Genomic DNA, 142949 nt, shown 5'->3' with positions numbered 1-142949 from the left:
GCTGTTCTTTGTATCTGTCCCAGTTTAAAATAATCTTTCTTAAACATGAGCCACCAGAATTGTACACAGTATTCCAAATGATGTTTTATCAGTGCCTTGTACAATGGCATTAGTACTTTGTCTCTACTGGAAATACCTTGCCTGACCCATCCTAGGATCACATTTGCCTTTATCACAGCTGCATCACAAGCAATGACTCACAGTCATCCTATGATCGACCCACACACCCAGGTTTCTCTCCTCCTGTAGCACTTACAGCTGATGTACCCCCAACTGGTAGCAGAAATTCTTCTTATTAGACCCTAAGTGCACTTTGTATTATTGAATTTCATCCAGTTTCTGTCACTCCAGTCTTTAAGGTCACCCAGGTCTTCCTGTATAATATTCTGATCCTCCTCCATATTGATGATGCCTCGCAACCTTGTGCCATCAGCAAATTTCATTAGCACATTCCTGCTTTTTGAGCCAAGGTCATAAATAAAAATATTGAATAAGATTGGTACCAAGACCGATCCTTGAGGAATTCCACTAGTAACCTCTCGCCAGTCTAGTAATTCACCTTTCAGCACAACCTGTGGCCTTCCTCTCTCTACTGCACTTCCCTTATCTAAAAAATCAAGTATTTTCTCAAAGAAGGAAATCAGGTTAGGATATGTGGCATGATCTACCTTTGGTAAACCCATGTTGAATTACATCGCCTTTACCGTGTACCTCTATTAATTTAATTATTTTTTCCTTCACAATTGGTTCTAAAACTTTGCATGCTACTGAGGTCACACTAAAAGCTCTGTAACTGCCCAACTCACATTTCCCCCTTTTCTTAAATATAGGTATGTGTCCCATTCTATACCTTGGGAGAGCATCCTGGAACCCTCATATTCCTCATTTGTATGTATTCATAGTCTTACATATAAAGCACACCTTGTAAGGTAAGTTATGAGAATTGTGTACGGGTGACCCCTTTCACGTAGCAAGCCTCTAAGTGTGACCCCTCTAATAAATTAAAAACACCTATTTATTTATTTAACACCATTATAAATGCTGGCAGCAAAGCAGGGTTTGGGGTGGAGGCTGACAGCTCACGATCCCCCACATATTATTATAACCCCCTGAGAGGGTCTCAACCCCGTTTAAGAACCCCTGACTTAGCAATTAATGTGTGTTACAGCCTCAGCTTAGAGCTATGTTGCTTTTAGTTCATGCAGTAGAGATTCATGCATTTAGCTCCAGAGGTCCCAGGTTCAATTCCACCCACTGATGAGTGGAGTCTGTCGGTGTTACAGTTAGATGCTGAGTCTGGCCAGTGAATTGGTTGTCACAGTCATGCCTATAACTTCCTGCCCACTGAGCTAAACATTAATTTTAAAGAGAAAGACTGAGAACAGTCTGGTTCATTTTTCTTTTCATTAGATACAAATCTATCTTGAGTGAGTGAGAGCAAAGGCTTTCTTGGTTCAAGCTGTGGTTTCAGCAGCTGATAGCACTCAGCACCCCAGAGTCAGGTGCGCAGTTCTTGAGAGACCACACAGGGCTGCTGAGATGATGAAGAGACAAGGGAGAGAGCGAAGATCAAGGTATTCATCTGTGAAGAAAAGAGCTTCCAACCAAGGTGCAGCCTGCGTGGTGAGTTTGTGGTTAAATTGCTCACCCCACCTTGTCTAACCAGTGAAAGCAGCAACTCAGCCTTATATTGCTAGTTCTGCACCTGCTTGGTTTTGTCTCTGAAGAACAAGATTACTTTTCAGATGAACCGTTCTTTTATGTAGTGAAACTCAGACAGCAAAATGGGATGAATACAAAAAGCCAACATTAGCCAAAATCTAAGGGTAAGATATGTCTTGCCAAAGGATCCCCAGGAAGACCAGTTGTGCCCAGGAAGGATATATACATGGAACAGTGGGACACCACAACCACAGCATCACAGGAGCTGGAAAAAACTCTGTTGTCCTATCTAACCCATCCCCAGGTGCATAGTTGTCACAGTTTCAGGTAACTGCACCTGTTTCTGTCTGCCCCCTCTGAGGTACACTCCAGGAATGCTGAGTCAGGTTTCAGCTCTTCTGCAGTCACTTGCCTCTTGGCAGGGACCCTTGTCCAACTTCCTTTTCACCAGGAAATTTAAGGCTGCACAGCTTCCTACACTGTGATATTCCCAGTCTGCCTAATGGCCCATGCTTTGCTTTCTCTCCAAGGGCTAGGAACTGTGTACTGCCAGCAGTTACACATTATCACAAAGCTCTTTCTAAGCAAGCACATTTATTTTTAAGATAAAAGCATTACAGAGAAACCATAATAAAAATAATAAACAGATTTAAACACTTGAAACACACAGAAATCACCAATTAGTCTTATGGGCCAAAGTCTTTCCAAACTTTCCACAAGGGTTGAGGACCCTTGTGAGCAGAAGACAGCCCTGAGTCAGTTTTAACCCAGCTTTTTTATATAAAAATCTTTTTCTTTGTTTGTTGGTTTCTGGGAAACCCAGTTCAATCCAGTATATACAACCATCCCCGGGGTGGCACCTCTTTGGAGGTGTTGACAACCTGAGTGATTCACCTTAAATGCCCCCAGTATTTTTGGTTCTTGGAGGAACTGTGACAATCTTCCCCCTTGGAGTTGTGTGCAGTTTCTGGCCCATGGTGATAAATAAGCTTAATACAAGGAAAAGTAAAATATCTCTAGGTTTTTCCAGAATGAAGCACCTGGTCTAAATTGGCCAAACAATGAACTGTCTGAAGGCAAAAAACAAGAGAAGGACTGAATCCATCCCCTGTTATCAGCCCAGTGAGGTGTGGGATCTCCCCCAGAGGGTCTTGGTTTGCCTCCCTGAGGTTGTAAATATGACAAAGTGGGAATTTTGGTAATATGTTTATGATTCTTAAGCATGCCTCATTTTCCCTCTGTGCTTGAATTGCTATGCCTGGAACATAAAGGGTTAAAAAGCTGCTCTTGAGACAGAGAGGGATGTGAGGCATTGTGTCACATATCTGTCTGGGGTGGTATAGGTAGTTAAGCATTGGCTGAACCTGACCCATATCAATGGAGGATCTGAAAAACAATGGGAACCACAGTGGGTGGGACGTTCCCATCTAGCAACCAACAACAAGGAGATTTCCCCCACCTCCCTACAGGTACTCAGAACAAAGGCTCCAGCCAGAGAACAAGAGGAAAGGTGTAAGGTGGCGGGGTTAAGAGTTGGCCTTTGGAGAGACTCTGGGCTTGTCTACATCAGAAAGTTGCAGCGCTGGTGAGGGAGTTACAGCGCTGCAACTTAGGAGGTGTACACATCTGCAGGGCACCACCAGCGCTGCAACTCCCTGTTTGCAGCGCTGGCCGTACTCCCGTTTTGTCTTGGGTGTAGAGGATCCAGCGCTGGTGATCCAGCGCTGGTAATCAAGTATAGACACTTACCAGCGCTTTTCTTGACCTCCGTGGAATAAGCAGGTATCCCAGCATACCTGAGGAAGCCTCTGGTAATCAAGCTGGTCTCCTTCCCCGGCTTGCTTTCGCGTTCCCCGAACCCCCGAGCAAGCAGGTCTCCTTCCCTGAGGTTTGCTGGGTGGTTCCGGGAACGCGAGAGCAAACCGCGGCGAAGCTGGTCTCCTTTCCCGGTTTGCTCTCGCGTTCCCGGAACCCCCGAGCAAGCAGGTCTCCTTCCCTGCGGTTTGCAGGGTGGTTCGGGGAACGCGAGAGCAAACCGTGGCGAAGCTGGTCTCCTTTCCCGGTTTGCTCTCTCGTTCCCCGAACCCCGAGCAAGCAGGTCTCCTTCCCTGCGGTTTGCAGGGTGGTTCGGGGAACGCGAGAGCAAACCGCGGCGAAGCTGGTCTCCTTTCCCGGTTTGCTCTCTCGTTCCCGAACCCCCGAGCAAGCAGGTCTCCTTCCCTGCGGTTTGCAGGGTAGTTGGGGAACGCGAGAGCAAACCGCGGGGAAGCTGTTCTCCTTTCCCGGTTTGCTCTCTCGTTCCCCGAACCCCGAGCAAGCAGGTCTCCTTCCCTGCGGTTTGCAGGGTGGTTTGGGGAACGCGAGAGCAAACCGCGGTGAAGCTGGTCTCCTTTCCCGGTTTGCTCTCTCGTTCCCGGAACCCCCGAGCAAGCAGGTCTCCTTCCCCGCGGTTTGCAGGGTAGTTCGGGGAACGCGAGAGCAAACCGCGGCGAAGCTGGTCTCCTTTCCCGGTTTGCTCTCTCGTTCCCCGAACCCCGAGCAAGCAGGTCTCCTTCCCTGCGGTTTGCAGGGTAGTTCGGGGAACGCGAGAGCAAACCGCGGCGAAGCTGGTCTCCTTTCCCGGTTTGCTCTCTCGTTCCCCGAACCCCGAGCAAGCAAGTCTCCTTCCCTGCGGTTTGCAGGGTAGTTCGGGGAACGCGAGAGCAAACCGCGGCGAAGCTGGTCTCCTTTCCCGGTTTGCTCTCTCGTTCCCGAACCCCCGAGCAAGCAGGTCTCCTTCCCTGCGGTTTGCAGGGTAGTTCGGGGAACGCGAGAGCAAACCGCGGCGAAGCTGGTCTCCTTTCCCGGTTTGCTCTCTCGTTCCCGGAACCCCGAGCAAGCAGGTCTCCTTCCCTGCGGTTTGCAGGGTGGTTCGGGGAACGCGAGAGCAAATTGCGGCGAAGCTAGTCTCCTTTCCCGGTTTGCTCTCGCGTTCCCCGAACCCCCCTTGAAGCCGCCCAACAGCGCTGAAGTGTGGCCACATCTAACACCACTTGCAGCGCTGGTTGCTGTAAGTGTGGCCACTCTGCAGCGCTGGCCCTATACAGCTGTACTAATACAGCTGTAACAACCAGCGCTGCAAAATTGTAGATGTAGACATGGCCTCTGACACACATTTAGGACTAGGGAGCCCAGGCCTAGGGTTGGCCAGGCTGAACTCTATCTCAACCTTTGCTTTTCTTTGTTAACCTAAAGACTTTCAGATTCTTTAGGCCAGGTGACTAATAAATTGTTACCTTGTTTTGGAAAGACTGCCTGTGTCACTGCAAATCCTCTCTGAGAGCATTGCGCCCTCCCTGAAGGGCCGTAGAACAAACCTGCCACAGGAGTCTGACTGGCTGTGTTCACTGCAGGGAGCAATGGAGACAGACAGGGTTTGCTGGGGCCTGAAGGCCCAGTTTCAGAGTCTTGGAGGCTGGGGACCTGCCCTTGTGTAACTGTGAGGGTCTTTGGGGACTGTTACACTGAAGGGGTCACTCCCAAGGGACTGCTGGGCAGGGGCGGCTCTAGGCACCAGCTAAACAAGCAGGTGTCTAGGGGGGCAAAATATATGGGGCGGCATAATGCTGGCCCAGCTCATACCTGAAGCGGCATCCTGGGCTGGATCCTGACCGCCCCAGCGGGCGGTAACCAACCTGTTGTTCTGCCTCCGGGTACAGCGGAGCAGGGAGCTGGCTAAGTGGGGAATGTGTCCCCACCACTCTCCCGCAGGCAGCGGCCACCCCCGACCCCTCAGGCAGGAGCTGGTAGCGCAGCCCTTCCCCAGCTGCAGAGGACAGGCCGCTCCTCCTTGGCTTGTCCCCTCCTCTGCAGCCGGGGCAGGGCTGCGCTACCAGCCCCTGCTTAGAACGGTGGGGGGTGGCCGCTGACCGCAGGAGAGCGAACAAGCCGAGGAGGAGCGGCCCATCCTCTGCAGCTGGGGCAGGGCTGTGCTACTGGCTCTGCTTGGGGGAGAGGGGTGGCCGCTGATCGCGGAAGAGTGGCGGAAGCCAGTAGCGTGGCCCTGCCTGGCTGCAGAGGACAGGCTGCTCCTCCTCGGTTTGTTCATGCCACTGCAAGCTGAGGAGTGGCCTGTCCTCTGCAGCCAGGCAGGACCGCGCTAGCGGCTCCCGCCTGGAGGGAGGGGGGTAGCCGCTGACTGCAGAAGGGTGGTGGGAGCCAGTAGCTCCCTTCCCGGCAGCAGAGGACGGGCCACTCTCCCACGGTCAGCGGCCACACGCACCTCCCAGGCGGGAGCCGGTAGCGCGGCCCTACTCCAGTTGCAGAGGATGGGGAGGACATGATGCCCATGCGGGCCGCTCCTCCTTGGCTTGTCCCTGCCTCTGACGATTCCTCCTCCTCCCCTCTGCACCGCCTTCTGCCAGTGCAAACATGTGTAAAAGCAAAAAAAACAGCTGTGGGGCGGGGGGGGGGGAGCCAAAAATTTTTTTCCTTGGGGCAGCAAAAACCCTAGAACTGGCCCTGCTGCTGGGGCATAGACCAAACCCTGTGGATCCGTGACAGTACTCAGAGGATGAAAACAAACGATATTCTTTCTATGCATATCCTGAACCTGCTGGTCTGCCTAGAGTATTTACAAGCCTTTCCCAGGCTCCATTGCTATCACCACAATGCCCCATGACATACATTTACTGGAATCTGCCAACTCCACCTGTTCTAGTTTTAGGTATGTCTAGATTAGGAAACAAGGTTAGTATTAGCATGGGACCTCAACTTCTTTCTTAATCTAGGCAAACGTTAGACAACGTCAGGCTGAAAGGATGCTGATAACTGAGGAACACACTCTGCAAGGGCAAAGAATGAGTGGTTGGCAGCATGTGAGCCACAATTTCTGTCTACTTAATCTGTCTGTCTGGGGTTTACACTGCATGCATCATCATGGTGTCTGAGCACCTGTCTGGACAATGGCAGTGGTCCTTGTCCATAATGCTCTCCAGCCAGCACAGACCCTAGGAGATGGTATCACTGGCCCCAATAAGAGCTCCCCCTAAACCAGGGCTATCACTGGAATGCATGTATTCGACAGGTAGATCACTTCACTCCTTTGCATTTCTATTTATAGCTCTGTGTTCATGCTGGCTAAGGAGGAAAGAGATTAACTGAATACTCACAGTCTCCCAGGGAAAAACCTCCAACCACAAAGTTTATCAACATGGGTCTGATTTCCCAGACAGGACTGATTCACTTTCTGGACTGTACCAGCTCCTTCTCATTTGATTAGCTGACCTGACACAGCTCGCAATTCCTCCTTTGTTGGCTAGGAAAATTATCCCAAGGAAACTTCATGTGGATTCCCACTGCACAGCAGCAAGTGGGGGTTCTCTTCACCAAATGCAGCCCTAGATGCACATTCAGGGGGAAGGGATAGCTCAGTGGTTTGAGCATTGGTCTGCTAAACCCACTGTTGTGAGTTCAATCCTTGAGGGGACCATTTAAGGATCTGGGACAAAAATCTGTTTGGGGATTGGTCCTGCTTTGAGCAGGGGGTTGGACTAGATGACCTCCTGAGGTCCCTTCCAACCCTGGTATTCTATGATTCTACCCAGTGGGTTGGCCAGTTCCAACCTGACATCTCTGACCCAGAGGTACTATTTTCAGGCTCAAGACAGACACATGAACAGAAGGGTGTCATATGACCATTCTAAGAACTCCTCTGACCACCCTCTACCAATCAGGATGGGTTTCACACACCCCCCCCCTCATAGGACCACCCAGAGAGGAGATTTGACCAGTTTGGGGGGTGTTCCAGGTGGAGTGATTGGGCTGGAAGAGGGTCATGTGACCCATCTAAGACCTCCTCCCATCATCCTCTGCCAGTCAGGATGGGTTTCAGCCATAGAGGACCTTCCCAAGAGTGGATTAGACCAAATGGGGGGGAAGGGAGTTCCGGGGCAGGATGACCCACACAGAAGAGGGTCATGTGACCCCTCTAAGAGCTCCTTCATCACCCTCTACACATTGAAGTGCAGCATCATCCCCAGAAGTCCCAGCACCACATGGAAGAAGCTGTTTTGTTGCAAGAATGCATGTTTTAGAAATCATGGAAACACTGAGAGGAAAGATGGAGTCCTTCACCACCTCTGTGAGAACTTAGGACTTTGTTTAAACCTCAAATGAGACAGGATTGAAAAAGTTCCAGTGGAGAAAGGAAAAGGGAGGAAAAAGCAGCTACTGGTGAAATGGTCGGGGTGGGCCGATAAGTTTAACAGCTGGGTCAAATCTTCTCGACTCTGTGACATTTAGAGGCGAATAAAAACAATTCCTCCTGCAAAGAGAGAGAGGAAGAGAGAGAGAAATGAGCGACGGCAGGTTTTACATTACTTTGCCCAGCAATGCCAGCTCTGGGTTTTTTTCCCCAAAACATCAGCTCAAACTTTACAATACAGCTAATTAAGCTCTTGGATCTCTCGGGTGCCTGGGAGGTGAGGTTAGTGGAAATACAATACCCGCACAGCCGGAACACTATCTAAGGATCATTGAAATAGGATAGAAAAGTTAGACTTAGACTAAAGTCATGCTCCAGTAATGGCTATAGTGCAAAGATAATTGAAAGCAGCCTGTTTGCGGAGCAAAACTGCTTCACATTCCCAGTGGACTTTGCCCAATATTGTTTTTAAAAATGAGTACCTACTGGGAATTTCTTAGCACTCAGTGCTAGTAGAATTCAAGCCATTTATTTGAGGACCTAGATACGAACTCAACAGCCTAACCTGAGGCAATCCTTTTTTTATTTTAATCAAACTTGGCTTGTAACCATGTATTACCTATTTCCAGGGTGGCATGAGCAAGAGGAACATACGCAATGAAATTCACTGTATAAAAAGTTGCCGCAAGAGCCTGAAGCTAATGCTTGTTGCTTCACTGCACTTTGGGGGAGAGCTGATCAGTGAAACAGAGCTCCTGCCTTTCCAGACATAATCCATTGTCCAAAATTCCTCTTCATCCAAATGAATGTCACCTCCTCTTTCTTCTCCAGGTCCATATACGTGGCCTAGCACACCACAAGACCTAGCAAATGGGGAAAAAGTCTACAGGCTCTGGCAAAGTACATAAAGGTTTTAGCTGATAGTTGATGGAACCAAATAATCAACTCAACTTCAAATGACCATAATTTGAGCAAAGACAAAAACATGGTCCTCAAACTTTCCATCTCACTTAACTTCTCTTTGTTGCTAATGTTTCAAACCACACCGGCATGTGTTAGGTCAACAACTCATAGATTTTCCAGAGCTCTGCTTCATGTTCTGGGGAAATGCATCTGAGGAAGTGGGTATTCACCCACGAAAGCTCATGCTCCAACGTCTGTTAGTCTATAAGGTGCCACAGGATTCTTTGCTGCTTTTTTGGAGGGAAATAGAGGATCACAGGTAGGTTCAAGCCACCTTTCTGACCCAGCCAATCTCTTCAGCTGCCAGGGGCCAAGTTCTAACTTTCTGTGCCAGGTAGCTACTCCCAAGATACTGCTGGCCAAGATTGCAAGAGCACATCATGCTCCAGTCCCACCTCTCATACCTTTGCCATGCCCCCTCCTGGTCCTTAGCCTGCCTCAGAATGCCTCCTACTATTTACAGGGGAATCTTCAGCTGCCACTTTAAAGCAACGTTTAGTTCCCTTTTTCCCCTCTGAGCCAATGCAGTGGCTCAAAGGGGACATACAAGGAAGTAAGGATCTGGGCTATCCAATTTCAACATTGTGAATATTTCTTTCACATCTGTCCTGCACACGTTTTTCTAAATATTAAAAACTGTTTCTGTGTGAGTTCCCAGATTTTTCTTAACAAATTTAAATGATCCCTATTATAGTAATCAATTTTATGAAGAGACTGATATCTTCTGTACAGGGTAGATTTGCACTATGGCCCCTATCCTGAAATCTTTTGAGCCGTAATTTCTTTTAAAACCTAAATTCTGCCCTCAGTTACAGCCATGCTATTCCCATTGCATTCAATGGAAGTTTCACATGTGTATCTGAGCGCAGAATCAGGCCTTATACTCAAGTCTCCAATCTGTGCTTTCTGCTCAGCTGCACTCTGTGCAGGACGTGACAGGAAAGGAGAAAAGTATCTGTACACCACCTTTATATTCCCCCCATCCCCTGGGTTGCCATAAAGTAGAGCAGCCTTAAGGCAGCTCAGCTTACCCTGGCTTGCAATAGTCACCAGATAAGAAGGATGGTCTAGTGGCTGATGCACTAGACTGAGACTCAGTTGTGCTCCAACACTACAGTGATGGTCAGCTGTATAAAACCCTAGGATAGATGGAACCTGAGATCAATTCCTGGCTTAACTGCGGGACTTCCAGTGTGTGACCTTGAATTAATCATTTAATCTACCCTGTGCCTCAGTTCCCGCTCTATAAAATAGGAATAATGTTTCTCTACCTCGTGGGGCCCTGTGAGAACAAAGTCCATTTCTGACTGTAAACTGCTCAGATATTGTGGGGATGGGGTCTAGACACTGTACATCAACAGGAGTAGTAGTCTGGGACTTGATATGAGAAGATAGGCAGCACTGAAATTCATGTTGTTTACTTTCCTTAGCACTTCAAAATGTCTTTTGGAAATACTGCTCTTTAAGGAAGCACCACCAAAGAAACCAGGCAGCTTTTAGAAGCAAATGTAATCATGGTATTAGCATTGCCATTGTCTACTGTCACAAAATTTAGTGGTGTGATATCACTCCAGACATTTACAGTCATCTCTACTGCTTGGTCCACTTCCTCATGCCTCAGTTTCTTGGTATAATTCACCATCCTACATGCAAGGAAAGTGCAGGACATAAATGTTAATATGCAACGTTGTCATAGCCGAGTTGGTCCTAGAAGATTAGAAAGATAAGGTGCGTACGGTAATATTTTTTTATTTGACTAACTTTCAAGTTACTTCCAACTTCCCGCTTCCAAGTTGGTCCAATAAAAGCGATGATCTCACCCACCTTGTCTCTTTAATAAATATTAATAGACAGCTACTTAGAGTTGTGGCTTGTGAGCTCAGAGGGCTGTATTCTCTGGCCCACCAAGTTCATTCTGCACCATGTAATAGCACTCAGTGAACTTAAACCAGCTGCAGCTTGATGTTAGATAATTCCTCCTGTCTAAGGGAATCACTGCAGGTATATGGCTGGTGATGGTAGTATAGCTGCCTCCCATGCCAGTGTAGATCCTGAAGCTAGGGTGACTAGATGTCCTCATTTTATAGGGACAGTTCTGATTTTGGGGGCTTTTTCTTCTATAGGCACCTATTACCCCCCACCCCCGTCCCAATTTTTCACACTTGCTGTCTGGTCACCCTACCTGGAGCACTGTTGTAATCTACATTGTTTTATATGTAAATTGCAGCTAGTTACACCCACGTTCAAACAAACAGTCTCTCTCTTTGGATTAATCGTGCTCTCTCATTATTTTAGTGTTGTGTTATAAATCAGTGATTCTCAACTGCGGGCCCACAGCCCACTGGACCCCGATCCCCCTGCTCTGCAGGGCAAGTCTTGAGCCCCGCACACCCCATGGAGCTCCTGAGCCCCCCACTCCCAGCCCCATAGGGCAGAATCCTGCCCATGGCTGAAGCCCAGAGGGCCCTCCCTTGCTAGGTCATGGAGTTTCTATAGCATATTTAGGGGTGGGGGACTTCAAAAGAAAAAGACTGAGAATCCTCATTGCAAACAACACTCTGAAAGGTCCATCTGGGCACCACAAATTGTTAACCCTTCTGTGATGTGCAGCAGCCAATCTCAATCTGTAACATCAATCAACATCTTGCCCCAGTGAGGTTAGATTTGGGATTTAATTTAATAGCATCTCTAATAAAATATGGCATTTCACGATCGCGTCAGTAGACACTGTCCAGTGTGTGCCACCCTCAACACAAGACAAGCTCTCAGAGATTTATTACTACTGTGATTTACTCTCCTTTTTTTTCACAAAGCCACATACTGCAGCTTTCTCACTGGGCTCAGGCTGTGTTCTGACACAACAAAATGCAGCGGGAGCAGAGCAAGTTTTGAAGATACCAAGGGGTTCAAGGAGCTAATAAAGAAGGTATCTGAGCCTCTAGCTATTATCTTTGGGAAATCATGGGAGACAGGAGAGATTCCAGAAGACTGGAAAAGGGCAAACATAGTGCCCATCTACAAAAAGGGAAATAAAAACAACCCAGTAAACTACAGAACCAGTTTTCCTAAGAGGTTTCCCAGCAGGGGCTTCCTTCCTTTCCTAAGAGGTTTCCCAGAAAGGCTTCCCGCCTTGTCTAAGGGGTTTCCTGGGCAAGCGTATAAAAGGCTGCCCTGGACACAGCCTCGGGGCCAGTGCTTCTATATCCTGGGAAATTTCCCAAAATCTGGGAATTTTTGAGTAAAATGTTCCAACTTGCAAAATTGAGACTTTTCATTCAAAACCTAAATAATCCTGGGAAGTTTTCATAAAAAGTAAAATATTTGTGCTTCTTTTAAATTTCCCTCCAAATGCGTTCTTCCATGGGTGAATATTTGTCACATGATTTTCATAATCGGGCTGTGCTGCTCTCCTATTGGTGGTGCTTCAACGTACTATATTATGACAGCACAAGTGAAGTGATAAGTGCGCACATGCACTCACAACAAACCAACCTCAGCAACAGCTGGCTGCCGGGTAATGAGGAGATGGTTATCAAATGTATCTTCTAGGTAAGGTTTCTTCCAATAATTAAATATATTGCAATACTTACTGATTATGATTAGTTTCTTGATCTATCATTAAATCTCTAAAATTTTGTCTTTTGTGCTTGCAGTTCCACAGAGAATGTGGACCAGAGCATGCGGCTGTTCATAAATTTGTAACAGCACCTTCCTCCAGGCAAATATTAAATATCTTCACCTACTGTATTAGGTAATAATATATAATATGTTCCCTTCTTTGATTTAAATATAAATTGAAACATATATTATACTAATTATCGCTTTCAATTATTTCAGAGATCTCTTTCCATTCTTTTATCTGATGGAAAAGCTGAATAACGAGACAGGTAACGCTGGTGAGAAGAGGAAGAGGACTGCAGGAGTAGACAAAGATCTGTCCATGTCGAAATGAAAACAATGGGATAGCACCCCCGACAGAGTAAAACTCAGAGATTATAATAATAAGGAAAATTATATAAAAGAGTGTTATTTGTTCTTTCTGTTTGCTTTTTATCTTATTTTATAATCATATGTTTACTTTTTATTTTTTCAAAGCAACTTTGATGTAAAGTACACAGTACACTGTAGGGCACATGCTGTACTTATTAATACTTTTGTATTAATACTTTTGTATTGTAATACTTTAGTGAAATTTGTGTAAAATACATTGTTTTCTATAATTTCAATCCTACTTCTCATGTGTTAAATACTTTATTTACTGTATAAGTAACATAAATTAAAAATTGAAAAACATGTCTATACATGTAAAATAATAAATGTGAAATATCTCAAATGAATAAGAATAATTTGGATATAATATATATTATATAGTTATTAAAAATACACATATTACGTTCCTTTGAGATTTTGAAATAAAAAACTTTATTGCGAATTTTTCACCAGATTTGGGAAATTTTTAGCACTAGGTTGGGAAAAGTTGGCATCATGATATAGAAACACTGCTCGGGGCTGTCCATCTGAGTGGCAGCCAGGGATGGTCATGGGTCACAGGTCTTATCTGCAGCCTCATCGGTAAAGAGAAGAGAGAGAAGGAGAAGAAACAACACTTACCTTTGTCATCATCCATCATGGTTCTCCTGTGCATTCAGAGAGGGTGTATTGAACAGAAAGAACACTAAGTGCAGGAGCGAGGGGACTGAGTTAAACTGCAGATGTCAAGTTCACATACTTCCATTTTCAGTGACTAATCTCTTAAGCCAGTGGGGATGGCCACGGTACAAAAGTATTTCTGTAGATCAGCATGTGATTATTTGTATTGCAGAACTGCCTCATAGTCCCAGTCACAGACCAGGATCTCATTGCGCTAGGACCTATACAGACATAGAACAAGATGGTCCGTAACTGTCATTAATTAACACATACTAACAGCACAACAAACAGATAAGAGGATAATAAAGCAAGCAAAAAAGCCCCCTTTGACCAGGTACCGGCATATAACTAATAGAATGCTACATATTTAGGGAACTTTCTCCCTGATTCAGGGTCTGATGTGACTAAGCCCCTGTTCCATACCATTGTGTAAAGTGGGGACTTGTACAATTGCACAAAATGGAACGTATACAGCGGCACACAGTTGAGGCCTACTCCATTTTTAGTACACAAACAGGAGGCCACTCTGCAAGAAGCTAAGGGCATGGTCAGCACAGAGTTCGCCTGTCTCTGTGCTGATGTTGTGCACCCCTCCCTGTCTACACCTGGATCCATAAAGTCGGGCCTTTCAAAAATGCAGCATCATGTAGGAGCACAGGTAATTGTAATAATGCTTGTCCATTGCAGCTGTTAACATCAGGGCAAGGCATCCACATATAGGTCCACTACGGATGGATCAGTGATAGGAAGAGTGTTTGTGCATGTGACAAGTAACACTGTGAACTATGTAATGCCGCAGAACAAATTAAGATCAATAACAGAACAACATTATGTCTGGCAAAGCCATGACAAACACTGTGCAGGCATAAAGGAGCTCCTAAATTAGCACATCATCACCCAAACACTGCCTCAGCTTGACTTAGATCTTGGGCAATAGTAGACCCTCAAAAGGAGGCCACAGCTTTTCACCCATGGTCACTGTGGTGGTAATTGGCTGCATCTTACAAGAGCTGGATCATAGGTTGACATTGAGTGTATTTACAGGGGACAAGGTTTTCACAACACAAGCCTTGTACACACACACAAATAGTGTTCTGCAGCAGTGCAAGTTAAGCTGCAACAATGAGCAGTGGGATCCTGCCCGTAGCAGGTCTTGGCTTGCAATTCATACACCTCTCTCACCAATGAGGATCAACAGATCAACCCATACTGAAGGCAGCTTTTCAAGACACCATCACTTAAAACACATTACAGTCAGAGAGGATGATAAATATTCCATTTATACACATTATGTACAAGGCCCAAAATGTCTGAGGATGCAAGAAAACAAAGGTAGTAAATACAGAAAATGCATTACTACAAAAATAGCCAGCAGATTGACTCCTGCTAGCAAGAAGCTTCTGTACAATGTACAGTAAAATAGTGGGCTTAACCCAACTCAGTGCTAGGTTGAATTAAAGTCAAAGTTTTGTCTGAGTAGGGTATGAGGCCCAGATCCTCAAAGGTATTTAGACTCCTAACTTTCACTGAAATCAATGGGAGCTAGGAGCCTAAATACCTCTTAGGATCTGAGCAAGGACTGTAGAATTTGACCCTGTAACTAGCATAGTAATTATTTGCATTTTTAGAGAGATTTTCTTCTTCAAAGCATTTTATAAACATGTTTTCTAACTCTCTGCTTCAAATAAAAGCCATTATTAACAGACAACTATATGTTTCCATCACAGCACAGACAAATAGGAGAGTGAAGATAACACAACTTATTAAGTATCAGAGGGGTAGCCGTGTTAGTCTGGATCTGTAAAAGCAGCAAAGAATCCTGTGGCACCTTATAGACTAACAGACGTATTGGAGCATGAGCTTTCGTGGGTGAATACCCACTTCGTCGGATGCATGTATTCACCCACGAAAGCTCATGCTCCAATACATCTGTTAGTCTATAAGGTGCCACAGGACTCTTTGCTGCTTTTGCAATTTATTAAAGGGATTTTAAGCAGGTTCTTTTATAGAAAAAAAATTAAAGATCCAGTACTCTATAGATGACTCTGTTTAGCTGGGTGCCTTTTGGCTTAAAGCAGAATTCCAAGAACATTACTTTGCTTTTTGAAATAGTTTCTCAATAAATGACAACTCAAAATATCTGCTTCCACCTAGTGGTGCGGGTCTGCATAACGTGTTATTTATATTCCTTTTTTTAGATATCTTTGCCTAAGGGATAAAATACATCAGAATCTACTGAGACAATTCACACTTCTGCACAAAGCCACAACAACACTAAGAAGGGATATATTTGTTATCAAATAGGATCATTAGGGAGAAGGAAGAGGATAATCTCAGAAAGAGGCTCTCTCTTTCTCCTTCACTTTAATCTATACAGGTTTTTATCTTGTTCTCACCAATGCAGTATCTGAGCAGATTCCCCTAATACTTTAATAACATGACTAACATCTGCCATGGTAATATTTTTTATTGAACTAACTTCTGTTGGTGAAAGAACTGCACAGAGTTCTTTCTTCTTCAGGTATTTGAAAGATTATTTCTTTCACCAACAGAAGTTGGTCCAACAGAAGAGCTATGGTGACCAGAGGTCCTAATTTTATAGGGATAGTCCAGATATTCGGGGTTTAGGTGCCTACCAACCCCACCCCACCCCCATCACAATTTTTCATACTTACTATCTGGTTACCCTATACCTCACCCACCTTGTCTCTCTAATATCCTGGGAATGACGTGGCTATAATATGGTTCCAAATAACATTTGTCATGTCCAGTTCATTCTCTCTCATCCTCTTCTCATGGGGAGAATTGAGTGTGCAGTTTTGTTTTGGTAGGGCTTTGATTTTTGGTCTGTTTGGGGGGTGAGGTTACGTATACACATTGCTCTGTATTTATATTAGAGAAGCCAAGTTGAAGAAATGCACCTTGCACTCGGAAAGGTGGGAAGGTTTGTGATGGTCCTTAGTCCCTTTGGGAGTTTGTTCCACTGACACAGACTGTCCCCTGAGAAAGCTCTATCTCCTGCACTGACAAACCTCATCCTTATAGCAGAAAACTCTCTGGTGCCTGAGAAATAGGACCTGTCAGCCAAAATCCTAATCCCATGGATTTACTGGATATTTTAGATATACTGGACCCTGGCCATTGAATACCTTGAAGAGAAGGACTGATACCTGGAAACTGACTTGATACATTCATATTACAGAAGTATGTACACAGGTGCACAGTGTCTGATGGCAAACAACAAACAAAACTTCAATTACCACTGAATGAGGAGGCCTGTGGAAAAAAATAGTACAATTGTGTAACTAAACACTGTGTCAAAATGCACGTGCAAGTGCACATATCAGGGTCAAATTCTGCTCCTTGGTTACACGAGTATGTCGGCCCCTGACTAGGGCCCAAATCTGTGTAAAGAAGAGTAAATCTGGTCCCGAGAGAATATGGAACAACTTCCAATTGTTTTTATTTTCTGTGTCTTCCAGCAGATGGTGGTACAAGTCAATAGTTTTGTTCATCCTTGACTTTGGCTTGCTCTATGATAATTTTATATTTGTTATCAGGGCCAAACCCTCAGCTAATGTAAGTTATATCATTTCATTAAAGTCAAGGAAACTTTGCCAATTTACCCCACCTGAGAATCTGATCGTTGCAGTTTAATACTAATTAATCCCCTTCTATATTTATAGGGAATCATGTTTCCTCAAATGGTTTTAAATCTGATGTCAAATCATTTCAAGTTTAAATGTGTTTAACAAAGATTAACTGGTTCAAGTTAACGTACTTGGAGGCCCAGATATGTTAAAACTGTTTAAGAAGGGTGGTTGAGTCAAAACTATAAAGACAGTTCCAAATATGGACCACAATTCAGGAAAGCAGCCCTATTCATCATAGCATACGAATGATGTAAGCAAGTTCTTAAAATTTGGATCTTAGATCATAGTCATAATTTAAAAAAATTAATTGGCACAGCTGGACACCATTCACATTTGAAACATAGAGTAGCTTTAAACTGTCCTAGCTTGAAGTGGTTTGAAACTGCTTCAGGAAATGGGGTCGTCTTACAAGTGTAGATGTGAGGTTGCATATATGATGAAGCCTTGTATACAGAGTACTTGCTGATTTTAATCAGACAAGTTTCCTAAGCACTTTACAGAATATCTAATTGCTTATTTTTAAATCCTAATCAGAGAAAAATTAATACTTGAATTCTAAGTATTCGGTAACAACAAACACTCTTATTTTCTAAAGCTACTGATAGCCAGCCTAAGCCAACAAAACAGTATTTATAGTGTTTATGGTTCTTTACTGAAGCAGGTCTGTTCTTTATCCAAGAACATGAAAACAAAAGAAGTCATAATATTGTTATCCCTTTTGACCTGAACAATTAGTGAATATTTTGGGTCTTGTGAGTTGTTTCCACTAGGGGGAGAAATGGATGATGGAGTCAGGTTTTTTTTTGATGCAATCCTGTTTACAAAGAATGTACACAAAGTTCTATTTCCGTAATGACAGCAGGAATAGTTTCTTGGCTCACAATTCCAAGCCTCTTTCTATCCAGCAGTCTACCCAAAAGCTCGCTCTCTCTCAGCTTTTTCTGAGATCACACTACAAATACTTCTCTGGAGCTCCTTTGTGCTTCTGTGGTGTCACACTCCTTTTCCCCCCCAAACCCCAACCCCAACCCCATCTCTATCTCCCTGTATTTGCATTCAGATCCCAGTGAAAGCCTCTTTGACTGTATGGCTCAACTCCTATTCCAGCCTTGCTTGATGGTGGATTCTATGATGTCAGCCATCTATTCCACAAAAGAGCTTGATTGTTTTTACATTTATCCTGAATAAAGGACAACTAGTACACCCACCAACTTCAATAAGGCTTCCCTTTTCCCCAGCATAACTATCTATTTTCATGTTGTTTTTATAAATCTGTATCTTGAACACTTCCACAAAACCTACAGCATTCTTTTCTTTTTACGAACCTGAAACAGGATACTGAATGCATAATTTCAGATACACCATGTGGCAGGCTTGGTACCTCGTCCACCCCTTTGATCAAGGTGGTGGGGACGAGGGATAACCCCACCTTTCTGCACCTACGTCTGCTCTGCTACCCTTCCGGTAGTCCATACGGTATGTCTCAATGGCAAGAGTCCCTCTAAACTCTCTCCCCCGGTGGGATAACGCAGCCCAGTGAACGGAGTCCATATAGTACACTCCTAGAGCAGTATGGCCCAATGGCCAGAGTCCCCCTAAACTCTCTCTCTCTAGTGGGATTGGGTGGCCCAGTGGCCGGAGTCTATACAGTATGCTCCTAGAGCAGTACAGCCCAATGGCCAGAGTCCCGCATATGGTACACTCCCAGAGCAGTGTGGCCCAATAGCCAGAGTCCCACATATGGTACACTCCTAGAGCAGTGTGCCCAATGGTCAGAGTCCCTTTAAATCTTCTGAGGCAAGCGAGGGGTCGGGGAATTATGTTGTCTCTATAAGGGGGAGGGGGCAGTGACCACCAGTAGGCTCTGACCCAGGGCCCTGTCAGGGGTGGAGTGATCCTCCCGGGGGTCAGCAGGGCATCCAGCCAAAACATGCTGACCTCATAGTGGCGGGAGGTACCACTCTTTTACCTTTCTTGGGTCTCTTCCTACCAGTCCTCCAGTCGCCGTAGTCTCTGTGGCGTCAGGGTCTCCAGGGCTCTCGGCACCAGATGCTTCCTGGGGTTCCAATAGCTGCGGGCCTCCGGTCCAGGTTCCTGGTTCTTCAGCTCTCCCTGGTAAGGACTGTGACAGCTCCTGGGCCGGAGCCTCCGCTGAACATCCTTCCTCCTTGGCCTGGTGGAGCTGCTCTGCAGGCTTTTATACCTGACTTCCAGTTGGAGCACGCCCAGCAGAGCTGCAAGAGCGGGCTTTGCTCTGCTAGGAAGGAAGGGTTAACCCTCTCAGTCTTAGGGTATGTCTACACTACGAGATTATTCCGATTTTACAGAAACCGATATTTGGAAACAGATTGTATAAAGTCGAGTGCACGCGGTCACACTAAGCACATTAATTCGGCGGTGTGCGTCCATGTACCGAGGCTAGCGTCGATTTTCGGAGCGTTGCACTGTGAGTAGCTATCCCATAGCTATCCCATAGTTCCCACAGTCTCCCCCACCCATTGGAATTCTGGGTTGAGATCCCAATGCCTGATGGGGCAAAAAACATTGTTGCTGGTGGTTCTGGGTACAGCCTCACCCCTCCCTCCGTGAAAGCAATGGCAGACAACCATTTTGCGCCTTTTTTCCTGGGTGAACTGTGCAGACGCCATACCACAGCAAGCATGGAGCCTGCTCAGCTCAAGACAGCAGTCATGGACGTTGTAAACACCTCACGCATTCTCGTGCAGTTTAAGCTGAACCAGGCCCTGAAAACCCAGGCGAGGAGGAGGCGGCTATGGCAGAGCGGCAACGAGAGTGATGAGAACATGGACACAGAATTCTCTCAAACCGCGGGCCCCGGCGCTTTGGAGATCATGCTGGTAATGAGGCAGGTTCTAGCCATTGAACGCCGATTTGGGGCTCGGGAAACAAGCAGAGACTGGTGGGACCGCATAGTGTTGCAGATGTGAGATGATTCCCAGTGGTTGTGAAACTTTCGCATGCGTAAGGGCACTTTCATGGAATTTTGTGACTTGCTTTCCCCTGCCCTGAAACGCCAGAATACCAAGATGAGAGCAGCCCTCACAGTTGAGAAGCGAGTGGCGATAGCCCTCTGGAATCCTGCAATGCCAGACAGCTACTGGTCACTCGGGAATCAATTTGGAGTGGGCAAATCTACTGTGGGGGCTGCTGTGATGTAAGTAGCCAAAGCAATCACTAAGCTGCTGCTACAAAAGGTTGTGACTCTGGGAAATGTGCAGGTCATAATGGGTGGCTTTGCTGGAATGGGATTCCCGGATTCCCTAACTGTGGTGGGGCGATAGATGGAACACATATCCCTATCTTGGCACCGGAGCACCAGAGCACACAGTATGTAAACCGCAAGGGGTACTTTTCAATGGTGCTGCAAGCACTGGTAGATCACAAGGGACATTTCACCAACATCAAGGTGGGATGGCCGAGAAGTGTTCATGATGCTCCCATCTTCAGGAACACTAATCTTTTTAAACAGCTGCAGCAAGGGAATTACTTCCCAGACCAGAAAATAACAGTTGGGGATGTTGAAATGCCTGTAGTTATCCTGGGGGACCCAGCCTACCCCTTGACACCATGGCTCATGAAGCCATACACAGGCAGCCTGGACAGTAGTCAGGAGCTGTTCGACTATAGGCTGAGCAAGTGCAGAATGGTGGTAGAATGTGCACTTGGCCATTTAAAGGCGCGCTGGCACACATTACTGACACGCTCAGACCTCAGCCAAACTAATATCCCCATTGTTATTGCTGCTTGATGTGTGCTCCACAATCTCTGTGAGAGTAAAGTGGAGACCTTTATGGCGGGCTGGGAGGCTGAGGCAAATCACCTGGCCGCTGATTACGCGCAGCCAGACACCAGAGCGATTAGAAGAGCACACCAGGAAGCGGTGCGCATCAGGGAAGCTTTAAAAACCAGTTTCATCACTAGCCAGGGTATGATGTAACTGTTGTGTTTGTTTCTCCTTGATGAAAACCCGCCCCCTTGATTGACTCATTCCCTGTAAGCAACTCATCCTCCCCCTTCGATTACAGCTTGCTTTCTAAGGAAATAACGTCACTATTGTTTATATCATGTACTCTTTATTAATTGATTATAAAAAGAGGGAGAGAACTGACAAGGTAGCCCGGGTGGGATTCAGGAGGAGGATAGGAGGGAAGGAAAAGGCCACTAAAAAAGTTCAAAATAATGACATCCTTTTGCTTGGGCTGTCCACTGGGGTGGAGTGGGCAGGTGCACAGAGCCTCCCCTCCCCGCGTTCTTACACGTCTGGGTGAGGAGGCTATGGAACATGGTGAGGGGGGAGGGTGGTTATACAGGGGCTGTAGCGGCATTCTGGGATCCTGCTGCCTTTCCTGAAGCTCCACCAGACGCCGGAGCATGTCAGTTTGATCACGCAGCAGCCCCAGCGTTGCATCCCGCCACCGCTGATCTTCTTGCCAACACCTCTCATCTCAAGTGTCCCTCCTCTCTTCACATTCGTCCCTCCTGTCCTCACGTTGGTCCCTCCTGTCCTCATGTTCACTGGCATCTTTCCTGTACTTTGATACCGCGTCCTTCCACTCAGTCAGATAAGCTCTTTCATTGCGGGTCGATTCCATGATTTCAGTGAACATTTCGTCTTGTGTCCTTTTTTTCCGCTGCCTTATCTGAGATAGCCTTCAGGACGGAGGAGGGAGGCTTGAAAAATTTGCAGCTGCGAGAGGGAGGGAAAAAAAGGGAGATAAGTATTTAAAAAGATATGTTGTAGAGAACAATTCTTATACTCTTTCACGGTGAACAACACTATTCACATTACATAGCACATGTGATTTGAATACAAGGTCGCATTTTGCATCTTAATATTGAGTGCCTGCGGCTTTGGTGTTAGAGATCACAGACACAGGTCCGGGCAACAGAATTCGGCTTGCATGCGGCTATGGTAAGCCATTGTCTTTTGGCTTCTGCAGCCTTCATATATCCAGCGCCCTCCTTTCCCACATACCAAGCAAAGCCTGTTGAGTGCTGCGGCTTTGCTGTTAATGTGCAGCAGCAGAAACCAAACTCCCTCCCCCATCCAATTCTCTGGGATGATCGCTTTACCTCTCCCCCCACTGCGTGGCTGGTATCATGGAAAAGATCCCTGCTAGCCACCCCCCAACACCGCATGGCTGGTATCAGGGAAGATCCCTGCTAGCCAAACGCGAAAAAGCTCAGCACCAATCACCCTCCCCTCTTCCCCCCACTTGGCTAACTGCAGGGAAGGATTTCTTTTCAGCCACAGGCAAACAGCCCAGTAGGAATGGCCACCTCTGTCCCCTTAATTAAATTCCCGTATTTCAACCAGGTTACCATGAACGATATCACTCTCCTGAGGATAACACAGTGAGATAAAGAACGGATGTTGCCTGAATGCCAGCAAACATCGGTATCGTACGCTACCAGGCTTTGTCATGCAATGATACCAGATTACTTGCTACTAGCATGGTGTGGTCAAGTGTCCTACCATGGACGATGGAATAAGGCTGCACTGCCCAGAAACCTTCTGCAAAGGCTTTTGGAGTACCTCCAGGAGAGCTTCATGGAGATGTCCCTGGAGGATTTCCACTCCATCCCCAGACACGTTAACAGACTTTTCCAGTAGCTGTACTGGCTGCGAATGCATCCCAAGTCCTCAGGGCAAATTAATCATTAAAAAATGCTTACTTTTAAACCATGTTTTATATTTACAAAAGTACACTCACCAGAGGTCCCTTCCATGGCTTCATTGTCTGGGGTACAGCCTTGGGAGGGCTGAGAGGGTACTTCCGTCAGGCTGAGAAAAAGGTCCTGGCTGTTGGGAAGAATGGAGTGGTGTGTGCTCTCCGAAAGCTAATCCTCCTCTTCCTCCTCCTCCTCATCTTCCCCATCCGCAGAATCCTCAGGTATGGCTGAGATTATCCCCTCCTTGGAATCCACAGTCAGGGGTGGGGTAGTCGTGGTAGACCCCCCTAGAATTGCAAGCAGCTCGGCGCAGAAGCAGCATGTTTGTGGCCCTGCCCCGGACCTTCCGTTTGCTTCTTTGGTTTTCTGGTAGGCTTGTCTGAGCTCCTTAACTTTCACACGGCACTGTACTGAGTCCCTAGTGTGGCCTCTCTCCATCATGGTCTTGGAGACTTTTTCAAATGTTTTTTTCATTTCGTCTTTTGGAATGGAGTTCTGCTAGCATGCAATCATCTCCCCATATAGCGATCAGATCCAGTACCTCCCATATGGTCCATGCTGGAGCTCTTTTTCAATTCTCAGATTGCATGGTTACCTGCGCTGATGAGCTCTGCATGGTCACCTGCGCTGATGAACTCTCCACACTGGGCAAACAGGAAATGAAATTCAAAAGTTTGCGGGGATTTTCCTGTCTACCTGGCCAGTGCATCTGATTTCAGATTGCTGTCCAGAGTGGTCACAATGGTGCACTGTGGGATAGCGCCCGGAGGCCAATACCATCGAATTGCAGCCACACTAACCCTAATCCAAAATGGCAATACCGATTTCAGCGCTACTCCCCTCGTTGGGGATGAGTACAGATATTGGTATTAAGATCCCTTTATATCGATATAAAGAGCTTCGTTGTGTGGACGGATGCAGGGTTAATGCAATTTAACGCTGCTAAATTCAATATAAACTTGTAGTGTAGACCAGGCCTTAGTGCGTGGCCAGTCTGCCCCATCACATAGCAATGTAAATCTGTGGTAATTCATTAGAATTATTCTATATTTATATTGGTGACAAAATATGTTACCAAGTCACTAGAGAAAACATTAAACTTTTTGATAATTGTTATAACAGATCTATCACAAGCCCAGAGAATTGAGATAATCATTTCTGGTTGGAAAATGTTGATGAAAATTAAATACTTTGTCAAAAATTTTTCCCATTTTCTAACCAGCCCAACAAGTAATGTTTATAGCCAAAAAACCTAAGGGGCATTCAGAAGGGGCAGCTCCAGGAATTTAGTAGAAAGAAAATTGTATGGCATTAAAGTGATGAGGAGGCTGTTTCTATAGCACTTAATTTCCAACTGATTTGGATTCAACAAGTCAAATAGAGCATGTTGCAGGTATCAGTAAAGCTATTGCTACATGGATATCTTCCAAAGCAATTGCATGTTCCATTAAATAGTTATTCCCCACCCTTGCCTCAACAGTGGTTCGAGGCGATAAGTTGAAGACGAACATCTGTCTCTCTGATTACACTTGAGAGATTTCAGAAGACAGCAGGATTTGTAAGGGACAGGATTTGTTGTACAGTGATTTGATCCTATCTGTTTAGTATCCAGATTTTGAGGTTGGATAATAATCAATGGCCAGGACCATATACATGGAAACACCATGTAATTCAGCAAAATAAGCCTCAGGAAAGTAACTTGTGATCTTTGCTTCCAAAAACACAGGTCTACCTTGTAAGTCAAATGAGTACTTCCACCTTTTAAGGCTCTTATTGAGCAAAACACCAGCATGTCCTAAGCAACCATTAACTTTAAACACATGCTAAATATCATCCCTCTGCAGCACGGAATGGGACATATTGGTGCTTTAGCCAGGAGGTGGAAATTGCATACATACAAGCAGGTCTGAAGATCAGTATTCGATTCAATACAAGGCAGTAGAACAAGCACAAAGTGGTCAGTCTGTTACAAAACTTCTGGGAAAAGGAGGTGTTCAGGGTGGAAAAGACGGAAAGGCAAAGGAGTGTGTGGTGAAACAAGTGATCCCTATTCTTCCTGTCTCCCTATGTTCGGCCTCCCTGTCCAGCATCTATCATCTGGCAGGATCCTCCCTTTCCCTGTAGCTCTTCCTTGGATAAAAAAATGCTTTTCTGAAGGAACATATGCTGTATCCTGGCTATTGTCCTTTTTTAATGCATTATGATCCATCATAAAACGAAACACTGCAGAAGGTTCTGTTTTACGTAAGGAACAGCATGATTTGTCTTTCTAAACCAATACAAGAACCTGGTAAGCAAACTGACTGGAAAATACTGGTTAAATATTATAAGAAGATAGTTCTGGTTTTATTATCTGTATTTTCCATGCGCTGTGAAGTAGCATTTTCTTTTTTTGAGAAATGTGATATTTATGAGCTTAACTGACTGTGCAGAAAGTAAGCTGTTTGAGCCTGATCCAAAAGACATTGGAAAGATTCAGGTGACTTCAGTGGTCTTTGGATTATGCCGTTAATATGATATAGTGATGAAATTACAAGTTCTATTCCAAGATGAGTAACTTCATTAAAGGGACACTGTCAATTCAAAGAGTTTTGTTTATATTAAGTAATTTTAAAACATCGCCAGTTACTAATAGAGTGCCCCTTCAATATTATGTTCTGACTTTTTTAAAAACTAAATTCTGTTCCAGAATGTTGTGCAGGTTTTTCTGCTCCCCTGTTGATGTTTGTCTATTTTAGCAAGGATGAAAATGATTCAATAATTGACCCTGCACTGGAAAGTGTTAAAGTAACTGTACTCAAAATGCTATCAAATACACAAAGTAAATCAGCCTGGAGAAAATAGAGAGAAATAGGTGTAACTATAGTGGGTACAAAATTTTCAGACAGAATTGTGATTTCAAGTTGATAGTGTTTTTTTTAATCTGTTACTAAGTTATGAATATGCATCAAATATTTAAGGGAAAAATTTTATTAGAAAATTATGCTTTAAAAATTAAAAAAATCAGTTCATAAATGTGTGATATTCTAGAGATTCAGAGTTATGGGTGCATTTAAAAACAAAAAGTGGAATGCAGAGTTAAGTTATATCAGACAAAACTCCACTCTGTGTTTGTGTTCTAATCTACCCTACATCCAAAGATAGATAACTGAATATTGACACATTATAAATGATCAACATTGGCAATACCAGCTGAATACCCCTACTGTACAATGCTATGCTTGACATATGGACATGTGCACTTGCTTGTGAGTTGCTGGTACCAAGAAAATAAAAACAATTGGAAGTTGTTCTATACTCCATCAGGACCAGACTTACTCTTCTTTACACAGATTTGGGCCCTAGTCAGAGGCCGACATACTCATGTAACCGAGGAGCAGAATTTGACTCTAATATGGGTTCAGTCTCTCAGTTAGGCCTGTCTTTTTATCTTACCTATTGATATGGCATCCATCCCTATAGCAGAAGAGCAGCTGTCCCATTTCAGACAAGATACATCAATATCTATATTGTTTATTCACAATGTTTTTATCTCTGTTGTACTGTTCCTTTTGAGAAATAAGAAAATAGAGTAAAAGTAAAATGTACTTTTTATCCCAAATCTATGTGCCATTCCTGATCTTGTTTTAACAGGACAGAGTGTCTTTCCTTTGGATTAAGAATCCAGCGGAGACAGCTACCCCAGTCCCACACATTCTACAAGGGAATCCAAAGTCAGAGCAATGGCATTCAGAGACGTGTAGCTGCTCGCTTTGAACATCCTGATAGATGAAATAAAGGACTGGGGGGTCATCATTAAAAGTACCTTAAATGGGAGCTCAATCCCCAGAGCTACGATTGCTGAATCAGGAAAAAAACAAGAAAGTAAGTCCTCTCAGGGACTGGCATATTCAAGTTTACAAGAGAGATGATAAAGACTGGCTGTGACGTAGAAAAATCAAAATTCAAGTTTGCCAGTAAGAAAAGAGCCTGAGTAATAGTCAACTAAAGAATGGAAGGGAACAGTTTACCTAGGAAGTTACAAAAGCTTTTATTAAAATGGAGAGCTACTTTTGTCCTTCTGTCTGCTTGTTTCTGAAAAAGGTTGACTCAGGAATAGAGGGGGAATCTCTTGGGGTCCAGCAACTCTGCTGGCTTGGGAAAGTGGGCACTGCATCACTCACACCTCCCTATGTGAGACAATCTCTGTGCCTGTTTCGACAGTTTAAAACCTTTAAAAATATCTTTTTCTACAGCTCAATATAGAAATTGCCAGAACCTAGTCCTGTACTTTTTTATTTAAACACAAACAAAGAAATGAGGATGTTTGCACTAAAATGATATGAATCAATGTCTGTATTTTTATATATTTATAAGCCAAATGAATATATAAAAATCTGCATTAAAATAATGATTTGTAAGTTTACAATATTGAGCAATGGAAAGTTAGGAAATGCCAGGATTCAGGTGGACTGAGTATAGTGCACATTCATTTTGACACAGTCTTTAATTACACTATTTTTTTCCACAGGCCCCCTCATTCAGTGGTAATTGAAGTTTTGTTTGTTGTTTGCCTTCAGACACTGGGCAGCTGTGTACATACTTCTGCAACATGAACATATCAAGTCAGGTCCCAGGTCTCAGTCCTTCTCTTCAAGGTGCTCAATGGCCAGGGCCCAGTATATCTAAAATATCCGGTAAATCCCTGGGATTAGGATTTTGGCTGACAGGTCCTATTTCTCAGGCACGAGGAAGTTTTCTACTATAAGGATGAGGTTTGTCTGTGCAGGAGATAGAGCTTTCTCAGAGGACAGTCTGTATCAGTGGAACAAACTCCCAAAGGAACTAGTATCAGAGGGGTAGCCGTGTTAGTCTGGATCTGTAAAAGGAGCAAAGAACCCTGTGGCACCTTATAGACTAACAGACGTTTTGGAGCATGAGCTTTCGTGGGTGAATACCCACTTCCTCAGATGCATGTAATGGAAATTTCCAGGGGCAGGTATATATACGCTAGCAAGCAAGCTAGAGATAACGAGGTCAGTTCAATCAGGGAGGATGAGGCCCTGTTCTAGCAGTTGTGGTGTGAAAACCAAGAGAGGAGAAACTGGTTCTGTAATTGGCAAGCCATTCACAGTCTTTGTACAATCCTGAGCTGATGGTGTCAAATTTGCACATGAACTGAAGCTCCGCAGTTTCTCTTTGAAGTCTGGTCCTGAAGTTTTTTTGCTGCAGGATGGCCACCTTAAGGAACTAAGGACCATCACAAACCTTCCCACCTTTCCCAGTGCAAGGTGCATTTCTTCAACTTGGCTTCTCTAATATAAATACAGAGCAATGTGTACACATAATCTCAACCCCAAACAAACCAAGAATCAAAGCCCTACCAAAACAAAACTGCACACTCAATTCTCCGCATGAGAAGAGAATGAGAGAGAATGAACTGGACATGACAAATGTTATTTGGAACCATGTTATACCCATGTCATTCCCAGGATATTAGAGAGACAAGGTGGGTGAGGTATAGGGTGACCAGATAGTAAGTATGAAAAATCGTGGTGTGGTGAGGTGGGGTTGATAGGCACCTAAACCCCGAATATCTGGACTGTCCCTATAAAATCAGGACCTCTGGTCACCATAGCTCTTCTGTTGGACCAACTTCTGTTGGTGAAAGAAATAATCTTTCAAGGACCTGAAGAAGAAAGAACTCTGTGCAGTTCTTTCACCAACAGAAGTTAGTTCAATAAAAGATATTACCATGACAGATGTTAGTCATGTTATTAAACTACTAGGGGAAGCTGCTCAGATACCGCATTATGAGAACAAGATAAAAACTTATATAGAATAAAGTGAAGGAGAAAGAGAGAGCCTCTTTCTGAGATTATCCTTTTCCTTCTCCCTTGTGATCCTATTTGCTAACAAACATATACATTCTTAGTGCTGTTGTGGCTTTGTGCAGAAGTGTGAATTGTCTCAGTAGATTCTGATGTATTTTATCCCTTAGGCAAGGCCTGCACAACTCGTAAAGCGGCGAGGGCCACATTACTCCAAAGAAAACAGCTGAGGGCCGAAACCCCCTGGCCCCGCGGAAACACCCCGCCCCTCAGAAACACTCCGCCCCAGCACCGCCCAGCCCTGCAGAAACAAACCCTCCTTTCCCAGTGCCGCCCCACCAAAACAGCTGTAGTTCAAAAAGGAAGGTGGGGGTGGGGAGGTGATACTTGATTTTAAATCAACCAGCTGAAGAGCTGGCTGGGAGCCCTCAGGGTCAAATTAAAGGGCCCGGGGCTCCGGCGGCTGCTAGAACCCGGAGCTTTGTGGGACTGGGGCAGGGATTTAAAGGGCCCAGAGCTCCTGCTGCTGAGGGGAGCCCGAGCCCTTTAAATCCCAGCCCCAGTGCATCCACTGGAGCCGCCGCCGGGATTCAAAGGGCTCTGGGCTGCCCGTGGCGGCGGGGAGCCCTGAGCCCTTTAAATCTCAGCCGCGGCCGAGAATCTCTGCGGGCAGCTCAGAGCCCTCTGAATCCCGGCCACGGCTGAGATTTAAAGGGCTCGGGGCTCCCCACGGCTGTGGGGAGCCCAGAGCCTTTGAATCCCGTCCGCAGCTGGCAGGGCCAACTTTAGGAAGTGCGGGGCCCAATTTGAACATTTTCGGCGGGGCCCCAGCAGGGATGACTGAAAAAAAAAACATGTAAAAAAAGAGCCTTTCATTTCTTAGCAACCGGTTCTTTATAAAAAGTTCTGCCACAGTATGTATTTTTGTACCAATAGGATTACCATACGTCTGTATTTTCCTCCTGGATGGCGATTTAAGATCCAAAAAGCCTGACATGTCTGGGAAAGTACAGATGTATGTTAACCCTACCTAAAGTTCTTTTTTAAAAAGATGTGTCTGAACTAGAAATGAGCTCCGCCACTCCCTGAGGGTGTGCTAGGGTGCATGTGTGGGTCCCAGCTGCTCCCTGCCCACCTCATTGAAGCAGGTGTGTAGGGTTACTTCCCTGGGAACTACAGGGCACCAGTGGACATGGGGCTGGCTGGAGGTGGGGGGGAGGTGGCTGGAGGTAGGGTCTGGCTGCAGGCTGGAGACGGCGTGTGGGATGGCTGGCTGGCTTCAGGCAGGGCCACGGGGGGGTGTGGCATGGGTTGGCAGGGCTGGAGGCAAAGGAGTGCAGGACTGGCTGGCTTCAGGCAGGGGGGTACGGCAGGGGTTGGCTGGAGACAGGGAGGGGGTGCAGGACTGGCTGGAGACAGGGGTTGGTGCAAGGCTGAAGGCAAGGCAGGGGGTGAGAGGCTGGCTGGAGACGGGCTGGCTGCGGGCAGCAGGTGCAGGGCTGGCTGCAGACAGGAGCTGGTGCAGGCAGGGCAGGAGGTGCAGCAGAGGTTGGCTGCGAGCAACTGCTCCAGGTACAGGGGGTACAGCCCATCCTGTATGGTGACTGCCCCCTCCTCCTGCCTCCCCCACCAGGGTAGCAGTAGCAGCCTGTGGCTTAGGAGCTCTTTAAAGTGCCTGGGACTTCCCTGCTTCCACTGCCCCAGCCCTGTAAATAGCTGCAGGAGCCCTGGGGAAGTGGTGGGGCTCCAGGGGCTATTTAAAGGACCAGGGCAGCAAAGACATCTGGAGACCCCCCACCCCCCCGCTACCCCAGGGCTCTGGGGGCTATTTAAAGAGCCTGCAGCTCCCCTGCTTCTACCGCCCCAGCCCTGTAAATAGCCAAGGGAGCCCTGGGGAAGTGGTGTGGCTTCAGCGACTAGTTAAGAACCAGGGCAGCAAAGGCAGCTGGAGCCCCAGCCCTTTAAATAGCCCCCAGAATCCCCACCTATCCCAGGACTCTGGGGGTATTTAAAGGGCCTGGGGCTCCCCTTCTTCTACCACCCCAGCCCTTTAAATAGCCACGGGAACCCTGGGGAAGTGGTGGGGCTCCGGTGGCTATTTAAAGGGCTGAGGCGGTAGAAGCGACGGGAACCCCGGACTTTTTAAATAGCCCCCAGAGCCCCACAGCCCTACCCCAGGGCTCCAGCAGTGGTTCTCTGTTAGCAATTTAAGGAGCCACAGGCCTTTTAAATTGCCCCCTGTGGAAGCTGGGCCACCCCACTACAGCGCACTGGCTTTTGCCGGTACACCGTACTGGGGCTTGGGCATGTGGCCCTCTTAGGGGTGGGCTGATTCAGGGAAACTGGTTGAATTGGCCTAAAGCCGGCCCTGGCGGCTGAGATTTAAAGGGATCTGGGCTCTCTGCTGTTGCGGACAGCCCAGAGCCCTTTGAATCCCGGCCCTGGCGGCTGAGATTTAAAGAACTCTGAGCTCCCCGCCGCTGCGGGCAGCTCAGAGCCTTTTGAATCCCGGCCGCGGCTGAGATTTAAAGAGCTCTGAGCTCCCCGCCACTGCGGGCAGCTCAGAGCCTTTTGAATCCCGGCCGCGGGCCACACAGTGAGCCTCTGCGGGCCACATGCGGCCCACGGGCCGTATGTTGTGCAGGCCTACTCTACTGCATGGATATTCACACAGGAAGATCCATGTGCTATGTTATTATCAGCATAGTGTAAAATCTTGGCCCCATTGAAGCCAATGGCAAAACTCCCATTGACTGTAATGGAGTCAGGATACAACCCTAAATGTCTGAAAGTTAACAGTAGTGGTATGTTATTGTGACTGATACAGGATTGAACAAGCACCATATTCTGCTTGGAGCAGCTTTCTGGGTGTGTCTGGTTTCAGTAGCATCTCTGCTCTCAGTATTTACATCTAATCTCATATTCAAGTACAACTCATGCAGGTAGATGTGAGGTTCCAATGTAGAGGTAAATCCCTCCACCAAACTCTCATTGTAAAAGAGATGGGGCTGGACAAAACCTTCAGCAGGAAACCCAGGCGCATCAGTCACTTCTAAACAATGCTGGGATTTCTATGTTGTACATTCAATGGTTGGAGTCCCTTATTCTGTTTCTGAATCACCAACACTGTTTTTAGGACTCATTAATGATAATTGGAAATAGGGTGACCAGATGCCCTGATTTTATAGGGACAGTCCCGATTTTGGGGTCTTTTTTCTTATATAGACTCCTATTATCCCCCCCACCCCTTATCCCGATGTTTCAAATTTGCTGTCTGGTCACCCTAATTGAAAATGGCCTTAAACGATAACCAAGCTCTATCCCCTTACATCTAACCATTAGGTGAAAAGAATATCCTACGATTTCACAAAGGGGAAAATGGCCTACACTTACTCCAATAGCTTTGAATGCTCATGACAGAGGGCTGCTGGAAGAGCTTTTTGTTTAAAGAATTATTCCAGGAAACCCCTCCAATACAGCCAGTGGCAGGGTAAAGAGAATGAAAATGTTTAGTACCAAGGGCTTGTCTACATGGAGATATTCAAGAAAGCTAAACCAAATTCATTTTCAAAATGCATTAGGTAAACTTCATTAAACTCCTATGGGGACACACTTATTTAGAATTAAAGTGGCCTTAATTCAGGTTAGTTTAATTCATGTAATTCACTAAAATGAATAAGGGCCATTTTAATTCAGAATCAGAGCACCCACACATGTGTTTAATGTCATTTAACTAATGCACTTTAAATTTACAGGTGCTGGAGTGAACAACTTTGGGACCTAGGAAATTGTCAGTCCTAAGAGGGCCGTGGGTCCTTCTGCAGCACTGTGGATGGTACCCCAGGGGGAGCACAGCTCACCGAGGCGCTCGGGCCTGCATCTTGAGAGGGACGGAGAGCAGACTCCATAAGGAGTTGCTTGAGGCAGATTTCTCTCTCTTTTCTTGTGCAAGGCTTAAACGCTTTACAGATTTTACACCTGTCTGCCTGATGGGCCTCCCCCAGACATCTATGGCAAGAATCGTGGGGATCACCTGTGGGCATGGGCTTGCCACAAGAACTGCAGGCTTTGAAGCCCTGGGATGGCATGCCCCAGAGCCCCGCAGGGCAATCGTTGAAGGGGAGAGCCCCCGTAACTACTATGCTACTGTCATAAACAGATAGCTAAGGGTTAATGTCTCTTTCACCTGGAGCACCTGACCAGAGGACCAATCAGGAAACCGGATTTTTTAACTTTGGGTGGAGGGAATTGTGTGTCTGGGGTCTTTGTTTTCTGGCTGCCTGCTTTCTCTGAGCTTTGGAGAAGTAGTTCTGTTTTCTAATCTTCTGTTTCTAAGTGTAAGGACAAAGAGATCAGATAGTAAGTTATATGGTTTCTTTTCTTTGGTATTTGCATGAATATAAGTGCTGGAGTGCTTTAATTTGTATTCTTTTTGAATAAGGCTGTTGATTCAATATTCTTTTAAGAAATTGACCCTGTATTGTATCATCTTAATACAGAGAGACCATTTGTATTTTTTCTTTCTTTTTTATATAAAGCTTTCTTTTAAGACCTGTTGGAGTTTTTCTTTACTTCAGGGAAATTGAGTCTGTACTCACCAGGGAATTGGTGGGAGGAAGAAATCAGGGGGAGATCGGTGTGTGTTGAATTGGCTAGCCTGATTTTGCATCCCCTCTGGGGGAATAGGAAAGTCCTTTTTGTTCCAGGACCGAGAACGGAGAGGGGGAGTCACTCTGTTTGGATTCACAGAGCTTGTGTCTGTGTATCTCTCCAGGAGCACCTGGAGGGGGGGAGGGAAAACGGATTATTTCCCTTTGTTGTGAGACTCAAGGGATTTGGGTCTTGGGGTCCCCAGGGAAGGTTTTTCAGTGGGACCAGAGTGCCCCAAAACACTCTAATTTTTTGGGTGGTGGCAGCAGGTACCAGGTCCAAGCTGGTGACTAAGCTTGGAGGTTTTCATGCTAACCCCCATATTTTGGACGCTAAGGTCCAAATCTGGGACTAAGGTTATGATAGCTACACTTAACACTTAGATAACTACTAATGATTAACTAACAAAGGTAACTATGTACAAAGCTAAGAAAAAGCTAGGGAGTAGTGGAGCACTTGTTATCAAGACACCACTGTTCCAACAACGGTTGTGGGCGGTATGAAGGAACTGAAGGGGGAGTTGGGCTGGCAGGGTAATATATGGAGCACCATATCGGCGCCACTTCAGCGGGCTCCCCAGCCAGCTTGACAGGTAGCTGCTGGTGAAAAAGTTTCCAACATCCGTGCACACCTAACTGGAATTGATATGAGCAAGCACTTGAAGAACACACAAGTGACATAAGCAGTACATTAACAGAATTACAGAACACTCCCCACCTACCCCCCAGAACAGTAACCCTAATCAATGAGCCTACCCCAAAGTAATGGGCACATCTGGTAACATTATGCCTCTGATTCCTGTACTGTACTGGGTAATGCACCCTGGAAAACATAATCCCAATTGTACATACAAATGGATGGGGTCTAAATTAGCTGTTATCACTCAAGAAAGAGACCTCAGAGTCATTGCGTACAGTTCTCTGAAAGCATCTGCTCAACATGAAGTCAAAAAAGCTAACATGTTAGGAACCATTAGGAAAGAGATTGATAATAAGACAGTAGATATCATTATGCCACTATATAAATCTACAGTACCCTCACACCTTGAATACTGTGTGCAGTTTTGGTCGTCTCATCTCAAGAAAGATATGCCATAATTGGAAGAAATACAGAGAAGAGCAACAAAAATTATTAGGCGTATGGGACAACTTCTCATAAAAGGAGAGATTAAAAAGACAGGAACTTTTCAGCCTGGAAAAGAGATGACTAAGAGGGAATATGATAGAGGTCTATAAAATCATGACTGGTGTAGAGAAAGTCAATAAGGAAATGTCATTTAGCCCTTCATATAACACTGGAACAAGGGGTCACCCAATGAAATTAATAGGCAGCAGGTTTAAAACAAACAAAGGAAACATTTCTTCACACAGTGCAGTCAACCTGTGGAACTCATTGTCAGGGAGATGTTGTGAAGGCCAAAAGTATAACTGGGTTCCAAAAAGAATTAGATGAGTTCACGGAGGACAGGTCCATCTCTGGCTATTAGCTAACATGGTCGGTAATGCAACTCCATGATCTGGGTGTCTCTAAACCTCCAACTGTCAGAAGCTGGGGCTGGGACTGTCCAACAGGAGATGGTTCACTGCTCATTCCTTCTGAAGCATCTGGCACCAACCACTGTCAGAAGACAGGATACTGGGCTAGATGAACCATTGTTTTGGGAGATGTAGGTTAGCCATTCTCGTGTTTTATGTTCTTAGTTCATTAAATAGAAATTCAGCTTTAGCATCCTGGGAGGATAAGAACCAAGAATGCATTTGTGACACTGGCAGACCAGTCAACCTGTGTATGACTCATAATAACTTAAAAAGAGGCACTTCTGCTGTATCAAAATAGTTCACTTGCGTGTGAATTTCAAAGAGATGTATTAGACTAGCAAACATCAGCTCATTCAAAAATGAACAATAGATACTAAGTGTATTTATCTGTTTAGCTATACATGGTTAGAAGTTTCACAATTTATCCAAATTAGCTTGTAGATGCTAATTCCCTTTCATGACTTAATTGCCTTAATTATGTATGTGCAAGGTGTTCAGTTAACATTAAAATCAAAGATGTAAGATACTGCAGGAAACGAGTAATTTCTACATTGTCTTCACCTTAACTATCTGTGTTATAATGGAAGAATGGCTAATTACCTTATGTGGATGAGTGTAACTAGTTTACTGTGTATGCACAGGAAATAGAAGATTAGCTTCAAAGCAAAGTACAGCAGGCGATCTGCACTGCCTAGTCTTCCTCCGGGGAAGGTCCTACTGTGACAATTTCTGTGAGGTAGGCTTGTCAGCCTGCTAGAATAGCTATAAAAGAGAAGGCTCGGGCCCGATCCTGTCATCTCTAGTCTGCTTAAACTCTGAACAGGGAAAGTGTAAGCCACAGGACAGAGATCTTCCAAATAATCATTTGGAATAACCTGGAAAATGCCTGGAAAAACTTACGGACTTTACATCTAAGCTGCCTTTGGATTCTGATCTGTAGGGATGATTCCAGAGAGACTTTTACAAGCCAGCAGTCTATTGCATCACTGTTGTGATCCTGAACTATGAACATTGAAAGTCACTTGCATGGATATTGATCTTTTAACCATTTGCAACTCTCTTCTTTCTTTTAACAATAAATGTTAGAGTTAGTTCTTAAGGATTGGCTGACAGCATGATATTTGGGAAAGACCTGAGATTCACATTGACTTGGGGATAAGTATCTGGTCCTTTATGATCGGTGAACCCCACATATGGTGAATCAGGTTTTCAGTAACCTCTCACTATATTAGACTTGGCAGTTTAGATGGGAGCCAAGGTCTGGAATGCCAAAAGGGGACCGTGTATGGCATCCTGTTAACTAGGGTGGAAGCTCTTTTGTTGTTGACTTGGTGAATCTAATTATAGAATAAGCCATCAGTTTGGGTGTTGCCTGCCCTCTACTTCTTGCAGTCTGCCCGCAGTGTGGTCACAGCATTGTTGTGTAAACCTCTCTCTTATGGAAGCAGAGGGATCTTAGTCACCTTGAAATCCCAGCTGCTGCCCTGGAAGAGTTTTTCATGTATTTGCATCGAGTGTTAGATCTGATAGAAGCAGAGAAGTCAGCTCAAGGAAGAGTATGGCTATACTCACTGTGCTATGAACTGTCTCTTGATAGGCAGTCAGCAGCTGGGTGCTGGCCTGAAAGGCCCTTTCTCTCTCCCACTCCTTCTCTGAACTGAACCATGTCGCTAGGAGCTGTTGGTAGAGCAGGGGAACGGACAGAGCTAGTACCAGAAAATGCCTCCCAAAGTTCCTCTTCAACAGGTTTAATAGTCACTAAAATCCCTCTCCAAAGCATCTCACCTCCATGGAGCAAAGGAATTACATGTCTAATGGAAGAGCCCCTAATATATACAAGTCCCAGGGGCCAGATTCACCTCTGGTGATTGAAGCCAAAGGAGTTACATGAGAGATGAATCTGGGCCCGTCTATGTGATGTCTGCTGTAGACTGTCTGATGGGAGCTGTCTAGCACATTGCATGCTGTTTGATGTCTGCTGCTGTGGTCTGTTTCCTGGGCAACTTGGCAGAGAGGACCATTTCTTTTTATTAATTTGAATAAGAGCAGAGAAGTCCCTCCAGCCCAGCACCTTTTATAATTTCACTTTTTTTACTGAAGGTGCATCAAACTCTCCATCCCTCAGCTCTTCAAGATATTCTGTTCATGTCTGAGAAACAGCAAATCTCCTCTGAATGAGTTTCTATACACAGGGCTTAACTGCTGCTCTGGGCCAATGGGGGCTGCTGAAGCAATGGCCAGTAAATCCCTCGGACCGCGCTGCTTCCAGCAGTCCCCATTAGCCCAGAGCAGGGAGCCGCGATCGGCTGGACCTGCGGACGGGGCAGGTAAACACACCGGCCAGCCCCGCCAGAGGCTTTCCCTACACAAGCAGCGACCCCTGTTTGAGAAACCCTGTCTTAGAAGAAGTGATCAGTTTCAACTGGTTCTCTTGGATTTGGCTATTGTCATAACTATAAAGGGAAGGGTAACAGGCCTCCTGTGTACAATACTGTAAAATCCCTCCTGGCCAGAGACACCAAAATTCTTTTATCTGTAAAGGGTTAAGAAGCTCAGGTAACTTGGTTGATACCTGACCCAAAGGACCAATAAGGGGACAAGATACTTTCAAATCTTGGTGGGGGGAAGGCTTTTGTTTGTGTGCTCTGTTTGGGGGGTTGTTCACTCTTGAGACTAAGAGGGACCAGACATCAATCCATGCTTTCCAAATCTTTCTGAACAAGTCTCTCATATTTCAAACTTGTAAGTAACAGCCAGGCAAGGCGTGTTAGGTTTATCTTTGTTTTCTCAACTTGTAAATGTTCCTTTTCCTAAGTGGGGTTACCTCTGCTGTAACTTTGAACCTAAGGCTAAAGGGGGTTCCTCTGGGCTCTCTGAATCTGATTACCCTGTAAAGTTATTTTCCATCCTGATTTTACAGAGATGATTTTTACCTTTCTTTCTTTAATTAAAAGCCTTCTTTCTAAGAATCTGATTGATTTTTCCTTGTTTTAAGATCCAAGGGTTTGGATCAGTGTTCACCAGGAAATTGGTGGAGAAGTCTCTCAAGGCTACCCAGGGAAATGTTATAGTACTTGGGAGGGAAATATTCGGGGGGAGTGGGGAGAGGGAGACAGAGTTTTCCAAATGACTCATAAATAATTTGGGTGGTGGCAGCAAAACCAGATTTAAGCTGGTAGTTAAGCTTAGAGTTCTCATGCAGGTCCCCACATCTGTACCCTAGAGTTCAGAGTGGTGAAGGAACCTTGACAAGTGGTGATTTTCTTGCTGGTCCAAGAAATGTCAAGTATATTGTAAGAACTTGGTCCCAATTCAGCCCTGGCATAAAATGGCATAGCTTCTGTGGATTTCACACACCCGCTTATCCCAGGGAAAATTTGGTCCTTTCTCCCTAAAATTCACTCCATTATGGAAAATTCCTCCACAACTGAAGCCTGACCCCTGTGGAAGAAACAAAATCCACTCTCAGGTTGAAAATCATGGACCCTCTTGGTAGCTTCCTCCCACCAATAAACAAATGTTCCCACTGCCCATCAGGAATTTTAGGTGACACAAGAGCACCTCTGAGGCGGACAATCTTATTTAAATCGAAGGTACTTTCTAATGGGAATTGTTTAGATAAATCATCATGTGTGTAAACATTCCAATTCTCTAAGTACTTACAAGTCCCGGGACCATAATGCACATACATAAAATAAGCAGGCATGCCTTTCGGTGGAGCGGGAGTAGTCTTGGACTGATTTCCACCCATTCTCTAAGTGTGTGGGGGTGCCCTGTTTGCTGCAGCAGCTCACAAACTAAGACATGTCTCTATCCTGTCCACTGAGTCAGCGGCTCATAAAGCTAATTACCACTCCAGTCCTCAGGAACTCACACAGGAGACATTTATCGAGGATGTCGCAACCCTTCTACACCCCCTTCAGCAAAGAGTGTGGGCTAGTCTGGTTCATGCAGGGAGGAGAATGGGAGAAAAGATGTAATCACACAATCCTAGCCCCAGGCAGCCCCCTCGTTGGTCACGCCATGCAGAGATAGCCCGCCTTGGGTCAGATCTTTTACCGATCCACTAAGATGCAGTATTTGTTTGCCTTTACCTAAAAGGGAAGCCAATATACCTGGACTCACTTACCCCCTCATTTCTACACCCCATTCATTTAAGCTCTACTCCCCCACTGTACCCCATCATTTCTACACCCCATCCCCCTCAGCTCTACTCCCTCACTGTATCTCCTTCATTTATACACCTCATCCCTCTCAGCTCTACTCCCCCACTGTATCCCCTTCATTTATACACCCCATCCCCTTCAGCTCTACTCCCTCACTGTACCCCCTCATTTCTACACCCCAGCCCTTTAAGCTCTACTCCTCCACTGTACCCCATCATTTATACACCCCATCCCCCTCAGCTCTACTCCCCCACTGTACCCCATCATTTCTACACCCCATCCCCCTCAGCCCTACTCCCTCAATGTATCCCCTTCATTTATACACCCCATCCCTCTCATCTCTACTCCCCCACTGTAACCCCCTCATTTCTACACCCCATCCCCCCTCAGCTCTGCTTCCCCATTGTACATTTCTACACCCCATCCCCTTCAGCTCTACTCCCCCACTGTATCCCCCTCATTTCTACACCCCATCCCCCTCAGCCCTACTCTCTCACTGTATGCCCATTTCTACACCTCATCCCCCTTACCTCTACTCCCCCACTGTACACCCTCATTTCTACACCCCATCCCCCCTCAGCCCTGCTTCCCCACTGTACCCCTCATTTCTACACCCCATCCCCTTCAGCTCTACTCCCTCACTGTATCCTCTTCATTTATACACCCCATCCCCCCTCGGCTCTACTTCCCCACTGTACCCCCATTTCTACACCCCATCCCCTCTCAGCTCTACCCCCCCAATGTATCCCCTTCATTTATACACCCATCCCCCCTCAGCTCTACTCCCCCACTGTACCCCCCTCATTTCTACACCCCATCCCCTCTCAGTTCTACCCCCCCACTGTATGCCCAGTCTATATGGGGATAGTTTAAATCCCCCATTATTCTTGAGTTTTTTATTTTAATAGCCTCTCTAATCTCCCTGAGTATTTCATAGTCACTATCACCAACCTGGTCAGGTGGTTGGTAAGATATCCCTACCGCTATGTTCTTATTATTAGCGCATGGAATTACTTTCCATAGAGATTCCATAGTACAGTTTGGTTCATTTAAGACTTTTACTTGTTTCTACACTTCCTTTCTCTCACACCAGCATGACCTGTTCTGTCCTTCTGATCTATTTTGTACCCTGGTATTACTGTGTCCCATTGATTATCCTCATTCCACCAAGTTTCTGTGATGTCTATTATATCAATATCCTCATTTAATACAAGGCACTCTAGTTCACCCATCTTACTATTCAGACTCCTAGCATTGGGATATAAGCACTTTAAATCTTGTCACTTTTAAGCTGTCACACCACAGCATTTGCAGCATAGGGCTTTTCTGAACACTGAGCAAGAAGTGAAGAATTAGCCTGGGGCCAGACCTTAGGGGAAACATGCCCAGTACGCAGGAAAGGGCCGGAACCAGGAACGGGAGGGGAGGGGTTCATGTGATGGCCTCCCAATAGGCCATTGCTAAAGAGTTTGGGCCCCTGCTCTCAGGTATTCTGAAAGCTCAGATAAAGCACATGGGGGCCTTGGGCCCAGAGGAGCTCCCATTCCTTATGGGTCAGGTGTGCCCCATGGCTTCCTCCTGCCTCTTGGAAAGGTCTCAGCTCAGTGCCAGAGCAGCAGAGCTGCAGACTGAAGACTGCGCCTAATAGAGCAGCTTCAGCTCTAGCTCCAGCCAGGCCTTACCTAGACCAGTCACTCTGTCCCTGTTTGCCAAGGGCTGTAGCCATCAGGCCCTTGGGTGGAGACCCCCAACCCACCCCAACTTGTTTCACATGGGCCACTCCAAAATGGGCTGGATTGGAATATGGACTTCCTACCACATTCCTCAGAGAATGCTATCGCTGTAGAACCTGGACCACATACTGAGGAATGGATAGCAAAGTTACCCAGGCCCACAGGACAAGTGTTAGCGATTTTATTTATTATGATAACAAAGCCCTGGCTGGGCTGACACTGGCTGCTCTGAGCAGCCTCTGTCATATCCCCAGTGCCAGAACTGAGATAGTTTGTGATGCCAACGCAGGTTGAGCTCTTTGGGCTCCACTGTGGTTTCCTCATCCTGTTCTCCTAGGCCCTCTCCCAGTGGCACATGTTCTGTATGAGTTTTAATGAAGTGTCTTTCTCCTCTATCCACCCTAGAGACCCTTTAACAGAGTGCCCACAAGGCTTCCCTCAATGCTCATTGCAGTGTTTGCAACTTTCCTAACTGCATCACGAAATCAAACCAACTTTGTAAATAGATCGCAATGCAACTTGTTAGACTCCTCTGCAAATGCTGCAATTTCCACTCGCTCCCTGCTGAGGCAGAAGCTTGCCATTGTAGAGCTTGGTTCCCAGACCAGTTTGTGGAAAAATACTGACATCCCAAAATGGAGCCCAGTATCATGTAGCCTGGTCACGTGTCCTTGTAGAGTCAGAGCAGCCATTACTTACAGGCGGTCTGTAGCGTTCTCAGGAAGGCTAACCAGGTGGGAGATAAGCTTCTCCTAAGGCCTATTCTTCTTAATATCCCATTGCACTGAATAGACCGTTCCCCACTCACTATCTAGATGGAGAGCATCACAATGGGTGATACCCAGGTGTAAATACATTTGAAGTACAGATTCATAGTCAGTATTTATAACTTTAGATACAAAACCGATACATGCATACAAATAGGATAATCATACTCAGCAAATCATAACCTTTTCAATGACACCTCACTTGTCCCGACTTGTACAAAATGCATCATATCATAATAATATTACTGTGAAGAATATGGGGTGAAGTGTGATAGACCTATCAGGAGAAAATCCATGTCTTTTGAGATAAAAGCCCTAAGTGCTAGTTCAATCAATGCAAAAACAGGCCTCCATTCGAACTCCATTCCAGCCCTCCCAAATGGCTCTGACACAGTGCACCTGGCTGAGGAATGGAAGGGCACTGGAGACACAGCCAAGCACAACTATACAGACAGGATCTAGCTCCTAAGCTTTTTGGGGGTGGGGGATGTGTGTATGTATGTGGGTGTGCGTGTGTGAAAGGGGTGTATGTAAGTGTGGTGTATGTGTCACTTCCAGGCCAATGCCACTCACTGGATTGTTTTGACAAGAGACACTGGTGCAAGGGAGACAGGTGCTGCCCAAGAGGAGCCCCAGCGCCATTCCTACACAGATAGGCCATGAAGCTATAGGTCAATTCTGGGCCGGAAGCTGGTGGGGCTTGTCTGTGACACCCGGAGCTGCTCATCAGCGCGCTTCCCGCCTGCTTAGAACTGCCTGCAGGGGCCCCTAAGGAGGCTGGCACAGGTGCCAGGCGGAGTGTGTGTTAACACTGGCTCTGATGAGAGGTGCACAACCTCCAGAACACCAAGCAGCAGTGTCAGGGTGGCGCTTGGAGGGGGCACCAAGTTACCAACCTGGTTGCCAGGGGTGCACCCACGGGGCAGGAGCCACCCAGTCACCGACCTCATTGCTGAGACAGCTCCCGCAGGCCATGGAGAAAAGAAGTATCCAGTCACTGACCCCATTGCCAGGGTGTGGGAAAAGGGGAGGAGGACCCAGTAACTCACACCGTCGGTGGGGCGGAAGGGAGGCACCCAGTAACTGACACCATCAGCTGGGTGGGGAGGAGAGAGGGACCCTGTAACTCAGCATTTTTCAAAGTTCGGATTGCAATCCAGCACGGGGTGGTGGCATATCAAGCACTGGGTCGCTCTGGTCAGCACCACTGACCGGGATATTAAAAGTCCCGTCAGTGGTGCTGCTCAGTTAATGCAAGCTAGTGCCTACCTGTTTCGACACTGCGCCCTGGAAGCGGCCAGCAGTGGATCTGGCTTCTAGACAGGGGGGCCATGGAGCTCTGCACGCTGCTACCACCCCAAGCTGGCTGTGCAATCCCATTGGCTGGGAACCAGCCAATGTGAACTAAAGAAGAGGGGGTGGTGCCTGAGAGCAAAAGTCAGGTAAGGCTTGCACACCCCTGCCTAGGATCCAGATCTGCTGCTGGCCACTTCCAGGGCTCAGCGAGGTACGCGGTGCCAACACAGGCAGGAAGCCTGCCTCTGCACCCTCCTGGCTGTGCTGCTGACCGGGAGCCGCCGGAGGTAAGTCTGCACTCCAATTCCCTGCCCCCAGCCCTGAGTCCCGCCAAACCAGGAACCCCTTCCTGCATCCCAAAGCCTGCACCCCCAGCCCAGAGCCCTGACCCCAACTCCCCTCCCAGCACCCACCCCCCTGCCCCAGCCAAACTGGGAACCTCTTCCTGCATCCCAAACCCTTCATCCCCAACCACAGCCCAAAGCCTGCACCCCCAGCCCAGAGCCCTGACCCCAACTCCCCTCCCAGCACCCACCCCCCCTGTCCCAGCCAAACCGGGAACCCCTTCCTGCATCCCAAACCCTTCATCCCCAACCACAGCCCAAAGCCTGCACCCCCAGCCCAGAGCCCTGACCCCAACTCCCTTCCCAGCACCTCCCCCCCCGTCCCAGCCAAACCGGGAACCCCTTCCTGCATCCCAAAGCCTGCACTCCTAGCCCAGAGCCCTGACCCCAACTCCCCTCCCAGCACCCACCCACCCGTCCCAGCCAAACCGGGAACCCCTTCCTGCATCCCAAACCTGCACCCCCAGCCCAGAGCCCTGACCCCAACTCCCTCTGAGTCCACTTGTGCATCCCAACCCCCAGACCGCACCCAAACTCCCTCCCGGAGCCTTAGGGAGGGGGCGGGACTTGGACCCATTCTGGGCCTCGCCAAAAACTATACAAACCTGTCACGTCTGTGGGGGAGGGGCAGAGAGGGCCCCACTCACTGACCCCATCGGTGGGGCGAAGGGGGAGAGAGGGACCCAGTCACCGACCTCATTGCCGGGGAGGGGGAGGGGCGCACCCAGTAACTGACAGTGTCGCCAAGGCAACGCCCTGGGACTGGTAACAGGTCACTGACTCCGCCCCCGGGTCTACCCACGCGCAGTCGGACTCGGCGCGTTCCCACTCTGCGTGAGGCCTAGGCCCCCCCTGCAACGTAGTCACGTGACCTCCCCCCCCTTAGCCGCGGAGGGGCGGAAGTGGAGGTCACGTGAGAAGAGGCGTTCCGGCCTCGCCCGGAGCTGGAGCCGAGATCCTCCCACTTCCGTTAGCTGCGGGCCCGGTACGTGTGGCGGCCGCTGAGGGGCGGGGGTCGCCAGCGCGGGGCGGTCATGGGCCAGAACACCCAAAGGCTGCGGCCTGGGGACTAACTTCCCCGAGGGCATTAGGGGAAACGGGAGCAGGAGCGTCTAGGGCAAGAGCAGAGCCTCCCCAAAGGCGAGCCTGGGCCAGGCCCCGCGGGGGCGGGAGGGACCCCTAGCTCTGCTCCGGTCCAGTTCCTGCCTCACGGCCCCGTGCCAGCCCGTGGCTCTGCTCCCACCCCCCGCCTCGGTCCCGCTCCTGAGCTCAGACCCGGCCCCAGCCTCGGCCCCTGGCATTGGCCCCGCTCCTGAGCTCAGACCCGGCCCCAGCCTCGGCCCGTGGCATTGGCCCCGCTCCTGAGCTCAGACCCGGCCCCAGCCTCGGCCCGTGGCATTGGCCCCGCTCCTGAGCTCAGACCCGGCCCCAGCCTCGGCCCCTTTGCCTCTGTCCATGCCCCCCCGGAACTGCGGGCACCTGGACAGGGATAAGCGGGGTGTGACCCTCAAAAGTTTGGGGACTGCTGGGGTGCGACCTAGAATGAGTGTGCAGGGCAGCAATGCAGAGTGAGCCCATAGGGGAGAAGGTCACATTTAAAAAGGTTGTTACAAAGAGTAGGGAGAAAAGTTGTCCTATCCTCAGAAGTTAAGGAGAACAAGATGCAATGGGCTTAAATTGCAGCAATGACAGTTTGAGCTGGACATTAGGAAAAACTTCTTGTCAGGGTGGTTAAGCGCGGGAATAAATTGCATAGGGAGGCTGTGGAATCTCCATCACTGGAGACTTTTAAGAGCAGGTTAGACACACACCTGCCAGGGATGGGTATGTACCTGGAGAGGGAGCCAAGAGGAGGAGAGGGTGTGGCCTGTGGCATCCGTCACTGGATGGGGCAGGAAAGAATAATCAGTTGGGGATGGTAAGGGACAAGAAACAGACTGGCAGGGGATGAGGAGGAATGGTTGCAGCCAGGATGGAGGGGACAGGGATAGGAGAGGCAAGCACTGGGTTGAGGGCCAATGGCAGCAGCCAGCTTTACATGCTAGTAAACTATGACCAGCTAAACAGCACAAGCAATGGGGCTTCTCCCATCCACTGTCTGTCTCAGTGATGCCAGAATGTTGCTGCTTGCTGGGGCAGGCTGATAAGGGTCACAGTCCAAGATACCAGCGCAGGTCACAGTGGACAGTTCTGGTCCCTACTGTACACCATCCCCACCCCACTGTCTTGGTTAAAGGAGAAAGTTGGGTGAATGTGTCTAGTGTAGGTGGGAGTGCAGGAGGGGATGCTGGGAGTGCAGACACAGGTAGGCATGCAGGCTAGGGTGCTGGTATCATAGGTGGGTGTGAGCTGGGAGTTAGGGGATGGTTGGTAATGCTGCTATTGGAGGTGGGTGAATGGGCAGCCATGGTGAAAGTCGGTGGGTGGACAGTGATACTAGAGTGCTTGAACTGAGTGATTGTAAGTATTTATCTCCAATTACTAGTCTGACCCAGGCCCAGTGCTTACTGGTGCTGGGAGCATTTGTATTGGTTCCTCCCAAGTGCCTCCCGCTCTGGCAAGGCATTTAGTGTTGGACCTTAAATCTCAAGTTGCTGAGCATTAATGCACATAATACTCCTGGGGGTATTCTGCACAAAACATTAAACATTCTGCACACAATATTTTTAAAATCTGCAAATTTTATTTTTTAATATCACTATATAATCATGCCAGTTTCAATTAATTTTGTAATTTCTTCAAAATACCTGTCTGCAAGTATGTCTGTAACAATACAGACACACACACACATTCCCTCAGGAGTACAGTGTTAAAGAAACCCCTGTGACAACCCAGTTCCTGTTTCGCTGCCCCAGCAGGCCAATGGCAGCACCCAGCTTTACATGCTAGTAAACTATGCCCAGCTAAACAGCACAAGCAATGGGGCTTCTCCCATCCACTGTCTCAGTGATGCCAGAATGTTGCTGCTTGCTGGGGCAGGCTGATAAAATCACAGTCCAACATGCCAGCGCAGGCCACAGTGGACAGCTCTGGTCCCCTCAAGCCCAGCTGGCAGGCCACATACCCACAACCCCTCCCCACAAGAGCCCAGTCACAGCCCAAATTCCCTGTAAGCTGCATGGCCACGCAGCTGCCTATTAAGACTCGTACAGAGGCTCAAGGCTGTGATGGGGAGAGATGTCTCTCCCCCAGCGTGGGACTTGTCCTGGACTTTCCGTGGCCAGGGGAGAGGTGGCCATCTCCGCTACGCCTAGAGTGACCGGACAGCAAGTGTGAAAAATCGGGGTGGGGGTGGGGGGTAATAGAAGCCTATTTAAGAAAAATACCCAAAAATCGGGATTGTCCCTATAAAATTGGGACATTTGGTCACCCTAGCAGCGTGAACCTGTCCTGGACTTGCTGCAACAGGGGGAGAGAAGCCCCCTCCTCCCTCCCTCGGCCCGGCCTAGGCCCCCGGAGCTGCTGCAGCCAGCGGGAGGCGCCTCTCCCCCTGCCTCAAGCTGCCGTGGTGAGAGGGGGCTGGAGGGAGTCCTCTCTCCCCAATGCAGCCCCAGGGTAGCCTGCAGCCCCAAACCCCTAACTCCCATCCCTGCCTTGGAGCCTAGACCCCCTGCACCTCAGCCCCGATCCCTGTCCCACACCCTGAACCCCTCATCCCCAGCCCCACTCCCAAAGCCTTCACCCCCAGTCAGAGCCCTCAACCCCTTCACCCAACCCTCTGTCCCAGGCCTGAGCTCCTTCCCATGCGCTGAACCCTTTGGCCCCACCCCCACCCCACCCTATGAACTTTGTTCTGTGCACCGATATGGAGGTGATGTGTCACACATCATCCCCATATTGGTGCACAGAACAAAATTCATTTTGCACATGGATGTCAAATTAGAGGGAACATTGCTCCCAGCCAATATGTCTGACCTCTTCCCCTTCAAAGTCCATTCATGGGGGGTGGGGGGGGCATGGCCCAGACACCCGCACCTCCCCACCCCCAGGGCATAGCTGCCCCCCCCCCCCCAGCTTAAACACCCACCCCCCTCCAGAGCCTGGGATCCAGAAAGAGGAACAGCCTGATTCTTGGTACCAGGCTTGCATGGAGTTTTCTGCATGCCATGCTCCTCTTCCCTCAGGGCATGCCGGGAACTGCAGCTGCCAGGAACCCTCTAGCTCCTTCTCCCTCCCCACAGCAATGTCTTCTATGGGGGAGCTGAGCTCTTCTGGGTCCAGTGACCCCTAGTGGCAGCTAGCAGCACTGCAGCCCATTTCTGTGGAGGAAAGGAAATTCTGCACGCACGTTAATTTCTTCAAAATTCTGCATTGCGCAGTGGTGCAGAATTCCCACAGGAGTATGCTTTCTGCTCTCCTGAGATGACAGAGTCTGTCCCAGTTCTACTTCCACAGAAACATCCCGAAGCCCTGGCCATCCACACTGAGCATGCCACAATAGTAAGCGAGAGAGACAGAGAGTCACGCACTCTCTCTCACTCACACACGAGTGCCCAATCCCCCCTGGCAGCGATTTATGTTTCTACTAGCAGCTCCAGGTGCCCATACCAACCTGTCTCTGCTGCCTCTGTCAGAAAGTCATTTTTCTGCAGGGAAGCAAAGAGATCTGCAGGGAACCTGACTTCCGTGCATGTGCCGTGATGCAGAATTCCCCCAGGAGTAATATAACAGGCGTGGTCAAACTGTGGCTCTTTTACAGTTAAAGTGTGGCTTGCAAGCCCCCCTGCCCAACACCGTACACTCCCCCAATTTTCCACCTACATGACTGGGCAGGGGGAAGCTCAAGGCTTCTCCCCTGCGGGAAGGAGGTCTAAGGGTTTTAGCCCAGCAGAGGGGAATCGGGGCAGAAGCCCCACACACTGGCAGGTGCTGCCCTGCGGGGCAGGTTGTGTGTATCTTGCCGTTCTTGAACTTCTGAAGATTATTGTGGATGGCTCAGAGGTTCGGTAAGTTTGGCCACTCCTAACCCAGAACTTCAACAAATGCATAAATAGTGAATCTTTGTCCCTTGGCATGTTCCCTCCCCAGCAAAGTCTGAGAGGGCACTCTAGGCGAGGTCTCTGTAGGTAGTGTCCTTCAGAAAGGACTCTAATAAAGACCTCACTACAGGAGGACTCTAACCATAGAGATTCTTCTATGCTGATGTGGTCATAGAGACAGGGAGCAATGCTGGGCAAAGAAATGTAGGGTGTTATTCTGGCCGTTTCCTTGTGGCTATGGGTATATTTGTGACTGTGTTTAGGACTGGGATGGAAGGGAGAGATTTTGCAAAGATAGTAGAGTCTGATTTATGGCACAGCCCCTTGAGTGAGGATACAAGAGCTGCATGTGACAGCAGCAGCAGTAAGGGTAAGAATTGGAAAAGCCAGCAATTTCACAGGAAGGATGCAGTGCCCTCATTTGTGCAGATGTATATGAATTTGCCTCGTTTACTTATGCCCTATGTCAATTCCTGGCTTCAGCTTCTTGTCAGTTCAGTATATTCTCCTCATCAATCCCATCATTTCTGCCCAGCCCCCAGGTTGGCTCCCCTTTGAATTTCCCCCACATTCCCCTTCAAGTTCTCCCTGCCCCTTCTCTCCAGTCTGGCTCCACCACAGTTCCCTTCCCATCTCTCCTGCTCTGTCCCAAGGAGTTTCCCCCACATCCTCTGCCCCTTATCTCTGTTTGAAGGGGTATTGTCACTTCTCTGTGGCAGTGTTTCATCTGCTAGTGTTGCCAGTGACACCTGAGATTCCAATAACCAAAGGAGGTGAAAACACATTAATATTTGTCCCTATGTTTTCAGTTTGTCTACTGTGGGCAGTTGGTAGCACTCTACATGCAGTCATTGTCAGTCAGTTTGTGTGGGGTTGTCACACGCCACCACAGGAGGGAGAAACATTTTTAGAATAGGAAAATGAATGTAAAGCCTCTGTGCTTTTCAGTGGGGACGCAGGGATGGGGTAGGGATAGGACTTAGCACTACCTTTAACTTTCTCTTTAAAAACTGTCAGGGTTTCAAGTAGACCAGGCTGTTGTCACCCCTTTAAATGTAGACACAATAAATCATACAAAATAAATTATTTTGGGGAAGTTATTTGACCTGTGTTGTACAGGAGGTTAGACTAAATGATCACAGTAGTCCTTTCTGACCTTGGAATCTATGCAAAGCAGAGAAAGGTCTAACATCATCCAGTGACTGGAAGTTGAAGCTAGACAAATGTATACTGGAAATAAGTAGTAAGTTTCTAATGAAGCAAGCAATTAACCATTAGAACAATTTAGCAAGTGTTGTGGAAGATTCTCTATCACTGACACTTTTAAATCAAGATAGAATTTTTTCCAAAAAGATCTGCTCTGGGAGTTATTTTGGGGAAGTTGTATAACCTGTGTTATATGAGAGATCAGACTAGATGATCACAATGGTCACTTCTGGCCTTGGAATCTAAATCTATGAAAAGAATATGACAGCAGCAAACTGGGATTCCACCTACTTCTTTGCTCAGACATGTAATTACAGCTCAGAAATGAATCTTACATTTAGAGATGCTACTGAGAAGTGATGTTGGGTATGTAGTGATAACAAAAGTATTTTAAAAAGTGCAGTTAATAACATGACGACATAATATGAAACCAGGTAAAATCCAACAGGTACCTAGGCATTGTAATGCTTAATCCCTAGGATTGGGATCCCTTGTGGAATGGAGTCCTAAATTAGGTGGCCAGGCTCTCCATACAAAGCATTGGGGAGAGTTGGGTACCTAAGGAAGGGCTTGACAGAAGCCAGCAAGCTGAGTGGGGAGCTGCGTAAGTTAAACCAGAGTGAAATGCAGAAGAAAGGATTTAGGCCCTCACCCAGCTCCTGTTGGTCTAGCTCTCTAGGGGCCTGACTGACAGGCTGGAGGGATGTGCCTCCCTCCACTCAGTCTCAGCCATAAGCTCTTTCCTGAAGTTACATGGTGCCTACGCAAGGTCATCTGCTTTAGTAGCCTCCGCCTTGGCAGTCAAATCCTAGGCCTTTCTCCTTAGGGTTAGTAGAGAGAGCTAACCCATCACAGATAATAGTCTTGTGTTCGGGCACTCACCTGGAACACGGGAGACCTGTTTTCAGGGTCTGGTTCTGCCTCATTTGGCAGAGGTGAGTGCCCTCACCACCGGGCTGGGGTGGTCTCGTTCAGTCTCGTGTATTGGAGCTGTTAAGCTTGATACAACTAATTTAAATATTCAGAGGAGTGAGGACTTGACCCTGGGCCTCCCACATCCCCAGTGAACACCTTGACCCACTGAGCTGTAGAGTCGGTCTCTGTTTCAGGCCCACTGAATATTTAATTATTTATACAAAGAGGAACAGCTTCCACAAGAGAGACTGAGCCCTCTGGCCCCAAATACCATGGTGACTAGGGCACCTAACTGGGTTGTGGGAGACCTGGGTTTAAGTCTCTGCTCCAAATCATGTTTGTCCCTATCTGTCTTTTGTAACATAACAGGTCTTAAGCACGCTCTGTGAACACCTTTGGGATTTGGCCCTGCTGTCAAAGGGGTCACCAGGGCTTTGGTTTCAGTGAGGGCTCTGAGCAGCTTATTAGCTGTGGGTGGCATCAGGGTGTAGGCCGCTTTGCACCTGCCTACTGGTGGAAATTTAGAGGCCTATAGAGTTAGGTGGCAGTTGAGTGTTGGTTTTGAGAATGTCATTGGTGCCTACATGGTGGACTTAAGCACCTAAAGAGGCAGTAACTTTGAGATTGTAACCCATACTGTCTTTCATACTAGACTATAGGGACAAGTGACCATGATTTGATTACGTTCATCATGAGCAAAGAGAAGAAAGTCTAAATCAATAATATATGGTTATTGCTTCAGAAGAGCTGATTCCCACAGCAGAGGAATATGACAAGCAAAATTGACTGGGAGGAAAAATTTGGACAGAAAACTGAATGAAAATTTGGGTTTGTTTAAGAAGAGTTTACAAGATGGCTCAAAGGCACAATTGCATAACTGAGAGATGGTAATTTTGGTTAAAAGATCACCTTGGTTAAGAGAGTGCAGGCAGTAATTTATGTACATTAACAAATGGGAAAAGAGGTAATAGATAGCAAACGATATAAAGGAGAAATTATGAAGTGTAGAAAATTAATAAAGAAAGATAAAGACATCAGGGAAAGTTCCATGGCTTGGTAGGGCTCAGGTCAACAAGAAGGTTTTCTAAGTATATCAGGAACAAAAGAAATCCTAACAATGGTATAGGCTCATTACTAGATGGATATGATAAAATTTAATGATGCAGAAAAGGCAGAAGTGTTCCATAAATATGTTCTGTATTTGAAGAGAAGCAGGATGATATACTAATATCACAAAAGGATGAAGAAGTATTTTCCTGTCCATTAGTAAGGACAATGTTAAATAGCATCTGCTAGGAATAATTTTTTTAATCAATAGGTCTGGATAACTTACACCCAAGAGTCCTAAAAGATTTGGCCAAGGATGATGGCACACTGATATTAATTTTTAATAAATCTGGAATTTCCCCAGTATTTCAAGAAGGCTGGAAGAGTGCCAGTGTGCCAACATTCACAGAGGGTGAGCATAATTATCCAAGTAAATATAGTCTGGCTAGTTGAACATCAGCCGCAGGCAAAATAATGAACAAGCTGATGTAGAATTCAGTCAAACTTTTAAAGGACAGAAACATCATTAATGCCTGTCAACATGCCTTTTTTTTTTTTTTTTTAAATAAAATAGGTCTTGTCAAACAAACCTGATTTTTTTTTTTTGAGATTATAAGTGTGGTTCATAAAGGTAACCACATAGTTGTAACATACTTAGACTTTTGTGAGTCATTTAACTTGACACTATAAAACATTCAGAATAAAAAAATCCACACTAGTATCAATAAAGCACACATTAATTGGATTAGGAAACAGCCTGACAGTTCTCAAAAAGTAGTTGTCAATGGGGAAATCACTGAATGGGAGTCTTTTCAGGGGGTTCCACAAGGATTGGTTCTAGGCCTGACACTATTCAATATTTTTAATCAATGCTCTGAAAGTAAATAATCACTGCTGATAAAATTTGTAGATGACCCAAAGATTGGCGGAGTGGTAAATAACAGTGAGGATAGGATACTCTTACAGAGGAATTTGGATTGCTTGGAAAGCTGGGCGCATTCAAATAAAAAACATTTTAATACAATAAAATGTAAGGTCATACACGGAAGAACATAGAATGTAGGCCATACTTACATTATCCTGGAAAACAGGGATTCTGAAAAGAGTGTAGGGACCCCAGTGGACTAGTATCTGAATGTGAGCTCCCAGTGACAAAAGAGTTAGTGCAGTCTTTGGATGTATAATCAGGGGAACAGTGGGTAGCAGCAGGAAGGTGATTTGCCTTCTGCATAGGCACTGGTGAGACTGATAGTGGAATACTGTGTCCAATTCTGTATTTGCATTTTTAAAAAAGATGTTTAAAAATATTGGAGAGGATACTGAAAAGAGCCACAAAAGTGATTCAAAGGACTGAAGGAAATTCCTTTATGGTGTGAGACTTTAAGAGCTCGATCTGTTTAACTGAGCAAAAAAGAAGATCCAGAGGTTGCTTGATGACAGTGTACAAGTACCTTCACGAGGAGAAAATACCATATACTAAAGGTCACTTTAATCTAGCAGAGAAAGGCAGAACAAGTTCTAGTGCAGTGGTGGGCAGCCTGCAGCCAGTCAGGATAATCCGCTGGCAGGCTGTGAGACAGTTTGCTTACATTGACAGTCTGCAGGCACAGTTGCCCACAGCTCCCAGTGGCCAGGATGGTGGTGAACCACGGCCACTGGGAGCTGCGGATGGTTGATATAAACAAACTGTCTCATGGCCCACCAGCAGATTACCCTGATGGGCCACAAGTTGCCCACCACTGATCTAGTAGCCAGAGGCTAAAGCCAGACAAATTCAAATTAGAAATGAGGAAGAAATTTTTCACAGTGCAGGTGATTAAGCATTAGAACAAACTATCACAGGAAGTGGTGGATTCTCCGTCTTGATGCCCAACACTAGTTACTAGGCTTACACTTAGGTTACTGGGTTGAATTCTCTGTCCTGTGCTATCAGAAGGTCAGACTAGCTGATCTAATGTCCCTTCTGGCCTTAGATTCATAGAGTTTAAGTCCCATTTGAAGGCTAGGTTTTCTCCCCCCCCCCCCCCCCCCCAAAATACAGCATGTGCTTTAGCTTTCTCAGTCCTCCTGATACTAGTTACCAGAGTGAAGGAGGAACTGCAGTGGTAAGAAAAGGCATGAATGTAGCCAGAATAACTTTCAGGTTTAATGTCTCAAACTACCAAGGCTTCCTGGTGGTCTGCTGGGTTCATTTGACCACCCGTCACCTTCCATTCCTTAGGACCTTCTTTCCTTCACATGCATCAGCCTTAGTCATAAAGGCCCCACAGGCCAAGTTCTCTCTTCACTTTTGTAGCCCTCTGTGGTAACTGTGCAAACCCACTGAAGGTGAATAGGCTGCACAAGTGTCAGTAAGAGCTGAATTTGGCCTGCCTAGCCTGTTACTAGTGATTGTACATGAAAAGGAAAAAGCTCAGTTTGATTCTCCAACCTCTGGGGGCAGTAGGTCAGAATTTTTTTACTTGTGAGATGAGCAACCTTGCTCTGAAGTCAGTGGGAGATGATGGTTAAAGTGCCATGTTTACAGAGGAGAGAGACTTTGTATTTACATAATTAGGATTACAGCATTCAGGGATTGCAAAGGTTCCTAACTCAGCTCAGGGACAGAGTAGTTACCAGCAATGCTGCAGTGATGTTTCATGTGACCAAGCACAGAGGAACCCGTGTCAGCCATCTGTACAAAGGAGGCTGTGACTCTGTGGGAGAGGTGCTTAGTAGACCAAATTTATCCTACACAACTCCACGTTGCAGATCAGCTGAGTGGACACTTACACGATCAGCCTGAGTGGCCTCAAGGACTCAACAGCAAGCAATATCTTCTCCTGCTGGAGGTATCCAAACATGTACTTATTTGCAACAAGACAATTCCAAATCTCAGTGGTTTTGCTCCAGCTCAGGAGCAGATGGTCAGTTTGTCTTGGATGCATTCTGTCTAGACTGGACAGTAGGTCTCCTTTGTGCATTTCCTGCTCCCAGCTCCTTCAAGTGAGAGTTCTCTGGGGGGGGACGGGGACCCCACACACAAGACAAAGCCATAATTATTCTGATTGCCCAGGCTTGGGCAAGATAAGAGTGGTTTTCAGATCAACTGCAGCAGTTTACCAGCCTCTCCCAGGGCCGAATTAAACTTTTGTGGGCTCAGCACCAAACTTTTATTTGTGGGCCCCTATGGAGGTCAGTCCCCAGAGCGAGGGGCCAGCCAGAGGCAATGGGGCATGGCATGGTAGAGGCAGCCCAGTGTGAGGGCACTATTTACAAACTGGCAGTTGCCAGACACACACTGTCCCACCTGGCCTTGTGCTGCCTCTTCTCCTCAGGGGGCAGGCCCATGCTGTGCCACACAGCCCCTACCACCCAACATCCTCTTGACTCCCTCTGGCAAGAGCCCCCCCCAACCCATTATGCCCAGTGTCCTCCCAGCCTCCTCCACACAAATGCACAGCACCCTGCACACCATCCCTGCCCAGTGGCCCCTTGCCCACAGCCCCACCACAATTGCCCAGCACCCTCCACAGAACCCGTAGTGCCCCAAAATACACATCATCCCTGCCCCCCTCACAGCCCAGCACCTCCACCCCCTGCAAGAAACCCACTTCCTCAAGCTCTGCCTCCCAGCCATACTCACTGGCCCTGCTAGGAGGCAGCTGTGTCTGCCAGGCTGAGACAGCAGTGCAGCAAGAGCTGGTCCTGGGGTGGGGAAATCACTCCAGTCCCTTGGGAGTGGTGGGATCAGCTAGGCCAGGGCCTGCCCTGGCCCTGCTCCCTTAAGACTCACTTCCCCTGGAGGGGCCCAGCCAAGCTTCCCACACTGTCCCCTTCCCCCACCCTCCCAACCCTGGCTGAGAATGGCCGGGCTTCTGCACCAGTCCCAGGCGGCTGAGCTTCAGGGAGACAGGTGGGGTCCTACAGGTGGTGGGAAGCAGAGACTGCCCAAAGCCAGAGCTGTGCTGGGGTCTGGACAGGGGTCAGAGAGGAGCAGGGGGATAGGGCTGATGAGGCAGCAAGCAGGCAGGCCAAAAGGAGCAAGTGGTGAGAGCCAGAGAGGTCTCAGGGCGTAATGCAAGCAGAGCAGGCTGGGGCCCCTTCCGAGCAGGGGCCCAGCTCCATGGAGCCACTGTAAACCCAGGACTGGCCTCTCCCAGTAATTCCAGACCTATTGACCCAGCAGGGAGGTTAGATTTGCCATCTAGATTCATATTTTCTCCTCTTGACAGCATGGCTTATTGGACTTTGACACATCTAGAACTCTCCTGTTCATAAGTATCATAGCAGATTAGGGTTGGAAGGGACCTCAGGAGGCCCTCTAGTCCAATCCCCTGCTCAAAGTAGGACCAACCCCAACTAAGTCATCCCACCCAGGGCTTTGTCAAGCTGGGCCTTAAACCCTTAAGGATGGAGATTTCATTATCGTCTAGTGAAATAGTGTTTCCTAATATCCATCCTACACCTCCACCACTGCAACTTGAGACCATTGCTTCTTATTTTGTCATCTGCCATCACTGAGAACAGCCAGGCTCCATCCTCTTTGGAACCCCCTGTGATGGGTTTGATCACAGAAACCCCTTTGGGATTGTCAGCTGATGTGCTGAGACTATCTCTGAGGCAGTTTGGGCCTCCAGAACCCTGCCTTGTTGAGCCAGACATGCCAGTCTGGTCTAACACAGACCCAGAGTCTGAACCACATGCCCCAAAGCTGCAGATTTAACGGAAAACATCTTAAGTGCTCCTGTCTCCAGCACCAAGCTCCTAATGGGATCCAAGCCCCAAATGAATCAATTTTACTCTGTATAAAGCTTATACAGGGTAAACTCAAATTGCCCACCCTCTAATACGGTGATAGAAAAATATGCACAGCTTTTAATACCTGGGGGAGCAATTAACTTACTCTGGGTTAGTTAATAAGCAGAAGTGATTTTATTGAGTACAAAAATTAAGATTTAAGTTGTTCCAAGTAATGACAGAACAAGGTACGTTAGAGCAAAATAAAAAGCAGCACACAAGTCTAAGCCTAATACATTAGGCAACGGATTACAGATAAAATCTCACCCTCAGATGTTCTAATAAGCTTCTTTCACAGACTAGATTCCTTCCTAATCTGGGCCAAATTCTTTCCCCAGTACAGTTCTTGTTAGCTCCAGCTCAGGTGATAGCTAGAGGTGTCTCATGACTGGAACTTCCTTTGTTCTTTTCCACCCCTTTATATAGCTTTGGCACAAAGCGGGAATCATTTGTTTCTCTGGGTTCCCACCCCTCTTTCTAAATGAGAAAGCACCAGGTTTAAGATGGATTCCAGTACCAGGTAACATGGTCACATGTCCTGTGAGACCCCAAGCCTTCATTCTTCCTGACCTGACTTACAGGAAGGCTTGCAAGTAAACAGAGCCATTTGCAACCAATTGTCCTAGTTGATGGGAGCCCTCAAGATTCCAAACCACCATTAGTGGCCCCCACTTTGTATAATTAAAATAGGAGCTCAGAGTTATTTCATATTTCTAGTTTCAGATACAAGAATGATACATTTATACAAATATCTAATGAGTGTGATCATCCTAAGCTTTGTAATTATACCTTACAAGAAACCTTTTGCATGAAGCATATTCCAGTTACATTATATTCACTCATTAGCATATTTTCATAAAATCATATGGAGTGCAACATCATGCCCCCCCCTTCACATAGTTGAAGCCTGCTATCAAATCCCCCTTCACTCTTCTCTTCTGTGGACTAAATAAGTTCAGTTCCCTCAGCCTCTTCTCGTAAGTCATGTGCTCCCAGCCTCCCTAATCATTTTCATTGCCCTCCACTGGGGGTTGAGGTGCAGGGTGCACACCGGGGCCAGGGCAGGCTGCCGGCCCCAGCCCCCCTCCAGGAAGTAGCTGGAACCATGTCCCTGCGGCCCCTGGGGGAGGGGGGATGCAGGGCTCTGCGCGCTGCTTGCTGGGCCTCCAGGTACCTCCCCCGAAGCTCAGTGGCTGTGGTTCCCCGCTTCAGGGAGTGGGGTGAGGTTTGAGGGGGGCAATCCTGCAGCTGTAGTTTGCCCACCCCTGGCCTGGAGGTAGGCCAGGCGTAGGCCACAGGAAATAGCCCTGCAGGCCACATGTGGCCCACATATGAGACCACTGCAATATGCCATTAGCCTTCTTGGCAAGAAGGACAGACTGCTGACTTATACACAGCTTCTCATCCACTTTAATCCCCAGGTCCTTTTCTGCAGAATTGCCACTTAGCCAGTGGGTCCCCAGCCTGTAGCAGTGCATGGGCTTCTTTGGTCCTTGTTGAACCTCATCCGATTTCTCTTGGCCCAATCCTCCAATTTGTCTAGGTCATTCTGGACTCTATCCCTACCCTCCAGTGTATCTACCTCTCCCACCAGCTTAATGTCATCCATGAACTTGCTGAGGGTGCAATCCATCCTATCATCCAGATTATTAATAAAGATGTTAAACAAAACCAGGCCCAGGACCGACCTTTCTATCCACCTTATAGTCCATTCATCCAATCCATACTTCAGGAGGGGCAGGAGGTTCCACTGAACTCCAGGAAAACATTCAGCTCGATGGTGTTGGGATCATAAGTAGAAAAGAGTCTCTTTGTGGGCAACTAGCAATAACAAATCCAGATTCAGCTTCTCTTCAATCCACGTTGGAGTGCTTGCACCATTTGAAATCTCTCCCTACAGTTGGTAGCATCTTGGAGCCCTTGCTGCTCATCATGCATTGGTTGAACAAAGGACTGTGTTCAGCCACAATTTAGCTAAGAGGTTTCTGAAGAGGTTAATGAATGTCTACCCTCTGATTAGAGAGCCCACACTGATGTGGGACCTCAGTCTAGTACTGACTCAGCTCCTGCCATAGACATACAGCCCCTGGTGCTCTCCTGAGCCTCTTTCATTTTTCAGAAAAGAGTCTAGACGTACCCATAGTTTCTGCCGTATCGGCGGGTAGCGATCGATTTCTCCGGGATCGATCTATTGCGTCTAGATGAGATGCAATATATTGATCCCCAAAAGCAATCCCATCGACTCCGGAACCCCACCAGCGCGAACGGCTGTAGCTGAGTCGACAGGAGGAGCCGCGGACATTGATCCCATGCCACGGGGTAAATCAATCTAAGATACGCAACTTCAGCTACGTGAATAGCATAGCTGAAGTTGAAGTATCTTAGATCGATTTCCCTCCCCGCCCCATGTAGACCAGCCCAATGAAGACTGAGTGAGCTGCAGGCTCTCATAGTTGCCTTATATGGTCATTCACAAAAATAGAGTGTCTGTCCTCCAGCCACATCCAGCATTGCTCCCCAAGCTGGGCACAAAATTCCATCTTAACCAGTCCAACTTGCCAATATTTTCCCCTAGACCTTGCTCTCCCTCAGTAAGCTGCTCACCTTGGATGCTAAGAAGTCATTTAGCTTTCTATTAGACTAGATCTAAGGATCTATACTCTGTCTCTTATGGGGTGTTACATGGGGTCACTCACCACACTGATGCTTCCTGTTGGCATTTTGGGAATTAGCTCAGTCCCACCTTGGGGGGGTGGGGGGAAGGAAGGGTGGCTCTCCCATCTTCGCTTACACCTGCAGACCCATTATGGCTCCTTTCTCTCAGCATCTGCTTCGTAGCACAGCCCTCTGGCCATATCACTATCCAGTTCCCATCCTTTTGGGGAAGTCAGTTCAGTCCTTTTGGGGCAGGGGGCGCAGCACATTTAGGGATCTGAGGCAAAAATCTGTCTGGAGATTAGTCCTGCTTTGAACAGGGGGTTAGACTAGATCTCCTGAGGTCCCATCCAACCCTGATATTCTATGAATATCTAAAAGTTCAGCCACTCCTTTCAATGGCTTGGCAGTCCACAGCCAGGCCACTCCTTCAGTGGCTGGCAGGGGGGAAAACAGGCACACCTACTACTCCAGGTCTTGGGACCCTGCAAACAGCAGCTTCCTGCTGTCTCTTCCTTTCAGCTCACTGTCTCTGTTCCCTGGGCCACTTCCCCACAGCCTCAGTTCCTTCTGCTCCCATCTCTGGTTCTGGCTCCATCTCCTTTACCCTCTTCACAGGGCCTCAAGCCTGTAAGTCCTAGCAAACAACCAGGAACCCCCCTAAAAAGCCCATTTTATCCTTAAGACTCCCTGCAGCAGACTCACTCAGGATGGTCTGCAACTTCTTTTTATATGGGCCAGCTGGGCCCTGATTGGCTGGGCCAGCTGCTGCCCTAATTGTCTGCAGCCTCCGCCCTAATTGGCTGTTTCCCCTGCAGCCCCTCCTTTGGCTGCTTGCCCATCAGCCTCCGTAGGCGGGTTTTAACCCTCTCAGGGCCAGTGGGGGGGGCTGGCATCCCTGTGACATTGTAGTCTATATAATTTTATAAAGTATGCTAATGAGTGAATATAATGTAACTGGAATATGCTTCATGCAAAAGTCTCTTGTAAGGTATCATTACAAAGCTTATAATCTACTGAGTGTGATCATCCTATTTGTATAAATGTATCTGAAACTAGAAATATGAAATATAACTCTGAGGGCCTATTGTAATTATGCAAAGTGTGGGCCATTAATGGTGGTTTGGAATCTTGATGACTCCCATTAACCAGGATAATTGTCTGCAGCTGGCTGTGTTTTACCTGTAAGTTTTCCTGTATACCTGTGTGCTGGCAAGTTGGCAATGATGTCTTGCAGTGACATGTGATCATATCACCTGAACTGGAATCCATCTTTAACCTGGTGTCTTTCCATTGAGCACGAGGGAGTGGGAACCCAGAGAGGGACAAAGGATTTCTGCTTTATGCAAAAGATATATAAAGAGGTGGAACAGAACAAAGGGAGGAGAGGAGCCATCATGAAGAATTTTCCATCTACTGCCTGAGCTGGACCAAGGGAAGGAATAGTGCTCAGGCTTGGAAGGTGTTCAGTCTGAGGAAAAAACTTACTGTAACATCACTAAAGGTGAGATTATCTGTATTCAGTTTGATTAGACATAGATTTGCATGTTTTATTTTATTTTGCTTGGTGACTTACTTTGTTCTGTCTGTTACTACTTGAAACCACTTAAAATTGTGCTTTCTGTATTTAATAAAATCACTTTTTCCTTATTAATTAACTCAGAGTATGTGTTAATACCTGGGGGAGCAAACAGCTGTGTATATCTCTCTATCAGTGTTACAGAGGGTGAACAATTCATGAGTTTACCCTGTATAAAGCTTATACAGGGTAAAACAGATTTATTTGTGTGTAGACCTCATTGGGAGTAGGGCATCTGGGTGTTAAAGACAAGAACACTTCACTTAGCTGCTTTCAATTAAACCTGCAGCTTTTGGGGCAAGTAATTCAGACCCTGGGTCTTTGCTGGAGCAGATGGGCATGTCTGGCTCAGCAGGACAGGGTGCTGGGGTCCTGAGCTGGCAGGGAAGGCAGCTCACATGGGGAAAAGAGAAACAATCAGGCACTCAAATCCTAATGTCTTTCCAAATAGCTTAGACTCTGTAATGAGGAGCATTATAAACATACCTGTGTTCTGCTTCCACAAGGGTACACTTGATTATGGCAAAGGCTGCTTCCGTGGCCTGCCTTATGCATATTTCTGTGTTAGAGAGCTTCAGAACTGCCATCTAGTGCTCAGCTCATGCTTTCCCTAGATTTTACAGCTATGTTGGCTGCTGAGTTTGGTGAGGCAGCACTGCAGTTTTTAGCTAGCTAGGTTTCCTCATCCCACTCCACTGCAGGAGGAGCACTGCTTGCCAGTCTCCCAGGAGTGGGTATGTGTAGAGGCCACTGGCAGAACAAATGAAGGTTGCTCCCCATGGTTCTCCAAGATGGACCCTGCTCGTCCATGCTCCCTGGCCAACTTCCCTCTTGCTCAGAGTCCTACTTACAATCAGACTTGGTGAAGGAACTGAGCCAACCAGCTCACCAAACCCCTCCTTTTATAGCCTCACCTCTTAAGGGTCAGGGCCGGTGATGTGAGGGGTACAAGAGAACTCCAATGAGCATCACTGTGAGAAGAGACTAGCTTGCGGAGCTGGCGCATTCCAGAAGGGGTGAATGTGCAGAGTCCATCTTCAAGAACTCCTTACAGGTCAGGAACCTGCATTTCCAAATGCTGCCTGCACTTTAACTGTAGTATGCGAGGAGGGGATCTAGGCCAAAAGACAAGTCTGGGATCCAGGACTTCTGGGTACTGTTCTCTGCCCCTGTCTCTGTGGGTGCCCTTGGACAAGGCATTTCATCCTGCTGTGCCTTAATTCCCCATCTTTAATATGGGGATGATGTGCCTTACCTCCTTCCATAGGGATGGGAAGGTAAATTCATGTCGGGCTGGGAGGCACACTACAGTTGGGAGCACCATGGAACAGCCTAGTAAAGGGGACGCCCTATATCCACAGGTCTCTAGCCTGCAGAGCCTAAGGGCTTTGCTAGCGTGTGTGGCACTGTCCTGGCACTCTGGAACAGCAGATGTAAGAGCCAGTGACAGCACCATGTCCCACCTAACATCATGGTTAGACACCTGCAGTGGTGACAGATGATCTTGCTAGATAGCTCTGGCCTCTGGTTGGTTGCCATGTCTCCATCACAGCACCCTCTGGGTTATGCATAGGCTGTACAGAATATGACACAAGGGGCAGCAGAAGGGTTTAGTTGGCACCAGAAGAGGAACTCGCCAGCCATTGATGGTGGTGGGGAAGGGTCTGGCCACTCTGGCAGCGGGGGAGGGAAGAGGGGCTGGCTGTTCTGGCCAGGGGCAGAAGAGGGGCAAGCTGCTTTGGTGGTGGGGAAGAGGGACTGGCTGTTCTGGCCAGGGGCAGGGAGTGGAAGAGAGGCTGGCTGTTCTGGTGGGAGGGAGAAGAGGGACTGGCCGCTCTGGCAGCAGGGAGAGTAGGTGGCCGCTCTGGCAAGGGGGAAGAAGGGCCGGCCACTCTAACAGCAGGAAAGGATCTCGCCACTCTGGCAGCAGGGGAAGGAGCCAGCCATTCTGGTGGAGGGCAGAGGCTGGCCACTGTGGCAAGGGGGAGCGGCTAGCAGCACATGAGGGAGGGACTGGTTATGTTTTGTGCTTGCCTTTTGCAACAGGAGTGTGTGTTGGTGACTCTGCCACTGAAGTTGCCTCCATGGATCCTGCTTCTGTCTCACCTAGCAGCAGCTGCTGCAGTGCCTGGCTTCTTGTGCTGCTGGGGATGCTGGGGACAGCTCTGCTTGCGGCAGCTCACAGACTGGGGCTGATCTACCAGCTCTGGCATAAGGTAAAGCTGAGACGGCTCCCCCTTTCACACAGACTCCTGCCATACAAGGCTTGGAAAGAATGGCAAGGAATGCAGGCGCATGAGGAGAGCTTGGGTAGCATCTGCACTGAAATTCTGAGACGGATTCACTGCACTGGTGGCTACCCAGGACTATGTGCTGATGAGGCCGCTAAGGGCAAAAGTGCACATGGTGGGCCTGCCCCCCAGCACGAGCTCTCAGGGCCCTGCGCTGCTGTCCTGATTCCATAGCTAAGGTGATGGGAGTTCCTGTGGGTTTGGTGGAAAAGTCTCTCTGTCCAGGGGGTGTTCATGCTCGGAATGTCCCATATTCACATGCTGGTTCTCAGGCGACTTGGCACCTGCACTGGTTACCTCCCAGGGGAGAGGGATATCAAAGTGTTTCTCTGCATTCAAGTTCCTTGAGTAGGGCCCTACCAAATTCATGGTCCATTTTGGTTAATTTCATGACCAGGTTTTTTTAAATTAGTCAAGTTCATATTTTCAGATATTTACATCTAGTTTCACTGTGTTGTAAACATCAGAGTCCTGACCCAAAACACAGGTCACAAGGCTATTGTGGGGGTGGGGAGGGGTCATGGGATCGCCACCCTTACTTTCTGCCCTGCTGCTGGCAGAGGCACTGCCTTCAGAGCTCAGCAGCCAGAGCAGAACACAGCTGGCTGGACATCCAGCTCTAAAGCCAGTGCTGCTGCCAGCAGCAGCAGTGCAGAAGTGAGGGTCACAGGGTATGGAAGGTGGATTACCATAGGTTTGGCTTTCCAGCAGTCTCCCACCCCAGTGTAAGGATGTGACAGCTGGAGCCGTGGAGCTTCCAGCAACCAGGGGAGATCCCAGAGGTGAGTCTGACTGGCCCAGGGAGCAGCCCCTGCAGGGGAAGAGGAAGTCTCAATCCCAAGGAGTCCCCAGCTGGGTGCCAGATTTCACAGGGGAGATCATATTTCACCATCTGATGTGTTTTTCATGGCAGAGAATTTGCTAAGGCCCTACCCGTGAGAAGAGCCATAGGAAACATCACACGCTGCCCACACAATAGGGACCTAGGATGCTCCTACCTCACTGGTCCCTGCAAACACAGCTGGGGCATGTCCATGCAGCAGCATCCCCATGCCTTGTGGCAATGCATTCTGGGGAAGTCCAGGCTGCTATTCAATCCTCTCTTAATTAGAGCATGTCTACACGTGCTCTGGGCACTGTGAGCTGCCCTAGCAGCTCTCTGGGGTACCCTACTGCCCATAGAGCTGCTGGAAGGAGAAGCCAGCCAATCTGCTTACACAGGCATGTCCGGGGGTCCCATCTGCCCTGCAGAGTCACATGGTGCCAGTTTGGATACAGTGCCAACCTAGACTCCTGGCATGACAACTCACCATGAGCTGCTAGGGTTCCTAATCAGATGGGGGATGAGCACACAGCATGTTCAGAGCCAACCAGGTCACTAGCTGGTTATCCCTGGGTCCCAGTGTGTGCTGGAGCTGCACACCTCTGTGCAGAGCAGGGATGGTGCTAATGGCCAATGTCCCCTCACAGCATCCATGGGGAGCCATCTAGACACTGCCCTGCTGGGCTGCACTCTGCTGGTCTGCATCTGACCCCACCTCCTGTCGTGTCAGACTGGTGCTCTGCCGGTCTGCGTCCTGCCCTGCTGGGCCAATACTCTACCAGTCGGCGTCCTGACCCAGGCCCAGTGCCCTGCTCTGCAGGCCAGGTGCTCTGCATCGTGCCCCAGACCTCGCCTGCCAGTCTGCATCTGACCTGGTCCCTGCCTCCTGCTCTGCCAGGCTGACGCTCTGCTGGTTTGCATCCTGACCCAGCCCCTGCCTCCAGTTCTGCCAGGACAGCACTCTGCCAGTCTGCATCCTGACCCGGCCCCTACCTTCTGCCTTGCCAGGCTGGCAATCTGATGGTCTGCATTCTGACCTGGCCCCCGCCTCCTGCTCTGCCAGGCCCTTGCTCTGCCAGTCTGCATTCTGACCTGGCCCCCTTGCCCTGCCCTGGCAGGCTGGCGCTCTGCTAGGCTGACCTCTGCTGGTCTGTATCCTGCCTCGTCCACACATTCTGTGCTGATGGGCCAGGGCTCTGATGGTCCTTATCCTTCTCAGGCAGAGCCGAAGAGTACCCGGCACGGTGGGGAGCTTGTTGCAGAGGTCCTGAAGGCCCATGGGGTGCGTTATTTGTTCACGCTGGTAGGAGGCCACATCTCACCCATCCTGGTGGCCAGCGAGAAGTTGGGCATCCGTGTGGTGGACACAAGACATGAGGCCACAGCTGTGTTTGCTGCTGATGCAGTCGCCAGGCTCTCAGGTATCCACCGCACAAGGAGACCTTCCCAGGGTCTGGGTTGGGGGCTCTCTGAGCACAAGGACATTGCCTGGGGTGTCCCCTGCAGGCAAGTCCTCAGCAGAGCCATGTCTCCCAGGGGCACGGGCTCTGCCCTCCCCCCGCCCAGCTCGCCTGTCAGTCTCTGCTGGCAGGAACATACTGTGACAGGCTGGCCCCCATGTGGGAGTGAAGTCTGTTTGGGAGGAGTGGCACCTTCCCCCTCCGGTACCATCCACTAACTTCTGGTCCGAGGGTTGAGCGTGGCATGGCTCCGCCCACCAGGGCTCAATGAGAGGCTCCTCCCTGTCTGGGTCGGGGCTGCCCAGAGGATTTAGGAGGCCTGGGGCAAAGCAATTTCAGGGGTCCCTTCCATTAAAAAATTGCAATACTATAGTATCATGTATTTGGAAATGTAAAAAATAACCAGTGAAATACATTAAAAAAATAATTTTTAATAAGTTGAAAATACACCTCTACCTCGATATAATCCTGTCCTCGGGAGCCAAAAAGTCTTACCACATTATAGGTGAAACTGCGTTATACTGAACTTGCTTTGATCCACCAGAGTGCGCAGCCCCACCTCCCAGGAGCACTGCTTTACTGCGTTATATCCGAATTCGTGTTATATTGGGTCGCGTTATATCGGGGTAGAGGTACACAAAATACATGATTTAAAACCATTAAATGCTTTAATGGTATGTATACATTTGCAATTACATAATGGGCTGTCGCTGGCTGATGGTGATTAGTGCCAATGGGCTGTCACTGCCTGGGGGTGGCACTGCTGTTGCCCAGGGCTGGGTAGGGAGCTGGGCTCTGGGTTGGGGGATGCCCGGTTCACCGGGGCTGGGCTCAGAGCTGTGGGGGGATGGGGGTGGGGGTTGCCTGGCTCAGAGGGACTGCGCTCAGAGCTGGAGGTCAGGCTGTGGGGGGATGGGGGTGGGGGTTGCCTGGCTCAGAGGGGCTGGGGTCAGGGCTGTGTGGGGGATCAGGAGGGTATGGGGTCGGGAGTTGCCCGGCTCGGAGGGGCTGGGCTCAGAGCTGGGAGTCAGGGCTGCGGGGGGGGGGGGGGGAGAGGGAGGTTGGGTCAGGAGAGGATGGGGTCAGGGTTGCCTGACTCAGAGGGGCTGGGGTCAGGGCTGTGTGGGGGATCAGGAGGGGATGGGGTTGGGGGTTGCCCAGCTCAGAGGGGCTGGGCTCAGGGCTGGGGGGGGTCAGGAGGGTGTCTGGCTCAGAGGGGCTGGGCTCAGAGCTGGAGGTCAGGGCTAAGGGGGGGGTCAGGAGGGTGTCCGACTCAGAGGGGCTGGGCTCGGAGCTGGGAGTCAGGGCTGGGGGGCGGGTCAGGAGAGTGTCTGGCTCAGAGGGCCTGAGCTCGGAGCTAGGGGTCAGGGCTAGGGGAATCAGAAGGGCGTCCGGCTCAGAGGGGCTTACTATGCTGCTTACTCCCACCTTTCCCGGAGCCTCAGCACGCGCCGCCTCCAGGAGCTGCCCTGCCCCTGGGACAGTGCGGCAGCAGCCTGGCTCCATCGGGACCTGAACTCGCAACCCCACCCCCTTACCATGCAGCTCTGAGCGGGAGGCACTCAGGCCCTGACCGAGCCGTGCCCCTTTAGCTCTGTCCAGGGCTGCTCCTGGACGTGGCATGCTGAGGCGCCGGGGGATGGGGGAAGGCGGAGGTCGGGAGGAGCCTCTGACATTCTCTGGGGGCCCCTGCGAGGCCTGGGGCAAATTGCCCCACCCCAGGCGGCCCTGCTCTGGGTCTGTGGGCGGTCAATCCGTCTCACTACAGGGAGGCACAGGGGGAAAAGGTAGCTGGGGACGCAGACTGACTGACACCCATGCTCTGTCCTCAGCTGGGTGCAGTGCGACTCACTGTGGACCTTCCTCCTAAAGCTGTGTCTGCCATACTACAATAGGCAGGGGCATGGCTATGGGCAAAGGGGCAGTGACCAGCTCACCCCAGCAATGAGCGGGCCATGGCCATGGGTGGCAGGGGCAGTGACCAGGTCACCTCTGTCATGGGCAGGGGCATGGCCATGGGCAATGAGACAGTAACCAGCTCTCCCGAGCAACAGGAAGGGCCATGCGCAACAGGAGCAGTGACCAGTTCAGCCAAGCAATGGGCAGATCATTGCCTGAGTTCTTGTTCTGGCTTGGGGAACAAGGCACAGGCTTGCTGGAGCATGCAATCTGGCTTCCAGCCACCTGCCCTAAACTGTCCCTGTCCCCCCGCTGCCTGGCCTGCCCACCTGTCTGTGCTAAGGGTGCAGTTCATCACATCTGCCCTGCTGTGGGCTGGCTGCTCTGCATTGCAGGGACAGTCGGAGTCGCCGCAGTAACAGCGGGACCTGGGGTAACCAACACCGTGACAGCTGTAAAGAATGCCCAGATGGCTGAATCCCCAGTGCTGCTGATTGGAGGGGCAGCTGCAACACTGCTGAAGGTGAGTCTGTGGTGCTGCCGATAGCAGAGGTTGCTGCCATGTCGTGGCAGGCAGGTGCCCAGTGCTGCCACACCACAGCAGGAGAACTTTTCCTGCCCCAGTTTCAGGCAGCTGGAGCTGTCCAAACAGAAGGACCAGTTGGCGCTAGTGTGTGGAACAGGAGTAGTTTGACTTAGACCATGCTGCTGGGGAAGAGGGACAGCCAGCCTCACTTGCATTCCTCACTCCTACCCAGGGTCAATACTACATCCCTGTTGGCTGTGAGGTCTCATTCCTCCCAGCCCAATGATCTTTTCTGCCCCATTGTCAGATAGACACTCAGAGGGCCATGCCCCTCTAGCACCCATTGTGCTTGGTCACTGGGGAGGAAGCAGCCTGGCTGGGGACATCCTCAGGCGGTGGGTTCTACATGGCCATCGGCGCATGGATTGCAGTTCTGTCTATCTGCGCAGGGCCGGGGTGCTCTCCAGGACATTGACCAGCTGTGCCTTTTCAAGCCACTCTGCAAGTTTTGTGCGTCGGTGAGGACTGTGCGGGACATTGTCCCCACACTGCGAAGGGCCATCGCAGCAGCACAGTCTGGCACCCCAGGTAAAAGCCTTTCTCCTGGTGCTTATCCTTCTATGCAGCAAAGGATTAATGGGCTGGGAGGTTTTCCTACCCAGGTCTCACTAGGCCCCTCCTACTACTCTCACTTCTGCGGTCAGATCAAACTCTCTTGAATGTAGGTCATAGAATATCAGGGTTGGAAGAGACCTCAGGAGGTATCTAGTTCAATCCCATGCTCAAAGCAGGGCTAACACAGACTAAATCAGGGGTCTCAAACTCAAATGACCACAAGAGCCACATAAGGACTAGTACAGTGGCCCAAGGGCCGCATCACTGACACCCCACCCCACAGCCCCAACCCCAGTTCACCCCTTCCATGAGGCTCCACCCCTGCCCTGCCTCTTCCCACCCCTTCCCTGCCCCCATTCCAACCCCTTCCCAGATATCACCTCTCTAGGACGGAGACCCACTTCTCTTTGCCTCCTGAGATGGGGTTTTGCAGGCTGCACAGCTCCCTCTCCACACTGTGAGTTACCTTCCCCTACATATATTCACAGAAGGGACCATTATAATCATTTCATCTGATCCCTGCATAGCACAGGCCAGAGAACTTCACTGAAACAATTCCTGCTCCCAGTCCTGTAGTTCTGTGAGAACTAGAGCACTTCTCTCAGAAATACTTCCCATCTTGATTGTAAAACTGAGAGTGATGGAGAATCCACCCTTGGTAAATTGTTCCAGTGGATAATTACTCTCACTGTTAAAATATTGCACCTTTTTTCTAGTCTGAATTTGCCTAGTTCCAACTTCCAGCCCTTCAATCGTTTTATACCTTTCTCTGCTGAGGAGACCAGTATCAATTTTGTGTTCCTCAGTAGGTACTTAAGAACTGCAATCAAGTCATCCTTTAAAATTTTTGTTAAGCTAATTAAATTCAGCTCCTTTTGTCTATCACTATAAGGCATGTTTTCCAAACTTTTTATCATTTGCGGGGCTCTTTGTATCTTTCCTCTGTACTGGAATAGCTTGTGTCTGGGCTGCCCTGACCCTGCTGGGCGATGGTGTGGGGCATTGGCATCAGCATTGGGCAGGGCCCAAGTTCTGTGGGCCTTTAGCGTTGAGCAGGGGCAGGGCTGCCCATGCCCTATGGGGTGACAATTTGGGATATCAGTGTTGGGCGGGGCTGGATCCTGGTTTGCCTGTGTACTGCGGGGTGATAATTTGGGGCATTGGCATTGGAGAGGGTGGGAGCCTCTGTTGCCCATGCCCTGCAGGGCAGGGATGGTACCTGGATTGTCCATGCCCTGTGGGGCGGTGGCATTGGGCAGAGCGGGAGCCTGGGTTGTCCATGCCCTGCAGGGCATTGATACTGGGCTGCCTGTGTCCTGTGGGGCCATGGCTGGCTGACCATAGCTCTTTGTGCTACAGGCCCTGTGTTTGTGGAGTTCCCAATCGATGTGCTCTACCCATACTACTTGGTGGAGAAGGAGCTGGGCTTCAAAGAGACCCCGCGGGGGCTGCTGGGTGGAGTCATCAACTGGTGAGTCCAGCCCTGTCCTGCCAAGGGCAGTGCTGAGCTGAGAGCTAACAGCTGTCCCTCCACCTCACCCGCAGGTACCTGGGCAACCACCTCAGGAACCTGTATGCAGGGGCCTGGGAGACAAGGGACTTTTCCCCCCTTCCGGTGCAGGTGCCACAGGCCACAGCAGAGCAGGTGAGAGCCCCTGGATTGCCTGGGGCCTGGTGCTCCCTTCCTTCAGGGAGCACATCTGCCCCCCCCACCTCCTGGGAGCTTCCCCCTAGAGCTCCTCATTAGCACATTGCCCTCCCCCACACGGCAAGCCTGTGCCCTGTTGGACCCTGCCCTCAGAAGGAGAAGGGAGGCGGGGAGGAGCATTGTAGCACTGTGGCAGGGCAGGGGGTCCCTGGGGTCCTCGTCACCCTCCAACCTTTTGGTGCCAGCCCCAGCCCCTTCTGCCAGCCCTTGACCTCTCTCTGCCTGCCACCTCCCTTGGCACTGGCGCTGTCATGTCCTCAGAGCTGGGCACAGCCTCTTTCCTGCCCTCCCCTGCCTCATCCCTCTGTGGTTCCTGCTAGATCCTTATTTCTAGCTTCCCTGCCAATTCCTTCTTCATGCCACTGGCTAAACTCTGCCCAGGAGCAGCTCCAGGGGCCATGTGAGAGCTGCTCAGCCATTGACATTGACCGTCCAGCCCTGTCCAACCACTGACCACCCCATCCAGTCACTGGCAGTGCCCCCCAGCTCTGCCAGGCGCCACCTAGCCACTACACTGCCCCCAACCCTGCTAGGCTCTGCCCAGCTGCTGCATTGACCCCAATAACTCCTGGTCTCGCCAGGGTGCACCCAGGGCTGCCCGGAGCGGGGGGGAGGGCAAGAGGGGCAATTTGCCCTGGGTCTCGCAGGGGCCCCCACAAGAGTTTTTTTCGGGGCCCCTGGAGCAGGGTCCTTCACTTGCTCCAGGGGGACCAGAAAACTTTTATGGGCCCAGGCCCCCAGAGCTTCTTCCGCTCCTGGTCTTCCCTGACAGGGGGTCCTTCTGCTCCGGGGCGGAAGGACCCCCCATCACTGAATTGACGCCGAAGCGAGACCCGACGCCGAAGCGAGACCCAACACCGAAGTGCAGCCGGGTCTTCGGTGGTAATTCGGCAGCGGGGGGCCTTTCTGTTCCGGGACCTGCTGCCGAAGTGCCCCGAAGACCCACGGTGGGGCCCCTGGCGCCGAATTACTGCCAAAGACCCGGCTGCACTTCGGCGGAGGGTCCCGCTTCGGCAGCAATTCAGTGGCGGGGCCCCCACCATGGGTCTTCGGGGCACTTTGGCGGCGGGTCCCAGAACGGAAGGGCCCTCCACCGCCGAATTACCGCCGAAGCAGGGGCCTCCCGCCGCCAAAGACCCCTGGCCTCTGGGTGCGCCCAACAACTGCACTGGCCCCAGTGACTGCTGGCCCTGCCAGGCTCTGATGGTGCTTCCCATTTGCGTGCAGGTGCAGCAGTGTGTGGAGCTGGTCAGCCGTGCCAAGAAGCCTGTTATGCTCCTGGGCAGCCAGGTGACCCTGCCCCCGACGCCTGTGGAGAAGCTCAGGTGAAGAGTCAGCTCCATGCAGAGTCCACTCTCTGCCCTGCCCCTGGTTCTGTGGGGATAGGGGGCACTGCTGGCCAGCCCTTGGTGCTCTTACCCAGCTTTTTCAGCTCTGCCCATCTGCAGGCTGGTGGCCGTGGCTTCCCCCAAGTGCCATGTGTACACAGGGTGAGAGCCACTATCTGTCCTGGCCTGACCGAAAGAGACCTGAGGCTATCAGACCGGACAGAGGGACATCAGCAGAGCTGGAATAGTAGGGGCTGCAGGGTGGGATTGAGGGGCATCAGCAGAGCCGGATGGCACAGGGTCTGCACGGCAAGGATAAGGCTCACTGGCAGAGCCATCTATGGCACCTGCTTCCTCTGGTTTCAAGGGGCTGTCCTTTAATTAACCAAAAACGTGTCTTCCCCTCCAAGAAACAAGCATGTGGCATGTCCTCCCGCCACACGTGCTCCCCGTGCTCTCACACGCTCGTGCTCACACACACGGTACCTTGCTCATTGGCTGACATGCACCCTACTGAGGCACTGACGCACCCTGCCATGCATGCCCTCCACTGCCGTGCATTCCCTCCTTAGGCGTGCTGCTGCGCGCACCCTTCTCACGCACTCTTCCATTTGCTCAGCTGTCTGAGCACACACGCACATGCGGGCTGCGCTGGTAGTGCCCATGTTCATAGTAATGTGAAGTGTCCCTTTGCCATGAGGTGACTCAGCTGCTGAGAGCTAACCCTTCCCTGTGCCCCGCAGGGAAGCCCTGGAGGCTCTTGGCATCCCTTGCTTCCTGGGTGGGATGGCCCGGGGCATGCTGGGAAGGGACAGCCCACTACATATCCGCCAAAACCGCCGAGAGGTGCTGAAGGAGGCTGACCTGGTCATTCTGGCAGGTCTGTGGAATGCTGCATGGGAACTGGTCTGGAAGGTGTCGCGACTTGGGAGTGACAGGGAGCTGGGATGGCACATCAGTGGAGTGGGTTGTGGGGCAGGGCTGGGGGTGAGTGTTGGGATGTTGTGGGGCTGAGGGTTATCAGTGACATGGGGTAATGCTCAAAGTGTTGTGGGGCTGGGGAGTTGTGGGATGGAGGAGCCTTTTGTGGGGGTGTGGTGAGGCTGGGCAGTGGCAGTTGGGGGAGGTAATGCTGGGGGGTTGTATGGTTGGGCAGTGGTGGGGAGACAAGGCTTAAGGGGTTATGGGGCTGCAGGGGTTGTAGGGTGGGGGAGTCTGATGGGTGTGTTGTGGCTCGGCAGTAGTGGGGGGGGGGACCTGATGTTGGGTGTGGTAGTGCTGAGCAGTGGCGTTGTGTGGGGGGAGGGCCTCATGGGGGTTTGATGGGGCTGGGCAGGTAATGCTGGGGGGTTGTGCAGAGGGGGTGGGATGGGGGAGCCTGATGTTGGGGTGTGGTGGAGCTGGGCAATGGCAGCTGGGACTAATGCTGGGGGATTGTGGGGTGGAATGCAGGAGTGTGATGGATGGGTGTGATGGACTGGGCAGTGGGAGGGGGGTAATGCTGAAGGCAGTATGGGGCTAGGGGGAGCTTCTGGGGTGGGAGAGCTGACCTAACACTCACCCTCGTTTTGCCCCCGGCAGGCACAGTGTGTGATTTCCGTTTGTCCTATGGCCGTGTGCTGAGCCGGCGCAGCACAGTCATTGCCATCAACCGGGACCGTGCCCTGATGCTGCGCAATTCGGACATCTTCTGGAAGCCCCGCATGGCCATCCAAGGTGAGGGGCAGGCAGGCGCTCGGCGCTCTGCCTCAGAATCGGCTCCCATCCTGCCACTGCTGGCCTTCCCCTGTCTCAGCGAGTGCTTAGAGTGCTGCCCAGGCTCGGAGATCAGCCTGTGCACCCTCCTGCTGGGAGCAGAGCAGGCACAGGAGATGGAATGACAAAATCACAACTAGAGATGATGGGAACAGACCCCGCTGAGTAAGTGGTTCATACGGGCAGCAGACCCATGTTGGAAAGTAGGTGAGTGCTTCAGCCACGCCCTGCCCTGCTCCTCCCAGCACCCACCTGTCGTCTGAGCCTGCCCACCATGCTGTTGGCAATAGGTTGGGATACATAACCCAGCTCTGCAGCTGTGCCTCTGCAGACTGGCTCTTCTCTGATACTGGTGCTGCTTGGGGCCCATGGGACCAGCTCCTGCTCAGGTTGGCCTGTCAAAATCTCATGCTGCCCGCTCTCTTCGCAGGAGATGCTGGCTCCTTCCTCCTGAGCCTTTCCCAAGGCCTCAAGAGTTACTCACCACCTCAGGACTGGTCAACAAGTCTGAAGGATGGCGACAAAAGGAAGGAGAAAGCAAACCGGTAGGTGTAGAGCTGATAGGGTGGCACTGTTCCCATAGTGCCACCCCAGGAGGGGTCATAGGCTCAGGCCTGTGCCGGGCAGGAGGGGGCAGTGTTGCCCAGGGAAGGGCCATAGGGCTCAGGCCTGTGCCGGGCGTCCCAGGGAAGGGCCGTAGGGCTCAGGCCTGTGCCAGGCGGCAGGGGGCAGTGTTACCCAGCGAGGGTCTGGAGGCTCAGCCCCATGCTGGGCTGCAGAAGTGTGGTGTATGGGTTTATCTGGGGAGCTGAACCTATGTGTACTCCCAGAGCTTGGGCACTCCCAGGCACTTGCTGTCTTGGTCATGCTGTGAGGGGCTGGCTGGGCTCCTGAGCATGCCAGTGACTGTCCTCCTATGTGCACAGAGAGAAGTCAGAAGAGCCCACGGAGCAGCACCTGAACCCACTCAAGCTCCTACACCATGTGGACAACTTGCTGCCCGAGAACAGCCTGCTGGTGTCAGACGGGGGTGACTTCGTGGGGAGCGCTGCCTACATTGTGCAGCCCCGGGGGCCCCTGCACTGGCTAGACCCAGGTACTGGGGGGGTCTCTGGAGCTGGCACTGCTCACCGTCTGTCATGGGGGCTGACGGTGGCAGATCTCTTGTAAGGCTTCTGCAGTGCAGCTGAGCCCAGAGCTCCGCTCTCACAGCTCTGAGCTGGGGCTGGTAGTCCCCAGAGGTGGTCTCCTGCCCCATGGATGTGGAACCTGAAGCCCTGGGTCAAGAAGGACAATGCCTGAGGGGGAAGGTTGGCGGCATCACTGGAGGGCAAAGCCTGAGGCTGCCCTGAGCTGACCCCGTTTTTCCCCACTGGTGACGGGAGCCCATGGGAGCAGGTGAGGAGACACTAATCCACTCAGCAGTCCCTCTGCTCAGTGAGGGCTGGGCTCAGGAAGGGACAGGGGTTGGTTTCATGCCCCTGCTTTCCATGGCATGCCCAGGCAGGGCCAAGCATCCCCTCTGCATTGTCCTCTCTTCCCCAGGAGCTTTCGGGACACTGGGTGTTGGAGGAGGATTTGCTCTTGGCGCCAAACTCTGCCGGCCGGATTCTGAGGTCAGTAGCCAGCCAGCCAGAGGAGGGCTCTAATGGGGTGCCCCCATGGCCTGCCGGGAGGGATCTAACAGGTGCTGTGGGCAGGGCAAGTTACCCCCTCACCCCGATGGGGGCTTTACCCTGTCCCCATGGCAAGCCCGGTTAACCCAAGGCTCTGGTGAGGGTCTCCGGTATAGGGGATGCCACATTCCCAGGCTTTCTGATCTGTCTCCTGAATCCCCCATTGGCTCTTCTGAGCCCAGACTCCCAGCTTCCCTCCTGCTTTCCTCACTTTGCCTGCTTACTTCCAGAGGCTCTCTCTGAGCCGCTGGGGCCCCTGACACAGCCTGCCTGCACACACTAATACCCAGCCCTTCGGGAGGCAGGCGCCAGCACTCTCCCCCACATTAACTGGCACAGAAGGCGTAAATGTTCACCCCTCCAAGGGCTCTGCCAGGGGAACCTCACTTCCCTCCCCTGCCCTCAGGTCTGGATCCTCTACGGAGATGGCTCCCTTGGCTACAGCATCATGGAGTTTGACACCTTCGTCCGTCACAAGGTAACCTCCTCCAACCCTGTGCCAATGGGGACCCTGGGGGGCCGGTCTCAGCTACACCATGCCCATGGAGTCCCTGCTTGCAGTGACCCCTGGGGGCCGGGCCCAGCTACCCAGCGCCAATGGGGTTGCTGCAGGCAGGGACCCCTTGGGGGCCAGGCCCAGCTGCCCCAAATTCATACACAAAGTGAGGACTGAAGGGGCCCTACACGTGTGGGAGTGGCCACAGCCCTGGAGGCACTGCAAATGATTTTGAGATCCTGTAGTTAGTCCAGGCAGCACCTGTGACCACGCCCCTTCACAGCCTCCCCTTCATTGCTGTTCCTTTTCCAAGGCAACAGGAGCTGGCATGGATTCAGTGTAGTGGGAGGGGGCAGGGCAGGGCCCTAGGGCAGAGGGGACAGGACACTGGAGATGGAGGGGGTGGGGCACTGAGACTTCGCCCTTCCTTTCTGGTGCCTGAGGAGCCGCACTTTCCTTGCTTTTTCAGACGCCCATCATCGCGCTGGTGGGGAACGACGCCTGCTGGAGTCAGATCTCCCGTGAGCAGGTCCCCTTGCTGGGCAGCAATGTGGCCTGCGGCCTGGCCTATGTGGGTGAGTCTTGGTCCCCATTAGCTGGCTGCCCTGGGGCCATTACTCCAAGACGCTGTGCAGTGATGGCAGCAGCATGCTCAGCATGGGCCCTGGGTGCCTCCAGATGGTGTTGCCTGTGCAGCCTGTCCCCAGGCGGGCAGACATGGTGTGCTGCTTCCTGCCGGTCACTCCCATCGAGTCCTATCACACCTCTGGGTTCATAGCCCAGAACTGATGCCTGCTCTGCCCACTCAAGCAGGGCTCCCCAGGGGAAGGGAACTTGTGCGGTTGGTTCCCACGAGCTGGGGGATTCCTTCCCTGCCAGTGTTCTCCTCTGTATTCCTGGAAGCTGCAGACCCCAGCATGCCTTCCATCCCTCCCTGCTGCCTGCCACTCGCACACCTGGTGTGCCCATTGTGGCCATCTTCCTGGAACCAGCTCTGCCTGCTTAGTGGCCTATGTGGGCTGTCACTGCCATGCCCAGGCCCCGCTGCAGCAGCTTTGCTAACAGCCGGTCTCCTCCCTGCGCAGATTACCACCTGGTGGCAGAAGGCTTGGGCGGGAAAGGTTTCCTACTCAGCCGCCAGGACGAAGCCTCCATGGACAACATCATCCAGGCAGCGCAGGAGGCCTGCAGGGAGGGACATCCCACCCTGATCAACGCCCTGATTGGCAGAACCAGCTTCCGGGAGGGATCCATCTCTGTGTAGGGCTGGGGCCAGGCCTGGCAGCGCTCCCTGCCCATGCCAGGGTGCAGCAGCCTGCCTTGGGCCCCCTACAGACACCTGCACAGTACTCCCTTCAGCATTTAGTTGATCATCCTCCTCGTTCTGGCCTCAGAGCTGCTGCAGACTGACACAGCCACCCCTATCAAGGACTGGGGTCCTAACCCAAGCCCCTCAATGGGTAACTGGTGCCAGGACACTGGCCAGTAGGGGTCAACCTGAAGAGAGCCCCAGGACAGCAGGGACAAGAAAGCTTCTCTCAGTTCAGCACTGGGCAGGTGCCTACTTCTGTGGCAGATGGGCCTTGTGCTTTGGCAAGCTCCTGCCAGTAGTGAGAACAGCTGCAGGGATCTTGTTCTGGTGACAGGAGGGCGTCTTGCTTTCCAACTGGGCAGCCTAGGGCTGGGCACTGAGGGGTGGGAGTCCGGGGGCTTGTTGCCCAGCTCTGCAAGCCGGGGCAGTAGGCTGGTGCCTCTTTCTGGGGCATGAGCCTGGCCTAGGCCTAATGTTTGGACAAAGTGGAGCTGCTGAGCCCTGCTGAGAGCCTTGGTTGAGGGAAATCTGTCAGGATTCACTCCAGATCCACCAGGGCTGTGATTCTCCCAACACCCTACGATGTGCTATGAGGACATCTCCCTGGCTGAACAGCCCAGGGACCCTGCTGCCCCAGAGCCCTGCCATGCAGAAATGCATTTCCTGAATAGCTTTGGGCAAGGCCCGTCACAGCTATGCTCTCCAGTCCCATAACCAGCACCAGGAGCTGCCATTGCACTGCCACTTCCCTGCTGGGCTGCAGCCGCTGCCACACGTAGGAGCCTACGGAGGGCCTGCATATTCAAAGGGCACAGGCAGGGCCATGCGTGCTGCTGCTCCCAGCCCCAGGTGCCAAGCTCTCCATTGCCATAGTGTGAGATGGCGTGGTCATGCAGGAGGGGTGGTACGCAGTTAACTGGGATGTTAAGAAAGCAGTTCCCTCTCTCTCTCTAAGCACATGCACTCCACCCACTGGGTTTTCCCCAACAATAAAGAGAATGATGGCACCAGGCCAAGTGTGGCTCTGTAGCTGCTCTGTGGGAAGGGTGCCATCTAATGGTTAACGTGGTGGTTTGATAGGATTGGTGGCCTAGAGCAGGGGAGGGCAAAGTTTTTGGCCTGAGGGCCACATACAGTTCTGAAACTGGATGGAGTGCTTGGTGCAGTGTATTAAATTGCTCCCTGTAGGAATGCGCTACTTAGGCTGCCAGTCCTGGTGCTCTAACAGCATGGTACGGGGGTGGAGAGTGGGGGGTTTGGATAAGGGGCAGGGAGTCCCAGGGAGCAGTCAGGGAACAGGAGCGGTTGGATCGGTGTGGGAGTCCCAGGGGGTTGTCAGGGAGTGGGGGTGTGAATAGGGGTCGGGGCAGTCAGGAGACAGGGAGTGGGGGGGGATTGGATAGGAGGTGGGGTCCTGGGCTGGCTGTTAGGGAGCAGGAAGTGGGAGGCAGTGGATGAGGGCAGGGGCCAGGCTGTTTGGGGTGGCACACCTTTCCTACCGGGCTGTAGTGTATTAAATTGCTCCCCGTAGGAATGTGCTACTTACAGCTGCAAGTTCTGGTGCTCCGTAAGTGGCACATTCTTAGGGGGAGCAATTTAATACAGTACACCCGGTGGCTCGTGCAGCTGTGCAGCCCGGCAGGAGCTTGTAGCACTGGCGGCATGGTGAGCTGAGGCTGTGGGGGAGGGGGGAGTAGGCCGGGGGCTAGCCTTCCCAGCTGGGCGCTCAAGGGCCAGGTTGGTTGGTCCCGCAAGCTGGATATGACCTGCGGGCCATAGTTTGCCCATCTCTGGCCTAGAGGATAAAGGAGAAGCTGTAGATGTGATGTGTCTTGATTTTAGTCAGTCTTTTGATACTGTCCCACAGGACAGTCTCATACAAAAACGGGGGAAATGTCATCCAGCTGAACTTACTGTAAGTTGGGTTCACAACTGACTGAAAGACAGTACCTCAAAGAGTAGTTATCAATGGTTTGCTGTTAAACCCGGAGGGCATAATTAGTGGGGTCCTGCAGGGTCAGTCCTGGGTGTGGTACTGTTCAGTATTTGACTTGGATAATAGAGAGGAGAGCATGCTTATAAAATTTGCAGCTGACACCAAGCTGGAAGGGGTTGCAAGCACATTGCAGGACAGGATTAGAATTCAGAACAATTTGGAGAATTGGTCTGAAATTAGCAAAATGAGATTAAATAAAGACCAGTGCCAAGAAGTTCATTAAGTAAAAATCAAATACAAACCTACAAAATGGGGAATGACTAGCTAGAGATAGTACTGCTGCAAAGGACCTGGGGGGTTATAATATATCACAAACTGAATATGAGCCAACAATGTGGTGCAACTGTGAAAAAGTCTAATATCATTTTGAGGTGTATGAAGAGGAATGTCATATGTAAGACAGGGGAGGTAATTGTCCTGCTCTACTCAGCACTGTTGAGGCCTCAGCTGGAGTACTATATGCAATTCAGGCTGACACACGTTAGGGAAGATGTGGACAAACTGGAGAGAGTCCAGAGATAAACATGATAAAAGGTTTAGAAAACCGGACCTGTGAGGAAAGGTTGAAAAACTGAGCATATTGAGTCTTGGGGAAAGAAGACTGAGGGAGAACCTGTTACCAGTCTTCAAACGTGTTAAGAGCTGTTTTTAAAAATGCCTGTGATCAATGGTTCTCCATGGCCATTGAAGGCAGGAGAAATAGTAATGGGCTTAATCTGCACCAAGGGATGTTAGACCATTAGAACGGCCATGATGGGTCAGACCAAAGGTCCATCTAGCCCAGTATCCTATCTTCTGACAATGGCCAGTGCCAGGTGCCCCAGAGGGAATGAATAGAAGAGGTAATCAGTGATCCATTCCCTGTCGCTCATTCCCAGCTTTTGGCAAACACCATCCCTGTCCATCCTGGCTAATAGGTCCATCAATGGCTATCCTCCGTGAATTTATCTAGTTCTTTTCTGAACCCTGTTATAGTTTAGCCTTCACAACATCCTCTGGCAAAGAGTGCCACAGGTTGACTGTGTTTGTTTTAAACCTGCTGACTATGAATTTCGTTTGACCCCTAGTTCTTGTGTTCTGAGAATAACGCTTCCTTATTTACTTTCTCCACACCAGTCATGAGTTTATAGACCTCAGTCATGTTTCCCTAAGCTGAAAAGTCCCAGTCTTATTAAACTCCCCTCATACGGAAGACGTTCCATACCCCTAATCATTTTTGTTGCGCTTTCCTGAACCTTTTCCAATTCCAATATATCTTGTTTGAGATGCGGCAATCACATCTGCATGCAGTATTCAAGATGTGGGCATTCCATGAATTTATATGGAGGCAATTTGATATTTTCTGTCTTATTATCTATCCCTTTCCTAATGGGTCCCAACATTCTGCTCACTTTTTGACTGCCGCTGCACATTGAGTATATGTTTTCAGAGAACTATCCACAGTGACTCTCTTTCTTGAATGGTAACAGCTAATTAGGCCCCATCATTTTATATATATATATATATATTAGTTGGGATTATGTTTTCCAGTGTGCATTACTTTGCATTTATCAACATTAAATTTCATTTGTCATTTTATTGCCAAATCACCTGGTTTTGAGAGATCCTTTTGTAGTTCTTTGCAGGCTGCCTGGGAGTTAACTATCTTGAGTAGTTTTGTATCATCTGAAAATTTTGCACCTCACTGTTTACTCCTTTTTTCCATATCATTTATGACTATGTTGAATAGGACTGGGCCTAGTACAGACTCCTGGGGAACACCACTCTCTCCTTTTGAAAACTGACCTACACTTTGTTTCCTATCTCTTTTAACCAGTTACCAATCCATGAGAGGACCATCCCTCTTATCCCATGACAGCTTACTTAAGAGCCTTTGGTGTGGGACCTTGTCAAAGGCTTTCTGAAAATCTAAGTGCATTATATCCACTGGATCTCCCTTGTCCACATGTTGACCCTCTCAAAGAATTCTAGTAAATTGATGAGGCATGTTTTCCGTTTACAAAAACTATGACTTCCTCAACAAGTTATGTTCATCTATGTGTCTGACATTTTGGTTTTTTTTACTAGAGTTTGCCCGGTACTGAAGTCAGCCTGTAATTGGCGGGATGACTGCTGACGCCCTTTTTAAAAATTGGTATCACATTAGCTATCTTCCTATCATTTGGTACAGAACCTGATCTAAATGATAGGTTACAGACTACTGTTAGTAGTTCTGCAATTTCACATCTGAGTTCCTTCAGAACTCTTGGGTGATACCATCTGGGCTTGGTGACTTATTCCTGTTTAGTTTATCAATTTGTTCAAAAACCGCCTCTAATGACACCTCAATCTGGGACATTTCCTCAGATTTGTCACCTAAAAAGAATGGCTCAGGTTTGGGAATCTCCCTCACATCCTCAGTCATGAAGATTGATGCAAAGAATTCATTTAGTTTCTCCACAGTGGCCTTCTCCTCTTTGAGTGCTCCTTTAGCATCTTGATCATCCAGTAGCCCCTAGGAGGCTTCCTGCTTCTGAAGTACTGAAAACATTTTTTGCTATTACTTTTTGAGTCTTTGGCTAGCTGTTCTTTGCTTTATTTTTTGGCTTTCCTAATAATACTTTTGCACATCCATTTAAAGGGTGTCTTTTTGCCTCTGACCGCTTCTTTTACTTTGTTGTTTAGCCACAATGGCACTTTTTTGGTTCTCTTTCTATGTTTCTTTAATTTGGGAGATATATAAGTTGAGCCTCAATTATTATGTCTTTAAAAAGTTTCCATGCAGCTTGCAGAGGTTTCACTTTTGGCACTGTACCTTTTAATTATCTGTTTCACTAACTTCCTCATCTCTGTTTAGTCCCTCTTTCTGAATATAAATGCTACGGTGTTGGGCTGCTGTGGTGTTTTCCTTGCCCCAGGGATGTTTAAATTTAATTATATAATGATCACTGTTACCAAGAGCTCCAGCTATCTTCACCTCTTGGACCAGATGCTGTGTTCCACTTTGGACTAAATCAAGAATTGCCTCTCATGGACTGCAGGACTAACTGCTCCAAGAAGCAGTCATAGAATCATAGAAGATTAGAGTTGGAGTAGATCTCAGGAGGTCATCTAATCCAATCCCCTGCTCAAAGCAGGACCAACACCAACTAAATCATCCCTGCCAGGACTTTGTCAAGATGGGCTTAAAAACCTGTAGGGATAGAGATTCCACCACCTTCCCAGGTAACCCATTTCACTGCTTCACCACCCTACTAGTGAAATAGTGTTTCCTAATATCCAACCTAGACCTCCCCCACTGCAACTTGAGACCATTACTCCTTGTTCTGTCATATGGTACCACTGAGAACAATCTAAATCCATCCTCTTTGGAATCCCTTTTTAGATAATTGAAGGCTGTTATCAAATCCCCCCTCACTCTTCTCTTCTGCAGACTAAACAAGCCTAGTTCCCTCAGCCTCTCCTTGTAAGTCATGTACCCCAGCCCCCTGATCATTTTTGTTGCCCTCCACTAGACTCTCTCCAATTTGTCCACATCCTTCCTGTAATGGGGGTCCCAAAACTGGACACAATACTCTAAATGTGGCCTCACCAGTGCCGAATAGAGGAGAATAATCACTTCCCTCGATCTGCTGGCAGTGCTTCTATTAATGCAGCCAATATGCTGTTAGCCTTTTTGGCAACAAGGGCACACTGCTGACTCATATCCAGCTTCTCATCCACTGTAATCCCCAGGTCCTTTTCTGTGGAACTGCTACTTAGCCGGTTGGTCCCCAGCCTGTAGTGGTGCATGGGATTCTTCCGTCCTCAGTTCAGGACTCCGCACTTGTCCTTGTTGAACCTCTTCCAATTTCTTTTGGCCCAGTCCTCCAATTTGTCTAGGTCACTCTGGACCCTGTCCCTGCCCTCCATCTTATCTACCTCTCCCCCCAGCTTAGTGTCATCTGGGAACTTGCTGAGGGTGCAATCCATCCCATCATCCAGAACATTAATAAAGATGTTGAACAAAACCAGCCACAGGACTGACCCCTGAGGCACTCCACTTGATATCTGCTGCCAACTAGACATTGAGCCATTGACCACTACCCATTGAGCCCAACAGTCTAGCCAGCTTTCTATTCACCTTTATAGTCCATTCATCCAATCCATACTTCTTTAACTTGCTGGAAGGAATACTGTGGGCGACCATATCAAAAGCTTTGCTAAAGTCAAGATATATTGCATCCACTGCTTTCTCCATATCCACAGAGCCAGTTATCTCATCATAGAAGGCAATCAGGTTGATCAAGCATGACTTTCCCTTGATGAAGCCATGTTGACTTGCCCCTGATCACCTTCCTCTCTTCCAAGTGCTTCAAAATATTAGGATATTATTGGATATTGTGAAACACTATTTCACTAGGAGGGTGGTGAAGCAGTGAAATGGGTTACCTGGGAAGGTGGTGGAATCTCCATCCCTAGAGGTTTTTAAGGCCGGCTTGACAAAGCCTTGGCTGGGATGATTTAGGTGGTGGTCGTCCTGCTTTGAGCAGAGGATTGGACTACATGACCTCCTGAGGTCTCTTCCAACCCTAATATTCTATGAAAATGGTTTACTTGAGGACCTGCTCCACGATTTATCCAGGGACTGAGGTGAGGCTGATGGGTTTGTAGTTTTCTGGATTCTCCTTCCCATTTTTAAAGATGGGCACTATATTTGCCTTTTTCTAGTCATCTGGGACCTCCCCCAGTCACCACGAGTTTTCAGAGATAATGCCAATGGCTCTGCAGTCACATCAGCCAATTCCCTCAGCACCCTCGGAATCATTAGATCTGGACCCATGAACTTGTGCATGTCCAGCTTTTCTAAATAGTCTTTCACCACTGTTCTTTCACCACTGAGGGCTGCTCACCTCCTCCCCTACCCAGGACCGCAGTCTGGGAGCTGACCTTGTCTGAAAACCGAGGCAAAAAAAGCATAGAGTACTTGACCTTTTTCTAGTTGCTAACATACCTGTAGAAACCCTTCTTGTTACCCTTCACATGCCTTGCTATTGCAGCTCCAATTGTGTTTTGGCCTTCCTGATTACACCCCTGCATGCTCGAGCAATATTTTTATACTCTTCTCTAATCATCTGTCCAAATTTGCACGTCTTGTAAGCTTCTTTTTTGTGTTTTAAGTTCATCAAAGGTTTCGCTGTTGAGTCAAGCTGGTTGCCTGCCATATTTGCTAATTTTTCTGCACATTGGGGTGTTATTTAATATGTCAAGAAACTTTATCTCTGCATCCCATCCTGAGGTGACATGTACTCAGTCAATATGGGGATAGTTGAAATCCCCCATGATTATTTTTTATTTTAATAGTCTTTCTAATCTCCCTGAGCATTTCACAGTCATATCACCATACTAGTCAGTAATGTATCCCTACTGCTATATTACCATTAGAGGATGGAAATATCCATAGAGATTCTATGGTACAGAGATTCATTTTATTTAAGATTTTTACTTCATTTGATTCTATGCTTTCTTTCACATATAGTGCCACTCCCCAACCAGCACGACCTGTTCTGTCCTTCCTATATATTTTGTACCCTGGTATTACTGTGTCTCATTGATTTCCCTCATTCCACCAAGTTTCTGTGGGCATGTTTACACTTACCTCCGGAGCGATCAATCCACCGAGGTGCGATCAATCCACCAAGGTTCGATTTATCACGTCTAGTGAAGATGCAATAAATCGACTGCCCAGTGCTCTCCCGTAGACTTTGGTACTCCACCAGAGCGAGAAGCATAGGCGGAGTCAACAGGGGAGCAGCAGCAGTTGACCTACCACAGTGAAGACACCACAGTAAGTAGCATACCTAGCTATCTCTGTTTCTAATGATTGAATTGCCCATTACTAATACCTGTCTCTTCCTAATTGGAGTTCCCTCCCCTGAAGAGGTATCCTCAATGCGAGAGGAAACCACAACATCAGCTGGAAGGAAGGTCCCAACTATGGGATCATTTCCTTCTATTCCAGTTGGATGTTCTCCTTCCCTGATACTTTCCATCCTCCTCAACAGCACAGAGGCTGCCAGCCTGGGGGTGGGACCATTGTACTGTGTCCCAGAAAGTCTCATCTGTGAACCTCTGTCTCCTTTAGCTCCTCCAGCTCAACTCTTCTGGTCTCCAATGCCCACATATGGTCTCTGAGGGCCAGGAGCTCCTTGCACTGAATGCACACATATGTCACCTGCCCATAGGGCAGGTAATAATATATGCTGCATTGGGTGCAATAAACTGCATAGTTCTCACTGTGTTGCTGGACTTCTGCCTGCATTCTTTTTTTTACTCCTGAAGTTCCTTCCATTGTTGCTGTTTTGTTTTTATCAGGGGGCCTATAGAGGGGTTGTTTTTATCAGGGTGCTTTACGTTTAAAGGTAAATGGTGTATCTAGCACCCTCCCTCCCACACACACACATACCCATGGTGAACTCACTTGCAAAACTCCCGTTAGCCGCTCCTGCTAGCTTCTCTGGTCATTTTGGGCTTTTTAAAGCCCTGGTCTTCCTGAGTAGCCTCACCCCCTGGTTAAGGGTTGATGGGTGCTATAGGGCTTAGGAATCAAAGCCTCATTAAGAAGCTCTCAGCCTTGCCTAGCAAGCAGCACACACCCGGTCAGCACATGGTTTCCCTAAATAGACCACATGGTATATTTCAGTCAAGCAGAAAGCACACCACAAACACATATGCAACAAACTTACCCAAAGGGTCATGTAATCGCTCCTCCTTCATCTGGAGAACTCCCTTGCAAAACTCCTGTTCGCTACCTCCTCTGGTCGCTTAGGAGCAAACTTTCTCATGCTGACATTAATTAAGCCCTGGAACAGACTTCCAAGGGAGGTTGTGGAATCCCCATCATTGGAAGTTTTTAAGGACAAGTTGGACAAACAGCTGTCAGGGATGGTCTACATTTACATGGTCCTGCCCCAGCACAAGGGCCTGGACACGGTGACCTCGAGATCCAGCCCTACATTTTTGTGATTCTGTGGTATTGGCACAGGTGTCCCTACTATCAGCAAGCAAGAGCTGGGCTGTGGCTTTCAGCCCCTGCCTACAGCCACCCCAGGGAGGGCAATGAAAGGGACAGCCCTTCCTGCCCACAGGAGCCTGGCTGCTGCTCCCCAGTGATGCTCCAGCTTCCCAGCCTGACCCCACCCAGCTCTTGCTACCATGGTCTGAGTGTTCTGCACCTACAACAGCTGGGTCAGAGGCAGCTGGAGCACTTGGTGAATGTGGCCCCCACGCGTGTGCACACAAACACAATGGCAGGTGTAGCCGGTGTCCTTTATTGCTGGTGTTGGCAGTGGGCAGGATGCCCTGGTGTGCATACATGGGTACCATGCTGACTCCCACCCTGGCATGGGTATTTCCTTAACACACAATAAGTAGCCATCTCCAATTCCCCATGGCTGGGGGTGCCAGGCAATGGGGGGAATGGCTGGACCATACATCCCCCGCCCCAGACAGGGCCCCCCAAGGCATAGCTGCTTTTATAACATGGTGTGAACCCTTTCTTCAGTCCCAGATCATCCATGGCAGGAGGCACTGCAGCCCTCCCTTCACATTCACATGGGGTCCCTTAAGCTAATACTGGGTGAAGGGCCCCTGCCTCCAAACTCTGGGCACTTCTCCTCCCTGCCAGAGCAGCTCAGAAGGGGGCTACTGGGCCTTGTGCTTTGAGAGAGGATGGGGTGAATTTCCATTAGAGCCTGGAGTGAGGGGAAGAGCGTGTGTCATGGTTTTGCCCCTTCCCTCTGCAAAAAAAAAAAAAATGGCTTTTTTCCCTATAACTGAGTATTTTATAAACATTGTGAAAATCCAGACGTTAAATATCCACAGAGCAGTCAGTCTTCACGAACATGTGCACACAAACCACATCCCTACACCACACACATCTCACCCCCAAAGATGTACACACAAACATATACGCACATCCCACTCTCAAACGTACACACACCACACACAACTGTCCATCCCCACCTTCTCAAATGTATACACAAACCACACCTCTACACCCTTCCACACACAAACATCCAAACATACACACCCCCTACATCATACATACACAAGTGAGAAATCTAAATAAAGCTGGCCTCTCCAGTACCAGGCTCCCTGGAGGATGGTTGTGCAGGGGGATTGGGTGCATTTCCATGAGGCCCTGCAGTGAGCACCCTCAGGCAGCTGTGCCTGGGCACCTGGCACACTGAAATCAGCGCTGCAGGCACAGGCTCTGCAAGGCACAGCAGCATTGGGTATCCCAGCAGTACCCAGGGAAATGCCAGAGCTGGCCTGGGTGCAAGAGGGCAATTGATGCCTTGAGCTTAGTTTGGGGCCAGTCTGCCCATGTGTTGCCCTTTCATGGGATCCATTTGGGGAAAGGCACATCCAGGGAATCAACTCCCGCTCCCCACCAGCCCTGAGCACCCACCCAGCAGGGCCCCAGCTTGGAGCTCTGTTTGCTACTGCCCAAGGAGGCCAGTGGCCTTGGTGCAGCCTCTGTACTAGCCTCCCCTACTCTGCAATGCAGAAGGTGGAGGTGACAGCCAGTGAGCTGGAGCCTCCAGATCACATCCAGGGGTGTGCCTGCTGCTGCTCAGTCAAGAGTGCATGGGAGGCCTCCCTGCCAGGCCTGGCCTGAACAGCAGGCACAGGGAAAGCCCAGGCTGGAAAGAGCTGGGGGCTTGGCTGCCAACCCTGGGCTCAAGGGCAGAGATTGGGAGACAAAAGATGCCCATGAGAAGCAACCACAAAGAACGCCAGGCCCCAATTTCTTGCTCATGTTGGTCTGTCCACGTGCCATGGGATCCCAGGGCTGCAGCTCCCCTAGGGTGACCAGACAGCAAATGTGAAAAATCGGGACGGGGGGGGTGGTGGTAATAGGAGCCTATATAAGTAAAAGATCCAAAAATCGGGACTGTCCCTATAACATCTGGTCACCCTAGTCTCCCCTCACTGTTCTACCAGGAGCTGCAGCCAAGCAGGATTGGAGGCAGCAGCCAGGCTGGGGGAGCCTGGAGTAAAGAGCCTGGAGTATTGTCAGGTTGGGGGAGGATGTAAACATGGCACCAAGATACTAAATAATGCCATGGCAAGCTGAGAGTGAGGTGCCATACATAACTGGCACAGCCCTTCCTCCTCCCTGGCAGGGTGCAGTAGATTGTGGCTTCTGTGTGAAGCAGCCCCGGAGCAGAGCACACATGATGGAGGTCAGGGACCCTTGTCGATATTCTAACACTGTACGGGGGACGCCTAGCCTGGGATGGAGGGAGGCCAGGAACAGGCCTTAGCCCTGGCTCTCTCCTGGCCCAAGGCTGCCCCCCACCCAAGTGGGACACAAGGTGGCACTCAGTAGCAAAACACTGACAGCGAGGCCAGTCCCACAGCAGACCAGACTGAGACCACTGCAGCTAGAGCCCCGCGGCAGCCCTGAGACCCATCTTCCTGAGACCCAAGTCAAACTCCCACCTGCAAGGAAAGCTCCACTTGGGATACTAGAAAGGGCATCAAAATTCACCACCCTTGGGGGCTGGGAGGGCTATTACCCCCTGGAGGCTCCCTGCTGACCAGAAATACATGCCACGGGAGGGATAGGTACATGGTGCTCCTGACCCAACCCCTGTACCAGGCCCAGGGCCTGGCGCTGCCTTCCCGACTAGCCTGCATGAAGCACCATATTGGCACAGCTGCTACAGCCTGGAAAGCCCACTGCCAGGGTCACACAAGCAGTGCCCCCAAACTTCTGCTCCAGTCCAGCCAGGGGACAGGCTCAGGCTCACAGGCTGATTCTTTGGCTTCTGAAATCCAGAGAAAAGGCGGCTCAGGAGGGAGCCGCTCCCCCTGCCCTGTGCGCTCCCTGCACATGGTATTTTCCAAGGGCTGGGAGCCAGACCAAGGGAACGCCAGGATCCAGGCTCCTTCCAGCCCATCACACAGGGCTGTGATGCTGCCCTATACCAGATAGCGCTACTATGTCACCCACGGTAGGCTTGGAGTGACAAACACTGCAGCAGTGAGTGACCCTGAGTGCAGCCCCCTGGCTGGCTCAGCCCCTCATCCATACTCCAGCCCCAGAGCCCCAGCCTCAGTGAGCTGCCACACACTGGCCTGGTGGAGCACTGCCCTGGTGTCTCCAAGCCCCCATCCATGCTGTGCAAATCAAAAGGCTGCGAGAGCCAAGTGCTACACAAATTTGGTCACACTCCAAATGGCTTTGGCGTAATCTCTGAGTTCCTATTAATACTGGGAGCTTGGTGGCCACGCCTGGGCGCGTGCCTTTGGGAGCTCAGCGGCCACACCCAGGCGTGCACTGTGTTGGTTTCTCCCGAGCTCCGAGCCCAGAGGGCAGAGTGTGCTGGAGCCCATGAGAGAGCATGAGAACATCTCCCGTACGCTGTACCTGCTGCTCAGGGCCTCTGCTCCTGGGCAGGTTGCTGGATTAAGGCTGACGGCATGAGTCATCGCCTGCTACAGGGCTGGGCCAGGCTCCTGAGCGTGGAGCCTAAAATTCTTTAGCTGAAGCCCCACCATCTGGTTCCTGGCACCTCCCCTGCTGGCTCATGTTTTGGTGACACTAGAGCCCGGCAGGGGATGTGGACGGTCCCAGGGAGTGTTGGGGCAGGGAGAGCCAGGCACTGTGGTGGAGCAGCCAGGCCACTCACAGGCACACATTGATCTGCTTGGAGAGCTCTCGCTCCAGGTCCAGGATGAGGGCATCAAAGTCCTTCAGGTTCAGGCGGGGGCTGAAGGGCGCCTCAGGGTCGTCGACCAAGGCAAAGTCCCCCACGAAGACCGTCTGGCTGGGGCCACCCAGCCCCTCCCGCAGGTCTAGCACCTCATTCTCGCTGTCGCTGCCGGCCACCTCGGTGTAGTTGATCTCGTGCCCTGGCCCGGCCACCAGGCCATACTCCTGGCTGCACACACTCCACTCCCCAGCGTAGCGGTTGGTGGGGGGGCTCTCCAAGCCTCGGGGACGGTGACGAGCCACCACCTCGCTCTCCAGCAGATCCAGCCGCAGTGCAGGACGGCGCCTCTGCCGCAGGCAGGTGGACTGGGCCCTTTCCCGGCCCTCCACACCACGCCCTTTCCTGTAGGGGACTGGGGAGACAGATCGCAGTTACCACAATTATCTCCTTCCACAGTCAGACAGGCTAATCAGGGGCTTCAGTCCCAAGGGGAGAAGCCCTGGCGGCGCATTCTCTCCCCACCCCGCAGCAGGCCCCTGGCAACATGCTCTCTCCCCACCCCCACTGCGCAACAGGCCCCCGGCAGCATGCTCTCCCCGCACCCCCAGCCTGCAGCAGGCCCCTGGCAGCATGCTCTCCCCCCACCCCCACCATGCAGCAGGCCCCTGGCAGCACACTGTCCCCCCACCCCCACAGCACAACAGGCCCCCGGCAGCATGCTCTCCCCGCACCCCCAGCCTGCAGCAGGTCCCCGGCAGCATGCTCTCCCCCAACCCCCAGCCTGCAGCAGGTCCCCGGCAGCACGCTGTCCCCCCACCCCCACAGCACAACAGGCCCCCGGCAGCACGCTCTCCCCCCACCCCCAGCCTGCAGCAGGCCCCCGGCAGCATGCTCTCCCACCACCCCCAGCCTGCAGCAGGCCCCCGGCAGCATGCTCTCCCCCCACCACGCAGCAGGCCCCCAGCAGCATGCTCTCACCCCACCCCCAGCCTGCAGCAGGTCCCCAGCAGCACCCTCTCCCCCCACCCCCACTGCACAACAGGCCCCCGGCAGCACGCTCTCCCTCCACCCCCATCCTGCAGCAGGCCCCCGGCAGCACGCTCTCCCACCACCCCCAGCCTGCAGCAGGCCCCCAGCAGCATGCTCTCCCCCCACCCCCAGCCTGCAGCAGGTCCCCGGCAGCATGCTCTCCCCCCACCCCCAGCCTGCAGCAGGCCCCCGGCAGCACGCTTGCCCCCCTACCCTGCCGGAGGCCCCCATGGCGCTCTCCCCTACCCCGCAGCAGTCCTGTGGCCACATGCTCCCTCCCCTCAGGTGCGCTTACCAGGCCAGGCCTGCAGCAGGTAGTGCAGCACCTCAATGTGCCTCTTGAAGTCGACAGCACTGGAGATCTCCTCGCAGTGGGCATAGCTGCGGGCCCTCTGGTGCCATGGCTCCTGATTCTGGTTGAGCAACACTGGCCCGAAGCACACGGCAATGTTCTGGGAGTTCATGCGGTTAAAGTCGTGGAAGGAGGCCACCAAGCTGAGATGGTCCAGCAGCACGGTCAGCGTAGCCTGGGGAGAGGGCAGCATCAGTCCAGGGCCTGGCCCTGCCCCACCCAGCCAGTTTTGTGGGTTCAGGATCATCCCTCAGAGGTCACAGCCTTAGTCTGTGCCCAGCTGCCAGGCTCCTTGGAGGGAAATTACCTGACTCAGAGAAGCTGGGGGAAGGAGGGACGGCCTGACACTGAAGCCTAGGTGGCTAGAAGCTAAAGCCAGATAAATTCAAACTGGAAATCAGGCACAAGTGTTTTCCAGGGATGGGGATGAACCACTGGCACAAACTCCAGCGAAAGTGGTGGATTCTCTGTCTCTTCATGGCTCCAAAGCCAGGCTGGGGCCGGGCTGGGAGATGCTTTAGCCAAACACAAGTTACTGGGCTCAATACACAACATGGGGGTAACTGGGTGACATGTAAGGGCCAGTGCTGCCCAGGATGTCAGACTGGATGATCTAATGGTCCTTCCTAGCCCTAAAATCTGTGAATCTACGAGAACTCTGCTATTTCCTCTGATCCCACTGCAGTGAAATCCCTCGATCCCAAGGGGCAGCCAACCTGGAAAGCAGCCCAGGATCTTAGGCCCCTGCAGGGAGCAGCACTGGCTGCATGCCTGAGGCTGTGCAAGAGGAGTGCCCAGCCCCCATGTATCCAGCGCTGAAACAGGCATGTGCAGCCAGTGTGCACAGTGCAGCCCGTGTGCGCAGCAGGGGCAGCACTGGATCCATGCCACTGGCACTGCCAGGTGTGCCCAGCCTCTGTGCGCAGGGCAGGGACAGCGCTGGCTCTGTGCCGGTGCCAGGTGTGCCCAGCCTCTGTGCGCATGGCAGGGGCAGCGCTGGCTCTGTGCCAGTTGCAGTCACAGGTGTGCCCAGCCTCTGTGCGCATGGCGGGGGCAGCGCTGGCTCTGTGCCAGTGCCAGTGCCAGGTGTGCCCAGCCTCTGTGCGCATGGCAGGGACAGCGCTGGCTCTGTGCCGGTGGCAGTGCCAGGTGTGCCCAGCCTCTGTGTGCATGGCAGGGGCAGCGCTGGCTGTGTGCCAGTGGCGGTGCCAGGTGTGCCCAGCCTGTGTGCGCATGGCAGGGGCAGCGCTGGCTCTGTGCCAGTGCCAGTGCCAGGTGTGCCCAGCCTCTGTGCGCATGGCAGGGGCAGCGCTGGCTCTGTGCCGGTGGCAGTGCCAGGTGTGCCCAGCCTCTGTGTGCATGGCAGGGACAGCACTGGCTCTGTGCCGGTGCCAGTGCCAGGTGTGCCCAGCCTCTGTGTGCATGGCAGGGACAGCGCTGGCTCTGTGCCGGTGCCAGTGCCAGGTGTGCCCAGCCTCTGTGCGCATGGCAGGGATAGCGCTGGCTCTGTGCCGGTGCCAGTGCCAGGTGTGCCCAGCCTCTGTGCGCATGGCAGGGACAGCGCTGGCTCTGTGCCGGTGCCAGTGCCAGGTGTGCCCAGCCTCTGTGCGCATGGCAGGGGCAGCGCTGGCTCTGTGCCGTTGGCAGTGACAGGTGTTCCCAGCCTCTGTGTGCATGGCAGGGGCAGTGCTGGCTTTGGGCCGGTTGCAGTGCCAGGTGTGCCCAGCCTCTGTGCGCATGGCAAGGGTAGCGCTGGCTCTGTGCCGGTTGCAGTGCCAGGTGTGCCCAGCCCCCGTGTGTGGCAGGGGCAGTGCTGCCTCCATGCTGGTGGCAGTGCCATGTGTGCCCAGCCCCCGTGTGCGTGGCAGGGGCAGCGCTGGCTGTGTGTCCAGGGTGGTACCAGGGGAGTGCCATGCACATACCTGGCCCACATATTCAGCAGAAGCAGCACTGTCACCCACTGTCACGGGCATGCCCAGCCCCCCTGTGTGTGCAGGGGCTGCGCTGGCTCTCTGTCTAGATCTATGCCATGCATATGTCTGGCTCTCACATGTGCAGCAGGACAGTGCTGACTCCATGCCTGGTGCTGTGCCATGCACATGCCCCGCCACCATGTGTGTGGCGGGGCAGAACTGACCACAGCCTCCCACCTAGGAGATGGGAATGTGACAGTGTATGGTGACATTGTTGCAGTCGCACCAACCAGCCCCCCAGGACTGCTCCAAGGGCACCATGACTTGGCTTCACAGCCAGGTGTCCTTTCCTACCTGCCCACAGTCCTGTGCTCCGCTCACTGGCAGGCACTCACCTTCTCGATCTCCGGCAGGCAGTCCAGCAGAGCGACCGTCTCCTTTGCATTCTGCCTGCTAAGCATATCTTGGGGCTGTCGCTGGGCCATGGCCTCCAACACCACCTGGTAAAGGGTCTTGGTGATGAGGGGCGTGGGCAGCTCCCGCAGATAGTCCTTCAGGATCCCTGCGGGAAAAAGGCCAGACTCCTGTCAGCTCCTTGGCAGGCTCCTCTCCCACACTGGTCCCTCCTGGGTCCCATTATGGGGAGGACACAGGACTCATGGCACTGAGCAGCCTATAGAAACTACAGAGAATGCACAGAGAGCCCGGACTTCTGGGTTCTATCTCTGGGAGGCGAGTGGGGTCTAGTGGCTAGAGCAGAGGGACTAGGAGTCAGGACTCCTGGTTCTACTTGTAGCTCTGGGAGGGGAATGGGGTCTAGTGGGTTCAGAGACTCTAAGGCCAGAAAGGACCACTATGATCATCTAGTCTGACCTCCTGTATAACCGGCCAGAGAACGTCCCAAAATAATTCTAAGAGCAAAGCTTTTAGAAAATCATCCAATCTGATTTAAAAACTGTCAGTGGTGGAGAATCCACCATGACCCTTCTTCCAATGGTTAATTACTCTCACCATTAAAATATACGCCTTATTTCCAGTCTGAATTTGTCTGCTTCAACTCCCAGCCATTGGATGGGTGTTACAGTTTTCTCTGCTAGATTGAAGATCCCATTCTTAAATATTTCTTTCAAATGTAGGTACTTACAGACTATGTAAGTCGATCTTTAACCTTCTCTTTGTTAAGCTAAATAAACTGAGCTCCTGAAGTTTATCTCTGTAAGGCATATTGTCTAATCCTTCAATCATTCTTATGGGTCTTCTCTGACCCCACTCCAATTAATCAATGTCCTTCTTGAATTGTGGGCACCAGAACTGGACACAGGATTCCAGCAGGGTCGCACCAGCGCTGAATACCTCTCTACTCCTGCCCAAGATTCCCTTCTTTATGCATCCAAGGACTCTTTTGGCCACTGTTCAGCTGATTATCCACCAAGATAACTACCAGATCTTTTTTTCAGTCCCTGCTTCCCACGACAGCATCCCCCCATCCTGTGAGTGTGGCCTTGTTCCTGATGTATACATTTACATTTACATTTAGCTGTATTAATACACACATTGTTTGCTTGTGCCCAGTTTACCAAGCAATCCAGATCAGTGACCTGTCCTCTTCAGGATTTGCCACTCCCCCAACTTTTGTGTCATCTGCAGACTTTATTAGTGATGATTTTATGTTTTCTTTCACCAGGCCATTAATAGAAGTTAAATATCGTAGAGCTTAGAACCAGTCCCTGTGGGACACTACTGGAACCACACCTGCTTGATGACAATTCCCCTTTTACAATGACATTTTGAGACTTATCAGTGAGCCAATTTTTAATCCATTTAATGTGTGCTGTTATATTTATATTGTTCTAGTTTTTTAATGTCAGGGGGTACGAAGTCAAACGCCTTGCAGAACTCTAAGTATATGACATGTACACTACTACTTTTATCAGCCAAACTTGTAATCTCATCACAAAATGGTATCAAGTTAGTTGGACCAGATTAGAGTGGGGGGCCAGGAGACAGGACTCCTGGGTGCTTTACCTTGCTCTGGGAGAAGAATGGGATCTAGTGGGTTAGAATGCGGGGGCTGGGAGTGAGGACTCCTGGGTTCTACACTCAGTTCTGGGAGGGGAGTGGGGTCTAGTGGCCAGGTGTTGCAGTGAGCCTCCTTCTGACTTGCCTGAGTGTGCGTGGGGGGGTGGCAATCCGGGAGCTGTGCTGGTGCTGCATGGGGGTGAGGAGTGGCTGGGCACTGACCTGTGATGACGTTGATGTCTGGGTACAGCTGTTCAGAGAGCGTCACAGCAGCACTGTCCCTCTCGAAGGCATCACGCAGCTCCTTCTTCACAGCCGCCGAGCCACACAGCCGGTAAAGCCCTACAATCTGGGCAGAGGAGGTGTTGTCAGAGGGAGAGCCCAGCCCTCCCCACTTGTCCCAGGACCCAAGGGGAAGCATGGGGAGGGGACAGGGATACAAAGAGGGAAGATAGCACGGAGCACATGGCCTGCTGGGATCCTGCCTGCTCAGGAGCCGTGCTCACCGGCTCCTTGCCATGTACCTGCTGTGCTTGTGTTAACTGCGTGGCACGGGGCTGGAGTGCCAGGTGTCCTGCAGAGCCCACTCCCCTACTATCGCCTCCCCCACCACTCACCTTCAGTCCCCGCTTCTCAATCTGGGAGACGCATTTCTGGATCAGCAGCGGCACCTTGGTGACAGTGTTCTCTCTTTCCACCAAGTGACGCAGCTCCACGCCAAAGACCCGGGGCTCCCGGTCACTGGGGCTGCTCGGCATGTCCCACTGCTCCACCAACATCAGCTTGCAGTAGAGCAGCCCGCGCGGCTCCAGCCGCACTGCCAGCTGCTGGGCCCTGCACCCTGAAGAGCAGAGGGCACCGGCACATGTCAGACCAGAGCGAGATGTGGACGATCAGCAAGGGCCAGCTGGGAAACCGCAGCATCTGCCCTACCTAAGTTCTGTCCTATGCCCCCCACAGCCCTGTCCATCTGAGCGCCATTGGATCCTGGCTCCTGCCCATTTCTATGTGCCCCCCAGAGTCCTGCCCAGCTGAACCCCATGGGGTGCTGATCCCTGCTCATCTGTATGTGCCCCCCAGAGCCCTGTCCATTTGAGCCCCATTGGGCATTGCCCCCTGCCTGGATGCCACTGCCCCCGCTCAGGCCCTTTCCCGATCACCAGAGCCCCCGTCTCACTGGCTGCTCCCGTTACCTCTGAAGATGTGGGGCAAGACAATGGTGCCATGGCAGCACACACGGTTCCGGCAGGTAGCCAGGTCCCAGGAGAAGACAATGACCTTGAGATGTCGGGCCCCCTCCAGTTCCAAGTTGAAGGTGTGGTTGAGGCTGAGGAAGGCGGCTGTCCAGGGCAGCAGGGCCGTGCGCGCCTTGGGGGCTGCGTCCACCTGCAGGACGCAGAACACCTCCCTGGACTCAGCCTTTGGGGGCTTAAGGTCCCCCACACCGTGCAGGTGGACGCTGACTAGGCCCGAGATGGGCTGCACACAGCGCAGCTGTTCTAAGGAGCTGTAGGGCTGGAAGGCATCCACGTCCAGCCTAGCCCCAAGCTCATGCCCCTCTGGCCCAGGACAGGCACGCTTGTCCGCTTTGGCCAGCAGCTCAGGGGAGTCACCATCACTTAGGTAGCCGCCCTTGCTGGCTGCCTTGGCACGGTGCGGGCCCTGCTGGGATGCCACGCTGCTGTCCAGGTGGTAGCGGCTGATGACATTCCCCGGCTCCTTGCGGGCATCCTGGGGTGAGGTGCTGTCACTGCCCTCAGGCTCCTGCCCCCGGGGCCGGGCACTACGCAGACTCAGCTTCCTCCTCAGCTCAGGCAGCTTCTTCATCTTCAGGGAAAGGCGGCGCACGGTTCCCGGGGACTTCACTCTGCCCAGGGAGCGCCCCTTCTTGGAGACGCTGGGGCTCAGCGGGGGGGATGGGCCAGCCAACCCCACAGCCGCGCTCACACATGAAATCGGCAACTTCCCTGGGGGGAGAGACTTGATGAGACAGGCACCCCAGCCCCAGTGGACACTGGCATGCATGGAGAAAGGAGCCCCTTCATCTGGGGCATGGAAGGGAAGGGCCATTACAGGGAGCAGGGCCTGTGGGACCCAGAGCAGCCAAGACTGACTTGCTGGGGACGGAGAGAGTGGCTGATCCCACAAAGGGAACCGGGCTGCAGTGGGGATTCAGATGCAGGGACAGGGACCTGGGGAGGGGCTCTATGGAAAGAGGGCAACCCCACGGGATCAGGTGCCCCATAGGATCAGGGAACCAGCAAGGGAAGGCCATGGGAGGGGAGGGGCTCATGAGATCAGGGTGGAGCTGCCACCAGCAGATGGTGGGGCCACGTAGAAGCAGCTCTCTGTCTCATGTTTCTGCCATGCTGTTCAACCCACAACACACCCTGTTAGCACCATACCCCTCACCATACGCCTGTGTCCTGCCGGCACCCGTCTCCTCGCCTCGACCCACTGGCCCAGCTGGGGTAGGTGCATTCTGTGAGCTGGGGCTTTCCACTTGCCTGGCGATGCTCCTGGGGGGCTCTTCATCACCTGGCTCTGCCCTGCTGGGCCTGGCCTCTTCCTTGTCAGATTCCCGGCTCCTTGTGCCACTGCCCCACTTCCTCCAGGAGCTGGCAGGCTCGGTGCCTTGCCTGACACCCACAACGTCGTCATCTTCAGGGATAGGGTTGTACCAGATCTCCCCTTCACTGCCCATGGCGCCCACCTCCTTCAATTCTGTGCTGGCGCTGGGGGACAACTCCTCCGGGCCCTGGGCCTTGCCCGAGGAGAGGATCCAGTGGCGGCTGCTCCTCTCCAGGTTCTGCAAGTAGGCACCATGACTGGCACATCTCACAGCACTGCCAGAGGCGCAAAGCTCCACATACCTGCACATCGACTCAGCCTCCTCATCACCAGGGGCCAGGCCGGGCTGAGGAGTGGGGGGCGCTGGGGCTGGGGGGCTCTCCACAAGCCATGCCTCATCCTCAAGGGCTGGTCCCCCTGTATGGGTGGGGAAGAACTGCTCCTGGGGCAGCAGAGAGCACTGGGGGTCCCCGTCAGTCTCTCGGCCTGGCTCTACCCCTTCACCCTCATCCTGCAGCTCTGCGGAGGCCATGGGACTGGCAGGCACCTTCCTGCTGTAAGAGCTACATGGCACGTCCCGGATGCCACATGAGAACTTGGCCCAGCTCTGCTTCCTGGACACAGTGATGGTTGCTCCTCTCCGACAGCTCCCGTCAGGGTCATGAGACACTGGCTCTGGCCCAGGGCCTGGCTCCAGCTCCATCAGAGAGTCCAACATCCTCGAGGGGAGCTCTGTGGGGAACAGGAAATGTGAGCTGAGGGTTAATATCAGAACATGCCCTGCGCACACACATGCCATACCTAGTGCACACCTAGTGTGTATGCCAAGTGCCCACCCAGCATATACACATACACACCATACCCAGTGCACTGTCAGTATGCACCCAACACGCACCACAGCCAGCACACACCCAGTGGTTACACGCCCACCCACCATGCCAAGTGTTCTCCCAGCACACACAGTCCAACACTCACTCAGTGCACACCCAGTACAGACACACCACAAACCTCTTAATGCCAACTGACAAGGGGGTGCAAAGGGGTCACTGGAATCTCCTGATTCTGGCGTATACATTCTGATTCACCAAAGGATGTTGTGAGAGGTCTCAGATAAAAGCTGGTGTCACACTGGTCAATACTATCATTGTGAAATGTACCTACAGATACTATGTAAAGAGTTATGTAGATATACTGAAAATATACTCAAGACTGTGTCTAGAGACTTGGCACCAGCAAAAGAGAAGAACAGGTTTCTCTCCAACAAGAAATGTTTCTCTATCCAGCAGTTTGCACATAAATTGAGTATTGTATGTTTCACAGTGGGTGCCTTATCACCGCTCTGGACTGAATGCAAATGAAGGATTGTAAGAACTTCAAAAGAAACTAAATAGGAAGAACAAAGCAGCTGTGGGGTGAGAGAGACCTTATCTGCAGGTAGACATCAAAGGGTTGAACCACTATGTTTTGGAGGCAAAGATACCCAGGTACCCTTGACTGAGGAAGAAAAAGAACAACACTTCTGTTTCATGGAAAAGGGATAAGAGTGTGGTTGAGGCTGGTATGGGTTGGTGCGGGGGTATGGCCATGCAGGCTGATGATTGTGTGGGTTGTGTGAGATGGGAACATGGCCATGTGTTGTTGTGACTGGTGTGGGTTGTATGGGAACAAGCATGGGGCATGGCCTATGGGACCGGAGTGTGGCCATGCAGGCTGAGGCTGCTATGGGCAGTAGAGGAAGAGGTGTGGCCTGTGGGATAGGGGCTGAGGCTGGTACGGGTGGTATGAGAGAGGGCATGACCCATGGAATAGGGTTGTGGCCGTGCATTGCTGCTGGAGACAGTGTATACATTAGCTGTTACCACTTAAGAAAGAAATCTTGGAGTCATCATGGATAGTCCTCTGAAAACATCTGCCCAAAGTGCAGCAGCAGTCAAAAAAATGAACAGAGTATTAGGAACCATTAGGAAACAGATAAATAATAAGACAGTAAATATCATAATGCCATTGGATAAATCCACGGCATGCCCACCCCTTGAATACTGCATGAGGTTCTGTCACCACATCTCAAAAACATATATTAGAATTGGAAAAGGTACAGAGAAGGGCAACAGATGACACAAATTTGGGGGAGTGGTTAAGTAATTAAAAGGTCGCTTGGTAAACTGGGCACAAGCAAACAATATGTGTTTTAATACAGCTAAGTATAAATGTGGACATCTGGGAGCAAAGATTGTAATACGCACAGGATGGGGAGCTCTATCCTGAGAAGCAGTGACTCTGAAAAAGATTTGGGAGTCATGATGGATAATCAGCAGAACATGCGCTCCCAGTGTGATACTGTGGTCAAAAGAGCTAATGTGATCCTAGGCTGCATAAACTAGGGAATCTCACATAGGAGCAGAGAGGTTATTTTACCTCTGTATTTGGCACTGGTGCAACCACTGCTGGAATCCTGTGTTCAGTTCTGGTGCCTATAATTCATGAAGGATGTTTATAAATTGGAGAGGGTTCAGAGAAGATCCATGAGCATGACTGAAGGATTAGAAAATATGCCTAATAGTGATAGACTCAAGGAGCTCAATCTATTTATTGTAACAAAGAGAAGATTAAGGGGTGACTTGATCATAGTCTATGATTTGATCACAGTCTATGAGCATCTACATGGGAAAGAAATACTTAATAATGAGATCTTCAATCTAGCAGAGAAATGTCTAACATGATCCAATGGCTGGAGGTTGAAGCGAGACAAATTCAGACTGAAAAATAAGGTGTAGATTTTTAACAGTCAGAGTTATTAACCATCGGAACAATTTTACCAAGGGTGGTGGATTCTCCATCACTGACAATTTTTAAATCAGACTGGATGTTTTTCTAAAAGATCTGCTCTGGAAATTGTTTTGGGGAAGTCCTCTGGCCTGTGTCATACAGGAGGTGAGGCTAGATGATCACATACATGAAAAAACAAAATGATTCGAGAGATGGAACAGCTTCCAGAAAAGGAGAGATTAAAAAGACTTGGACTGTTCAGCTTAGAAAAAAGACAACTAAGGGGGGATGTGATAGAGTCATGACTATAAAGTCATGACTGGTGTGGAGAAAGTGGCTAAGGAAATATTATTGACCCCTTCACATAAGAGAAGAACCAGAGGTCATCCAATGAAATTAATAAAAAGCAGGATTAAAACTAACATAAGGCAGTACTTCTCCACACCATGCAGAGTCAACCTGTGGAACTCATTGCCGTGGGTGCTGTGAAGGCCAAAAGTATAACTGGGTTCAAAAAAGAATGAGATAAATTCATGGAGAATCCATCTATCAATGGCTATTAGCCAAGGGGGGAGGGATAGCTCAGTGGTTTGAGCATTGGCCTACTAAAGCCAGGGTTGTGAGTTCAATCCTGGAGAGGGCCATTTAGGGAACAGGGGTAAAAAAAAACTATCTAGGGATTTGTCCTGCTTTGAGCAGCGGGTTGAACTAGATGATCTCCTGAGGTCCCTTCCAACCCTGATAGTCTAAGATGGGCAGGGATGCAATCCTGTGTCCCTAACCCTCTGTTAGCCAGAAGTTGGGACTGGATGATAGGGAAAGGATCATTCAATAGTTGCCCTGTTCTGTTTATTTTCCTCTGAAATATCTGGCACCAGCCACTCAGATCAGACACTGGGATGGATGGATCATTGGTCCTACCCAACATGGCCATTTTTATGTTATGGGGAAGGCAGCTCTGGACACTCCCTGCTCAGGATGTGCAATGCTGGGGGAAGGGATGGGCTGTCTGCGACCTCTGCTCGAGGGGGGCTGTTCCTGCAGGGGCCTGAGCCGAACCCTTGCACAGTGGAGTCCTCCCCCAAGTCTTTTGCCACAGCCTTAGCACTCGCTCTCAGCCTCCTGGGCCTAGCTGCCTCAGAATGTGCAGCAGGGCTGACAGAGGCATCATTGTGGAAACACTGGCTGGGCAGGCGGGGAGCTCCCAGCACACACAGCTGCTCACAGCCCCTGCCAAGTTGGATTTCCTGTTGTTTACTGCCTGGCTGTGAGGGCAGTGCTCCCTCCTCCCAGCCTGGCCTAGACCGGCCCCGCAACGTGGGGACACTGGACCCTTTGCGGAACAGGGCCCACCCCCTGTGTACAGGACCTGCCTCCCACAGGCCCCTCCTGGGAACAAGCCCATAGACCAGCATCACATGGGCACACCAACTATGGGATTGCAGAGAAGGGGCTAAGCCCTCCCCATATAATCTCCACTCGTCTCCCTCCCTACAAACACATATACCTCCCTACAGACGCTCCTCTCCCCCGCACACTCCATTGCCCCATACCTCCTTCCCACTCCTCGCTCCCTCCCTCCCACTCACACTCCCCCTCCCAACCCACTGCTCCCCACACATGCACCCTGCTCCCTCCACATGCACCCCATTCCCCCCATGTGCGCCCCACTCCCCCCACACATACTGTGCTCCCCACTCACATCCTCCCTGCTCCCCACACACATGCACCCTGCTCCCCACTCATGCACCCTGCTCTCCCCCACATCCTCCCTGCTCCCCCCTCACACACACCCTGCTCCCCACTCACATCCTCCTCGCTCCCACACACACACACCCTGCTCCCCACTGACACGCAATCTGCTCCCCACTGACATCCTCCTCGCTCCCCCCACACGCATCCCACTCCCCCCACACACGCACCATGCTCCCCACTCATATCCTCCCTGATCCCCTCCACACGCACCCTGCTTCCCACTCACACAAACCCAGCTCCTCGCTCCCCATACACACCCCGCTTCCCCTACACACGCCAACACTCCCCACTCTCCTGACACACAGACCTCACTGCCCCCTCACATCTTCCCCACTCCTCACTGCCTCCTCACACCATGCCTGCTCCTTGCTTCTCCCCACTCCTCACTCCCCCCACACAGACCACTGCCTCCACATCAGCTCCTCTTCTTGCTCCCCACCACACTCCTCACTACCCTTCCCTCCCACACACGTGCACCACACTACTGCCCCCCCACACCTTGCTGCCCCCCCACATCCTCTCTGTTCCTCACGTACATGCGCACCCGCCTCCCCCTCCCACACACGTGTGCACCCCATTCCTGACACCCACACATCCCCATCCCTTGGCACACCTGCTGGGGCTGGGTGAGATCTCTGCTCACAGGTGCTGGGGAGCTGAGGGGCAGGATGAAGCTGGTTGAATCACAAGGGACCAGAGTGGGGGAAGCGGAGAATAAGAAGGAGCCAAGAGTGAGTTTACAGGGGGGCAATGAAGGTTGGCCAGTTGCTGTGGCAGGAGGATGGCTTAATGGCCATTGGCTGGAGGGGTTGATGTGGGTGTCAAAATCTGACCCAGAATCCCCACATTTGAGAGGTTCAAGATTCCCCCAGACTCCTAGGGCCCAGGACCCTACAAAAAGGACAGTATGTGGGCCACACCCAGCATGGACCCCGCAGAAGGGTGGACCAGTGCCAGCCAGGGTTCAATCCCCAGAGCTCCTGGGCCCTGGGGCTACTGGATCTGAGCGGGGGGACAGGGTGGGGAGGGGGAGACGGGTTCTGGGGCTGCACAGGGGGGAAGGGAGACCAGAGCTGGATCTGCACAGAGGGGACAGGGAGGCCTTGAGCCACTGCGTCTGTATGGGGAGATGGGAGGAGCTGGGGCCACTGTGTGTGGGGGGAGGCATGGGGTGATGGAGCCATTGGGACCACATGGGGTGAGGCGGATGAAGCTGGGCCTGACCGGGGGGATGGGCGGGACTGGGGCCATTGGGTCTGAAAGGGTGGGGAACGGGGGGGCTGGGACCATGGAGTTGGTGCCGTTGGAGGGTATTGTGCAGGGTCGAGGGGATCAGAGCTGAGGCCTCTCATGAGAATGGGAGGGGCTCGGGAGCGGGGCTGGGGCCGCTCAGTGGGGTAGATAAGGCTGGGAGCACTGGGTCAGTGTGGAGTGGGAGGTGGACCTGGAGCTAGGGCCACTGGAGTGGGGGAAGCCGGGCTGGGACCATGGGGGACAAGTGGGGCAGGGGCTGCTGCATCTTCATGGGGGGGTGGGCAGGCCGGGGGGAGTGGGGCTAGGGCTGCTGGGTCTTTGCAGAGGGAGCAGGGCTGAGGCTGCTGAGAGGCCAGGGGGAGCAGGGCTGGGTCCACTGTGTGGCACCCCAGTGAGTTGACTCCACTAGCCCTGCAGAGGCACAAGGACCAACAGTCAATCACAGAAAAGAATCGGCACCATGTGACTCAGCTGACAGCATAGGAAATAACACCCCGAATCTCCCGCTCACTGGGTTGACCCAGTGACTTGATCCCAAGAACGGCAGGGCCCCAGGATCAGGCTAGGCCAGGTGGTGCTGCCTAAGGGACACTCCCTGGTGGCAGGGCGAGTGACCTGCCCTGAGGCAGGCTCCTTGCCTCCTGACCCCACTGCGCCAGCGCCCCAAACCTGCCAGCAGCAGGACTCCCACCCCAGATCTCCAGAGTCCCAGCCCAGCACCTCATCCCCAAGGGCAGTCAACCTCTCACAGCAGAGCTTTTGACAGCCACCCCCCCACTACTAACCCGATTCCATCCTTCCAGGTGCAAGAGCCACCTCCTCTGCAGCGTTGTACCCTTGCCTACCAGGGCCCAGTCTGACCTTCCCTCCCTGGCCCACGGCCCTTCATCCATTCCCTTTGTGGCTCGACACGATCGATTCACCCCCGTGGCCTCTCCCTGCTGTTCTCCAGGCTTGCCCTGCATCCCGCTGCCCTCTCTCCTGGGAGCAAATCTGTAGGGAAACACTTGGAACACAGAAAGGAGTCCGGAGGAGCATGTGTGCCATCACTGGTGAGTGCCCCCTGATCTGTGTTGAGAGTGCTGGGACACAGGGACTGGCAAAAGACTGACTCTTTGCCCTGGCCCCTGTTGCCTCCCATGGGCCAGGATCACTGGAGGTGATACCCTGATGCACAACTGCAGGGTTGCCAGTGCACCAGGATGGCATCCAAGGGTACTTGTGGCCAAGCACCAGCAGCAAGGATGGGACACTGCCTCAGCCCATGGGAGGCAGCAGGAGGCCTGGCTTGTGGATGCTGCTAGGTCACAGATGAGTGCCAATGTGAAGCCCTGAAGGCCTAGACTATGGCTGTTCTGTGCCTCAGAGGTGCTCATCCTCAGGCCAGGCAGACCATGCCACGGCCACAAGCTCTCCTCCAGGTGAGGGAGCCCGACGTACCGCTCTGCAACCCCTCCTCAACCATGCACTGCTCACAGCCACACAGGGGGCTGGTGGGGACCATGCTGCTCCTGTGGGTTGTGATGGGTGGATAGAGCTGACTCCCTGCATCACGCAGTCCAGGAAGCATCTTCCTTCTCCCAATGGAAGGAAGATGCTTGCTAAGGACAAATCAGTCCACATGGATGCATTTCCTTGGCCCCTGGCTATCCGCATGGCCTTTTCTGATGAATCACAAGGCTGCATAGCAAGGGCAGGACAGTTCCAGGAGCTAATCTAGCAAAGGGAATTGCCAAAACATGGATTGCAGGCTGTTCTCAATCACAAACTCACCAGGAACCGGAACCTGCACCTGCTCTGACTGCAGGAAGCCACTCGTCCTGGACTCCTGTCAGAGGCTTCTTGCTGGGTCACTCTCTCACCCCTTTGCCATGTCCTCACGGTCTCAGTGGGGGCTGGCATGAACAATTCCTGCCTCTGAATATTAAAGAAACTTGATCCTGGGGGGTGGTGACCATTTGGGGTCATGGTTCCAGCCTTTCTCCCCCACCACCAGGGCCAGAAACTCCATGTTTTTTTAATGAAAGTTGCCAATTTTCCCAAATCCCAGGACTCCAGGAGCTGAGGCTTTGAGTCACTCCAAATAGTGCAAGTGTAACCCATACTCACCTTCTGGGTGTGGTGTTCTGTCCCACCTAGTGGCACCGAGAGAGAGAGAGAGCTTAATAAGTTTGCTCTACAGCTCAGCTAACAGTCAGGTGGCTTTTAGCTCATGCAGTAGAGGCTCATGCACTATGCTCCAGAAGTCCCAGGTTTGATCCGGGGGGGGGGCTTACACAAGACTTCTGTCACACTGGGAGATGTGGCCAGGCTATTCCTTGGTTCTGACTACGCCAGGCCATCTCTCCACTATGTCCCCTCCTCCACCCATCTGCTCAGCCCCCACCACCCAACCTTTGCTCAGTGCCTCTGTCACTGCTGGTCCATGTCCCCCCTGAACACCCTTGGCACTCACACCCAGACCCCCCCTTTACCACTCACTCCTTATGCCACAGCGCACAGAGACCTGTCAACCCATAGCGGCCCTGACACACAAACTGGGATCCGGACTCCTGATAGGCCAAGATTGGTGCTCGAGTCTGTGCTAAAACAAACAGTACTGTGGGCACCACAATCAAACCCAGCGCAGGAAGCCGGGCAGCTCGGACTGCCCCGTGCTGGGGATTGTAGGGCAGCTGAGTGGCAGGGTGGGTCTGAGCCCTCCTCGCTGGGGTGGAAGGGTTTGAGTTTGCCCAGGGAAGCAGGAGTGCCAGGGCAATCTAGTCTTCTTGCCCCGGCTGTGGGGGCGCTGGTTGGCTCCTGCCCTTTCCCCTTCCAGCCCTCCCCCCGCATTCTTCCTTCCTCTCTTCGAGACAACGGTTGGGGCTCGAGCACCGCCCCCTGCCCCTCCGATCGCAGCTCCCCTGGCGCCCCGCAGTCCCTGCCCCGGGGGGCCCGCTGAGCGCTGGACTGGATGGGACGGGGCGCGCGGAGAGCGCCGAGCCCCCTCGGAGCCCCGCTGGCTCAGCCGGGCGCTCCGCTCCCCCGAGCATCCTGGCGCCGGGTCCCCCTCCGCTGCCAGCCAAGTCCCGGGCCGGAGCCGCGCGTCCCAGCCACCAGCTCCTTCCTTCGGCTGCGCTGCGCCCCGCCCTGCCCGCGGGCGCCTCCTCGCCCCGGGGCGCCTGCAGCCCGGCTCCGCGGGGGCAGCCTGGCCGCGCCGCCGGCCCGGCAGCCCCGCGCTCCTCATCGTCGGGAAAGTGAAACTTGGGCGCTTCCCCGGTGCTCGGAGCAGCGCATCCCTGCCCCGCCAGCGAGCCCGGCAGTACCTCGCTCCTTCTTCCTGGGCAGCTTCTCTTTGCCCCTCAGCCTGGAGAACGTCCTCCGAAGCAGGAGCTCGGCCATGGCCCGGCCGGGGCGCACGAGGCTGGGGGGCTCCTCAGGCTGCCAGGCTGCCCCCGGTGCCCAGCGGTCCCTCGCCGACATCCGCCCGCTGCCGCCCCGCCATCCCGCGGCTCGGCCTCGGGCAGGAATCTACAGGAAACGAATTCCAGGAATGCTTTCCCCAAACTCGGCCGCGCTCGGCCCCCAGCCGCAGCCAGAGCAGGAGCTGCTGGGAGCTGTAGTTTCCTGGCCCCGGAGCTCGCGCGAACTCGCCACTTGGCTCCGTCCCCCGGGGTCCGAGGCCGAGCTGAGGAGAGCCTGCAGGAGTGACGCGTCCATCCCCGGCCGAGCAACGGGTCATGCCCGAAGCAGAACACACCCGAGGATGGGGAGGGGGCAGGGAGCGCCAGTCTCCTGCCCTTCCATGGGAGTGGGGGCTCTAGAATATGGGGTGGGGGCTCTGGAGGGTGCGGGCTTTGGGGAGCGCTGGGGGTGGAGCTCTGGAATACTGAGTTGGGGACTCGGGAGCGCAGGAGGGGTCTCTGGAGTATGGGGTGGGGCTCTGGGGAGCATAGAGGGGGTGGTGGCTCTGGAAAATGAGGTGATGCCTGGAGCACAGAGAGGGTGAGGTCTGTGGAATAGGGGTTGGGGGATCTGAGGAGGGGGTGAGTACTGGAGCAGAGAGTCTCTCGAATATAGAGGTGGGGGCTCTGGGGATCTCGGCCACATAGGGGGCTGCTTTTGGTGGTTGGGGTTATTTTTTTACTCCTCTCTGGTTGTTTTAACTCAGCCATACACAGGACACCCAGCCCTCTGGGCGCCAGAGAGCTCCTTGGAGAGCTCCAAGCTGCAGGTTCCCTCAGCCTGCCATTGCAAGGGCGGGGGATCTTCCCCAAGGAGAGTTCTGCTCCCAAGGGCAGAATTTACTTTGGAGTAAATAGAAGTTGGCAAAAACATACCCACACCAAAGTGTTTTAAACTGTAAGGAAATAAATCTTTCCTCCATCACCCCAGATCACAATTCTCCCTCCAATGCAGTCTGCCCCCATTCCTGCAAAGCATCCAACCCCCAGACAGGCCCCAATACCCCATGGAGCCCCTTTCCTCCAAAGCATCCCCCAGTCAGGCCCCAGTGCCCCACAGAGCCCCATTCCTGCCAAGCATTCCCTGACCAGGCCCCAGTGCCTCACAGAGCCCTGTTTCTGCCGAGCATCCCTCAGTCAGGAGCCAGTACCACACGGAGCCCTATTCCTGCAGAGCATCCCCCAGCCAGGCCCCATTACCTCACAGAGCCCCGTTCCTGCCAAGCATTCCTTGGCCAGGCCCCAGTACCCCACAGAGCCCTCTTCCTGCCAAGTATCCCCCAGACAGGTCCCAGTGCCCCACGGAGACCTGTTCCTGCAGAGCATCCCCCAGCCAGGCCCCAGTACCTCACAGAGCCCCGTTCCTGCTGAGTATCCCCAAGCAAGGCCGCAGTGTCCCATGGAGCCCCATTGCTGCAGAGCATCCCCCAGCCAGGCCCTAGTGCCCCACGGAGCCTCATAGGGGCCTTTCAGGTTATTTTTTTAAGGAGAATTGAAATTCATGGCTGTCAAGGCCAAGGGACCCTGCAGCCTGATCTCCTGTAGCACCAAGTGAGAGAACTGCATCCAGAGCCCCTGCCACAGGGGCACTATTCCCCTGATCCACATGAGTCCCACTGTTCCAGAGGGCCAGGTTGAGCAGATGCAGAGCTGTCAGAGAGATGCCTAACCACACAGCAGAGGCTCCAAGAGATGGAGAATCTGCTCCATTCTTGGGTGTCATTCCAATAGTTAATTCTCTCCCCATTAAAAAGTTGCACCATATTACCCTGAGGGGAGGGATAGCTCACTGGTTTGCACAAGGCCTGCTAAAACCCAGGGTTGTGGGTTCAATCCTTAAGGGGGCTATTTAGGGAACTGAGGTAAAAATCTGTCTGGGGATTGGTCCTGCTTTAAGCAGGGGGTTGGACTAGATGATCTCCTGTGGATCTTTTCAACCCTGATGTTCTATGATCTCCAGTTTGAATGTGACTCATTTTGGCTTCCAGCCATTGGATCACATTATGCCTGATTAAAGACCCTCTAAAATCAGATACTTTTTCTTCACATAGTTACTTCTAGACCTCAAGTCAGTCATCCTTAACATTGTTTTGGAGAAACTAAACAGACTGAGCTCCATTAATCTCACTATTCAGCCAGTTTTCCTGACCTCAGATTTTTCTGGTGCATTTTCCCAGAGCCCTTTCCCCCATTTCAAATCCCAGGTTGCAATGTGGACTCCAGAGCTGGGTGCAGTATTCAATAACAGCCTTTCTGGTGTTATATACATCTAATGTTCCAAACTCCATGAGTATGTGAGCAGGCACTAGTCCCACCATATTTCACATGTTCACCCTGCTGACCTGATGCCAGATCTTAGCAAAAATCCCATTAATTTTGGAATTTCAGGATGCAGCCCCCTGCCTGTTTTCATTAGGGAGGGATTGACCCAGTCCCTGTCTGACCTGCTCAGATCAGGACAGCAAACCCTATTGCTGCCACAAGGGCCATCACTCTAAAGAGCAGAAATAACTGTCCATGCAGAGAAGGAGGTATTCTCTGTAGCTGAAGGGCACCTGGATCCGGTGAGCTTCATGACATATGATGAGCCCTCCCCAGTCTCTCTGACCAGCATCCAGAACCACTGGCCAGCATGGGGGGTTCATCACCCATTGAATATTGCCCCAGCTGTCACCACTACTCCAGCTCTGTATGCAGTGAGTGCGCTCTCCTTAGCAAAGCATGTGCAGCTTTCTCACCGCAACAGGCTGCTGCCAATATGTGCCCCACCACCTCCTGTGCCCTGCACCAGCCTCTTCTAGCCAAAATGAGAGTTACCTGAAAGGGCTGACAAGAGAGAGGGACAATTGTGCTGGGAACCCGAGTTCAGGGACCCTCCAGAATGTCTGTAATAGGGAGTAATGGGGAGTGAAATGGGAGAGTGGAGACACAGCAAACATAATGAACTGAAGCCCCAAATTTCTCTCAATGGACCTGTGCACAAAGGACAATGTTTGACACAGGTCCTGTTCTGTGTTAGATCCATGCCTCACCACTGGTTGGACCAAAGGCTGCAGACTGAAATCTAGAGTGTGCTGAACCAGAACCAATTTGCTTGACTAAGTTGCTGAGCTAACGCCACCAGTGGGCAGGGGAGCCAGAAAGGAGAGCCGAGCTCTCCCACAGCATTCACAGAGCAACTCTGCTTACTGCGGCAGTAGGACCCATGAGATGTGCTCCCAGATGTCTGCACAATACATGTGGCACCAGCATAGGTGCAAGGTGTTATGGCAACTGGATGGTCTGCACAATGGCCCCTCTCCTTCATGATTGGCTGATCCCAGGGATGTAACTGGGTGGGGCAGGGGTCACTCGAGTTTACACACCCCTAGAGTCACAAAGTCACCATTCCCATCTGGGTCATACATTCAGAGAGTTCAGCACCAGCAGGGACCATTCTTATCATCCAGCCTGACATCCTGTGTAACACAAACCAGAGAATGTCCCCAAATTAATTCCTAGAGAAGAGCTTTAAAAAACCATCCAATCTTGATTTTAACATTGCAAGTCCTGGAGAATCCACCACAACCCTTGATAAACTGTTCCACTGGTTAATTACCCTCTCGGTTAAAAATTTACACTAACTGCCAGTCTGAATTTGTCTAGCTTTAACTTCCAGCCATTGGGCCATGTTATGCATTTCTCTGCTAGACTGAAGTGACCATTATTAAATATTTGTTCCCCACGTAAGTACTTATAGACTGTGATCAAGTCACACCTTAACCTTCTCTTTGTTAAGCCATATAGATTGAGCTCTTTGAGTCTATCACTATAAGGCATGTTTTCTAATCCTTTAATCATTCTCATGGCTCTTCTCTGAACCCTCCAATTTATCATCATTAAGGCTATGTTTTAGTCGTGGGTATTTTTAGCAAAAGTCATGGATAGGTCATGGGCAGTAAACAAAAATTCATGACTTGCACTATATACACCTGACTAAATCTTGGCGGGAGGGACAGCCCAGGGACGACATGGGTGCTGGAAAAGGTGGCCTGGGACCCCTGCCGGTGCTGTGGGGGGAGGGAAGTACTGCGTGGCCCGGGACCCCCACTGGTGCTGAGACAGGGCAGTTGGGGCTGGCAGGCTCCCTACCTTGCTCTGTGCTTCCCTGGAAGCAGTGACATCCTCCTCCCTCAGCTCCTAGATGAAGGCATGGCCAGACAGCTCTGTGCGCTGCCTCTACCCCAAGCGCTGGCTCTGTAGTTCCCATTGTCCAGGAACCGTGGCCAATGGGAACTGCGGGGACGGAGCCTGCAGGTGGAGGCAGCATGCAGAGCTGCCTGGCCACACTTCTGCCTAGGAGCTCAGGGATGTCGTTGCTTCCAGGGAGTCTCCCCGAAGTAAGCACCTTCTAGAGCCCTCATCTCTTCCTGCGCCCCCTCCCACACCCAAACTACTGCTGCTGCTGGGGTAGGGGGGCAGGCAATGGCCTGAGACTGCCCCTGCAGCGGCCAGTGAGACTGGTCCGGGGGCTGCCCAAGCTGCTCAGGTGGGCCCCAGGCCCCGAGCCCACCACTGCAGAAGTCCCGGAAAGTCTTGAAATCTGTGACTTCCATGATCTCTGTGACAAACTCGCAGCCTTAAGCATCATCTATCTTGAATTGTGGGCACCAGAGCTGGACACAGGATTCCAGCAGAGGTCACATTAGTGCCAAATACAGAGGCGAAATAACCTTCCTACTCCTGCTCAAGATTCCCCTCTTTATGCATTCAAGGATCACAATAGTCCTTTTGGTCACAGCATCGAAGTAGGAGCTAATGTTCAGCTGATTATCCACCACCACCCCCAAACCTTTCTCAGAATCACTGCTTCCCAGGATAGAGTCCCCCATCCTGTGAATATGGCCTGCAGTTCTTGTACCCAGGTGTACACGTAGCACCAACAGACCCCGGTTGTTGGTGTGCAGGATTGAACGTGGGGCCTCTGAAGCTCGGTGCATGAGTTTCTACAGCATGAGCTAAAAGCCACCTGGCTGTTAGCTAAGGCTGTAGAGCAGACTCATTAATCTCTCTCTCTCTCAAGTGGTTTTGGTGTCACTAGATGGGACAGAACACCACACCCAGAAGGTGTGTGGGTTACATACACATTTACATTTAGCTGTATTAACACACATATTGTTTGCTTGTGCCCATGTAACTCACACACCTTCTGGGTGTGGTTTTCTGTCTCACCTAGTGACACCGAGACCACTTAGAGAGAAAGATAAAATAAGTCTTCTCTACAGTGTTAACTAACAGGCAGTTGTCTTTTAGCTCATGCCATAGAGGCTCATGCACTAAGATCCTGCCCACCAACGACCAGGGTCTGTCGACGTTACACCCAGTTTACCAAATGAGCTGAATCAATAACCTGTCCTTTTCATTACCTACCACTTCCCCAATTTTTGTGTCATCTCCAAACTTCATTAGTGATGAGTTTATGTTTTCTTCCAGGTCATTAATAAAAATGTTAACTAGCATAGGGCCAAGAACCAACCCCTGCAGGGACCCCCTAGAAACACATCCATTTGATGATGATTTCCTGTTTACAGTTACATTTTTTAGGCCTATCAGTTAGCCATCTTTTAATCCATTTAATGTGTCACGTTAATTTAATATCTTTCTAGTTCTTTAATCAAAATGTCATGCGATACCAAGTCAAATGACTTACTAAAGTCTATGTCTATTACATCAATATTATCAACCAAATTTATAATAATATAAAAATATCAAGTTAGTTGGACAGGATCTATTTTCCATAAACCCATATAGATTGGCATTAATTATATTTCCCTAATTATTATATTAATATTAATGTTTTATTAATTCTTTCCATGTCTCTCAGGGTATGTCTATGCTACCCACTGCATCGGCGGGCAGCAATTGATCCAGCAGGGGTTGATTTATTGTATCTAGTCTAGAAGTGATAAATCGACCCCCGAGTGCTCTCCTGTCGACTCCTGTACTCCACCGCCGCGAGAGGCACAGGCAGAGACGACGGGGGAGCGGTAGCAGTTGACTCACCACAGTTATTCATGTAGCTGAAGTTGCGTAGCTTAGATCAATTCCCCCGTCCCCCAGTGTAGACCAGGCCTCAGTGATCCACAGCAGAAACACGAGCCATTCTCTGAAAGTGCCTGAGATGCCCAGATGAGAAGGATGGGCTGTAGACTCAACACTTGCAATATCGAAGGGGCCAGAGTGACTCCATGGCGCGGGCCCTGATGAGATTTGCATTTGAAGTGAGAGTTAAATCTCCTGACTGTGCAAGAAGAACTCAGGCCTTGGCTACACTTGCGAGTTAGTGTGCAATAAAGGAGCCCCGTGCTCTCTCCCCGTCCACACTGGCAAGGCACGTAGAGCGCTCCTGGTACTCCACCTCGGCGAGAGGAATAATGTTTGCTGCGCCTTGGCTACAATGCCTGGGCATCAGTGTGAACAAGGTGTTGCATTACTGCACTTGGATCGGCCTCCGGAAACATCCCATAATCCCCTTAAGTCAAGTGGCCACTCTTGTAATTGTTTTTGAATCACTGCAGGAATGCGGATATGCCCCGTGAAAGCTCCATTTCTGACAGCCGGCTGCTTATCTGCTTCGAGACGAAGCAACCATTAGTGTGGAATGCTGTGTGTGTGAGAGAGAGAGGCGGGGGAAGGGGGGGTCTGCTGCTGTCTGAACTTACAAGACAGCATGCTGACATGCTCTCAGCCTCCCCAAAACCCACTTTCTCTCCCCCCCCATACACACAACACACTTCCTGTCACACTCCCTCCTCTCCCCATTTGAAAAGCACGTTGCAGTCACTTGCATGCTGGGATAGCTGCCTATAATGCACCGCTCCCAGTGCAGCTGCAAGTGCTGCAAATGTGGCCATGCCAGTGCGCGTGAAGCTGTAAGTGTGGACAGACTGCAGCGCTTTCTCTACTGCACTCTACGAAGGCTGGTTTAACTCAAAGTGCTCTTAATCCATTTAATGTGTCAGTGTCTGTTCCCCACCTCGTGTCCCAGTTCTTGCCTGGCTGTTAGGGAATGGAGCACATATTCTGAGGCTCCACAAGGAAATCTCTTTGTTACTGTATGGGTTGTTTTGCAGGCAATTAAGCAACACATCTTTTGACCCATTCTTCAGATGCCCCTAGCAAAGAGTCCTGAAGCTTGTGAGCTGAAAATGGATTCACTGAAGATTATTCCAAACTCTGAAACCAGTTATTTTGAAAGTTTATTCATGTGCATGTTTTTTATTTATGATGAGACAGTTAGAACCATTTCTCTTCATTCTGCAGTGATTTATAGATTCCAAGGCCAGAAGGGACCATTAGGATCATCTAGTCCAGTGGTTCTCAAACTTTCCAGAGTACTGGATCCCTTTCAGGAAGCTGATTTGTCTTGTTTACCCACGGTTTCACCTCACTTAAAAACCACTTGCTTACAAAATCATACATAAAAATACACAAGTGTCACAGTGCACTATTACTGAACAATTGCTTCCTTTCTCCTTTTTACTGCGTAATTATAAACTAAAATCACAACCCCCAAACCATTGAGAAACACTGATATAGAGCAGTATAAACAAGACCATGACGTTGACCATGAAAATTTATCAGAGGGGTAGCCGTGTTAGTCTGGATCTGTAAAAGCAGCAAAGAATCCTGTGGCACCTTATAGACTATCAGACGTTTTGGAGCATGAGCTTTCGTGGGTGAATAGCCACTTCGTCAGATGCATGTAGTGGAAATTTCCAGGGGCAGGTATATATATATATATATATATATATATATATGCAGGCAAGCTAGAGATAATGAGGTAGTTCAATCAGGGAGGATGAGGCCCTGTTCTAGCAGTTGAGGTATGAAAACCAAGGGAGGAGAAACTGGTTTTGTAATTGGCAAGCCATTCACAGTCTTTGTTTAATCCTGAGCTGATGGTGTCAAATTTGCAGATGAACTGAAGCTCAGCAGTTTCTCTTTGAAGTCTGGTCCTGAAGTTTTTTTGCTGCAGGATGGCCACCTTAAGGTCTGCTATAGTGTGGCCAGGGAGGTTGAAGTGTTCTCCTATAGGTTTTTGTATATTGCCATTCCTAATATCTGATTTGTGTCCATTTATCCTTTTCCGTAGCGACTGTCCAGTTTGGCCGATGTACATAGCAGAGGGGCATTGCTGGCATATGATAGCGTATATTACATTGGTGGAGGTGCAGGTGAATGAACCGATGATGGTGTGGCTGATCTGGTTAGGTCCTGTGATGGTGTCGCTGGTGTAGATATGTGGGCAGAGTTGGCACAGAGGTTTGTTGCATGGATCGGTTCCTGAGCTAGAGATACTATGGTGCAGTGTGCAGTTGCTGGTGAGGATATGTTTCAGGTTGGCAGGTTGCCTGTGGGCAAGGACTAGCCTGCCACCCAAGGCCTGTGAAAGTGTGGGATCATTGTCCAGGATGGGTTGTAGATCCCTGATGATGCGTTGGAGAGGTTTTAGCTGGGGACTGTAAGCATTGGTGACCTTCCAGAAAACACCATCCTAGCCACCATGGATGTAGAGGCTCTCTACACGAACATCCCACACACAGATGGAATACAAGCTGTCAGGAACAGTATGCCTGATGATGCCACAGCACAACTGGCTGCTGAGCTCTGTGCCTTTATCCTCACACACAACTATTTCAAATCTGATGACAATATATATCTCCAGCTCAGTGGCACCGCTATGGGCACCGGCATGGCCCCACAATATGCCAATATTTTTACGGCTGACCTGGAACAACGCTTCCTCAGCTCTCGTCCACTCACACCCCTTCTCTACCTACGCTACATTGATGACATCTTCATCATCTGGACCCATGGGAAGGAGTCTCTGGAAAAATTCCACCACCATTTCAACAGCTTCCACCACCATCAACCTCAGCCTGGACCAGTCTACACAGGAGGTCCACTTCCTAGATGCCCTGGTGCAAATAAGTGATGGTCACCTTACCACCACCCTATACCGAAAACCTATGGACCGCTATGCCTACCTTCATGCCTCCAGCTTCCATCCCGCGCACATCACACGATCCATTGTCTACAGCCAAGCACTGAGGTACACCCGAATCTGCTCTAACCCCTCAGACAGAGACCAACACCTACAAAATCTCCACCAAGCATTCTCAAAACTACAATACCAGCACGAGGAAATAAGGAAACAGATCAACAGAGCCAGACGTGTACCCAGAAGCCTCCTACTGCAAGACAAACCCAAGAAAGAAACCAACAGGACTCCACTGGCCATCACATACAGTCCCCAGCTAAAACCTCTCCAACGCATCATCAGGGATCTACAACCCATCCTGGACAATGATCCCACACTTTCACAGGCCTTGGGTGGCAGGCCAGTCCTTGCCCACAGGCAACCTGCCAACCTGAATCATATTCTCACCAGCAACTGCACACTGCACCATAGTAACTCTAGCTCAGGAACCAATTCATGCAACAAACCTCAATGCCAACTCTGCCCACATATCTACACCAGCGACACCATCACAGGACCTAACCAGATCAGCCACACAATCACCGGTTCATTCACCTGCACGTCCACCAACGTAATATACGCTATCATATGCCAGCAATGCCCCTCTGCTATGTACATCGGCCAAACTGGACAGTCGCTACGGAAAAAGATAAATGGACACAAATCAGATATTAGGAATAGCAATATACAAAAACCTGTAGGAGAACACTTCAACCTCCCTGGCCACACTATAGCAGACCTTAAGGTGGCCATCCTGCAGCAAAAAAACTTCAGGACCAGACTTCAAAGAGAAACTGCTGAGCTTCAGTTCATCTGCAAATTTGACACCATCAGCTCAGGATTAAACAAAGACTGTGAATGGCTTGCCAATTACAAAACCAGTTTCTCCTCCCTTGGTTTTCACACCTCAACTGCTAGAACAGGGCCTCATCCTCCCTGATTGAACTACCTCATTACCTCTAGCTTACCTGCATATATATATACCTGCCCCTGGAAATTTCCACTACATGCATCTGATGAAGTGAGTATTCACCCATGAAAGCTCATGCTCCAATACGTCTGTTAGTCTATAAGGTCCACAGGATTCTTTGCTGCTTTTACATGAAATTTTAGATTGTACTGACTTCGCTAGTGTTTTTCATGTAGCCTGTTGTAAAACTAGGCAAATCTCTAAATGAGTTGATGTACCTCCCGGGAAGACCTTTGTGTACCCCTGTTGGAGAACCACTGACCTAGTCTGATCTCCTCCTGGATAACACAGGCCAGAGACCCTCCCCAGTTATTCCAGCATCCAGCCCATCACTTCTGGTTGACAAGACCTTTTAGAGTTATCCAATCTTGATTTAAATTAGGGCTGTCAAGCGATTAAAAAAATTAATCGTGATTAATCGTGCGATTAATCGCACTGTTAAACAATAATAGAATGCTATTTATTTAAATATTTTTGGATGTTTTCTACATTTTCAAATATACTGATTTCAATTACAACACATAATACAAAGTATGCAATGCTCACTTTATATTTATTTTTGATTACAAGTATTTGCACTGTAAAAAAAACCAAAAGAAAGGGTATTTTTCAATTCACCCCATACAAGTGCTGTAGTGCAATCTTTTTATCATGAAAGTTGAATTTACAAATGTAGAATTATGTACAAAAAAACCTGTTTTATTTTTTAATACAGTGTAAAATTTTAGAGCCTGCAAGTTCACTCAGTCCTAATTCTTGTTCAGCCAATCGCTCAGACAAACAAGTTTGTGTACATTTGCAGGACATTGTTTACAATGTCACCTGGAAGTGAGAACAGGTGTTCTCATGGCACTGTTGTAGCTGGTAGCGGCATCGCAAGATATTTATGTGCCAGATGTGTTACCTGCACACTTTAGGGCATCCCACCTTTTCCTAATCCATAGGGCTCCAGGTGTAACGCAGTTAATTTAGGCACCCCCCCACCTTTTCCCAGTTTGTAGGGCTCCAGGCAAAAAGCACCTACCCATACCCAATTCGTAGGGTTCAGGGTGTAACTAGCCTGGTCAATTTAATTACCCACACCCTTTCCCCAATACGTTGGGCTCCGGGTATATACTACTTCTGCAGGTGTGCAGGACTTTTTATCAGTGAAAGAGCCTGACACAGTAATATCCTGATCCTCTATTTATTAACAGTTACCAAGCAGAATACACATTACGCATACAATGCCATGCTCACCAATCCTGATCACACAGGCAGACTTTCCAAGTTGGCCAGGCAAAGTTGGTCTCATCTGAGTCCCAGTTGCTGCACATCATGGTCATGCAGAGGATTCTCACCAGCTCTGATCTTAGGCTGAGTCTTGGGGGCGAGTTCTTCTTCTTGCAGGTCTTTCCTTCTTATTATTCTTCTCTTCCCAGCTGGTCTCCTTCTTGGACCCCAGTTTATATAGTGAAACTTGAGTCCTGATTAGCTATATCTTAACCAATCATTTTACTGAAATCTATCTAACCAATCCTAACATATTGTAACATAATTCTCTGACCAATTATATCCCACTACCCTAATTAACTTACATCTAGCAAAATTAATTATACAGCAAACAGAAACAATTAAAGAACCAGACAGAGATCATACAGGTAAACAATAGGGAAGTGGGGACCATAATGACAAAACAAGAAAGAAAAGATCGCAACCATAGCTATTGATAAGTGATTTCTTGCCAGACAGGCTGCTATCAAACTAAGTTTTCTTAAACCAACTTAAGATCTGTTTCTTTATCTGGTGATAGTGGGCGCCATTAGGACGGGGTCTCCTTAACAGCCTGATATTACATTGTTTTAATGTAAATTAGATGGAATGTGAGGATGTGACTTCTTGCTTCTCAGCTAATGGCTGCTGCTTGGCTGCCCTTTTAATCTGGCTGCAGATGAAGCCTTAGACTTCAGGCTTGCAATATGGCTGCAGACAAAGGCCTTATCCTTACAGTTGCACTAAAGATTAATATGTCCCTTCATGTTTCAACCACCGTTCCAGGGGACATGCATCCATGCTGATGATGGGTTCTGCTCGATAACAATTGAAAGCAGCATGGACCGATGTGTGTTCATTTTCATTATCCCAGTTAGATGCCACCAGCAGAAGGTTGATTTTCTTTTTTGGTGGTTCAGGTTCTGTAGTTTCCACATCATTGTTGCTCTTTTAAGACTTCAGAAAGCCTGCTCCACACCTCATTCCTCTCAAATTTTGGAAGGCACTTCAGATTCTTAAACCTTGGATGGAGTGCTGTAGCTATCTTTAGAAATCTCACATTGGTACTTTCTTTGCGTTTTGTGAAATCTGCAGTGAAAGTGTTCTTAAAATGAACAACGTGCTGGGTCATCATCCAAGACTGCTATAACATGAAATATATGTCAGAATGCGGGTAAAACAGAGCAAGGGACATACAATTCTCCCAGAAGGAATTCAGTCACAAATTTAATTAACACATTTTTTTTTAAATGAGCATCATCAGCATGGAAGCATGTCCTCTGGAACGGTGGCCGAATCATGAAGGAGCATATGAATGTTTAGCATATCTGGCACATAAATACCTTGCAATGCTGGCTACAAAAGTGCCATGCAAATGCCTGTTCTTACTTTCCGATGACATTGTAAATAAGAAGAGGGCAGCATTATCTCTTGTAAATGTAAACTAACTTGTTTGTCTTAGCGATTGGCTGAACAAGAAGTAGGACTGGGTGGACTTGTAGGCTCTGAGGTTTTATATTGTTTTATTTTTGAATGCAGTTACATAACAAAAAAAACCTGTATCTACATGTAAGTTGCACTTTCATGATAAAGAAATTGCACTACAGTATTTGTATGAGGTGAATTGAAAAATAGTATTTCTTTTGTTTATCATTTGTACACTGCAAAAGTCTGTAATAAAAATATAATATACACTTGGATTTAAATTACAACATAGAATACAATGTATATGAAAATGTAGAAAAACATCCAAAATATTTAATAAATTTAATTGGGATTCTATTGTTTAACTGTGAGATTAAAACTGCGATTAATCATTATTAATTTTTTAAATCACAATTACCTTTTTTGAGTTAATCACAGGAGTTAACTATGATTAATTTACAGCCCTAATTTAAATTGGTGATAATCCACCACATTATAGAATCATAGAAAAATAGAATATCAGGGTTGGACGGGACCTCAGGAGGTCATCTAGTCCAACCCTCTGCTCAAAGCAGGACCAATTCCCTACTAAATCATCCCAGCCAGGGTTTTGTCAAGCCTGACCTTAAAAACCTCTTAGGTCAGTTGTGCCAACGATTAATCACCTCCCTTGTTTAAAAAAAATTGCACTTTATTTCTAGCCTGAGTGTATCTAGTTTCAGCTCTCAGGCACTGGATCTCTTGCTGCCTTTGGCTGGAAGATTAAAGAGCCCCCTGCGTACTTATCAGGATCCAGTCACCTTGAAAGTCACCTTTGTGTGAAGCCTCATCCAGTAGGCAACCTCTGAAAACACCCTCCAGAGTAGGTGGGCAATGGGAAGTCTGAGGATCCCAATGGGACTCAGGCATGAGCTAGGCATTAAGTAGCTGGCCATGCTTGTACCTGTGGCAGAAGTGCTTAGGAGACTTTACAGTGGCAATTTAGGCACCAACGGACTTCGGTGCCTACAAAGTTAGGTGGTGTTTTCTGGATTGAGATATATAAATTAGAGTTGCCAACTTTCTAATTGCACAAAACTGAATACCCATGCCCTGCCCTGCCCCTTCCCCGAGGCCCCACACCTACCCCATCCCTTCTCTAAGACTCCACCACCACTCAAGGGGAAGGGGGCTCTGGACTGGGGCAGGGGGTTGGGGTGTAGGAGGGGGTGCGGGCTCTGGAATGGAGTTTTGGTGCAGGAAGGGGCTCAGGGCTGGGACAGGGGATTGAGTAGTGGGCTCTTGGAGGAAGTCCGGGTGCAGGAGGAGGGTACAAATTAGGGCGGGGGGGTTCAAGGTGCGGGCTCCAGCCAGTCAGCAGTGCAGCAGGGTTAAGGCAGGCTCCCTGTCTTTCCTAGCACTGCACGGCTCCCAGAAATGACCACCAGGTCTGGCTCCTAGGTTCAGCAGCGGCCAGGCCCTGCATTGTGCATGCTGCCCACACACACAGGCACTGCCACCACAGCTCTCAGTGGCTTCGGTTCCTAGCCAATGGGAGCTGCAGAGCCAGCACTCAGAGTGGGGGCAGAGTGTGGTGCCTCCCTGGCCACCCCTGCACCTAGGAGCCAGACATGGCCAGAGGCAGCTCCAGGCACCAGCACTCCAAGCGTGTGCCTGGGGTGGCAAGCCGTGGGGGCAGCCCTGCCGGTCCCTGCAAGGGTGGTAGTCAGGCAGCCTTCAGCGGCTTGCCTGCGGGAGGTCCGCCAGTCCCGTGGATTCGGCAGCAATTCGGCGGCAGGTATGCCGAAGCCATGAGACTGGCGGACCTCCTGCAGGCAAGACGCCGAAGGCAGCCTGCCTGCCGTGCTTGGGGCAGCAAAAAAGCTAGAGCTGCCCCTTGACATGGCAACTGCTTCCAGGATCTGCGTGAAGCCAGGTCTGTCAGGGACCCTGCCTTAACCCCACTGCACTGCCGACTGGACTTTTAACAGCAGTGCTGACCAAAGCCACCAGGGTCCCTTTTCGACCGGGCATTCCCTCATGTAAATCCCTTTGCAGATCTAGCCGCACTTGGGTGGGAAAGTATTTGTAGCTACTTGGATGTAGCCAGTTTTTTTTGTTTATTATTCATTTATTGTGCAATGTTATGATTAATCAATATGTCACATCATATATATTCATTGTATGTTAATTAGAGTTAAATTGTACGATTATAGAAGTATAAAGTTAATCAATATTTAGAGGAATCATTATTAGATATATGTAAGACAAGCTGAAACGCAAGAACCTGTAGGCTGAGGCCTGCAAGATTTTAGCTTAGCTATTTTAGGCCTTGGAGAGAAGAAATGCTGACATGTAAATGACTGAGAAATAATCCAATGCTCTAAGATTATGGGAAAAGAGGTACCAAATGGTAATATTGTGAAAGGCTAGCCAGAAGATTAAATTTTAAATTATAAAATACTGTAAAAGCAAATATTGTCTCCAACATGTGTCTTAACCACAGAATATAGAGAGTACATCAATGTTAGTGAGAACCTACACGGCCTATAGAATTTAGGGCCTCTTATGTTTCTAGGGGACACAGACCAATAAGAAAGAGAGGATTGACACTTCACCTACATTCTGCGCATGTATATGATAGACAGAATCACATTATAAAAAGGTGCCCACAGGGGCGGCTCTATGTTTTTTGCCACCCCAAGCACAGCAGTCAGGCAGCCTTCAGCGGAGTTTCTGTGGGAGGTCTGCCACGGTCATGCGGATTTGATGGCGTTTCTGCGGGTGATCTGCCGGTCCCACGCCTGTGGCGTACCTGCTGCCGAATTGCCTCCAAAGTGACAGGACCAGCGAACCTCCTGCAGGTATGCCACCAAAGGCTGCCTGACTGCTGCCCTCCAAGCGACCGGCAGGTCGCCCCCTGCGGCTTGCTGCCCTAGGCACATGCTTGCTGCGCTGGTGCCTGGAGCCGCCCCTGAGTGCCCAGAGCAGGAAAACTGAGCTTCCTGTGGGAAACCTCCATCAGGGATCATCCCCGCATTGATGACACATATTAGTGCACATAACAAAATTCATTCTGCACAAGGGTAGGAAAAAGTAGAGGGAACACTGGTTGCAACCCCATTTTAATGGGGTCACCAGGGCTGGCTTACACTTCCTGGAGCCCAAAGCCGAAGCCCAGGCCCCACCAGGCGGGGCCAAAGCTGAAGCCCGAGCCCCACCCTGGGGCTGAAGCCATTGGGCTTGGGCTTTGGCTCCCCAGCTCAGGGTGGTGGGGCTCAGGCTTTGCCCAACCCCCTGGGGTGGCAGGGCTCAGGAAGGCTCAGGCTTCTGTCACCCTTCCTGGGGTCATGTAGTAATTTGTGTTGTCAAAAGGGTGTCATGGTGCAATGAAGTTTGAGAACCCCTGATCTAGGGGTTCCTTTTCAACAATACAACACAGAACCAGCTTGAGTCCCCACCCAGTAACCTGGGACAATTACACACCACCACTGGGTGTACTTCCCTACTTGCAAGCACAGAGTCTGAATGTAGAAAAGAAACTTAATGAAAGGAGGGAAGTCACCTGACATTAATAAGGGAAAATGCCACAAGCAGGATTCATAATCATAAAACTGTGAGCAGGACACCCACTCCGGAGCGCGTGGGGCAGAGTCTTCTGCCTTATGTTCTTAAGTTCTACAACCAAAAGTTCCTTTCTGTGCCCCTGTCATAACTACAAAAGGAAGGCAACAACCCTCCTGTGTACAATACTATAAAATCCCTCCTGGCAAGAGACACTAAAATCCTTTTACCTGTAAAGGTTTAAGAAGCTCAGGTAACCTGGCTGACACCTGACCCAAAGGACCAATAAGGGGACAAGATACTTTCAAATCTTGGTAGGGGGAAGGCATTTGTTTGTGTGCTCTTTGTTTTGGGGGTTGTTTGCTCTGAGGACTAAGAGGGACCAGACATCAATCCATGCTTTCCAAATCTCTCTAAACAAGTCTCTCATATTTCAAACTTGTAAGTAACAGCCAGGCAAGGCTTGTTAGTTTTATCTTTGTTATCTCAACTTGTAAATGTTCCTTTTGCTAAGGAATTTACCTCTGTTTGCTGCAACTTTGAACCTAAGGCTAGAGGGGGTTCCTCTGGGCTCTTTAAATCTGATTACCCTGTAAAGTTATTTTCCATCCTAATTTTACAGAGATGATTTTTACCTTTCTTCCTTTAATTAAAAGCCTTCTTTTTAAGAACCTGATTGATTTTTCCTTGTTTTAAGATCAAGGGGGTTGGATCTGGACTCACCAGAAATTGGTGGGGGGAAAGGAGGCAGAATGGTTAATTTCTCCTTGTTTTACGATCCAAGGGTTTGGATTGGTGTTCACCAGGGAATTGGTGGAGGAGTCTCTCAAGGCTACCCAGGGAAGGGGTATAGTATTTGGGAGGGAGATATTCTTGGGGGGAGGTAGACAGTTTCCCAAATGATTCATTAACAATTTGAGTGGTGGCAGCAACAAGATCTAAGCTGGTAATTAAGCTTAGGGGTTCTCATGCAGGTCCCCACATCTGTACCCTAAAGTTCAGAGTGGGAAAGGAACCTTGACAGCCCCAGTCTGCTCCCTCACTATACCCCACTCATAGTGGTTGTCTTTGGTCAGTGAGGACCCAGGTTTCAGAGATGCATCTGTAGGAGGTCATCTCCCAACCAGGGAAGAAGCCACCTTGCTTGCTCTGCCATCCTAGCACTTGCTCTGGCTGGCTGCCCGGCCAGCCATAGTTCCTTGCAGCTGGCTCCCTTGCCAGCCGTTTGTTGCCTTGCCAGCCATTCGTTCCACTCACCGCCTCGGCAGCCGCTTATTCACCAGCTGACTGTTAGTCACCTTCTGCTGCCACCGGCTTTGACCTCTGTGTGATGAGTTCCCCCCTCAGGGTGCCACTTGGAATTGGGGTACCACTGAGCCCACCTGGTACACCAGCCTGGGCTCCCTTTACACTATATTGCTGAGGCAAGCCAGCAATCACCTCCCTCAGGGTTCACACTCACTTTACCAGCAGCACACATACAGGTAGGATTCAGAATTCAACCAAGAAGCTATACACACAAATGCTGAGAGCAGCTTTGCATGAGAAGGCTCATCTAGGGAACTACCCAGTACTCAAGTGCACACACTCCCTCTAGAAAGGTGTAATGGTGCGCACTCACTGCCACAGCACTTTCTGCTGGGCAGTCCAGGAATTAGCTCTTTCCAGACCCGGAGCACTTCCTGCTGGCCAGTTTCTCTCTCTTGGTTACTAGCCCTGTTGTCTCTACCACATCTGGCCTCATGTCCCTCCCAGACCCCGGTACCCCTTACCCTGGGGTACTGCCCCACAGCAGTGCCCCCACACTCTGGGTCTCCCCTCCTCAGAGGAACCCCAAACCCCCATACCCACCTTGCCTCAGTGGCTACTGCCAGCCTTCATCTAGCCCCCTTACTCAGGAGCAAACTGTAGTCTGCAATGGCCACTCATCATTGGCTAGGGGGTTGGACCTGCTGCCTTTCCCTGCAGCTCCTTACACCTTCCTGCCAGGCCTCAGCCTGGGAGGTAGCCAGGCCTGAGCTCCCCAGCACTGCTCTGTTGAAGGTACCCTGTCTCTTCCAGGCAGCTAAGTTTTTCTCACTCTAGGGCTGGAGTGAGACTTTTTCAGCTCCCTACTCACAGTCCTCCTATCAGGGCCAACTGTGCCCTGATTGAGCTGGCCATACCTGTGGCCTGGTATTCAGCCAACCTCCCTCAGCTGCTCTCACTCCTTTTATCCCAGGAGTGGGGTCATCGCCCCACTACAGAGGGTAAACCCAGAATTATACCATCTTACCCTGCACAGAGAATTGTACAGTATAAGCTAATGAAATTCATCCCCTCCCTCAATGTGGAGGAAGATATGCAACAACTCCTCCCCACCCCCCGTTATGAATTCCACACACTGGGTTTTAGACAAAACAAAAACAAGTTTATTAACTACAATAGATAGATTTTAAGTGATTATAAGGGGTAGCAAACAGATAAAAGCAGATTACCCAGCAAATAAAACAAAACACAATCTAAGCTTAATATACTAAAGACATGGGTTACACATAGCATATTTTCACCCTAAATGATGTTTTAGGCAGATTGCAGAAATTGCTTGCAGCTTAAAAAAATAATAAATAAATAAATATATGGAGATACACCTATCTCATAGAACTAGAAGGGACCTCAAAAGGTCATTGAGTCCAGCCCCCTGCCTTCACCAGCAGGACCATGTACTGATTTTTGCCCCGGATCCCCAAGTGGCCCCCTCAAGGATTGAACTCAGAACCCTGGGTTTAGCAGGTCAATGCTCAAACCACTGAGCTTAAAACTTCAGATATTGCATTCAGAGACTAGACAGTTGGCAGTGAGTGGGGCAAAAATCAGTACATGGTCCTGCTGGTGAAGGCAGGGGGCTGGACTCAATGACCTTTTGGGCCCAGTCCTTCTCCCCTTGTCCAATCTATTTGTCAGGTGTTTCCAGCTGTCTTCTTTCTTGGGCAGGGAGTCAATGAAGAACCAGCCACAACGATGTCACTCCCCTGCCTCAAATAGTTTTTGCACGTGGCAGGAATCCTTTGTCTCCCAGTATAGTTCCCACCCTCGATTAGTGGAAAAATTATCAGGGAGTCCAGTACCAGGTGACTTGGTCACATGACCCTGAAGCCATAACTCAGAGACTGTAGTGTCCCCAGGAAGACTTCTCAGCGGATGATTAGCATCTTCTAAGACCTATTGTTCTCCCTAATGGCTGTTCCCAGTGAGACATCTACACTAGTGGGCACATCTGTAATAGATGCATAGTCAATATTCCTAACTTCAGATACTGAAATGATACATGCATACAAACAGGATAATCCTATTCAGTAAATTATAACCTTTCCAGGGATATCTCACATGCCTTAACTTGTATGAAATACATCATAGTTATGCCATAATCATATCATAGCAACATCTTTATTAAGAATACGAGAGCATAATACCACACTCTGCACATCAGTCTCTCAGTGATTTCCAGCTCTTTGGAGGCTGGGCAGAAACACGACCTCACCTCAAGTGATTTCAGATCTCATTTGAGCACTTTACCATAACAAAAAGGCTCCTATCAAAGCCTGTTTAGCTCTATCTTTGAACAGTGGGGAAGGAAGAGGTTAAACTAGACTTGGGGATCCTTAGGGAGTGTCTATACCTCCTGGCTAGGACACCTGTCCCTACTCCTCTTAGTTTCATAGGGGGCTGGCATTCAAGCCATTGGCTTAGCAAGTTCCTTTCAACTGAGGGTGATCCCTCAATCGGGACAAGCTCAGCACAGTTCTGCCCCCCTTTATTCATACAATGAAGATAACAACATTGATACCATTTCACTCCCCCTGCATTCAATACTATAGTGATCTGTAATCCAACACCAGCCAAAGCTGATCACTTAGACCTATCAACTCTTGTCTGCTAGACACCTACACACAGTAGGTGTGTTCATGTAAATACAGTATGCTCCTGAAGTCTCTCCCCCTTGTGGAAGGTGGATCCAGCTGAACCCTGCTCAGCAAACACTTGCAGGACAGCGCAGGAGTCCTGGGTGGTGCTTTGGTGGCCTGACCTGGGCCTGCTGGACGTGCTCCAGGGATAACCACCTGCCTGCTGGCCCAGGACAGCAACCAGGGCAGGATTGAAAGACGGACACATACTGTCTCACCACATAGAGACAAGTTTTGGGAACTGAGAGCACAAAGCCTTCCCTGGGGAAGCTGGGCTGGTTTGGACCACCATTTTGGACTGGCAGGACTCTGGATCAGATAGATGCAGGGTGGAGACCTTTGTTGTTTTAAAATCATTTTTCTCTAAATCCCTTGCTCCTGCGGTACAACTGGTACATTGGGTTAAGGAGGCTGTGCAGTCACTGTTCACCGCTGGTGTGGCACTGGCAGATCAGGTGCCAGCTCATGCCAAAACTCCTAGACCTCACTGAACACTGACAAATGCAGAGCTGGGAACTAGGCTGGCTCACCTGTGTATCAGCAATGTTAGAACAGGTGTGAAGTTTATAAGAACTTGTTTAGTGCTTGGACCTTATAAAAGGCTTGTGAGTTGCTGCCTGCATTAATCTCACTTATAAGAACTCTATCCCATGTTATAAGGTAAGATTTCAGTGTTTGCTCTGTAACTATGTAAGTGTTTGCTATGAAACTGGAAACCCCCCACAGTCAGGACAGAAGTATTACCAAGTGTGAAATTAGTTTGTCATCTCCTGCCCAACAAAAGAAGGCCTATAAACACCTAATGAACCGTTATGGAACATCAGTGGACAAAAGACTTCTTTGCTTGCTCCCCCTTCCACGCACTCATGAAGCAATAACATGCACAAACCCTCATCCCATCACAGTTTGAACTCCGACAGACAGGAATAAAAACACCTGATCCCTGAGCTGTATGGCATTTGGGGAGGGAAAGATTTCTAAGCATAAGCAAAGAATCCCCAAGCAGCTTAGCCTGGGTTAGCCCTAAAGGACAGATAGAGCTTGCACATTGCCTTTTGGAACCTGACTGCACCTCACTTGTGTGTGTCTGTTACCTGCTTTCACCTTATGAATAACTCTCATTTCTTTTTCCTCCTTAATAAATCTGTAGTTAGTATTACAGGATTGGCTACAAGCACTGTCTGTGGTTTGAGACCTGAGGTGTAACTGACCTGGGGTAAGTGACTGGTCCTTTGGGACTGAGAGTAATCTGAATATTGTTGTGATTCTTGGTCTAAGGGCCCATCTATTACAAAGGCCGGCTTGCCTGGGTGCAGGCTACACTGGGGTGCCCAAAGGGAATGTCCGTGACTGCATGAAAGGCTGTTATAGTGCTTTAGGAGTTCACGCTTGTTACTTGGTGAAATCATTCTAGAGCACATCACCAGTTTGGGATTTGTGCCCTGGTTGGCATCCCACATCTGTGAGCTTAGGCATTTGCTAGATTTTAAAAGAGCAATTCCAAAAATTAAGCACCCAAACTAGCTTTCTTGGAGGTTCATCTTAAAGGTTACAAGCAAACAAAAGCATCAGGGGTTAGCACAGAGGAGATCCACAAGCCAAAATAAGAAATAAACCTGACAGCATCTAACTAAACTTTTCCTATCAAATTATTCCTTCTAGGCATGGAAAATACCTTTTCATACCTCGTTCAAACCTTACACAGCATTTCTGCTTATAGCATTGCTGCTCCATCCCTGCAGCCCAGAGACAACAACCATAGACAAAAGGAAAGTTTCTTTCCCCATTTTAAAAAATTCTAGCCTTCCCATTGGCTCTTTTAGTCAGGTGCCCACTTTTTTTTTCTTTACCTGGGAGACTTTTTAACCCTTTACAGGTAAAGCAAGTAAAGAACAGCTACCAAGAGGGAATTTACAGCTAACTGGCTGGCTGGGTGTCCATCAAAGGGAGCTATCCCCCCCTTTATTTATCACAGGCTTCAAGACTGATCTTGATAAGTTTCTGGAGGGGATGGGATGGTAGGACTGCCTACAATAGCATGTAGCCGATCTGCAACTTCTAGCAGCAACTATCTCCAATGGCTGGATATGGGACACTAGATGGGGACAGCTTTGAGTTACTACACAGAATTCTTTATCAAGTGTCTGGTGCTGGGTCTTGCCCACATGCCCAAAGTCTAATTGATCACCATATTCGGGGTTGGGAAGGAATTTTCCCCCAAGTCGGATTGACAGAGATAGTGGTTTTTTCCCCCTTCCTCTGCAGCATGGGAAATGGGGTCACTTGCAACTTTAAATTAGTGTAAATGGTGGATTCTCTGTAATTTGATGTCTTTAAATCATTATTTGAGGACTGCAATAACTCAGTCAGAGGTTATGGATCTATTACAGGAGTGGGTGGGTGAAGTTTTGTGGCATGTAATGTGCAGGTGGTCAGACTAGATGATAGTGCTGGCAGATGACAGAACAAGGAGCAATGGTCTAAGTTGCAGTGAGGGAGGTCTAGGTTGGATATTAGGAAAAACTATTTCACTAGGAGGATGGGAAGCACTGGAATAAGTTACCTAGGGAGGTGGTGGAATCTCCATCTTTAGAGGTTTTTATGTCCCGGCTTAACAAAGCCCTGGCTGGGATGACTTAGTTGGGGTTGGTCCTGCTTTGAGCTAGATGACCTCCAGAGATCTCTTCCAAGCCTAATCTTCTATGATTCTATGATCATGATGGTTCCTTCTGACCTTAAAGTCTATAAGTCTTTGAGACTCTTCTTTAATTTATGCTATGGGGAAGCAGGCAGAGCATAAGAACATAAGAACGGCCATACTGGGACAGACCAAAGATCCATCTAGCCCAGTATCCTGTCTTCCAACAGTGGCCAATGCCAGGTGCCCCAGAGGGAATGAACTGAACAGGTAATTAAGTGATCCATTCCCTGTCGCTCATTCCCAGCTTCTGGCAAATGGACCTCTCATCCATTAATTTATCTAGTTCTTTTTTGAATCCTGTTATAGTCTTGGCCTTCACAACATCCTCTGGCAAGGAGTACCACAGGTTGACTGTGTGTAGTGTGTTGTGTGAAGAAATACTTCCTTTTGTTTGTTTTAAGCCTGCTGACTGTTAATTTCATGTGATGACCTCTAGTTCTTGTTTTATGAGGAGGAGTAAATAACACTTCCTTATTTACTTTCTCCACACCAGTCATGACTTTATAGACCTCAATCATATCCCCCCTTAGTTGTCTTTTTTCCAAGCTTAAAAGTCACAGTCTTATTAATCTTTCCTCATACGGAAGCCATTCTATACCCCTAATCATTTTTGTTGCCCTTTTCTGAACCTTTTCCAATCCCATCTTTTTTGAGATGGGGCAACCACATCTGCACACAGTATTCAAGATGTGGGGGTACCATGGATTTATATAGAGGCAATATGATATTTTCTGTCTGATTATCTATCCATTTCCTAATGATTCCCAACATTCTGTTTGCTTTTTTGACTGCCGCTGCGCATTGAGTTGATGTTTTCAGAGAACTAGCCACAATGACTCCAAAATCTCTTTCTTGAGTGGTAACAGCTAATTTAGACACCATCATTTTATATGTATAGTTGGGATTATGTTTTCCAATGTGCATTTTTTTGAATTTATCAACATTGAATTTCATCTGCCATTTTGTTGCCCAGTCACCTAATTTTGAGAGATCCTTTTGTAGTTCTTTGCAGTCTGCCTGGGACTTAACTATCTTGAGTAGTTTTGTATCATCTGAAAATTTAGCCACCTCACTGTTTATCCCTTTTCCAGATCATTTATGAATATGTTGAATAGGACTGGGCCCATTACAGACCCCTGGAGGACACCACTATTCTGAAAACTGACCGTTTATTCTTACCATTTGTTTTCTATCTTTTAGCCAGTTACCAATCCATGAGAGATCCTTCCCTCTTATCCCATGACAGCTTGTTTTGCTTAAGAGCCTTTGGTGAGGGACTTTGTCAAAGGTTTTCTGAAAATCTACATACAATATATCCACTGGATCTCCCTTGTCAACATGCTTGTTGACCCCTCTCAAAGAATTTTAGTAGATTGGTAAGACATGATTTCTCTTTTCAAAAACCATGTTGACTCTTCCCCAACAAATTATGTTCATCTATGTATCTGACAATTTTGTTTTTTACTATAGTTTCACCAGTTTATCCGGTACTGAAGTCAGACTTGTAATTGCCGGGATAGTATCTGGACCCCTTTTTAAAAATTGGCATCACATTAGCTATCCTCTAGTCATTTGGTACAGAAGCTGATCTAAATGATAATTTACAGTTAGTAGTTCTGCAACTTAACATTTGCGTTCCTTCAGAACTCTTGGGTGATACCATCTGGTCCTGGTGACTTATTCCTGTTTAGTTTATCAGTTTGTTCCAAAACCTCCTCTAATGACACCTCAATCTGGGACATTTCCTCAGATTTGTCACCTAAAAAGAATGGCTCAGGTTTGGGAATCTGCCTCACATCCTCAGTCGTGAAGATCGATGCAAAGAATTCATTTAGTTTCTCCACAATGGCCTTATCCTCTTTGAGTGCTCCCTTAGCATCTCGATCATGCCGTGGCCTCACTGGTTGTTTAGCAGGCTTCCTGCTTCTGATGTACTTCAAAAATAATTTTGATATTACTTTTTGAGTCATTTGCTAGTTGTTCTTCACATTCTTTTTTGGCCTTCCTAATTGTATGTTTACACTTCCTTTGCCAGAGTTTGTGCTCTTTTTTATTTTCCTCATTAGGATTTAACTTCCACTTTTTAAAGGATGCCTTTTTGCCTCTCACTGCTTCTTTTACTTTGTTAACCACAGTGGCACTTTTTTGGTTCGCATACTGTTTTTTTAATTTGGGAAATACATTTAAGTTGAGCCTCTATTATGGTGTCTTAAAAAGTTTCCATGCAGTTTACAGGGATTTCACTTTTTGTGCTGTATCTTTTAATTTCTGTTTAACTAATTTCCTCATTTTTGTGTAGTCCCCCTTTCTGAAATTAAATGCTACAGTGTTGGGCTGTTGTGACATATCTTTAAATCCTGTGACTTTACTGAAGTCACAAAGATGACTATGTTTGTTGTATACTTTGTAACCCTTCTGCCAGGTGGAGCCAGCAGCAACAAGGGCCTTTTTCAGTATCTAGGTGTTCCTTTTCAACAATACAACACAAACCCAGCTCAAGTCTCCACCCAGTGACCTGGGATAATAACACATCACCCCCTGGGTGCCTCTAAGAGGCAATACTTCCCTTCTCGCAAGCACAGGATCTGAGTATAGGGGGAAAAAATTAATAAAAGGAGGGCAGTAACTCAGCATTAATTTGGGAAAACACTGAAACTAGGGTTCATAAACATAAACCATGAACAAAAGACCCACCTCCAAGTAAGTTGGGCAGTGTTCTTTTCCCCTCAGTTTCTTAAGTCCGGCAACCCAAAAGTCCCTTTAACGTGCCTGTCCCTTCTCTGCATCCCACTCACAGTTCACACAAGAAGGATAAAACAACAAGGATAACACGAGAAGGATAACAACCCTTTATTACTCCTTCCCCAATAACAAGGGAGACTGGAGATTCAACACCAGCTACAAGTGGTCTACTGTGGGCAACACAATATGGGGAGGAGGTGAGCAGCCCTCAGAGGTGACTGAACATGTAAAGGACTATTTAGAAAAGGTGGACATACACAAGTCCATGGGTCCAGATCTAATACATCCAAGAGTGCTGAGGGAGTTGGCTGATGTGATTGCAGAGCCATTGGCCATTATCTCTGAAAATTCGTGGCGACTAGGGAAGGTCCCAGACGATTGGAAAAAGGCAAATATAGTGCCCATATTTAAAAAGGGAAGAAAGAGAACCCAGGGAACTACAGACCGGCAAAATCATGGAGCAGGTCCTCAAGGACTCCATTTTGAAGCACTTGGAAGAGAGGAAGGGGATCAGGAACAGTCAACATGGCTTCACCAAAGGCAAGTCATTCCTGACCAACCTGATTGCTTTCTATGATGAGATAACTGGCTCTGTGAGTATGGGGAAAGTGGTGGATGTGATATATCTTGACTTTGGCAAAGCTTTTGATACAGTTGTGATGGGTTGGGTCACAGAGGACCCCTTGGGACTACCACCTGAGATGCTGAGACTACCTCTGAGACCATTTTCCCTGGCAGCTTGGGACTTCAGTACCCTGTCTTGCTGAGCCACACCCGCTAGCCTGCTACAAACACAGACCCAGGTCTGAACCACGTCCCCCACAAGCTGCAGACTAAACTGGAAACAGCTTAAGAAGTGCTCCTGTCTCCAGCACCCAGTCACCCAGCTCCCAATGGGGTCCAAACTGCAAATAAATCTGCTTTACTCTGCATAAAGCTTATACAGGGTAACCTCATAAACTTTCCAGCCTCTATAACACTGATAGAGAGATATGCACAGTTGTTTGCGCCCCTGGGTATTAATCAGTTACTCTGGGTTAATTAATAAACAAAAGTGATTTTATGAAGTATAAAAAGTAGGATTTAAGTGGTTCCAAGTAATAACAGACAGAACAAAATAAATTACCAAGCAAAATAAAACAAAAACATGCAAGTCTAAGCCTAATACAGTAGGAAACTAAATGCAGGTAAATCTCACCCTCAGAGATGTTCTAATAAGCTTCTTTCACGGACACCTTCCTAATCTGGATCCAGCAATCACTCACTTCCCTGTAGTTACTGTCCTTCTTTCCAATTTCTTTCAGGCATCTCTTCGGAGTGGAGAGGCTATCTTCTGAGCCAGCTGAAGACAAAATGGAGGGTTTTCAGGGCCTTATATAGTCTCTCTCTTGTGGGTGGAAACTGCTTTGTTCTTCTGTGTAAAATCCCCTGAACAAGATGGAGTTTGCAGTCACCTAGGTAAGTCACATGTCTATGATTCAGCTTTTTGCAGGCCGATGCCATTGTTTACATGTTAGTTCGAATGTTCCCAGGAAAGCTCAGATGTGGATTGGCATCTCCCAAAGTCCATTGTCAGTTAAGTGTTTCCTGATTGGGCACTTACTGAGAATAGTCCTTTCTGAAGACGCTGACCAAATGCTTCACTGAGGCTATTTAGAATCAAACAAATACATAGACAATATTCGTAACTTCAAATACAAAAATGACACATACATACAGACAGTATAATCATAACCAACAAACTACAATCTTCCCATAAAAAGCAACAAAGAGTCCTGTGGCACCTTATAGACTAACAGATGTATTGGAGCATACATGCGTCTGACGAAGTGGGTATTCACTCATGAAAGCTTATGCTCCAATACATCTGTTAGTCTATAAGGTGCCACAGGACTCTTGTTGCTCTTTACAGATCCAGACTAACACGGCTACCCCTTTGATACAATTTTCCCATAGACATCGCACCTAGCCTCCTCTGTAGAAGAACTGGTGCAACCGTAGGACCCTGGTTGCAACAATGATCTATACGATCACAGTTTATGTCAATAACGTCAAAACAGTCTCCCACAGTATTCTTGCCAGCAAGTTAAAGAAATATGGATTGGATGAACAGACTATAAGGTGGATAGAAAGCTGGCTAGATTGTCGGGCTCAATGGGTAATGATCAATGGCTCAATGTCTAGTTGGCAGTTGGTATCAAGTGGAGTCCCCTAGGCCAGGCCGGCTTTAGGAACCGCAGAGCCTGATTCGAATACCTGGCGGCGGTCTGGATCTTCAACGGCACTTTGGTGGTGGAGGGTCCTTCACTCGCTCCAGGTCTTCCATGGCACTGAAGGACCCCCCACTGCTGAAATGCCGTCGAAGACCCGGAGCGAGTGAAGGACATCCCTTGCCCCCCCCCCATGCCGCCGAAGTGCCGCCGAAGACCTGGACCATCACCAGGTGAGTAAAAAAAATTAAAAAGGTGCCTAAGGCATGGGTCCCTCTTAGGAATAAGGCCCGATTCTGGGGAATCAGGGGAATCGGCCTAAAGCCGGCCCTGGCCCCAGGGGTTGTTCCTGGGACTGGTTTTGTTCAACATCTTTATTAATGATCTGAATGATGGGATGAATTGCACCCTCAGCAAGTTCACTAAGATGACACTAAGCTGTGGGGAAAGGTAGATATGCTGGAGAGTAAGAACAGGGTACAGAGTGACCTAGACAAATTGGAGGATTGGGCCAAAAAGGACAAATGCAGAGTCCTGCACTTAGGAAGGAAGAATCCCATGCACCGCTACAGGCTGGGGACTGATTGGCTAAGCAGCAGTTTTGTAGAAAAGGATATGGGGATTATAGTGGACGAGAAGCTGGATATGACTCAGCAGTGTGCCCTTGTTGCCAGGAAGGCCAATGGCATATTGGTCTGAATTAGTAGGAGCATTGCCAGCAGATCAAAGGAAGTGATTATTCTCCTCTATTTAGCACTGGTGAGGTCACACCTAGAGTTTTGTGTCCAGTTTTGGTCCCTCCACTACAGAAAAGATGTGTACAAATTGGAGAGAGTCCAGCAGAGGACAACAAAAATGATTAGGGGCCTGGGGCACATGACTTATGAGGAGAGACTGAGGGAACTGGGGTTATTTAGTCTGCAGAAGAGAAGAGTGAGGGGGGATTTAATAGTAGCCTTCAACTACCTGAAGGGGGGTTCCAAAGAGGATGAAGCTCAGCTGTTCAGTGGTGGCAGATGACAGAACAAGGAGCAATGGTCTCACATTGCAGTGAAGAAGGTTTAGGTTGGATGTTAGGAAACACTATTTCACTAGGAGGGTGGTGAAGCACTGGAATGGGTTACCTAGGGAGGTGGTGGAATCTCCATCCTTAGAGGTTTTTAAGGCCCAGCTTGACAAAGCCCTAGCTGGGATGATTCAGTTGGTGTTGGTCCTGCTTTGAGCAGGTGTTTGTACTGAAAGATCTCCTGAGGTCTCTTCGAACCCTAATAGTCTATGATTCTATGATCATTTGGGCAAGCAGTCCTCTCATGCTGAGTACCTAGGCAGGATGGGTGTGTCCATGAAACAAGATCAGCTTCTGCACTCCCTTTCCACACTTCACCACTAGATGTCAGGGGAGAGTTCATTCGGACTCTGCTTACACTGTATACTTCAGAGAAATGTGATTTATGAAAGTGCATGTTTCCACCAAAGAATTCAAGGTTGAGGGAAAAATGTTCAGTGTTTTAGAAGAACTCTGCATACATTGGCTGAAAACTGATTTGGGGAATTCAAAACATGAAAATAGCAGAGACTATTAAGTTAACAGATAAAAATCTTTCATAGCAGCTACAGTTGAAGAGAGCTTTAACCCTAGCCACAGCTATACAGAGGGCAGCGCTGTCTGAGCTGGCAAGACAGCAAAACCTAGAGCAACTTGACAAACCTGAAACTAGCTTAGAAACTATAAGGAGACACTTGAGTGTTAAAAGTCTTTATCATAAATCCCCTGAGAGGAGAAGCAGATGTTGTGGATGCATATAGATCAGTGTCAGAAAAGAGAGATTACTCCAGCTACAGAAAGCAACCTCGACAGACAGGCAACTTCAGGAAGTTCTATGTTACATTAGGAGAGGCTGGAAAGTGACAGGAAACTACTTTCTGGTTAGCGGAGAATTAAGCAAGTGAAATGGGCTCATGAGATCAAGGATTAACTAAATGCTGTGAACAGGCCAACCAGACACTGTGATGGTCAGATATCAGCAAGGACATAAAGAATAAAGTATCTGCATGTGAACACTGCACAGCTAACAGACCAACACAACACAAAGAACCTTTAATAACACCTGTACCAGACAGACCTTGGAAGAGACTAGATACAGATTTATGCAGATTCAGAGGACATTGTTACCTGGTTTGTCATGGACTATTTTGAAATAATGTACTTTGAAAGACATAAATATCATAGTGTTATTGAGAAAGTGAAGTGCAGTTTTGCTCACTTTGTCATTCCAGAACAACTAGTTACAGACAACAGACCACAATTCACTGCAGCACAATCTAAGTAATTGCAAACACAATATGATTGTAGCCAAGAAAATCCTACCACAGGAAGAGCCATTCCTCTCTCTTCTGGTTACAGAATAACACCAATACCAGCTCCTGGATATAGTCTAACACAGCTCCTGATGGGATGACAATTCAGAATGGCTGTTTCAGCTTTGGAAAAGGATCAATTGCCGAAGTGGCCAGACATGAAGAGAATAGCCAAATAAAATAAAAAGGCTAAAAGAGCCTACAAACACTTTTACAATAGACATCAATCAGTTACATAAATGTCAGACCAAGAACCTGGTGACTATGTTCCTGTCAAATTAGATGGAGAAAAGAGATGCACAATTCCAACTGTTGTTAAGAAAAGGAATTCATTGCCCAGATCATATGTGAGTGAAACTGACAGTGGAGAGTTCAACAGAAAGAGTCAACATCTGAAGTTTGTTCCTCAGAAAGAACAATCAGCAGAGAAAACTCTACACAGGGCAGATTCAGAAGAAGAACTCAAGGATTCCATACTGACCACAGCCAGTCATTGCAACCAGATGACCAAGTTGTTATGCATTCAGGTCACGTAATTAGAAAACCAGTACAATTCAGAGACACATAATAGGCTTACACATACTGAACTTCAAAGATAGTGTGATAGTGTAAACTTTGTAAATGGCAGGAATGTAGAAACTTAAAAGGGAGTTGCAATGAAATGCTAAACTATATTAGACCACTAGGTGGCACTGTGTGTAACATACCTCATGTAACCCTAGCCATCCGGCAGAGCAATATAGGATATTATGAGGAACACATCAGGCATGTGTAAACGAGCTCTGTCACCAATCCACATCTGGTATAGGGACATGACGCTTGGAGTGCAGGGGCAGAGGCCTGCCCTAGCAGGATCCATGCCAAACATGGGGAGGGGGCCCACAACAGGGGATCCACCCTGTCCATTGGGAGTGGGGTAAGGTTGCCAACTTTCTATTGGCACAAAACCGAACACCCTAGCCCTGCCCCTTCCCCAAGGCCCCTTCCCTTCCCTTCCCCAAGGCCCACCTCCACTCACTACATTCCCCCCTCCCTTGGTGGCTCGCCCTCCCCCACCCTCACTCACATTCACTGAGCTAGGGCAGGGGGTTGGGGTGAGGGCTCTAAATGGGGGTGTGGGCTCTGGGGTGGGGCCAGAAATGAGGGGTACAGGGTGCGGAGGGGAGCTCTGGGCTGTGGCAGGAAGTTGGGGTGTAGGAGGGGATGAGGGCTCTGGCTGGGGGTGCGGGCTCTGGGCTGGGGCTGGGGATGAGGGGTTTGGGGTGCAGGAGTGGGCTCCAGGCTGGGGGGTGGGGCTGAGAGATTCGGAATGTGGGAGTGGGCTGCGGGTTGAGGCAGGGGGGTGGGGTGTGGCAGGGGTGAGAGCTCTGGGCTGGGGGTGTTTGCTTTGGGGTGGGGCTAGGAATGAGGGGTCGGGGCATGGGGGGGGTCCAGGCTGAGGGGTGGTGCCGAGGGATTCGGAGTGCAGCAGGGGCTCCATTGGGGGGGGCACAGGGATGGGGCAGGCAGTTGGGGTGCAGGAGGGTGTACGAGTTCTGGGCTGGGGGTGAAGGCTCTGGGGTGGGGCTGGAGCTGAGGGGTTTGAGTTGCAGGAGAGGACTCCAGGTTTGGGGGGAGGTGCTGAAGGCTGGGTCAAGGTGTTGGGGCTCGGGGCTGGGGCACCAGCTTACGTCAGGCGGCTCCTAGTTGGCACCGCTGTGGAGCTAAGGTAGGCTGCCTGCCTGTCCTAGCTCCATGCTGCACCCCGGAAGCGGCCAGCAGGTCTGACTCCTCGGCCAGGCAGTCAGGAGGATCCACAGCGTGCACTGCCCTTGCCCGCAGGCATCACCCTGCCCAGCAACCATTGGCTGGGAGCTGGTGCTCAGGGCGGGGGCAGCACACGGAGCCCCATGGCCCCCTCACCTAGAAGGTGGACCTTCTTGTTACTTCCAGGGCACAGCATGGAGCTAGGACAGGTAGGGACTAGCCTGCCTTAGCTCCGCAGCACCGCCGACCTGATTTTAACGGCCCGGTTGGCAGTGCTTACCAGGGCTGCCAGAGTCTCTTTTTGATTGGGTGTTCTGGTTGAAAACTGGACATCTGGTCACCTAGAGTGATGAGAGGGGCCTGCACTAAGGGTAAACACAGTGCTGATGGGGAGGAAGGACTGCACTATGGGGATTCACCTTGTTCTTTGGGACTGGGAAAAGGAGCCCGTAGTAGGGGGGAATCTATGGGGAGAGGGGCCCCTGCACTAGGGGGTCCATGCCATCCATTAGGGACTGATTCCATGCTACAGGTATCTGTGCTGTCCATGCAATGATGGGGACGCACTAGGGGATCCATGCCATACATGGTCACCCCATCTCAAGAAAGATGTATTTTGTAGGCACCATTTAGTAGAAGGGCCTCTGAAATTAATTGGGAGTGTTCCAGCTGGGAAGATCCTGAGTTCTGCAATCAACTCGCATGATGCCTTGAGGGAAAAGAGAGAGCAAGTGAGGGAGAGAGAAAGAGAGAGACTTCCTCTCCCAGGGAGTGCAAGGAGAGTATGCAGTGGGTTCCATTTTGGAGAGGTGCTGAGGTTGTTTTGATGGAGCTCTGTCCATACCAGGAGCTATAGGGACCGACTCCGTAGGTGATCCAGGGTGGGAGCATCCATGGAAAAAAAAAAATGGGTGTTCATCACCCACCAGCCACAGCTGTTTGGCCACACTGCCAATCAGCTGGTGGGCGGCGCCCCCAATCAGCTAATCTGGGGCGCTGCCAAGCAGCTGATCGGGGATGCAGCCAAACAGCTGATAGGTTTGAGGGAGGACGGAGAGCAGCGAGCATTAGGTGGGCGGGGGACCTTGAGGAGGGGGCAGAGTGAGGGTGGGGGAGGGGTGGAGCAAGGGCAGGGCCTCAGGGGAGGGTGGAGCAGGGGTGGGAAGGAGCAGAGCAAAGGTGGGGCCTTGAAGGAAGGGGCAGAGTGGGGGTGGAGCACCCCCGGGGAAAAGTTAAAGTCGGTACCTATGGCAGAAGCTGCGGCTAAACTGCTGCTAGGAATCCAGAAGCTGCTGCTGAGACCTGCTGGTGCTTTGATCGAGCAGGGAGACTCAAAGCTGGTTGCGGGCTTCACTGGAGCCAGGGCAGAGCCTATTGCTGTGCCCAGAGCTGACTGAGGTGGGCCTGCAGTGACGGTCGTGTGAGTAACCACCACGCACGTTTGGGAAAGTGCTTGCAAAGGAAGGGGGACAGCAAAGAGCCTCTAAGGGGTTGTCTGAGAAGAGGCAGAGCGGTCTTGTCATCGAACCAAAACCCAGGATTGCTGACATCTGGTCAGAACAACTCCAGTCTTCAGAGGGGGTATGCAGCTTGGCCTGATGCCAAATTAGAATTAGAAGGCTGGACTGATTCACTGGACCAGCAGAGTGCTGCCCCCAGCTTCGAGATCTCCAAGCGCACCCATGCAAGATAGTGTTTAGAACTCTGAAATCCAGAGGCGTGCACACTCAGGGATCAGGTAAATGGTGACACGTTAGATAAGTTTCCTTTACTACCGTAAACTGTATTTGTATTTATTGAACTGCCCGCTGCTGATTTAAATTAGTAGTGACACTCAGTCTCAGTCTGTTAGGCCATGTGTCCTTAAATTGTTAACTAAAGGTGTGTTAACTCCAGCCTAAGTGCCTATTGGATGTGTATTGTTTATAACTGATATTTCTGAGTTATACTCATTGCACAGATTAGGTTAGGTTTATTCCTGGAGGCTCCCAAGGCACACCATTGAGTGTGTACATACAGGGCCCAGCCAGAAGAAGACACTGCCAATTTTAATTGCCTTTACAAATAAAAGGACTGCAGCAGAGAGGAGGAGAGAGGATTCCCCCCATCCAATGTCACTACTGGGATACTCAGTCTCTCTTTTATTGGGAACAACATCAGGCACCCAGGCACACAGTTGAGCATTGCCTTCTCCCGAGTAACCCAGGAGGGAAAGGGAGGTTATAATTAGAACTGGAAAAGGGAGAAGGGCAACAAAAATGAAATAGAAGTACTTGTGGCACCTTAGAGACTAACAAATTTATTGTAGCATAAGCTTCTGTGGGTTACAGTTCACTTCATCGGATGCATGTGGTGGAAAATACAGAAGGAAGATATATATATACACACACAGGGAACATGGAACGATAGGTGTTACCATATACATTATAACAAGAATGATCAGTTAAGGTGAGCTGTTGTCAGCAGGAGAGAAAAAGCTCCCCTTAACTGATCACTCTCCTTATAATGTGTATGGTAACACCCTTTGTTCCATGTGTACATATATATCTCTTCCTTCTGTATTTTCCACTACATGCATCCGATGAAGTGAGCTGTAGCCCACGAAAGCTTATGCTACAATAAATTTGTTGGTCTCTAAGGTGCCACACATACTCCTGTTCTTTTTGCAGATACAGACTAACACGGCTGCTACTCTGAAACCTGTCAAAAATGAAATAGCTTCTGTATGAGGAGAAATTTTCAGTTTGGAAAAGAGACGACTAAGCGGGGATATGATTGGGATCTATAAAATCTTAACTGGCATGGAGAACATGAATAAGGAAGTGCTGTTTACTCTTTCACCTAACACAAGAACTAGGGGTCACCTAATGAAATTAATAAGCTGCAGGTCTGAAACAAACAAAAGGAGGTATTTCTTCATACAGTGTGCAGTCAATCTGTGGAACTCGTTGCCAGAGGACATTGTGAAGGTCAAGACTACAACAGGGTTTTTTAAAAGAACTAGATGATTTCCTGGCGGATAGGTCCATTAATGGCTATTAGCCAGGATGAGCAGGGATGCAACCCCATGCATTGGGTGTCTCTAAGTCTCTGTTCGCCAGAGGCTGGGAGTGGATGACGGGATGGATCACTCAGTGATTGTTCTGTTCATTCACTCTGAGGCACCTGACACTGGCCACTGTCAGAAGACAGGACACTGGGCTAGATGGATCATTATTCTGACCCAGTATGGCCGTTCTTATAGGGAGAGGGAGACCAGCCCCTGCAGGATCTTTGCTGTCCATGGGGAGAGGAGCCCTCACTAGGGGGGTTTGCACCACCCGTGGAGAGTGGGGGCTGGTCCCAGGGGGTCCACACCATCCATGGGGAGTGAGGGCAGCCCCAGGGGGATCTGGATGATCCGTGGGGAGAGGGAGGCTGGCCCAGGTGGATCCACACCATGCATGAGGAAAGGGGGCTCCATTAGTGAGATCTGGCCATCCATGGGGAGCAGCACCTCATTCTGGGGTAACTGGGAGAGGGCACCACTTTGTTCCTTTAGTCTGACCCCTGCTGCCAGTGGGCCCCTGTACCTCCTGGTCTTCTCTGACGTTGGGGTCAGATATCTTCCCCCTGCCCAGCTCTAGGGGGTGCTGCCCAGTCCCAGCTGAGGCCCTCTGCAGACTCAGACAGTGTTGCTGTGCCAGCTACACTCTGGCCAGCTCCCCCATCTCAGGGCGATGGACTCGGCTCTCTGCACACCCAGGCAGCACTTCTGCATCAGTTACGCTCAGGGCAGCTCCTTCCTCTTACAGCTGTGGGCTCAGGCTCTCTGCGGACTCAGGCAGTATTGCTGCATCAGTTACACCCACATTGCTATTTCAAGCTTTTGTTCACAACCCTGATTATTGTTTGTTTGTGTCATGACAGCAGCTGGAGGCACTAACAGATATTGGGGACCCAATTGTGCCACTTGTTCCACAGACAGAGTGAGAGACAATCCCTGCCCCAACGAGCTCACAATCTTGCACAACAGACCAAAGTTGCGAGGGTAAACAGAGGCACAGAGAGGGTCAGAGACTTGCCCAAGGCTCATCCAGCAGGTTGGAAACAGAGCTGGTACCAGAACCCAGCTCTGCTGGGTCCCAGGCTGTTGCTCTGCCCACCAGCCCCACTGCCTCTGGGAGATTTTGGGGTTCAACCCAGACCATTAAGGGGTTGTGTTACTGCCAGCCCTACACCTCTAGGTGCCCTAAATGCTCTGCTGCTGTAGCTCACAGCCTGGACACCAACAGCAAGGCATTCAGGTCACACCCTGGCTTTCATGACCCAGTGACTGTTTGCAGAGTGGCCCCAATGTCCTCCAAGTCCCGAATTCCTCCCCCCCACCCCCCCCCCACAGTCTTCCTCTCCAGGAACAATTCACACAAGTTCACTGCTCCTTTAAACAGACAGAAACAGCAGCTTGTTAGCTCGCCTGGAATTAACAAACACTTCAATTCCATCAAAGCACCAGGGTGGTTTAGATAAAAAGTAAAATGAGTTTATTAAATCAAAGAGAGAGAGAGTTTAAGTGTGTTCAAGTCTAAGGGATAAAGACAGGACATGTTGTGAATAACCAAAGTACAAATACACTTTGTAATGGCTAAGACCTAACTTAACAAGCTTCAGTCTTTGAGGCAGGTTCCTCACAGATCTTCCTTTCCCACCAATGGCTGACTAGCTCTCAGTCATGATCCCCACAGAGTCCAAGGAGCAGGTTTTCCTTGTCTCCTCAGCTGAAGCATAACTTAGGGCAGGGGTCGGCAACCTTTCAGAAGTGGTGTGCCAAGACTTCATTTATTCACTCTAATTTAAGGTTTCGCGTGCCAGTAATACATTTTAATGATTTTTAGAAGGTCTCTCTCTCTATATATAAGTCTATATATTATATAGCTAAACTATTGTTGTATTGTAAAATAAACAAGGTTTTCAAAATGTTTAAGAAGCTTAATTTAAAATTAAATTAAAATGTTGATCTTACGCCGCCGGCCTGCTCAGCCCGCTGCTGCTCTGGGGTTCTGTTCACCTAGGCCAGAAGTGGGCTGAGCGGGGCCTGCGACCGGGACCCCGGCTG

The 142949-nt window shown here is 49.9% G+C and overlaps 2 protein-coding genes across 7 annotated transcripts; one reads left to right on the top strand and one right to left on the bottom strand.

The window, feature by feature from the left end:
• Positions 1-42840: 42840 nt before the first annotated feature.
• On the top strand, positions 42841-77171 carry ILVBL (ilvB acetolactate synthase like). Of its 5 annotated transcripts, XM_030546199.1 has the most exons (17): positions 44029-44095; positions 54009-54088; positions 62317-62486; positions 64604-64805; positions 67139-67266; positions 67719-67857; positions 69244-69355; positions 69430-69529; positions 70820-70917; positions 71664-71800; positions 72502-72636; positions 73106-73220; positions 73602-73771; positions 74221-74291; positions 74758-74829; positions 75317-75422; positions 75933-77171. In XM_030546199.1, the coding sequence occupies exons 3-17, from the start codon at positions 62355-62357 to the stop codon at positions 76109-76111; spliced, it is 1896 nt and encodes a 631-aa protein (XP_030402059.1). In that variant the 5' UTR covers positions 44029-44095; positions 54009-54088; positions 62317-62354; the 3' UTR covers positions 76112-77171. The 5 variants fall into 5 exon arrangements, with proteins under 5 accessions (XP_030402058.1, XP_030402063.1, XP_030402059.1 ...); XM_030546198.1 differs by lacking the exons at positions 44029-44095; positions 54009-54088 and adding an exon at positions 42841-43053; XM_030546203.1 differs by lacking the exon at positions 54009-54088 and having other exon boundaries at positions 43994-44095.
• Positions 77172-85386: 8215 nt separating this feature from the next.
• On the bottom strand, positions 85387-106084 carry SYDE1 (synapse defective Rho GTPase homolog 1). Of its 2 annotated transcripts, none has more exons than XM_030546224.1 (8): positions 105805-106084; positions 96566-97456; positions 95347-96120; positions 94771-94994; positions 94376-94502; positions 92530-92696; positions 90165-90396; positions 85387-89252 (listed from the first exon to the last, which is right to left on the bottom strand). In XM_030546224.1, exons 1-8 carry the CDS (start codon positions 105959-105961, stop codon positions 88813-88815), a joined length of 3012 nt encoding a protein of 1003 aa, XP_030402084.1. In that variant the 5' UTR covers positions 105962-106084; the 3' UTR covers positions 85387-88812. The 2 variants fall into 2 exon arrangements, with proteins under 2 accessions (XP_030402084.1, XP_030402085.1); XM_030546225.1 differs by lacking the exon at positions 105805-106084 and adding an exon at positions 103285-104849.
• Between the last annotated feature and the right edge of the window lie 36865 nt (positions 106085-142949).

Source organism: Gopherus evgoodei, unplaced genomic scaffold (genome assembly GCF_007399415.2).
Source record: "Gopherus evgoodei ecotype Sinaloan lineage unplaced genomic scaffold, rGopEvg1_v1.p scaffold_42_arrow_ctg1, whole genome shotgun sequence".
Classification (NCBI taxonomy): Eukaryota; Metazoa; Chordata; order Testudines; family Testudinidae; genus Gopherus; species Gopherus evgoodei.
This window is presented reverse-complemented; position numbering and strand designations above follow the sequence as displayed.

What these genes read in the sequence shown, in the direction of transcription:
- ILVBL (XM_030546197.1), top strand. Translation starts at nt 61,291, where the DNA reads ATGTGCAGAGTCCATCTTCAAGAACTCCTTACAG. An exon ending in TCTACCAGCTCTGGCATAAG is followed by an intron (nt 62,487 to 64,603) that starts GTAAAGCTGAGA and finishes TATCCTTCTCAG; the next exon opens with GCAGAGCCGAAGAGTACCCG. An exon ending in CACAGGCCACAGCAGAGCAG is followed by an intron (nt 69,530 to 70,819) that starts GTGAGAGCCCCT and finishes ATTTGCGTGCAG; the next exon opens with GTGCAGCAGTGTGTGGAGCT.
- SYDE1 (XM_030546224.1), bottom strand. Translation starts at nt 105,961, where the DNA reads ATGTCGGCGAGGGACCGCTGGGCACCGGGGGCAGCCTGGCAGCCTGAG. An exon ending in AGACATCAACGTCATCACAG is followed by an intron (nt 92,697 to 94,375) that starts GTCAGTGCCCAG and finishes TTTTTCCCGCAG; the next exon opens with GGATCCTGAAGGACTATCTG. An exon ending in GCCTGCCGGAGATCGAGAAG is followed by an intron (nt 90,397 to 92,529) that starts GTGAGTGCCTGC and finishes CCCTCTCCCCAG; the next exon opens with GCTACGCTGACCGTGCTGCT.